Source organism: Neltuma alba, unplaced genomic scaffold (genome assembly GCF_004799145.2).
Source record: "Neltuma alba isolate B1F8T4 unplaced genomic scaffold, ASM479914v2 tig00013347_pilon, whole genome shotgun sequence".
Taxonomy (NCBI): domain Eukaryota; kingdom Viridiplantae; phylum Streptophyta; class Magnoliopsida; order Fabales; family Fabaceae; genus Neltuma; species Neltuma alba.
Genome location: NW_021637615.1, coordinates 20,294 through 142,189, shown reverse-complemented (window position 1 = coordinate 142,189; position 121,896 = coordinate 20,294). Strand labels below are relative to the sequence as shown.

At 34.2% G+C, this 121,896-nt stretch overlaps 13 protein-coding genes and 2 pseudogenes across 19 annotated transcripts; 9 read left to right on the top strand and 6 right to left on the bottom strand.

The window, feature by feature from the left end:
- Positions 1–950: 950 nt before the first annotated feature.
- LOC114736623 (uncharacterized) lies at positions 951–10,021 on the bottom strand. Of its 3 annotated transcripts, XM_028924504.1 has the most exons (9): positions 10,016–10,021; positions 5,833–6,279; positions 5,226–5,429; positions 4,584–5,075; positions 3,733–3,843; positions 2,608–2,793; positions 1,760–1,990; positions 1,402–1,522; positions 951–1,312 (listed from the first exon to the last, which is right to left on the bottom strand). In XM_028924504.1, the coding sequence occupies exons 2-9, from the start codon at positions 6,235–6,237 to the stop codon at positions 1,200–1,202; spliced, it is 1,863 nt and encodes a 620-aa protein (XP_028780337.1). In that variant the 5' UTR covers positions 6,238–6,279; positions 10,016–10,021; the 3' UTR covers positions 951–1,199. The 3 variants fall into 3 exon arrangements, with proteins under 3 accessions (XP_028780337.1, XP_028780336.1, XP_028780338.1); XM_028924503.1 differs by lacking the exon at positions 10,016–10,021 and having other exon boundaries at positions 5,833–6,330; XM_028924505.1 differs by lacking the exons at positions 951–1,312; positions 1,402–1,522; positions 10,016–10,021 and adding an exon at positions 1,541–1,646 and having other exon boundaries at positions 5,833–6,330.
- LOC114736624 (transcription elongation factor 1 homolog) lies at positions 8,330–10,729 on the top strand. The gene is made up of 5 exons (XM_028924506.1): positions 8,330–8,413; positions 9,254–9,376; positions 9,549–9,619; positions 10,249–10,270; positions 10,363–10,729. The coding sequence occupies exons 2-5, from the start codon at positions 9,264–9,266 to the stop codon at positions 10,421–10,423; spliced, it is 267 nt and encodes an 88-aa protein (XP_028780339.1). The 5' UTR covers positions 8,330–8,413; positions 9,254–9,263; the 3' UTR covers positions 10,424–10,729.
- A 902-nt stretch (positions 10,730–11,631) lies between these two features.
- On the bottom strand, positions 11,632–16,520 carry LOC114736619 (transcription factor VOZ1-like; annotated as a pseudogene).
- Positions 16,521–21,412: 4,892 nt separating this feature from the next.
- Positions 21,413–25,506, bottom strand: LOC114736605 (OPA3-like protein). Of its 2 annotated transcripts, XM_028924466.1 has the most exons (5): positions 25,502–25,506; positions 24,834–25,006; positions 23,908–24,042; positions 22,821–22,907; positions 21,413–21,655 (listed from the first exon to the last, which is right to left on the bottom strand). In XM_028924466.1, the coding sequence occupies exons 2-5, from the start codon at positions 24,960–24,962 to the stop codon at positions 21,497–21,499; spliced, it is 510 nt and encodes a 169-aa protein (XP_028780299.1). In that variant the 5' UTR covers positions 24,963–25,006; positions 25,502–25,506; the 3' UTR covers positions 21,413–21,496. The 2 variants fall into 2 exon arrangements, with proteins under 2 accessions (XP_028780299.1, XP_028780298.1); XM_028924465.1 differs by lacking the exon at positions 25,502–25,506 and having other exon boundaries at positions 24,834–25,308.
- A 5,660-nt stretch (positions 25,507–31,166) lies between these two features.
- Positions 31,167–31,790, top strand: LOC114736606 (histone H3.2). Its single transcript, XM_028924467.1, has one exon. It carries the CDS (start codon positions 31,247–31,249, stop codon positions 31,655–31,657), a length of 411 nt encoding a protein of 136 aa, XP_028780300.1. The 5' UTR covers positions 31,167–31,246; the 3' UTR covers positions 31,658–31,790.
- Positions 31,791–32,480: 690 nt separating this feature from the next.
- LOC114736602 (isoflavone 4'-O-methyltransferase-like) lies at positions 32,481–34,321 on the top strand. Its single transcript, XM_028924462.1, has 2 exons — positions 32,481–33,306; positions 33,841–34,321. The coding sequence occupies exons 1-2, from the start codon at positions 32,539–32,541 to the stop codon at positions 34,141–34,143; spliced, it is 1,071 nt and encodes a 356-aa protein (XP_028780295.1). The 5' UTR covers positions 32,481–32,538; the 3' UTR covers positions 34,144–34,321.
- Positions 34,322–35,123: 802 nt separating this feature from the next.
- Positions 35,124–36,329, top strand: LOC114736590 (trans-resveratrol di-O-methyltransferase-like; annotated as a pseudogene).
- Positions 36,330–38,246: 1,917 nt separating this feature from the next.
- On the top strand, positions 38,247–39,703 carry LOC114736600 (trans-resveratrol di-O-methyltransferase-like). The gene is made up of 2 exons (XM_028924460.1): positions 38,247–39,060; positions 39,187–39,703. Exons 1-2 carry the CDS (start codon positions 38,284–38,286, stop codon positions 39,487–39,489), a joined length of 1,080 nt encoding a protein of 359 aa, XP_028780293.1. The 5' UTR covers positions 38,247–38,283; the 3' UTR covers positions 39,490–39,703.
- Positions 39,704–46,436: 6,733 nt separating this feature from the next.
- LOC114736601 (trans-resveratrol di-O-methyltransferase-like) lies at positions 46,437–48,092 on the top strand. Its single transcript, XM_028924461.1, has 3 exons — positions 46,437–47,347; positions 47,461–47,814; positions 47,934–48,092. Exons 1-2 carry the CDS (start codon positions 46,577–46,579, stop codon positions 47,761–47,763), a joined length of 1,074 nt encoding a protein of 357 aa, XP_028780294.1. The 5' UTR covers positions 46,437–46,576; the 3' UTR covers positions 47,764–47,814; positions 47,934–48,092.
- Positions 48,093–50,730: 2,638 nt separating this feature from the next.
- Positions 50,731–51,989, top strand: LOC114736603 (uncharacterized). The gene has a single exon (XM_028924463.1). The coding sequence runs from the start codon at positions 51,049–51,051 to the stop codon at positions 51,853–51,855; it is 807 nt and encodes a 268-aa protein (XP_028780296.1). The 5' UTR covers positions 50,731–51,048; the 3' UTR covers positions 51,856–51,989.
- Positions 51,990–62,746: 10,757 nt separating this feature from the next.
- LOC114736627 (auxin response factor 3-like) lies at positions 62,747–68,312 on the top strand. The gene is given in 11 exon segments (XM_028924509.1): positions 62,747–64,124; positions 64,424–64,480; positions 64,885–65,067; positions 65,254–65,338; positions 65,456–65,546; positions 65,620–65,784; positions 66,453–66,572; positions 66,648–66,723; positions 67,847–68,006; positions 68,095–68,151; positions 68,154–68,312. Coding segments are annotated over 11 exon segments (1,314 nt in total). The 5' UTR covers positions 62,747–63,824; the 3' UTR covers positions 68,174–68,312.
- Positions 68,313–76,630: 8,318 nt separating this feature from the next.
- Positions 76,631–77,471, top strand: LOC114736628 (glutaredoxin-C9-like). The gene has a single exon (XM_028924510.1). It carries the CDS (start codon positions 76,695–76,697, stop codon positions 77,145–77,147), a length of 453 nt encoding a protein of 150 aa, XP_028780343.1. The 5' UTR covers positions 76,631–76,694; the 3' UTR covers positions 77,148–77,471.
- Positions 77,472–85,285: 7,814 nt separating this feature from the next.
- LOC114736622 (NAC domain-containing protein 73) lies at positions 85,286–89,152 on the bottom strand. 4 transcript variants are annotated; one of them, XM_028924502.1, is made up of 5 exons: positions 89,101–89,152; positions 88,625–88,721; positions 88,283–88,498; positions 87,971–88,163; positions 85,286–86,288 (listed from the first exon to the last, which is right to left on the bottom strand). In XM_028924502.1, the coding sequence occupies exons 3-5, from the start codon at positions 88,400–88,402 to the stop codon at positions 85,657–85,659; spliced, it is 945 nt and encodes a 314-aa protein (XP_028780335.1). In that variant the 5' UTR covers positions 88,403–88,498; positions 88,625–88,721; positions 89,101–89,152; the 3' UTR covers positions 85,286–85,656. The 4 variants fall into 4 exon arrangements, with proteins under 4 accessions (XP_028780335.1, XP_028780332.1, XP_028780334.1 ...); XM_028924499.1 differs by lacking the exon at positions 89,101–89,152 and having other exon boundaries at positions 88,595–88,804; XM_028924501.1 differs by lacking the exon at positions 89,101–89,152 and having other exon boundaries at positions 88,625–88,804.
- Positions 89,153–100,031: 10,879 nt separating this feature from the next.
- Positions 100,032–101,362, bottom strand: LOC114736618 (serine/threonine-protein kinase-like protein ACR4). The gene has a single exon (XM_028924495.1). The coding sequence runs from the start codon at positions 101,144–101,146 to the stop codon at positions 100,139–100,141; it is 1,008 nt and encodes a 335-aa protein (XP_028780328.1). The 5' UTR covers positions 101,147–101,362; the 3' UTR covers positions 100,032–100,138.
- Positions 101,363–104,978: 3,616 nt separating this feature from the next.
- LOC114736617 (receptor-like protein kinase HSL1) lies at positions 104,979–108,691 on the bottom strand. Its single transcript, XM_028924494.1, has 2 exons — positions 105,960–108,691; positions 104,979–105,706 (listed from the first exon to the last, which is right to left on the bottom strand). The coding sequence occupies exons 1-2, from the start codon at positions 108,553–108,555 to the stop codon at positions 105,315–105,317; spliced, it is 2,988 nt and encodes a 995-aa protein (XP_028780327.1). The 5' UTR covers positions 108,556–108,691; the 3' UTR covers positions 104,979–105,314.
- Positions 108,692–121,896: the final 13,205 nt, after the last annotated feature.

The window sequence follows — 121,896 nt, the reverse complement described above, 5'->3', positions numbered from 1 at the left end:
CGCCATGGAAAATCCTTATCAAAACCAATAACGCTGCATTTTAAAAAAACTGAATTTAAACGCAGCACCATACAATAATGAGCAACAAAGTCAACACGGTTCTTTCTTTCCTGCAAGATTTGCTCTAATCACTACCTTAAAATACTGACACGGAAAAGGGACAAATTGTTGTTTTATTTATGGATGTTTGTTGAGGGGGTCTTTATGAGCCGCTAGTCTTTTATTTAAGCAAGGACAAACATGTAGTCCTATGATTTTGAGGGAACAAGGTAACTTCCCAACAGTTTCCTTGGGCAGTGCAAGCGAGCTTTTTTTTTTTTTTTTTTTACCTCAATCAAATTACTTAGCATCAAAAAAATCATGTTGAACTCTGACTATTGTGATTCTAGTTAAATAAAGCCGCAATTCTCCTTACAATTTTTAATCATTTTAAGAACTTCTCTTCACAAATTTTTGAAACCATTATGTATTTAGGATTTGAATACAAGACTATTGACCATAATCTCCCAAGTGGTTGGCTAGGTCCTCCTGGCCATGGGCCAGTAAGTCCTTTTCTGTCAATTTGATTATAAAAATGGTTGAATATGAGCCAAATCATAATTTTAAAAATAATTTTACAGAATACAAAATAAATACTTCAGAAGAGTTTATTGCATCTATAGAACTGCAATGGGAATTAAGAAAGGGGGACATGGAAGAAAAGATTTTTTTAGGTAATATTTTTATGATTTTATTATCATTATTAAAAAACTGCATTTTTTTTAAAATTACATTCTTGTTTAGTTCATTTTATTTTTACCAGACTCTGGTTCATAGAGTGAGCTGCGTTTTGTTGGATTCTAGTGCCGGCTTCAAGTTTTGCTGCCGGCGGGATTTTATATCATGACACTGCATTTTGTCGCCGAAAACGAAAAAGTCTAGTGAGGCGACACCAAGGAGAGTAGGACCAATTAAAGAGAAAATTAAGCATACGTATTGACTATTGAATGGCTGGAAAAAACATCACAACGAATTAACGTAGCCATTTTATCACGCAACACAAAACAGTAGAGATGATTACATCGTCATCCATCTTCCTCCATGAAGGCCCCTTTTATTATTTTTTTTCAACATTGAATCATTTTCAGCCCACATAGGTTCAACACGGAGGGGGAAAGGTCATAGGCCCAATAAAAGCAGTGGAAAAAATGGTATATGGATCATCGAAAGGGCCTGGCCAAGGCGAAATACGCGTCAGGTTTTACGGACACCAGCAACTCTAAAACAATTATCTCACTTGGACGAGAAATCTTGAGACCAGGTTCAATAATACCTGCTTGTGAGAATTCAAAGGTCCAATTACGTCATTAATAGCAGCTTATGCTAAAGCAGAAGCAATTGATAAAAGCGATTAAAACCTACCTGGGGAAAGCTTTTTCCCTTGATAGAGTTCCTTTGCTAGAGGGTTGGCGGCCCAGAGGTTCACAGCCACCCTACTCAAGGGTTGAAAACCAATTATCTTCCCATCGCTAGAGAAAACCACCTGAAAATTTCAAACTCGTTGTGAACACTGGCTTCATATCATCTATTCTGATAAATTATTTCTTTGCATGATATAATCTTCCCTATCTGCATCCTAATTTTTCAAAAATACCTTGCTCCCATACCTGCAACATAGTTAATAGTGTATAAACTCCTCTTCACTTCCAAGTTGCAACAAAAAAGTGCATTTGCCAGTGCAAGAGCAAGACAAATAAAAACAGTTGCAAATCTGTAGTACCTGATAACTAGCAATGTCCTGTATAGCCACTTTTGCTGCATCTGCATCCATATTCTCTGAAGTAGAAAGAGCTGAAACAACTTCACCATCAGATATAGATGCCCCCAATGTTCTCATGTAAGCTGGCAGTTTTCCAGTCCAAACTCCAATGCCATCTTCTTTCATAATATCACCCGACCAGCCAAAAGCATCTTTGACTTTCATAATAGCTGAGACACAAAACTCTTCCAACTGTCCATATAAAAGGTTCGAACAAGAAAAACAACTACTCTTTAAACCAAAGTAAAAGGTATTGTAAACCATGGAATAATCAGTAAGCATATGCTATGAAGAAAAACAAGCGTTATCCCAAAAGATGGGATTGGCTATATGAATCGCAATAATGTCATTGTGATCAATTAACAACCAAATGTTATAAGAAACAAACGAATAAAAACACATGAAGTTTCCCCACAAGCAATTCATGAGGGGTGCTGCCCAAGTATATTTCATGGCACACGAATAGCGTCAAAAATAACGATGGCAGGGCACCTGCAGTGCTAAGATCAACACAGATTTTAACCTTATGGACTTGTCAGATTATTTCAACACTCTCCCACGGTTTGCATAAAGTATAATTTACAGTGCTTAACGAAAGCACAACACGATCTAGATTCAATCTTTTGAAGCTAAATCATCAAGATGGACTTCAAATATTCTAGCTGATAGCCATCTGGAAGCATAATGGAAAAAACAGCAAATCAGGTGCTACGTTACTAAGGAACTTTCTAGTTTCCAATTCTTTCAGTAAGCAAATTCTGCATATAAAAAATTTACCACATAATCATAAAAAAGGATAGATTGCTTACCTTATTTACATCCAAAGATTCATCTAATGTACTGTGGACTTCAGATGATGACAGAGATCTAAGTTCCCTGAGGCGTTTTCCTTCCTTGGGTAAATGAGGCAAATAAAGTCGGCCAAGAGCATTGATTGCTACAAGAAAGATGCCACTTGCAAGGGTAACTGACAACAGTCTTAATAGAGAGCTCCCCTGAAGGAAACAAAATTGATCATGTTATTAACATGGACTTCATTCAATACAGCATTGAAACAACAAAACTCTAAAGTTGTGTTCATTATTAATGAAATGGAGAGATTAGTAAGAATCAGTTAATTGCCCTGATATTCAGATAGCACATTATAATTCACTATAGCTAACCTACACTTACAGAATAAGACCAAGAAAAGGCATGGATGGCTACAGGCAAGAGAGAGAGAGAGAGAGTACTAGAAATAACTAAAAATACTTAAATCATAGACAAGGGTACTGGGAAACTGCTTAGGCCCTAAGCCAGAATGGGCCTCTTTCTACTATGTCTATGACCCCAGAAATTCAATTGTTCCTCTCTCTTGATTTGAAAAGCACAAGTGACAGAACTAGGAAGCATAATCATTCTTGCAAACGAGGGGAGATAGCTGAAAATTAATGATAAGTGATCAATGTCCTCCGACACATATTGACAAACAAAAATAAAATACTAAAAGAAAGTGCAAAATTTTCAAGTTCTAATTATGTTATTGCATCCAGATCACAAACAATGAGGAGGTTATTATATATAATTCTCGACCCAAAGAAGCACCTACTCCCCACTTGGTCACACCCCCACAAAAGCATTCCTTTTCCATTGCACAAAAAACAACATATGCCATATCCATTACAATCTTATTGTCATTACTTAACAGTGATTATAATTAATTTTTTATTCAGGAGATTTAAACTACAGAATCACTTTTTTCTTATTTCATTTTCCCTTCCGTTTCATTCTATTACACACACTAGATGGCCCCTTAATCTCTTAGTTTGATCTTTCTTTTGCAGTGAGAAGGTGAAATAACTGGTACCATAAATAATCTCATACAGCAAAAGATCAAAACATCAAATGCTAGTTTTTGCTAAGACTTAGAGAACAAACAACAAGCATTTCAATACCTTTTTATTTGACACTTCAGCAAATTTGGCAGCCATGCCACAAGATAATTGCTTATCACGAAGCGAGTAAGGATCCTCATAGTACATATCCAATGCTTCTGCCAATCCAATCTACAATTTTGTTAAACTATCTCAGAATGAGCATCAATAACATACAACATAGTAGAGGCAAGAATTTCAAATAGCCTATCAAAACACTAAGAATATAAACATACAGTTGTGAACATTAACACATCAGCGTAGCCAGCATTAAATGTGAAGTGACCAGTTTTCATGGTTTCATTCCATTTTTTCTCTTTTATTCACCCACAACTTTGGTAATTTTCTGTCTATTCATTTGAGTCTTCTTTTTGTCTTACTGCTGTGTTAATGTTATGATTTTGCTACTTAACATGCACATGGCTAAAAGAGAAAACAATGTGAAGCCAAGCCTTTAGGATTTAATAACCGAGAAATTAGAGACTTCCTTTGACCCCACGAGTAAAAGTTCACTTTACAATTATTCACTTAAAAACATACTCAATACCTTGGGTGGTCAAAACAGACTATGGCTCAGCTCTCTCACCATAAGCGCCTTGTAGACATCCGACAGCTCATAACAATAACATTAACTAGACTTTACATTATTGCCTCATCTTCCTCATTTTATCTTACTTTTTCTTGAGAAGAGGGAAAAGAGTGGAGGAAGGAAAAATTATAACAATTTGCATCATTAAGCCTGCTCACATACTTGAGCCAGAGGCCATGACCAACACCGCTGAATTCCCAATTAAGAGCTTAGTGACAACACACTTGAATAAAAGTATCACTGAAAAATCTACAGGCCAAAGCAAAAGGAAAGGATTGAATACCATTTGAGAGTGGGTCAAATGAACTTCCCACTTATTATCTGCACACTTCTTCCAGCCTTCAAATTTTGCATTTCCCATTCGCTTAGCGTCAATTTCTAATCTGTAAGCTGGTACATACTCGCTTGTCCAGGCACTAAAATCAGAACCACCAATCTTCTCTAATTTTGTGTAACAGGATGGATTCCACCAGTGGTGTCTAGGCTTTGTTTTCACCGGCATAAACATATGCTTCATTGAATTATAATTATCCAACAGACTCCTGGCATTTTCAACTATCTCATCTTCAAATAATTTGTATATGACCACAGAGGAATCTTTTGACACTATTCTCTCAGACTTTCGAAACAAACGAAATAAAGTACTTGAATTACCACCCCATATATTATCAGCAAACTGTCTTTTAGTGTCTTGAAGAGAAGAGATACAGACAACTTCAGCAAGAATGGAGACAAGATATTCATCTGACAAGCTGAGCGTGAAAGATGCAGGGACCTGCTTATATGAAATGCATAAAGAGAACCGAACGTATCAGTATCAGTGGCCACCTGCATGACAAACATTTTAATATGACATTACAATTTACAATAAAACGACGCATATATTAAACCAATAATCAATCAAAAGAAAACACATGTAACAAACCTCTCTTGGATTTTCAAGATCCTCCATGTTTCTAACTGCTCCAGGGGGAAAGACAATCAAGTCAACATTCCAAAGCTGTTGCAAAACTACTTGCCTAAAAGTCATTGCAAGTATATTCTTTGATCCAGTGCCAGACCAGATATCTTCAGAGAGATGCCTCCTGAGTTTAGCAGCTTTTTCTTTAACTTTTTGAGCTGGCAAGAACTGTCAAAATAATCATATTCAATATAATTATTCAACAGGAAGTTCCAATTTTAAACATCAACCTTTATTGCAACAAATTCTCCTAAAGAAAATATACAACTAGGATAAATAATCCATACACATTGTACACGTATACACAGTATATACATTTGTAAACTGTCTTGTATGCTCTGCTTCAATCCTTTAAATCTTTTAACGAACCAATATGTAAATTAGTTTGATTTATTACTCCGAAAAATCTATGAATTATTGAACGACCCGAACACCTGGAAATTCGGCTAGTCTAAATCAACTAAACCGAAATCTCATAGTATCAGGAAAATTTAAAAACACTCATTATTCTCAACAAAGTTACAAAACACAAGAAAAACAAAACTATGTAAGAGCATAAAATGAAGCGAACCAGTCGAGTAGAGACAGTGCTGCGCTCGTCGGAAGGGCCTGGAAAGACGGTTTCCACAACCATAGCCGGCATACCCGAGTCAATGTGCTCGGAGGCAGCATCGCCGCCATCAGCCGCAGCCGCCGTCAAAGCCTGCTCGAAATCCACGGCTCCAACCAAAGTTAGACGAGCCATGTCATTTTCGTATGTCCTCACACATGGGAGGACCTTGTCATCGGACTCAGCTACGGCTTGAAGCACTTCTTGCTCGGTGATTGGGATGGTCTTCGGAGGAGAACAAGAGAGGATCAGCATGGAACTTTTAGAGTGACTAAAGTTTTCTGCTGGAAAGAATGAAAAGAATTTAGGATTGGGTCGAAGGGGAAGAAGAGGAGCGAACAATGAGGGACTTCGAACTGACGCCATCAGCAGGTATTCTAAGCTCCCGAGTGATGAATTGGGGTTTCGCTTTTGCTCTGGAACGTTGCCAGCAAATTTCCCCTTCCCGTTTCAATGATAATAAGCGCGCATCAATTTTCCTACTTGTTCCTTTTGGTCGGTCGAGTTGAGCCCCAAAGCATTATGAATTTGTGATTTTTTTTTTAATATTTGTATTGCTTGGTTTTTATCTAATTAAATAATACTCTTCCGATCCTTAATATAAGACTCATTTAACTAATTTGATTGGATTGAGAAAATTAGATAAGTTATTAATTATCAGAAATATGACACGTTTTTTCTAAAATACCATAATCATCTTTCTTAATATCCCTTATTCCTCTCTTATTTGATTATGATTGAGGGAGTATTCATAAGGGTAATTTAGAAAAAATTGATAAATATGATAAATAAGTTTTATATTTAGGACCAAAACCAACTCAACAATTGGGTCCTATATTAATGACCGAAGGAGTAATTTTTTATATACTATGTGGGTCCTAATTATAAAATTCTGTTTATATAATCTACAAATAAGTATTATAATTAAGATAGTATTAATGTACTATTTACTATTGAAAATCATTTTTATGTTAAATTGGTAAATTTTAGTATGAACGATAGGTCAATGTTAATTGTGCCAACAACTCCCCCCCCCCTTCTCGCCAGCGTCTTGTCTACAACTTCTGTACAAAGAGATGTCTGAAGGTTTTATATCCTAATATTGGTTAGGTCGTATAAAAGACACTTAATTCTCTTTAATTGACATCAATGTAATGCATGCAAGCAACATTGTCCTTTAGCCAGCCATGCATCCAACATTTAACCAAATTAAATGTTAAAAATTCAATAGTTTTTGGTAAAATAAATATTATTAGTAGTTAACTACTACCTCCGGTTCTAATTATAAGAGCCAGTTGACTAATTTGAGAAAATTAAGAAAGTACGTTAAGTTAGTTATTTGTCATAAATAGGTATTGTCTTTCCTAAAATATCATTGCTAATCAAGTGTATTGACTGGAACTCTTATTATTAGAAGGGCTACTTTGAAAAAAAAAGTATAAATATGAGAGACAAAGTAGATTGGGGTATTATATTTATAACTAAAATAAAAGTCAAATAGGATCTTATATTAATAACCGGAGATAGCAAATTAATAACTTAAATAGGTTATATGCAATATGTTAAAATATTTTTTAAATAGCACTCAACGTCATAAACCAATTTACGACATCCCAAGACCTTTTTTCAATAACACTTTGAGTGTGTTTGGATGAAACCAAACCATGGTTTGGAGAATAGCTTCTGGAGAATAGATTCTGAAAAAAATAGATTTTAGGAAGAATAGATTTTGTAAAAAAGTGATTTTGAGAAGTATGAGTATTTGGATAGTTGTTATTAGAAATACTTTTTATATATACAAATTGACATAAATTAATATGATAATTATAGAAAAAATATATTTTATGATATATTTTAATTTGAAAGAATAAAATTGTTAATAATATATTTTTTATTAACATATATTAATAATATATAAGATAATATAATTAATATGTATATATATTTATAAGATATAAGATTAAATATATTTATAAAAAATATGTTTATAAAAAAACAACAAGATACATATCTTATAGGCTCTCACACTCTCCCCTTTTTTCTTCAAAAGTAAAAAATTTCTGCTTTTCTCAAAACCATGGTTTTGAACCCAAACCATGGTTTTGATTTTTTTAAATCCTAAAATTTTTTTAGCAATTTTTTGTGCAATCAATGTACTAACCTAAAATATTTTTATAGCACTCAATATTTTAAATTTAGTGTGCTCATTGTCACTAAAAAAAATATTTTAAAAAAATTACATTGAAAATTCTTTAAAATACTAAGTGATACTTAAAAATACCTTGGCTACTATATCAACACAAGCTAGTTTGAGAAATCGTGATCCATTAAATACTCGTAATAAATGGTTGAAGTTTGTCTAGGTACTAGATACTCTTGATTAATTGCTGGTCAAAAAAAGATCCTCTTGATTAATTAATGTATACACGCGCTGACACCTATATATGCCTATTTGGGCATGCGTTTCATGTAATATCGGTTTGTGCTTTTCACGCTATTCTGTTCTTCCGCATCCTGAAGCTGCGTTTTACGAACGATTCGGGTATGTCTTCCTCTCTGGTTCCTTGACTTTTTCGTGGGATCAGGGTTTGTTGATTGCTTATCCTCTTCCCTTTCCGCCGTTAGGCTGACGGGAAGATTAAAGGGGGAAATGCGCTAGGGCATAGCTTTGCTTTGTAAAAAGTGGCGCCTTTTTACCTTGATAATGACAATATATATCGAATTGAGTTTGTATTCGCTATTTTGCCCGTTAAACCTTCAACGAAACATGTATAAAAGGGAAAGAAAGATGGGAATTCGGGTTATGGAATCTTTATCCTGTTTAATGTGGTTATAATTTTTTTCCTTTATGTGACTTGAATTTCTAATTGATGCTAAAGCCTAGGATCATCACTTGGATGTAAGGATTAGTCTGTAAATATTGCCTTTTTTTTTTTTCTTTGGGCTTTATTAGAACAACTAATCTGCTAGATAAATAAGTTCCAACCTCTAAATATTTTCCGAAATTGTTGTGTTGCTTTTCATAGTTTCGGATGGTTTAATTGTTGACCTTGGTTAGATGGCCAATTCAAGAATGCGACATATCTTTTTACTAGGACTTCTGTTTAACTGAAATCAATGTGGAGCCCTTATATTTCCCCCTAGTTTTTATCTAGAGATGTTTGGCTTTGGTATTAAATGATAATTTGGGTAGTCAGTTGCAATTGCTGTTGGGTAGATGAATATAACATGTTTAAGTAGCATTGATGTGCTGCCGAACTCCAATGGATATCTACTTAGATAGATTTATCGTAAAAGCACAGAATCATTGTAATGTATGCAGAATGCAGAGAAGTTTCATTTGTTTGCGATTTGGACGTTTGTAATTTTATTCTGAAAGCAGGATTTAGGCTATGGGGAAAAGAAAGTCAAGAGCAAAGCCACCTCCCAAGAAACGAATGGATAAGCTTGATACTGTCTTCAGCTGCCCTTTCTGTAATCATGGCAGCAGTGTTGAATGCCGCATGTAAGCACATATTCCCCCTCTAAAACTATCAATTTGGGGCTGTGCTCTTTGCTTGCCACTTAATCATTTGCAAGTGCTTCTAAATACGTCCTATATTTTATATACCTCTGAAATCATATATTGATTCTGATATTCGGTTTTTTTTTTTTTTTTTTTTGGGTTCTTGTGACAGTGATATGAAGAACTTGATAGGAGAAGCTTCTTGCAGGATATGCCAAGAGAGCTTCAGCACTACCATTACGGGTACGCTATAGTAATAGGAGTTGTGTTAGGCATATGTGACATCAATTCTAGTTAAGCTGTTTATTCAAGAAAGTATGCAGTTGTGGCTTTTATATGGTCTTGTTCTCATTATTATACTTATGTCTTTTATGTTCATTGATGTTTATGAAATTTTACTGTGGGGGACTCGAGAACTTGTTGGCTGCCTCTTCTGGCTTTTGACCGGGCTTGTTTGTCTTTCCATACACGAGATGTAATAGCCTAAAGTGACATGCTTTAATACATCTCCAGTGAAGGGACACTGTTCCCAAACGACTCCATTCCAGGGAAAGCATGCTATCTATTAGGAGGCATAATCACTGAATCCATTTCACATATAGATGATGTTGCGTTGGCCTTAAATTTTATTGACGAGACCTCTTCTTCTTCTTTTTTTTGGGTGAAACTCAACTCTTTACTAGTATCGTACTTCCTACTCCACCCCATTTCATTCTTTGGCATTTGTGCATGATTTTTTTTTTTTTTTCATCTCATTCATTTTTTGTGTGCTTTTTCGTAAGTGATTTGAAACAAAGTTTGTTTATATATCTGTCCAAGTAATATTTTATTGAAGATATCTCTAATGATCAATTTTTCTTGTCCATTTGCAGCTTTATCTGAGCCAATAGACGTGTAAGTTCAATAAATAGTTAAACGTGGCGAAACTTCCTCTCCCTCTCCTCGTTCTCAAATGTAACTAAAGAAATTTTGCTGCATCTATGCAGATACAGCGAATGGATTGATGAATGTGAAAGGGTGAACAACCTGGAAGATGACGGGGCTTAGCTGCGGTCTTCAAGGTTTAGATGTTATTCTAGAATAGTGGAGGGGACATCTGTCCAAGTTTATGCTTTGACCCACCTCTAATTATGCCACTCCCTGTCTTATGTACTACTGGTGCTGATATAATCAGCTTTTGAGCAGAAGTTACTTTTAGTAATAGCATGTACAATAGTATCAAATAATCGCGTGTTTAGATGAAGTTAGCTCGATAAGAAGTTCACTGGCATGAGATGTAAAGTGCATGAATTGAGTACGTATTAGTTGCATCTCTAATTAGCTTGTGGGTATTTTTAATGCCTTTGCAATTTATATCTATTTTTTTAATTCGATTAATTGAGAAAAAAACTTACAAATAAAAGGAAAATTATTATTCAACAAGCACTGAACTATTCCACTAGCTGATGATCACAAAGTTTATTTAGGCTCTAACTACTCACACTAACAGAAAATCTACTCTGCTGGTGGATTTTAGTTTGATTGGGTGTTTGGATAGAAGTAAAATCATAGTTTCAAAAATATTTTTACAGTACATGAAGTAAATATATAGAGAGGTTTGTCTCAATTTATGGAAAAATGGGTTATCCCAAATACTTCTTAAATCTGAGCCATCAATTCTATGTTGAGGAGAAATGCCTGAATCAACTCTCCTTTTGTGATAAGTTTAAGCCGCCAACTATGTTGAGGAGAAATGCCTGAATCAACTCTCCCTTTGTGATAACTTTAAGCCGCCAACCGGACTTTAACTTATTTTATGAGTTTAGTTGAATGAGATAAATATGCAAAAAAAAATTCTGTCCTGCAAGAGTTTTTTTTTTTTTTTAAAGTTTAGTTAAATTGGATTTCAAACTCATCAGGATTAATTAAGATATACTTCTAGACTCAAATAACACTTATAAATATACTTACAAATTGTAAATCAATAAAATTTTATATTAGTAGCGAGATTTAAACCTATGATTTGTGAGTTATGAGCTCTTTACCAACTAGATTTTTTTAAAGTGATTGTAATGTTTTCATGTAATGGGACTAGCTTCCCATCCTCCACTCTAAAGTGATCATTGAACAAGAACGAGCGTTTACACACGGTTTTACGGCAAAATGATTACGATATTTAGAAGTAAAATTATCTCAAGTTGGCCCACGTTGGTTTACAAATGACAAACGAACAATGAATCATTCCCAATTTTAAGGGTAGGATCATCCAAAACAAATTAGATTGAATCCCTGCTGACCTTTAGAATTTATTCCTTACTTGAAGCCATAAAAAATTGATCAAAAGGAACTAAATAATTTATTACACGCCCCATATCATGTACCATCCTCGAGAGTCTGTCCTGCAGTTTTGGCCGTTTAAAAGCAAATAAGAGTAACTTACATTAGCACAATATCATGACAAATTTTGGTGGTGCTAGTATTCACCAAATTGCTAATCATAAATGCTATAAAGCAGTTTTCAGTTTTTCACTCTATGTGATCATGTTCCAAGGTTAGAATCCCGCGTCCAGCAGTCTCTAATGCAGCATTTCAGTGAGAATGAGCTATTCACATATCTGACCAAGGCAAAAATTGACCTTGGGTACTAGTTACTAAAAAAAGTGGAAGTAGATCCGAATAAAATGAGAGAGGAAAGACGACCCACCATAATTTTGTGCAAAACAGGATTGGAAGCCGCCTGTCAACACCGCTGAGATCAATCATGTTCCATAATAGTCGCTGATGTTCTCAACAAGATAGTTATACGGTGCAGCTAATCCATACTCAGATGTTCCGTTAAATGGAGTAACTCTGTTTGAAGCAGAATATACGCCACCCATGCCAACCTTCGCATTAAGTTTGGCCCTGCTTTTGGCAGGCCGTTGTTTTCAGGAGGAGGAAACTCGGCAGAAAGCCTTCCCATCTGCTTCTGCAGATCAGCAACTGAATCATTTGTTACCTTCACCTTGGAATTTTTCTTTCCATCTACAAGCTTCAGCTCCAACCGATACAATGCACATGCATCACACTTGTTCATCTCATATTCATAAAGGTGCCACTCAAAATGGTTCAGCGGTTGTGGGTCCATATAATAGGATCTCTTCAGACCACCGAATTCGTTCATCACTTGCTTCCTAGATTCATGCCAACCACGTCCACTATAATCCGGCAATGACCTCTGCTTCCTGTTCCCACTCTCAAATGCTCGTCGAGGCTTATCAAAGAATAGCCACTCCCTAATAGTTTCACCCTCAAGAACAGAAAGATCGAAAAGCTCTGCAGTCAAATAGGAAATGAATCATATTAGCTGGAAAAAAAATAATTATTCACTTTGAAAGCAGATGCTCCCCACCACCCAACCAAAAAAAAAAAAATAAAACAAAAAACAGCAGACTAATCAAAGATGAGATACAAACAATCGTTTATTACCCGGTGCATTCCATGGAGACTTAGCGGTTGCTGCTCCTTCACATTCTGGGATGCCAACATCTTTTCCTTGTGCCTTTGCACAAAGCGCAGCAAAAAGCAAATTATCCTTCAAACCAATTCCTCCAGGTCGTAGGACAGGAGCCATGCCTGGTGGCCCTTCATTCAACGCAAGGGCAGCATGAAAGCTGCTGCAATAGTCTTGAAACCACTCCAATCCTTGAGCAGGCCTTGGGCAGTCCCAGAGGGAACACTTTGGGCCTAAGAAAGCAGAAGGAGGAGGGCAGACACTTGGTACATAGCTAGTTACATGAGGAATGGAATCCTCCTCACAAAAAGCTGAATCGTTAAAACTAGCATAAAAGCTGCGATCAAAATCCTGATTTGGATCAAATTGATACGCTAAAGTTGCTCCTTCAAAGTTATTTGCCACACTGCAAACTCCTGATGTGGAATGTTTACGCTCATCAACCAATGGGAATTCATGTTGCTTTTGGTCCTAATATACAGTTAAACATAAAACTTATCACAATTACAGATGAGATCTAATATTGAAACCCTATCAGCACCAATACACTGAATGAAACTATACCTCATGACTATGAGGTTTCAGCATATATGTGAATTCCGAAAAGCAAATAGGAATGCTATTCCTATAAATCAAAAGGTGAAAAGAAACAAATAGCCAACACATTATTTAGAATTAGAATATATTTGTTCTTCTATCAAGGCAGATAATATCATCTGACCGCCATGCCAAAATAGCACATTTACAACTGATTCAATTGCCCCATTAACCTTGTTGGCCAAAAGAAAAAGAAGCCACCCTGTAAACCTATTAGACACTCCAACACCCTATTCTCTATATGACCAAGAAATGCTAGCTTAATATATTGAGAAAGCAATGATCTGAAGGATGACCTAGACTGGACAGTTTGACTAGAAAACCAAGAACTAGTCCACTGGCCATTCTGTGAACTTCCAAAAATTTGCCCAATGAGGAACAGCTAAACCAGTGACAAATCAGGTGATTATGTCAACTAGTCACGGTTTCCATAGTTTGCACTGCTCATAAGTGGAGCAACACTGCTTCACTGCTTCGGAGCACCAACCACCCCTTCCGTGTTTCCTTCAACTTGCAATCTCCTTACAATTGAATTTCACATCCCTGTTTGTGACTCTCTATCCTGTAATGGCCGATGTCTTGCCTCACCATTTAAGCATTAACAACCAGCTGGTCCTTTAGTCATTTATTTCTGAAGTGATGGCTGTCTTATATTTTTTTATCTAAAGACTTCCTGTGTTTCTGCTAATGCCTTTAAGCCAGCCTTAAGGCATGGTTATTATATCAGCCTTCAAGTTGTATAACTAGAATACTGTAGTGTCCAAGAAGATGGATTTCTTACACTCCTGAGGTAGAGGGCTTTTATCAATAAAACCCATACATAATTAATATTACCAAATCTAAAACAATAAAACAGAGACACGATTTAAACAGTGTAGTTGTTATATTTTTACTAACTTCCTCTTCATATCCTACTCTACTTTCAACTCTTTCCTCTTCCAAAAATCAGAAATGTCATAGAAACACAAGAAATGAGAGCGGGTGGGGAAGGACAGAACCATACAGACGGTAGATTTAATATCATTTTCAGTACTCTAAATTAGTGCAATACAGATATTTTGACAACAATGATAAATGTAAATCTCAATACACACTCTCTTAACATCTTAACATTCAGATTAAAAACCAGCGCCATCCTCCTGAACAAGACAAGTTAATCCCTAAGAAAGCATCATCAATAAAACAAGTTCACAAGAGAACTACTAAGAATACAGTTTGTTCCAAAAATAGCATATATATATAACACTGTCTACAAGTACACGGCATCATCATCCCATATGGGCAATCAGAAGTACAAGGGCCCAACAAACTCATAGTGAAGGCAAAATGTTAGGATTTGCAATATCTACAGGGGCCCATCTACTAAGAATACAGTTTGTTCCGAAAATAGCACACACACACACACACACATATATATATAACACTGTCTACAAGTACATGGCATCATCATCCTATATGGGCAATCAGAAGTCCAAGGGCCCAACAAACTCATAGTGGAGGCAGAATGCTAGGATTTGCAATGGTGTGATTGCGAAAGAAAATGTAAGAAAATCATTTTGGAGTTCATTAGAAGATAGCAACCATTGCTAAAGCATCTATATATATACACACACACACACAATCACAGCAATGGCCTCCTACAGATAACAAACAGTAAATGCTGAAATAGTCACAGCCTAAGCCCGCAAAAACACCCAACATTATTTCATATATAACAATAAATTCCAAAACATTATGAAGATCCTTACCTCTTTGAATATCACATTATACCCAGTTTGCAGGTTGTGATCATTAGGTTCAGTCTTAGGTACTGCTAATGGACTGGTAGCATCATCTTCCTCCTCACAGAGCTGCAGTAGCCGGCAGATATCTGTTGAGAATGACCCAAGGCTGCCACCCTGTGTTCACCCATAATTATCACAACTAAAGCATGCTCAGATTGAAGGCCCAACCAAAAAAAATCAAAATATCACCACAATAATTAATATTTCCATTCAATTACGCATAAATCCATCACAATAGGGAAAGCATAGGTCTAACAAGACTCGTTACAGAAGTCACAGAGTCAGCAAGTTGCAGTGAAGGTGTGCAATATGAGTTTACCTGCTGCAAAGAAGAAGCAGGGGAGGGCTCATTGAGCTCTGCTTTCCACTCACGAAGCATCTGATGAACTTGCTCTTCAAGAACGGCAGCATCAACAGTACGGCTCTCCTTCCTAGCAAACTGCAGATCCATGAACATAACCTGCAAATCATCAACGCGGTTCTTTGCCTTGTCCTTAAAGAGCTTGTGCGATGCTGACTTCATTGTTAACCCGCAAGTTATAGCAGCAAAACCCTGAAATTGCCAGCATAGACACTGAGTTTCAGTTTCAATCTATCACGAACAAACGTTAAAAGAGAGAGCCCACCCTAAAAGACATATCCAACATTTACTTTTTATTGATTACGAGCACAAGAAGCATATTCAATTCCAATCCCCATTGCCCAAAGTTCAGAAGTTCTAGATTTAGGAATCCAAGATTCTCATCTGAGATGAAAAAACAAATTACAGTAAAAGATTCACCTCATTATCAGTTAACCGGGAACGTAAAAGTTCGTATTTGAGTTCTGATAAAAATAAAGCATTGCAGATCAAGACAGCGCTATCATTCAAAAACACTTGAAGAAAATCCCCCCCCCCCGGGGGGGGGAGGAACTAAAGCAAAACAAATTGATGGAGCAAAGCATGATAGTTCGAATCATCAATAAACTATTAACTAATGATACTAACACCACCAGTACACTGGAAACTTGAACTAAACAAAGCGAAGATCACAATATTCCATAGAAAATCGAAAACAACTGCCGAACGAAAGAAAGAGCTAAGATATTCGAGATCGACAAGAAGTTTTAGATTTTCTATCCCCCGAGAAACAGAGAAGCCATGGATGCTTACCTTTTCAAGTTTCGGATGGTGATGGTGGTTTTCAATATGGCTCGGCTCTCCCTTTCTCTTAAGAATACTTGAAGGTCACAGAAACGCAGAGAGAGAGAGAGAGAGAGACTTGTCCCTCACTGTTGAAAGACCTTCATCGCATGTCTCTCCTTCCCTTACTGTAAAACGAGCGATGGGACAAAAAGGCAAAGGGATATTACAATATGTAGAATTAGTTACTCCAAAATACCCTCCGTCTTCGCCAAAATGACGGCGGTAACCTACTTTCTTTTATTTTCCCCTTTTGTTTTTTTGGAAAATTATAATGAGATTATGCATATAATTTACAATCATCAAGTGTTGGCAAATACAATCATCAAATATGATATTTGACCAACAAAAATGTCAACTACATTTTAATTAAAAATTTTCAATAAATATATAAATAATTGTATGTAAATTTTTCATTTTATAAGGTTTAATTATTCAAGTGACAGAATAGAAAATACTTCAAAAATACTTTTTTCAGGCATAAATGTAAGAGTTGGTAGATGTATTTATTTCTTAGTTGCCCAACAGGATACTGTCAGGCACCGTAACTATCATAAGAATCGAATCCGAGACATGATGTTTAAGGTGCTCAAATCCCTTCCACCTGTACCAATACTTATTGGTTTAGATATATTTATTTTGATTTTAAATATAAAACATCGTCTACTTTTTTAAAAAAAAATTATAATGTTTTTAAAATTTTCTTTATTGATAGCATGTAATAAGAAAATTTTCATCAAGAAAATAATTTCCAATGTAAATAATTAGAAATAATACTTTAGAGAAATTAACATACTTTTTTTTTATAAATAACTAACTTAACTATTACTTCCACCTTAATATAACAACTAGTTGACTATTTTGTAGTGGTTAAGTTATTTTTTTTAATAAATAGGTGTTGTCTTTCCTAAAATACCCTTACTAATAATATATATTTTAGAATACCATTTGATAAAATATGTAACATATGCAAATGCTACAAGGACTATTTTGAGAAAAAAAATAGATAAATATGAGAGACAGGTCAATTGAAGTCTTATATTTAGAACCAAATCAAATATCAAATTAGCTCTTATGTTAAGAACTGAAGATAATAATCCTTCGATCCTTAATATAATACCCATTTAACTAATTTGATTAGATTAAAGAAGTTAAGTAAGTTAGTTAATTATAAGAAAAATGACACATTTTTTCTAAAACACCATAATCATCTTTCTTAATACTGCATCTCCCTCTTTTACTTGATTGTGGTTGAGAGAGTATCTATTGGGGTAATTTAAAGAAAACTGATAAATATGATAAATGAGTCTTATATTTAGGACTAAAACTAACTTAAAAATTGGGTCTTATATTAAAGACCGGAGGAGTATTATTTTAAATCTTTAAGAATTAATTATTTAGTCCCTACAGGTAGGGACAGTGAAAGAATTATCGTAATAGTATTATAGTAAGATACAGGGATAAGACTTTAGTTATGAAAAGTTATGTCCTGGTGAGAAAGAAAACTAGCACAACTCATCTTGGTTTTCAGATGGTTGATCATACACTTGAAAAAAGAGTGGTCCATCAAATAAGGTGTTTTCAATTAGTTTGTTGTTACCAACTTCTCTCCCTCCTAACAAAATTAATAAACTGACAGGTGATAGATTATTTATTTATTTATTTTCTACAACTGTTTCAAATATTTTCAATAACGAATGAATTATGCCGGAGTATGAAGGCATAAACTAAATTTTATGTTCTCAAACGATTATAATAGCTAGGTAGATAAAAGTCAAAAACCATCATGCTTCATCGTGGTCAATGTTGCACCCTTTTTTAAATAAGTGATAAATTGTTTTTGTTCATACGTCTTTTTGTATAGACTGATTTACGCACAATTATTTGCCATCCATGCTTCACATTTAGCTGATAAATAGTAATATGGGGAAATTTGTGGGGAAACCCCCTAGGCCCCTGTTAGAAATTTTATTTTCAAGAGGAATTTGATAAATTTTTATATAGAAAAAGTACTGGTATTCTGACTTCTTGATTATCCTGCATTCTATTTCCATGTCCTCTTTTGTTTCATTTTCAACTTGTGAGGAGAAAACTGCGGGGAAGGATAGAAATGGGAGGCGAAAAGGGATTCCATTTGTGTTGATAAAAACATTTAAAAGAAATGCACAAAACAAGAAATAGTGGCAGAGAAGGAAGGAGGATGAGCACGGTAAGGAAGGAATAAAGGGTGCCTCCACTAGCATCCACCAAATTCGGGCATCGATGCTTCTCTTGATTGGACCGAACTTTACACCCCAACACACTGTTCACTGGATATGATCCCCTTCCAAATTACCTGCCCTCCCCATTATTTACCTGCTTTTCATCCCACTACTTAATTTTTTTTTTTGTAGTCGTCCATATATTTTTTCAATTCTTAATGTAAGACCTATTTAATTAATTTGATTATGTTAAGAAAGTTAGATAAGTTAATTTAAAAAAATATGATATGTTTTTCTTAAAGTATCAAAATCATTTTTCTTAATATCCTATATCCCTCTCTTACTTGATTATAGTTGAGAGAGTATCAATGGGGTAATTTAAAAAATTTGATAAATATGATAAATAAATCTTATATTTAAGGCTAAGGTCAATTTAATAATTAAGTCCTACATTAAAAATCAGAGGAGTGTTATTTAACTTAAACTATATGAGGTGATAATATTAAGATGGTAGATAATAGTGCAAAAAATTGAGAAAGTGATAATTGCGTGAAATGTTTCAAAGCGAAATAATAGTTGAGAGACACAACCCACATGGGGTAGCCCATATTGTGGAGGAAGATGTCTGAAAAAGAGGTGTTGGAGGGGATGACAAGCAATGGAATGAGATAGGTGTTATTATCACCAAATATTGAATTTGAATGAGTAAAAAGGCATCAACTATCGCATGTAGGGGTGTTCATGAGACAGGACGGGACCGGGACAGGCCCATCCCGGTGAACAGGGACGGGACAGGGATTTTGTCTCGTGTCCGTCCCGTCCCGGTCCGTCCCGTCGGTACCGGGACGTCCCGTTTCCCCCTTTTTTTTAAAAAAAAATACCATAATTTTTTATATGAATTTTTTTATGTTATAATACTTATTTTTTATTGGGTTTTTAAAGATAAAAACATTATAAAAAAATATTATGTAAAAAGCTTAATTATATAGCATAAAAAAGGTGTAAAAATAATACCGTAAAAAAAAACACTATATAATGACTTTATGAATTATTTTATTGAGGAAGGAGATTTTGTTGAGATAATACTACAACTTAAGAGCTACAAATCACCATAAAAATAAGATTTATTATTAATAAGTAAATTGAATAATTTAATAATAATTATTAATAAATAATTTTTAAAAGAAAAAAATTCCGGGACGGGACGGGACCGGACAACCCCGTCTCGCGTCCCGTCCCAAAAAATTTTTTGTCCTGTCCCGTCCCAAACTCATCGGGATTGGGACGGAACAAATTGAACACCCCTAAACGCATGCATTCCAAACCAGAACTTGTTGGTGAACATCAACCCACAATCACTAGAATGGCCTTTCGCAGATTCTGATGCGCCCAACGAATAAAGCACACCACAACCTCCTCATTCTCCCTACTCTTCACATAAATCAAAACCCATCACCGTCTTGGTGTGTGTGCGAGAGAGATGGCGAGTGATTTCAACTTGCACACTAATTGTTATTAAAAATCATTTGTCTATTCATATCTTATTGAATTGTGAACAAAAGATGCAATTGCAGAAGAAACACTGGATATATGTTGTCTGTGCCGGTGGTCATGGTGCAGGATTCTGAATTCGACTTTAAAAGATGTTTCGTTGACTCCTTGGAGATTAATCATAGCTCTGAGATTGGTTATGATTTGAGCGTTAGTGTTTTATGATCATGGCGGAAAATGATTAGCCTGTTGGATCGGTTTCGCTGTAATTAGCTATTGGGGATATCAATAAATCTGTTTCCTTAGTGGACACGCAAACTATGTTTTTAGTGTTGGGAGGAGTCAAAATGCATTCTATTTGGTGCTTCCACGTTGTTACCTTTATCTGCCACACTATAAATCTATAATTGGGGATTGACGGCCGACTAATAAGAAAGGGGATGAGTTATCAAGCATATAACTCGGAAAGTTAAAGAGTGCTTTTTTTGGTTGAAAAGTTAAAACCGACTTTAAGAAAATGCATAAAGGCCTTTTTAAAATCATATTATTTTTTTATAATAAATTTAAGGAATTTGGATTTAACTTTCTTTTGCTCCCTCTTACCGACTACCGTGCCATGTCATAACGGGAGAAAGCAGTGAAGTGAGTGAATGAGCTTAAACACAGATATATAAAAGTACAATGGGTTTTCACCCCAAAGGATGCCCAAGCTTTCTTTCATAGTTTAAATATAGTGGTAAATATGATTAATTTTCCAAATATTAAATGTGGTTTTCATTCACTTGAAGAAAGCTTTCGATTGGGTGGGTAACAAGAGACTTTAGAAAGCCTTTAAAAAAAAATGTGTGCACTGTGGCTATTGCATACATATATATATATATATATTTATATATCAAAGGGATTTCATTCAAGAACTCGGCTCCATTCTCAATGACCCATTACGTTTTGTTCCAATAATACTTGACCTCATTTCAGGCCAAAAAAATAACGCTTCACCTTATTTGTCTCAGCATATAAGAGTGAAATAAGCTCAAGGTGACAATCAGATACTCCTCCGGTCCTAATTATAAGACCCAATTGACTTATTTGAGGAGATTAAGGAAGTAAGTTAGTTATTTATAATAAATAAGTATTGTCATTCCTAAAATATTCTTGCTAATTAAGTATATTGGCTAAAACTATCATTATTAGAAGGATTATCTTGGAAAAAAATGCATAAATATAAGAGATAAAATGGATTGGGTCTTATAATTAGGACCAAATAAAAAGTCAAATTAGGTCTTATAATAAGGACCGGAGGAGTATTTCATATCATGAAGTGTGAATAACCCAAACCGGAAGTAAATTTGACATTTACCCCGAAAGAATATTGACTCAAACTATATTCATAGGTCAAGCAGCTTTTGCGGTCTTTCCATCTTCTGTACTGCCCAGTCTAAAATTCAGGATTCCGCCGAGTCCTTGTCCCCTGGCCAGTTTTTCCAGTTCTTGAATTTTGTGCTTGAGAAGTTCCACTTCTTCCGCAATTTCTTCATTTCCTTGCCTCACAGCCTGAATAACAATGAATAGAGGTTGTGGATTATGTACCCTTGACAAACTGATAACTTTCCTGAGTTAGCCAAAGTGAGAGGCATTGATACAAAAGACAAAAATTGTTCACCCTGATTTAATATTTGAGCACAGAAAAGGAAATGGATAGCCAGGAAAGAACGTGGTAGTCCTCTTTTATTCAGTTATTTCATCTTCCACAAAAATCTTGTGATGAAAATAATGTGCTACGCCTTATATCTAACCCTCCATTTGAACAAGTTCAATGATAGTAGACTTTGAGCACCCAGTTCAACCTCTAGAACACAGTGACAATCTTGACTGAGCTTGTTATGAAAGTTCAGACATAGGCGACTTTTTATTGTTCTTTTTGAAAAAAATTTATAAAGTACATCCGAAAGCTTTATATATTGGGTCAATTTAAGCATCCCAGAAAAAGTCATAATGAGCATGACATACATCGCAAAGCATTATATTCTACATTTGGCCAACAATGCAGCAATTAAGAAATGAAGCGCAAACAAGAAATGGAGCCACCAACTTAGGAATATAGGAACTGATTCTCTTTTATAGACTGCTAATGAAAGTTGTTCAGTATTATGCTATGTTTCAGCAAACGGAAGGCCCTATGAATAATGGTAAAGGAAACGTGACTTTATGCATGCTAACCAATTTCTGGCGCCCTAGATGTCTGGTTTTGCTTCGCAAGGTTTTTTTTTTTTGGGGGGGGGGGTTGGGGGGGAATAGTTTCACTGCTCACTCGAGTCAACCGAGTAAATCTATGATAAATATGCTAAAAGTTGCAGAATTTGATTCAGCATTTATCTCAGAGCTTAATAGGTCAAAATAATAACCGCGAGACTATATGCACCATGCATATGGAAATCAGCATAAAGCGGAAACAATCTTCCAAAAATAATTACATATTTCATTTGGTCATTTCATGTCGGTCCTGGGTAAAAGATATCATAGACACAAAAAGTGGAATCACGATCTAGACACTGTTACGGATTTACAATAAAATAAAATATTATAGAATAGCTTTTAAAATTATTCAAACAGTTATTTTGCATGGTCAACGAAGCATGCCAAATGCAACCACACTCTAAAACAAATATACAGGAACACATAATAACAGATATATGCATCATGATTATGGTTATATTACCTCCAGCTCCTGCTTGCGTCGCTCCTCCTTTCTTGCTTCAGACCTTGCACTTCTTTGTACCTCAAAGATCAAGAGAACTCCGGCAACCTATGAATATAAAGAATTGTCAAAGAAGTGCGCATTTAAGAACACGTTTCTAATTGATCATGCACAAAAACTGTTCTTCGGCCCAATAATATAAAAAAATATACTCTTCCAGTCCTAAATATGAGACCTATGTTTTAGTGTAAACAGAGGAGTATATTCTTACATCCTGTGCGCAATGGTAATAAACTTTAAATAACGGTTCTTTTGTTGGTCTATACTATATAATAAGAAACTTCACTGAGTAGTACTTTCATTTACCGCATCATTTTGTCACAATCACATGATTTTACTCACAGGCATCTTCAAATTATCCCCTGAAATTTCTATTATATCCTTTTATGGAAATTTTTACACAGGTGGGTTCTCCAGATGTATCTTTAAAATTACGGAGACGCTCAGCTTCAAACTTCACAAGAGTTGCATTAGCTACCTTTTAGTTAATTCTCAAAAGACCAATGTCGGCTCCTTTTATTTATGCAATATCTGCATTGCATTTGCCATCTGGTGGTGATCGTATACAATCAATTTTGAATGACCAATACGGCCTAACCTATAGATAATAACGGCTATTCAACCACTTTTAAGTAATAACAGGTCAAACTAAGTATAGTGCCTCAATTTCAAACATCAATAACAATGTCAGTGTACATCTCAAAAGCACAAATAAAAAGAAAAAGAGTAAAATTGTGATTGATTTTTATAGCTTGAGAAAGAATTTCAAGCTTTATGAATATTAACAGTAATAGCTGGATTAAGTACAGAATCAGATTGTCTATTGAGTCCTATTTCACACATTAGTCTTATATCTTGCTCACAATCATGTTCACCAGACTCACAAGTAGCAGATAGCATGACAGCAGAATCAAAATAAGACACCATTATGTTAACTTGCTTTAAGCAAGTGGTGGTATTGCCTACATCTTCAAAAATGTATGAATTTTAGTTGTATAGACAAAATCACCAAACTGTGTTTGTAATTGTAAATGTAAACATACAGTACCGAGAAGACAAAGAGTTCTCCAATAAGGTCTACGGCAGCTTGAACTGCTTTTTCCTCATTCAAAGGCCGAATCTCAACATCTGTTGCATGGCCATAGATGCGCCTTTGCATTTGTGTTGTGACTCTATGGTTAGCCTGTTTGCGACATGCAAAAGCATGAGAAAACATGTTTTAGTGCCCCTCTGATCTTCACATCCAAAGAAAAGAAATCCAAACTGCAAGACAATTCACAATACATGTATAGACCAGCAACAAAGGATTGTCTATTAAAACACAGATTTATACAAGTCAGGAGGCATGAACCAAACTCTACAAAGCAATGAATAGCAAAGATGTGCTGCACACAATTGCAGCAAAACTTTAACTTCTCTTTTTGACACGGGATGTCTATAGTAGGTCAGAGCAGCTTGTGGTAAGGCTCAACTTGTTAAATGAAAGCTAATAGAACCCTCCTAACTAAATAGAGGAATAACAAGACCATAAGCACTGCACAGCCAATGTTGAGACATTCATTTGCCTCCTCGCGCTTAAAATTTCCGAAAATAGATGGTTTGAGTTTTTCCGTTGCACAAGAAGTTGAACAAATTATATAGTGAGATTGAAACTGGAATGATTCAACTACGCACTGCTTAGTCCCCTCTCCTACTCTAAGGCCCACGTACCAGGGTTAGGGACCACTAAACAGCACGTTCCAATTTTCCAAACTCTTGAGACGCAGGCATTGCGTTCAAAAGCTAAATATCCTAAAACCCAATGTTTACAATATAAACCGGAAAACAGGAACCAAAAAATCGTCTCAAACGCATCCGATTTTGACATTTCATATTCCATACGGACTCCGTAAACATCGTGCACTGTCAGCATAAAACTAACAAACTTATCTAATGTGAAAGCCGATGCGATTAAATGGGACCGCCATAGAGTACCTGGGCGATCCTAACGATGTATTGACTGAACCTGGGGTGAATGGCAGCCTGCTGCTTGAGCCTACTAGCAACGGGTTTGCTCAGGGTCTTCAGAGCGAGCGTTCCTAGCTTCAAGAGCGGAAGCATCATGACTATGGGAGTGCGATCCGATCTTGAACACCACTTTTTTTTAACTAAAACTCGTAATGCCCAATGTTGGGTCGTTATGAGCTAAAAGAATTCGAGCTTAAAAAGGGATCAGAATGAATATAACAAGGGTCGTTGCTGATTTGACCTGGAAGGAGGCGGCATTTCTTGATGAAGAAGATAGAGGAAGCGAAGCGTGGACCAAAAACAAGAAAAAGTCGCCCGGAGAACTAGGGGGAGCTAAATTGTGAATGGCTATTTAAATAAATAAAGAGGGGTGCCGTGAAATTCATAGGGTTTTACATTTTGCTCGGTTGACTTCCCACATTTTGTAATGGCTCGCCAACCAGACGCTGAGGAAGCACACAGTGATTGCGGATTGGCTGTCATTTGTAAGTTTAACAACGAACGGTTATGGCCTCCTTTGAACCGGAGAAGCCATTCGGCCAAACGTGCGTGCGGTGGGAATTTGGAGATGTGTAAATTTGATACAATTGATTCGATTTCAGTAGAATTTAATTAAAAAAGTTCCTTTTTACCACCTCCAATTCTTAACGTTACTTCTAATTTTTAATCTAAGAATTATTTGACTTTTAATTTGATTTTAAATATAAAATTTTAATTTATTTTATCTCTTATATTTATCTGTTTTTTTCAGAATAAATGTTTTATCAAATGGTAATTCTAGCTAATACACATTATTAGCAATTGTATTATAAAAAAGATAATATCTATTTATTATAAATAACTAACTTAACTATTTTTTTTAATCTACTCAAATTAATCAACTAGTTATTATATTAGAAACCGAATGCAGTACTATAAAACTCAGTTGACTAATTTAGAAAGATTAAAAAAGTTATTAAATTATTTTAAAGTATTTAAATTTATTATTTTTTAAAAAAATAATTTAACTCATTTATAAATTAATATATAATCTAAAAATGTATATAAATATTTTTAAAAATTGTGTCACATATAAAAAAAAAAAAATCAGCGTATAGCATGTTTTCCTTGTAAGCCTCAACGCTGCCACATATGGGGGTCATCGATCCGGTGTTGTTACATTGCTTCAAGGATGATGAGGTCCTCCCGGCCAGTGCTTGATACTTTATCGTATCAAATGGGGATTGATTGATGGCACTGATTATTTGAAGATTAAAAGACGGGAGAAAGAGCTGGGCAAAAACCTTGAAGACACCTACAACAATTTTTTAATGTTCATTTACCTCCAATTATTCTAAACTCTAAGTACAAATTGAGTTAATACTACCTCCAATTCTAATTTACAGATTATAAATAAGGTCTTATAATCAAGATAAAAGATAGTACTACTTCCGGTCCTGATTATAAGAGCCAGTTGACTAATTTGAGAAAATTAAAGAAAGAAGTTAAGTTAGTTATTTGTAATAAATATGTGTTATCTTTCTTAAAATATCCTTACTAATCAAATATGTTGACTAAAACTATAATTATTAGAAGGACTATTTTTAAAAAAATTGAGTAAATATGAGAGATAAAATGGATTAGGGTTTTATATTTAGAACCAATATAAAAGTCAAACGAGATTTTATATTAAAGACCGAAGGTAGTAATAAATTTTATTCAAGATGTGGTGAAGACTTCCGAGTATGATTTGCGATTTCGAAACTCACATCAGGAAATATAATCCTTTTTACAATGCCATAATTTGCTTTTTGTCATTTGTGTGCTTGAAACTAAAAATAAATGAAATTGACCGTGAAAATAAAGTGATGATGAGGGCATGGTGCCCCTTGAAACTATATCACTTCTTTTTTTTTAATATAAAAACTCATTTGATTCTTATTTTGATTCTAAATATTAAATCCCAATTTATTTTATTTTTTATATTTTTTAAGGTAGTCCTTATAATAATAGTAGTTCTAATTATTATACTTAATTAGTAATAATATTTTAAGAAAAACAACACATATTTATTACAAATGACTAACTTAACTAATTTTTTTTAATTTATTCAAATTAGTTATTAACTCTTATATTAAAATCAGAATGTGTTATAATATTGAAAAAACATCATCTTCATGTTTTGATCACCTTTTTTTATTGGGGACTGAAGCCTTCGTTTGTTAAGGGTCTCTTTAGCTCGATGGGTTGATCTATTCAGCCCAAAATCTCCCACACGGTTTGATAAGGGTTGGAATCCTGGGTTCTCCCAGTTTATCTCTCCAGCTCATTTGGGCGACCCATATAGTATAGGCTGGCCCATATATCTATATTTAAATTTTTTGTTACATAATTTTCTACGCATAAATCATTTTGATAATTTTACCAGCAGCCTGGCTTGTGATCAGGTCGATAATAGAAACTTGCAATGATTTTTATCCAATATTGAGAAATACATATATTTGTACACCTATTTAGAAGTAATTATAAGTTGCAAAGGGTGTGTATTGATTATAGAATGATTAATACTGTGAAAAAAAAAAAAAATCATCCGCAATGCATAGGTGTTTTAACAGGGTTATATCTATCAAAATGCTACATCAGATCCTAAAAATAAAAGCTAATTAGAGATTTAATTTGATTTTAAATATATAAGATCTCCATCTATTTTGTTTTCTATGTTTATTTATTCTTCTTCAAAATAGTTTTTATAGTAATTACACATATTAAAATATTTCTATTTCAACACAAATGATTAATAGAAATATTTAAAAAAATAACACTCATTTATTACCAATAGTTAATTAACTAATTTTTTTTAATATTCGCATGTTAATTATTTAACTCTAATATTAGGTGTTGGAAATAGTATGTTTATATGTATGGTCAACTATATGTTATTGCATCCTGCAGAGAATGAGGTTACACAAGTCAGGCATAAACCCTGCGATTTTTTCCTCATCTATGTCTTCTGAGGGAATTTTGGATTTAAAAAAAATGAGAGGTGTTTAATGCTAAAATGTTGTGCAACAGAATATATGTATGGTTTCTTAATTCTTAAAATAAACGACTGGCTAGTAGCATGACATGGAAAATTTCTCTGAGGAAGGCAAGAAATTTGTTCACATAATAGCCAGCTAAAATCTTTCATCAGCATGCCTCTATGTTCTCAATTACTAAAATATTTAGTAGTACTACCTCTGGTCTTAATTATAAGAGTTAGTTGACTAATTTAAGAAGATTAAGAAAAGAAGTTAAATTAGTTATTTGTAATAGTAGTAAATATGTGTTGTCTTTCCTAAAATATCTTTGTTAATCAAGTGTATTGGCTAAAACTATTATTATTAGAATGACTATTTTAGAAAAAAATACATAAACATGAGAGACAAAGTAAATTGGGAGTCTTATATTTAGGATCAAAATAAAAATCAAACAAAATCTTATATTAAGGACTGGAGGTAGTATTATGCAGAAACCAATTCATCATTTGTAGGATCTCGCTTCTCTAGATTGTTTCCATCGAGTCCTGATAGGAGCAAGGATGCAGGCGTTATGCACGGCAACATGGAATCTTTTATCATCACGATGGTACCAATATTGGGTCAATGTTGGCTTTTGAAGAGGCTTCCCAGTAATTTGGATTTAGGGGTGCTGGTTAAAAAAAAAAAGAAAAAGATTTAGGGGGTGTTTGGGAACCTAAAAAAATGCTTTTAAAAAATATTTTTTTGGAAAAATATATTTGCAAGTCCTTATAGTTTGATCAGATTTTGAATTAGGTCTTTATAGTTTTATTTCTTTATATTGAATCCTTATACTTAATTTTGTTAAATTTACAAGTCCTTCTGTCATTAATATTGCAAACACCGTTAACCCATAATAACAGAAGATGATATGACAGTGTGTTCTCTCTCCCCTCCCCCAATTTTGTGCCTCCCTCTCTGTCGCCTTTCTCTCCCATATGTTAAAGCCAACCAGGATGAGCTCAATGGCAACCAAAAGGAGTGATGAAGGACTGCCTCTTCAACTGGTCCTACCCTCATCAACATAGGCATGTTGCTTCTATATATGCTGTTATAACATATCAGAAAGAAGAAGCTTTGATTAGAGTCTTATGGGAGGAATTGATGAAAATTTTTCCGCATCTTAGGCTTTATTTCTTCACTCTGTAATAATATTTCTGGCATATACATAACCTCCTTTTCATATCACTCTAATTCTAATCTACTTGAGCTAGCATACTGCGTTTTCGACAAGTTTCATATTTATCATATTTCCATTATCCATGATATATATATATATATAATTATGGCAATTAGTTTTCCTTTGAGATCCGAATGCATCAAATCTTGCTTATCTATAACAAAAGACAAAGAAACAGCGGTGTTAATGAAAGTGGGCAGAGGAGTTCACTGAAAAAATTGCCGTGGGTGCAATGCTGAACGCCAATTCTCACTATACTTCGTTTTGGCGTAATCAGACTTATAACAGCATGGAAGCAGCGTGCCTATGTTGATGAGGAGCAGGACCAATCGAAGAGACAGTCCTTCTTCACTCCTTTGAGGTGTAATTGAGCTCATCATGGTTAGCTTTAACAAATGAGAGAGAAAGGTCATAGAGAGAGACACAGAGTTGGGGAAGGGGAGAGAGAGCGCATTGTCAGATCATCCTCTACTATTGTGGGTTAACGGTGTTTGCAACATTAGTAACGGAAGGAGTTGTAAATTTAATAAAATTAACTATAAGGATTCAATAAAAAGAAATAAAACTATAAGGATCTAATTCAAAATCTGATCAAGCTATAAGGACCTGCAAATATATTTTTCCTTTTTTTTTTTTGTAAAACGAGACAGACTCCTTTATATATTTACTTCGTATGCCGTAAAAGCACTTCTAAAATCATGATTTGGTTTCCATCCAAACATTTCTTTAGCTACTACCTCTGGCCCTATTTATAAAAACTTTATTTATAGTCTGTAAATAATATCTCATAATTTGGACTAGATTTATTGAATTAGACTATGTAAGGTGGATAACATTATTATGTTAGGTTAGCTTTATATTATCTGGTTTTTAATATAAGAACTAGTTGATTAATTTAAATAGATTAAGAAGATTAATTAAATTAATTATTTGTGATAAATAGATATTGTTTATCTAAAATATCTTTATTAATTATGTGTATCAGTTAGAATTACTATTTAATAAAATATTTGATATGTACAACTATTACAAGAGCTACCTTAAAAAAATAGAGAAACAAAATGAACTATAGTTTTATATTTAAGACTAAATTAAAAGTTAAACTAACTTTTATATTAAGGAGACTAAGTAGTACTACCTCCGGTCATAATTATAAGACCCAGTTGACTTATTTGAGGAAATTAAGGAAGTAAGTTAAGTTAGTTATTTGTAATAAATAAGTGTTGTCATTCCTAAAATATCCTTGCTAATTAAGTGTATTGGCTAGAAGTATCATTATTAGAAGGATTATTTTGGAAAAAAAATGTATAAATATGAGAGACAAAATGGATTGGGGTCTTATAATTAGGACCAAACAAAAAGTCAAACGGGATCTTATAATAAGGACCGGAGGTAGTATAAGATTAGATACCTAATTTATAAACACTTTTCCTTCGTTCATAAGAAAATTAAGAGATTTGTAGGGGGGAAACTCCATGCAACGCAGGGGTGATAAAATAGTGTTCCGTAACAAAATTGCAATTGATTTATGGGAGAATTATAACGAGGTCTCAAATAAAAAAAACAATTAAAAAAGAAGTCTAAGAGATTGTTATCTCTATTATAGAACTTGTCATTATAAACTGTTGAGGTTATTAATAGAACTTTTTAGTAATTATTTTTTTTCCTGTAGGATTTGATTTTAATTCTTTCTTAATTTAAACCTGTTAAATGTGGGTCTAAGAGCTGGAAGAACAGAAGGGAGACAAACTGAATGCAAGAGAAACACAAATGAAAATTTCCGGCGGCCACGTTCGCGATCCGCGTCAGGTTATCAAAGACGATCTCAGCCGCCAAAAGCTGATCCCCATCAATGGCTACCATCACACGCTCTCAGAGAAAATGGAAAACCGCCGACACATCCACACTACCACGTCATCGATCCGCGTATGACAGGATGCCATCCCCCAAACGGATTACACCCGTCGATGCATCCTGAAATGTCAACGGCCAGGATCATCTTTCACTCTGCGCGCACAAATTTCGATTTCAGAAGCCCTCTCCTATATAAACTCTCTTCTATTTCCCGCCTTTATCATCAGCCTGAAAGCATCCTTTGCCCTCTGCGAAATTTCCTTTCTACTTTAGATTTCCGGGTCCGGTTCCTATTCTAATCTGCGATTATGGCACGTACCAAGCAAACCGCTCGCAAATCCACAGGTGGAAAGGCTCCGAGGAAGCAACTAGCAACCAAGGCGGCTCGGAAGTCTGCTCCGGCTACTGGAGGTGTGAAGAAGCCCCATCGTTTCAGACCAGGGACGGTGGCTCTTCGTGAGATCAGGAAGTACCAGAAGAGTACCGAGCTTTTGATTAGGAAACTTCCTTTCCAGCGTCTGGTTCGTGAGATTGCTCAGGATTTCAAGACTGATCTTCGATTCCAGAGCTCTGCTGTAGCTGCTCTTCAGGAAGCCGCAGAAGCTTATTTGGTTGGTCTCTTCGAGGACACTAACTTGTGCGCAATTCATGCTAAGAGGGTCACAATTATGCCTAAGGACATCCAACTCGCCAGGCGTATCAGGGGCGAGCGTGCTTAAGCTTGTAGTCTGGCATGTATAGCTGTGCAATTAGGTCTCCTTATCCTATCGGTTGTAGGTTTCCACATCTGGATGTTTGTAAGCACTGATATATTCTCTTAATGGAGTTATGGATTTTCTTCTGCAAAACACACTTCTGATTTTAATATGTGTACTCGCTGACTGAACAAAAGTGTTCCAAAAAAAAAATGCATCTCATAAATTGAAAATCCAATAAGTGCAATTCAACTGTGTGGTAGAACATGTGAGTAATTTCGCGTTTTGGAGGTCGATTTGAGTAATTGGAGGCATCAAAAGATTTATTCAATGATCAATACATGTGCAACTCCTTGAGGAATAGTCGGTGTTCCAATAGCCTTCATGGGTTTCTGAGTGAACATGCTGATGAGCTTAGCTTTTCTTGAGTCTTGCATTGACGCGGCCGTTTTGATTTTGTAATCCGTGTTTACACTGAAAAAATTTTGGTGGCCGAAGGAAATCACAAGTCTTTTTCCCCCACTATAGGTATCATAACTTCATAATTGCATAACTCTTCTTAAATTCACTTGTTTAAACACAAGTACTGCGAAGAAATTTTGAGCACATGAAAATCATTCCTGTAGTAGTAGCTTTCATAAGATAATGATCTTAAAATTTAAAAAATATTTATGCTTGGTGAAAGATGACATAAAATTGCAGAGTCGAGAGGTTTTGTCGAGAGACATTGACCACAGAATAAAAAATATATTTATGCTTAGAGAAGGATAACATAAATTGCAGAGTCTGTGACAACTTGCACAATTTTTTAACTAGCGGAAGACTTCACATGATTAAAACGAGAGACTTTTCCTAGACGTGGTCACCCTTTATAATCTGTTTCGAAATCAGAGGGACCTGCAAAAATGGATAGCCGTGGGGCAGGAGAGCTGTTCCAAGCACAGTCTCATTTGTATAAGCTCATATTCAGCTTCATCAGTACCATGTCCCTTAAAACTGCAATCAATCTTGGCATACCAGACATAATCCACAGCCACGGCCAACCCATCACTCTCCCTAAACTGGTCTTGGCACTGCAGATTGACCCAGCAAAATCTGGTTTTCTCTATCGGCTCATGCGTTTCTTGGTTCACTCTGGCCTCTTTCTTAAAACCAAAGTTGACAAAGGAGGCAAGGAAGAAGAAGAGGAGGCCTATGATCTTTCACCTTGTTCTAGGCTTCTCGTCAACGGAAATGCCCCCAACTTGACTTGTTTTGCACAGTCAGTTTTTCATCCTGCTTTGTCAGATCCATGGAAATTGCTGGGAGATTGGTTCTACAGAGAAGAACAGAACCCTTTTCACTGTACATATGGGATCGGGTTTTGGGAGTATGGAAGTCAGGACCCTGAGTATGGGAAGCTTTATAATGAAGCTATGGTGAGTGATTCTGGGATGATGAACTTGGTGATCAGAGATTGCAGGTCAGTTTTTGAAGGTATGCAGTCGATGGTTGATGTTGGAGGTGGGAAAGGAGCTGTGGCTAGGATCATTTCTGAGGAGTTTCCCAATATGAAATGCACAGTGCTTGATCTTCCCCATGTTATTGAGGATTTGCAGGATACTGAAAATCTCAAGTTTGTTGCAGGTGATATGTTTCACCATATCCCCCCTGCTGACTCCATTCTTCTCAAGGTATATGCACAAAAGTTATGCTCTGCTTTCATCATTTCTTAGTTCTGTTTCAAAATTCGAAGCTTGGCTTCCATAACATATAGCCCACACGTTTTAATAGCGGGGTGCTGCTAAGCAAGATGATCAACAAATATGATAAATTTTAAAGAGTAAATTACTTTTTTTTTTTTTTGAATTTGATAAGTATTTTTTAGGTTTTATATAATCTTTAGTCTTTTAAATTTATTCTCATTTTGGTTTTGGTCCCTTTAATTTTAAAACATAGATTTTGGTTCTTAAAAGGATAAAATGGTCGAGATTTTTATTAAATTATAGAAACTAATATTTTAAATGAAAAAAATTGAGGGACCACATCCAAAATGAATACAAATTTAGGAAATTAAAAATTATATTAACGTTAATTTTTTAAATAAATATTTTCTTCTGCTTTAAAGTAAGATTAAATTTTATATATTTTAAGAAGGGCTAACAAAAGAAACATGGAGAGTTAGTGCAGTTTTGAGTTTGACATTTTTGGTGATTGGCAATTTGCAGCTGGTTTTACATGCCTACAGTGACGAAGACTGTGTAAGGATCCTGGAGAAAAGTAGAGAGGCTATTTCAGGGAAAGGTAAAGAAGGAAAAGTGATGATAATAGACATAGTGATAAATGAGAAGGAGGATAAACCTGAGTTGACAGACCCAAAACTGTACTTTGATTTGTTGATGATGGTTGCCGTCACCGGAAGAGAAAGAGAGGAAAGAGAATGGAAGAAGCTCTTCTTGGAAGCAGGGTTCAGTGGTTACAAGATAACACCCATCTTTGGTTTAAGGTCGCTTCTTGAAGTTTATCCTTAATTAACACAAACCACTCATCAGCAATAAAATCTCTTGTATCTCACCAACAGAATTTACTCCTGATTCTGCAGTCTGCATCGCTGTTCTGTGTGATTAATTTGCTGTATTGGGAAATAAGATGTTGTGTCGTATAATGTGGTCTTCCACTGTGGCAAATACTTTGATGGCTATTGTGGGCACCCCACCGCATTCATTGGTGTTCTCTCAATCAGCGCTTTTCATATGTCATTTATTAAAAAATAACAAGTTGGAATGGAGATTTGAGACAGACTCTCATGTGAAGATAAATGGACAGCCAAGGAAAAGAAAACACCTAAGGAAATTTTCAAATTCAGAACCGCTACGCATGTTTTTTTAAAAATCTTATACCATTAAATATATGTGTACAAATATGTCAACTCCAAACTTGAGTCTAAAACATCATCTAAACATGATAAGCAGCATTGTCACCGGAACAACTTGATATTGACAACAATTGTCTACTTAAAATTAATTTCTTCTATAAGTAGTAGTATTAATTTCAATCTTTAATATAAGAACTAGTTAACTAATTTGAATATATTAAGAAAATTAGTTAAATTAGTTATTTGTAATAAATATGTATTGTTTTTCTTAAAATACCATTACTAATTAAGTGTATTAACCAGAATTACCATTACTATAAAAGCTACTTTGAAAAAAAAAATAGATAAATATAAAAGACAAAATATATTAGAATTTTATATTGAGGACCAAATTAAAAATCAAACCCACACTTAGACTAAAGATCGGAGATAGTATCATTTATCAAAAGAGAGGGATCTGGAAAAATGGTTATCAACCAAGGCAATGCAGGGGCAGGGTTGTTTCAAACATCAAAGAAATTTTCAAACTCATAGCAGAGTTCGAAAGACGAACTCTAAGCCCCAGTCCATTCCTTCTTATCCGCTTATCATTACTTCCTTCTATTATTCATCAGAAGAGCAGAAGAATCTGCAAAAATGGCTTCCAACCAAGGAAAGATAGACGCAGAGCTGTTTCAAGCTCAGGCCCATCTGTATAAACACGTATTCAATTTCTTGAGCTCCATGTGTCTAAAGACTGCTATGCAGCTGAACATACCAGGCAAAATCCACAGCCATGGCCGACCCATCACCCTCCCTGAGCTGCTGGTGGCTCTCCAAATGGACCCTGCAAAATCTCCATATCTCTATAGGCTCATGCGCTTACTAGTTCAATCTGGCTTCTTTTCTACTACCAACGTCCCTAAAGCTGACAGGGAAGAAGTGGGATATGATCTCACACCTCCCTCTAGGCTTCTCCTTAAAGACAATATCCCATTCTTGTCTGGTTACGCCCGGGTAATGCTTCATCCAGCTCTAGTGCATGCATCGGAATCCTTGGGAGATTGTTTAGCAGTAATGAGCCCACCCCCTTTCACACTGCACATGGGATGGCATTTTGGGACTATCTCAGCCAAAACCAGGACTTTAACAGATTCTTTAATGAAGCTATGATTGGTGATTCAAGTTTGATGAACTTGGTAATTAAAGACTGCATATCAGTCTTTGAGGGATATGACTCATTGGTTGATGTTGGGGGTGGGAATGGATCTGCGGCTGGGATCATATCTGAGTCATTGCCTAATCTGCAATGCACTGTGCTAGATCTTCCGCATGTTGTTGAAAACTTACAAGACAGCGGAAATTTGAAGTTCGTTGGAGGGAATATGCTGCAATACATTCCTCCAGCGGATTCCTTTCTTTTTAAGGTATGCAGATTTCATAAACAAATTCATATTTGAATTTTAAGTTTCCCCAGTTTGTAAAGCATTGATGAGCACTATTTGACTCATTAACTAAGTAGGAAATTTTACTAAGCAATGATTGCTTGCAATTTGGCAGCTGGTTTTACATGCTTATAGTGATGAAGACTGTGTGAAGGTGCTCAAGAAATGCAGGGAAGCCATTGCAAGCAAAGGCAAAGAAGGGAAAGTGATTATCATAGATATAGTGATCAATAAGCAGAAAGATGAGGACAACCTGAAAGATGCTAAGCTGTTCTTCGATGTGATGATGATGACTGCCGTCTCTGGAAGAGAGAGAGAAGAAAAAGATTGGGAGAAGCTGTTCTTGGAAGCTGGGTTCAGTCACTACAAGATAACTCCCATTTTTGGTGTAAGGTCCCTCGTCGAAGTTTATCCTTGAAAGGTGAAATCCCTCCTCATCACCTGATGTCTGCCCACTTTGTGTGTGCTGGTTTTCTATCTTGCGAAGCACATTCTCTGAACAATAATCTAGTCACAAGATTAGAACTTCAATGTTTTTCTTTATTCGGTTACAGAACCTCAATGATAAAAATATCATTGTACTCCCTACAATTATTGTCAAAGTAAAAATGTTGATTAAATGTTATATTTAATATAACAATCATGTGATAACACAACTGGACAAGTGCAATTTTAATTCTTCAAGTCGACTTATACGACCAATATATTATATAAAAGTTTTCAATTAAATGCATTAGTTTCTCATATATTAACCTATGCGGATACTTTTTAATGATATCCTTTGCAATCTACTTATACATCTATAATTTTTAGTTTAGCTTGTTTTACCCACGAGCCCGAGAAGTTGTATTTGGCTACCCAATCACAACTACAATCCATGACCACATCTACAACTACGACTATAATCAAAGTCTTGATGAAGATCATATTATTGAGAAATCATTTGGTCACATAAATATGGAGGTTCATGAGTACCTAGACTTGATACTGTTCCCTTGTTGATTGATCATATCATCTTTGCCTAGCAACTCTTTCTGCTTCACAGATACCTCCACAGGCCACACACCGCAACCACCAAATATCAAGGTTTACTAAATGCATGATTCATGTAACTGAGAATCCCCAGAATGGCTCAATCCAGATCTGCCCCTGGGGTGAAGAATTGTGAGATCAATGAAGCAATTTCTTTGATTAATCTGAACAGAGGTAAATATAAAAAAGAATTAGTGACTATGTTTCCGCCTTAACTCTGTACTTCGAATGAGGCTATGTTGCTCTGTTCTGGCTCATGTCCTTTGCTGTGAATCAGTATTTCAATTTCCAGATGAAAGTGAAGGAAGACACCGTGAAGTCTTCAAAAGATTATGATGGAGCTTTCATTAGGCCAAAATAATCAAGTGTAATGTTGATGGGTTTTGTCTACTGGAGGAATGGATTTAGATGTTTCAGATGCCAGAAGGTTTAGGATTTCCTAGAGCATGATCACAAAGGTTATGCTTTGACGATTACTGCAATTCAAAAAGATCCATGACTGGCTCTCAGATTTTAATGCATAGTTTTTTTTTAAAAAAAATTTCAGGCTCATGTGTATACATAGAGATGATCCAATGCTGATGACATAGATTCTTTTTCCCACTGGAACATGTTTAGTGAATTCAAAAGATGATGTGGTGGGAAACGCTAGGTGGAATTCAATTCACTGACTGATTCTGAATAGATTTTCTTTCATGAAGGATAGTTTCTAGCAATCTTTACGCCTCCAATCCAAAGCCATTGCGTTCTTATTAAGAGACTAATTCTTTGCTATCATATTCAGAGATGACATAGATTCCTTTTAATCATACAAATTTCTTATGCTTTTGATAATACAATTCTACATTCACTATGCTATGCCGATGTTGTTTTTTTTTTTTTTGGACAAAAGCACTGATGAGATGTTTAAAAATTCAAAATTGCAAGTCACTTTAACGTTTCAATATGTATTATTTCCCAATGCAAGGGACAACTTATAAATTGAATCCTCTATATTTATGTATTACTGTGGGTAGAATAAGTGATACAAGATGATACCCCCTCCCGTCCTCTGCATATATAAGATATAATTTTTGGATAGACACGGTCTTATTTTCAAATACCCTGCATTATAATAACATTTATTTTTTATAAATATTAAAAGTCTGAATGAGGCAAACTCGTGGGAATGGAGGGCTACTTCACCCAATAAACAAACAATTAAAATATTTTCAAAGTCAACGAACCGTTTGAATGGTGAACTTTTAAGGGCCCATTTATTCCTCCTGACCTTCTTAACATTAGTTGCTCTTGAATGTAGTACTATTCATCAGAGAAGAAAGGAATCTGCAGCAGCCAAAATGGATATCAACAAAGGCAACGTGGAGGCAGAGACACAGTTGTTTCAAGCTCAGGCCCATGTGTATAAACATGTATTCAATTTCCTAGGTTCGATGAGTTTAAAGAGTGCTCTGCAGCTGAACATACCAGACATAATCCACAGCCATGGCCGGCCCATCACCCTCCCTAAGCTGCTGTTGGCTCTCCATATAGACCCTGCAAAATCTTCACATCTCTATAGGCTCATGCGCTTACTGGTTCACTCTGGCTTCTTTTCTACTGTCAAAGTCCCTAAAGGTGACGAGGAAGAAGTGGGATATGATCTCACACCTTCCTCTAGACTTCTCCTCAAAGACAATGTCCCAAGCTTGTTTTATTTAGCTCAGGCAATGCTTCATCCGGCCATAGTTCATTCGTCGGAGCACTTGGGAGACTGGTTTAGCAGTAATGAGCCCACCCCCTTTTACACTGTATATGGGATGGGATGTTGGGACTATGTCAGCCAAAACAAGGATTTTAGCGGACTCTTTAATGAAGCCCTGATTAGTGATTCAAGCATGATGAACTTGGTAATTAAAGATTGCCGATCAGTTTTTGAGGGATTCAATTCATTAGTTGATGTTGGGGGTGGAAAAGGAGCTGCATCCAGGGTCATATCCGAGTCATTGCCTAATCTGCAGTGCACCGTGCTAGATTTTCCGTATGTTGTTGAAAACTTACAAGACAGCGAAAATTTGAAGTTCGTTGGAGGGGATATGTTTCAGTCTATTCCTGCAGGAGATGCCATTCTTCTTAAGGTACGCAAATTTTATAAACAAGTTCACAATTGAATTTTAAGATCCACCGGTTTATGTATCATTGATGAGCACTGTATGAATTATTAACAAAGCAGGAAATTTGAATGATTAATTGGGATTTGGCAGTTGGTTTTACATGGTTATGGTGATGAAGACTGCGTGAAGGTGCTCAAGAAGTGTAAGGAAGCCATCGCAAGCAAAGGCAGAGAGGGGAAAGTGATTATTATAGACAAAGTGATCAATGAGCAGAAAGATGAACGCGATGTAAGAGATGCGAAGCTGTTCTTCGATGTGATGATGATGATTATGACCAATGGAAGAGAGAGAGAAGAAAAAGAATGGGAGAAGCTGTTCTTGGAAGCTGGGTTCAGTCACTACAAGATAACATCCATTTCTGGTCTAAGGTCACTTATTGAAGTTTATCCTTGAAATCCCTTCTCATCACCTCATATCTGCCCACTTCGTGTGTTACTTTACTGTCTTGTCAGCCATATCTTCTGTACAATAATCTAATAATGCGATTAGAACTTCATGTTTCTTTTTGTTTTTTTTTTTTTTAATTTGGTTTTGAGAACTTCAATGTTAATAATGTCATTGTACCTCCTTTAATCATATCTGCCCACTTCAGTGTACTTTTATTGAACTGATTTCTCTTCTTGCTCCATTATCTTCTGTTCTTGATTTCTGATGACATAGATTCCCTTCGGGGAAGAAAAACCATCCTTCATTAAAACATACTTAGTCTCAGATACATCCGTATAATGGAATGAAAGGCATAAATCAAGTTCAACATACCCCTGCGCTATCGGTAACAGAACTATTGTCACCTGTAACATGTTTAGTAAATTCAAAAGATGACGTGGTCAGCAAAGCACCCAATCCTAAGGACACATCCCTTGAGCGCAGCCTTGGCAAACTAGCCAGAATCCGATTCACTGAATGATTCTGAATAAATTTTCTTTCATGAAGCATAGTTTCTCACAGACCTTCACACCTCCAATCCAAAGCCATTGCACTCTTTATCAACGTAAGAGACAAATTTTTTGGTATCATTTTCAGAGATCATATAGATTTCATTTAATCATACAAATTTCTAATGCTTTTGATAGTACAATTCTACGTTCACTATGCTTTGATAATATGTTTACAAAGTCAAAATTGCAGGTCACTTTCATAATTAAGGGACATTTCAATATTTTAGGTAAGTAAGGCAACTAGGCAAAAGAAAAGTCCAGGAAAACAATGAAGGATTCTCTGCAACTTATTAATTAGTGTATTTAATGCCTATTAAAAATTTATGGTTGGCAAAAAAAAAAAAAATTTCCCAATGAAAGGGACAACTTGGATCCTCTGTATTTATGCACTATTGTAGACAGAATAAGTGATACAAAATGATATTCCCTCCCATTCTTTACATATAAAATATAGGTTTCGGATAGTTATGGCCATCTTTATAATTATAATTTACGAAATATGATATCAGTATGTGAGAGGAGTTTTATTTCGGTTTAAGTGAAACATACTTATAAATAATTTTAAATGCTAAGCTAAAATTTTAACGAATTTTTTTTATTCTCAACCTTATTAGTTACATGTGATATTGCCTTGGACAAAAGAATAATATTGCCAACCCCGAGGGGTTAGGTCAGCTGGCTGGGGCTGTCTTAGCTTAACCACAGGTCTCGAGTTCGAGCCATGGGAACGCAGCACCCTGAGGGGCCAGAGGGCGCCAACCGAAAGGTTCCTTGCAAGCCTTCGATCCGGATTAGTCTGGGGCTGCTGTCACGGCTGAAAGATGCCTATTACTCTGGGATACCGGATGGAGAAATCCAAAAAAAGAATAATATTGCCACGTGGGGGCCCAAGTAATTGTGGTACTATTGACAGTTAGCGAGGGAGAGAAGCTATTATAACAAAAGATTCATTGTTAGAGCAGGTATCGGAAATGTGGTGAGTGAAGTGGGAGAGTTTCTGTGCTTCTTGAATGCATAGGGTTGTGTGAGTTTTCTTTTTTCTGCTTAGACTTGCCTCCATTAGGCCTAATTCTGTGGAGGAGTATTTTCATTCAATAATGCAAGTCTTGCGATCCATCATATTACTGCATTAATTGCATACTGTTATGAATATAATAATATCTTTGTGGATGTCCATATATCTCCCTTTATCTCCTATAATCTCTAATATCTCCTATTATCTCTATATCCCACAATTATCTCATATTATCATGTGATTTGTAGATTCTATCAAAGATGTAAAGCTGTGCCTATAAATAGAGGCCATGTATAATGTATTGTGTACTCTTGAATGGAATGAGAAAGACTCTCTCTTATCAATCCTCTCTTCCTTTGTATGATTCTTCTCTATTCTTCTTTATTCATAACACGTTATCAGCACGAAGCTCTAACCAAGGTGCGTATGATATACCTTTCTATTCCAGCATAATTTTAGAGCATCATCTATATTATTTTTTTGGAGTATCTCTTGCTTTGTTCAAATAAGAATATCTCGAGCATTACAGATATGGTGTTTCAGAGTATCCATATTCCTATTCAATTTATCTAGGACAATCTAAGCCATTATATGGAATTAAAAAAAAAAAATCTACTGTTGTTTTAAACATCGGGTTCCATGGCTATGATTGGAGATTCTTTCCCCCTCTATTTCTTATTGACCTGATGTCACTATTTCGATAGAACCCGAAGTTCCAATGGATACTAGCAGTATCTTAAAAGAGTTACCATCTAAAGTTAAATGGCCAAAAGCCATATAGTTCTAAGTTCTCATCTCATTGCGATTAAATGGCTAGAAGCCATATAACTCTGATTTTACATTCTTTTCAAATTAAATGGCTAAAAGCCATATAATTTTGATTTTCTATATTATAGCCAGAAGCTATACCACTTTGAGTTTTTATCTTATGGCTAGAAGCCATATATATATATATATATGGTTAATTCTCTATTTTTTTAAATGACTTGAAGTCATATATATTTGATATTTTATCTTATTAAATAACTAGAAGTATTTACGTATAAATTTTCTATCTTATGGCTAGAAGCCATATATATTTGATTACTGTTATCTTATTAAATGGCTAGAAGCCATATAATTTGAATTTTCTATTTTATGGCCAGAAGCCATATATATATAATTTTGTTTTATCTTATTAAATGGCTAGTTGCCATATAAATTTGATTTTCTATCTTACGGCCAGAAGCCATAGATATTTGAATTTTTTTTATCTCATTAAAAGGCTAGAAGCGATATAATTTCTATTTTTTTTTGTGGGCAGAAAAGGAATTAATAATGAAAAATTATAACCCACAAACATTTATATGAGAATATTTACTTATTATAGGGTCTTAAGGTGATAACTCAATTGGATTTAAATCTATTATTATATATGAATCAGGAAGCATTTGGATTTCCAAGTTAAAGATATGTTATTAGCTTACTATATAGTATTCACTGTATTTGAAATACAGAAATAAGAAAAATATATTTATATGACTCACACTTGAGGGGGAGATTGTTGAAATACAAGTGTGAATCATGTTAGATGGAATTTGTTATTATTAATATTAATTTCATTCCTTATATCTCATGTTCCTTTTGAAAAAAGCTCCAGAAGAGCCAGTAGCGCTCAACCTTTCATGACTGCACAGGTTTTTACCATTTGGGTAAAAGATAAAAACTAATGCTCTAGAAGAGCTATATCATTATTTATTATCCTGAAGATAAAATCTATAATTGATAACATATTCCTTATGGAATATTAAGGAGAAAAATAAATAATATAACATGGTAATAAGAAGTTTACCAATAATTGAGAATGATTTTACAATAAACCAGAAGTTTATGCATTCATAGTTTGGCATGAGTGCATGACTGGTTAGATCATCCCGGATCATAATGATGCAAAATATCATAAAAAATGTGCATTGTCGTTTATTAAAGAGCTAGAAGATTCTTTAAAATGATATGTGATTCAAGAATTTTTATGTGTTGTTTGTTCTAAAAAAGAACATCACTAGCTATGCTCAAAATCAGATCCGTACAGATTTATAATGTATCAAATTTATATATGGGCCCATTTAGACACCATGTAGACCAAAGTAATACTCTATAAGTGAAAGATGCATCTATAAAATGGTCACAGGTGTTTATGATCAACTTGCAACCTGAAATTTGCAAATATGTTCAAATAATTACATTAAGTACATAAGTTCTTGATTATGAAATCAATATGATTCTTGTTGAGATTGCTAGTGATTGTTCCTCACATTGCTGATAATTATATGCTTAGTAAAAGCCTCCATAAGTAGCTAGATCAGAGTTTATGAGAACAGAATTCCTACTTGAGTGTTGGGATGATTGATTTTATATTTTTGCACATAAATACATCAAGCCAACAATGTATTGTGAATTCTCCCATTATATTTGGCTTTTGATCAGGAGTCAGACATTTTTCATCTTAGAATATGCAATATTTATTATTCCACCGTAATAATGGACATAGGTGGATATTAAAAGTAAGTTGGGATCAATGTTGGATAAGAACCTCCTTATTCTTGTTTGTCTCTAAATGAAACAAAATAATGTTTCTGAAGGAGATTTATGGATTTGGGAGACCTACATTGCATATTTCCAATATGAGGGGGAGAAAATGTATAGCTGGAAAAGAGAACACATAGAATGCACTTTCACTATCAAATGTAGATCCTCAAATATAGTAGTATGAACTAGAAGTTCATGAAGTATTGCATTTGTAAAACATTACTAATGTCTGCCAGATGCAATTACTGACCCAAATGAGAATTTTTAATTCTTATATTCCAGCTAAAAATGCTCATATTCTTGAAGACATGCTAAAAGCATGATATTATGATCGGTTCCAAAAAGAAAGAAAAAGGAGCAAATGATCATGATGATCATACTAAGGAGGCATGAATTGCAAAAAAGATTAAGACATAACTCTTTGACCCCTGAAGAGGTTTAAATGTCTGAAAGCAATAAAGAGATCTCGATATATTATGTCATAAAAGAAAACGGGACCGACAAAGGAATAAAATTGTCGACAATAATTTGATTGATGATATCACATGATCAAGTGAGGATCTTATATATAAATCTGTTATGAGATACAGACAGAAAAATGATTGGCTAACAGAAAAGAAAAGACGCAATATTATAACAGGAGATTTGTGTATCTCTAACCCAAACATCTGAAGTGTAAGGGGTATTTGTACAAGAAAAGAGAAAGAGAATCTTGTGGTGAATTAAAATTTTTATGTATATTATCAATCTGGCAGTTTGATAAAATCTCATATGCGTCTAGAAATACAGTGACCCGCTATGTAGTGAAATTATATGTGAATCCCAGAAGGATTCAAATTCTTGTATAAATATAAACAATCCAATACATGAATAGATATGGATCATAATGTATGAAAATTCTTGAAGGATTTAAGTTTCTAGAAGCATACAATTATGTTCTCAAGATATCATTGAAGTAAGTCTCTATATGAGAGATATGTGGTTAATATCAACTGAAGGAATGTTGTAAACTTATTCCAACTTGTCTGTTTATGAAAAGATTCAAAATGAGTCTGTTATCAATACTATTTATAATTATAGTATCACAACTCCTGATGAGTTTTCAAAAACTACAAATTACTTAAAGAAAAAGTTTAAAATAAAAGCTTTGAGAAGAATACATATGGATAAATCACATCCATTATGTGTTTCGGTAGTTGCAAGATCTTTAGATATGGATTAAAGATCGATTTAGACCTCTAGAAGGTAATGAACAAATACTTGGTCCAGAAGTACCATGCTTTAGTGTCACTAGAGCACATATGTATCTATCTAGCCACACATAACTCAATATATCATTTGCTAGTTAGCATGATATAGTTTGTCGCTAATATAAAGACGATGGAGAGAAATTAAGAATATTTTTCATTTAAAGGATACCGTGGATATTTAAAAGTACCCACAACTAATTTTACTGGCTATGTAGATAACGTATTTCTGTTTGATTCTCATGTTAAGAGATCACAGCATGATCCACATGTGGGTAAACTATAAAATGACTATTCGTCTCATAATTTTTAGAAGATTATGAAATTCATATTTGACGTTTTTATCTAATTACAATATTTGGAAGGGTTGTTCGTTATATTAGACTTTGCAGGCTCCAAGATGTCAACTGATGTTGTCAAGAGGGGGAGTTGATACACGCTGTACTCTTTTTTCCTTGTCTATGGTTTTGTCCCACTGGGTTTTCCTAGCAAGGTTTTTAATGAGGCAGCATTGCATAGTGTATCAATGAATGATGTACTCTTTTTCTTTCGCTAGGTTTTTATCCCATAGGGTTTTTCCTAGTTGAAGTTTTTTAACGAGGCACATTCATATATATTAGACATCCAAGGGGGAGTGTTATGAATATAATAATATCTTTGTGGATGTCCATATATCTCCCTTTATCTCCTATATCTCCTATAATCTCTAATATCTCCCATTATCTCTATATCCCACAATTATCTCATATTATCATGTGATCTGTAGATTCTATCAAAGATGTAAAGCTATGCCTATAAATAGAGGCCATGTATAATGTATTGTGTACTCTTGAATGGAATAAGAAAGACTCTCTCTTATCAATCCTCTCTTCCTTTGTATAATTCTTCTCTATTCTTCTTTATTCATAACACATACCTCTTTTTCATTTGATCATTCCCACTCTCATTGGCGTTTTTTCTACGTAAATAAAAAGAGAAATTACAATCAAGTCCCACATAAGAGAAATAATTATCAAAAGGTTCCAATAACAACCTCAACAGCCTATAATGATAAGTCCTATAGTGAGAATAATAACCTCTTGGACTTGTTTTTCAATTGTTTTCCTTGTTTTGGACTTCATTATAATTCTCCATAAATAAAATTATTTTTAAAAAATAACATACAATTTTTATATATTAATTGTATTCAACCAATTTTAATTAATTTTTTAATTTACCTAATCTAGTTATATATGTAGCACAAGAGCGAGTTTAATTTTGTACGAGATTCAGATACATCTTTATGAATGATTTATTTGCTCTCTATTTTTTTACCAGTTATTTTCTTTTTATCAGGTGCTTCTCAAATACTCCGTATTATACCATTTATTTTTTATAATATTTTTTATCCTAAATGTAAAATTTATTTTATAATATAATTTATAAATGAATGTTGGACGAGTATTAAAAAGCTCCAATTGTGACAAGCTCTACAAAGTCAAAAAACTTGAGACAATCCGGTCAAAAAAAAAAAAAAACAATTGAGACACCCTCGTTTGAGGATATTATCTACGACACCCAATAAACAAACGTCCAAGTTATCCTTAAAGTCATTGAACCACTTGAAATTTTAACTTTTAAGCACCGATTTATTCCTTCTGACCTTCTTGACATTATTTTCTTTTGCAGCTGCTGCTGTTCATCGGAGAAGAAAGGGATCTGCACCTGCAAAAATGGCTATCAACGAAGGCAAGGAGGAGGCAGAGTTGTTTCAAGCTCAGGCCCATCTGTATAAACACGTCTTCAATTTCATAGGTTCGATGTGTCTAAAGAGTGCTCTGCAGCTGAACATACCAGACATAATCCACAGCCATGGCCGACCCATCACCCTCCCTGAGCTGCTCTCGGCTCTCCAGATGGACCCTGCAAAATCTTCTTATGTCTATAGGCTCATGCGCTTACTGGTTCACTCTGGCCTTTTTTCAACTACCAAAGTCCCTATAGGTGAAGGGGAAGAAGAGGGGTACGATCTCACACCTTCCTCTAGACTTCTCCGCAAAGACAATGTTCCAAGCTTGTTCCCTTTCGTTCAGGCAATGTTTCATCCAGCTATAGTGCATCCATCGGAATGCTTGGGAGATTGGCTTAGCAGTAATGAGCCCACCCCCTTTCACACTGCACATGGGATGGGATTTTGGGACTATCTCAGCCAAAACGAGGAGTTTAACAGACTCTTCAATCAAGCTATGATTAGTGATTCAAGCATGATGAACTTGGTAATTAAAGATTGCAGATCAGTTTTTGAGGGATTCAATTCATTAGTTGATGTTGGGGGTGGAAAAGGAGCTGTGTCTAGAATCATATCCACGTCATTGCCTAACCTGCAGTGCACTGTGTTAGATCTTCCACATGTTGTTGAAAACTTACAAGACAGCAGAAATTTGAAGTTCGTTGGAGGGGATATGTTTCAGTCTATTCCTACAGCAGATGCCATTCTTCTTAAGGTATGCAAATTTTAAGATTATATCCACCAGTTTGTATAGCATTGATGAGCACTGTATGAATTATTAACAAAGTAGGAAATTTGACTAAGCAATGATTAATTGGGATTTGGCAGTTGGTTTTACATGCTTACAGTGATGAAGACTGCGTGAAGGTGCTCAGGAAGTGTAAGGAAGCTATCGCAAGCAAAGGCAAAGAGGGGAAAGTGATTATTATAGACATAGTGATCAATGAGAAGAAAGATGAACACGATTTGAAAGATGCGAAGCTCTTCTTCGATGTGTTGATGATGACTGTGGTCACTGGAAGAGAGAGAGAAGAAAAAGAATGGGAGAAGCTGTTCTTGGAAGCAGGGTTCAGTCACTACAAGATAACACCCATTTTTGGCGTAAGGTCCCTCATTGAAGTTTATCCTTGAAATCCCTACTCACCATCACCTGATGTCTGCCCACTCTGTGTGTTAGTTTACGGATCATGAAATTAGTATATGGGAAGGGTTTTATCATTCAAATCGCTGTTCATCATCACCTGATGTCTGCCCACTCTGTGTATTAGTTTGGAGTTTAAGGTTTAAGATTTAAAGTTTATTGTCTTGCTAAGCACATCTTCTGAACACTAATGTAATCATAAGATTAGAACTTCAATGCTTTTTTATATTTGGTTACTGAACAATGTTAAAAATATCATTGTGCTTCCTTCAATTATTGTCAAAGTAAAAGTGCGAATTGAATCAATTTAATCTAATAATTGAGTGTTATACTTGATCGAATAATCATTTGCGTCACATGTATAATTTTAAGGCTTCAAGTCGACTTATGCAATCAATATATTTCATTAAAAATTTTAAAAACTTGTATTGATTTTTAATATTGAGGTAGGTGTATACTTTTAAGAGATGATTGTGTGATTTTCTTAATTAAATTGTATATTTAGTATGCCTTGATATTCAGGTAAACAAAAAACAAAAAAATTTGATAAAATTATTAAAAAAAGGAGTAACAATGATAAAAATAATTATCATTTCTGATCTATATAACTCTATAAAATCCTTCAAAAACAACTATTATTGATGTGATGTATCCCTATTTTATAGTTTTTTTTATATATAATTAAGGGATTTTATAATATTTAAAAGATTTAAAATGCAGAAGATACTCATATTTTTTAAATGTATTTTTGTTTTGATTTCAGGAAATACTCTATCAAGCAAAACATGAACCCCATAAAAATTATATTTGTGATAGCCACATGGCATTAAAATTTTTTTTTTCAATTATCTAATTAGAAATTATTCAAAATATCCAGCTAAAATATCTCTTATCTTCCACTATAAATTAAAGAGTTTGAATAATTAATTTTTTTTCTGAATAATTCTTTTATCATATTTTGAATGTGAATAAATATTTTATTCATATTCTATTATCCATTTAATTTTTTAAATATCCACCTTATCATTTTTATCCCCTTTCTAAACCCTAACCCCAATTCATCTTACCACCATATCTTCATTCAAATTTGAAATATTATTTTTTTATCTAATATTATTTAAATTCAAAAGCTCTTTTTCTTTAGCTGTCATGAAGATCACATCAAATCAAAAGAATTCAAATTCAAAATTCTATCAAGATTACAAGATAAAAGAAGATAAAAAATCAAACTAGAAGTCTCAAGGTTTCCTCTTTTGACTAAGATAAGTTCAAATGCTATAAAAGGAGATCAAGGGAGCCTTGGAGAGGCACGAAGCCATTTACACTATACAACCACAAATATACACTTGGCTTCCTCTTGTGTCTAATTGTTTCAGTGCCTTTTTTTATTTTTTTTTAATCATTACGGTGTCATCTAGCTATATGTGTGGCTAGTCCTCTTTGTTCCTGATAACAAAATGATGTGACTTGAATTCCTATTTATATTAGAGAGTTTGTTAGTTTTCATATTTCAATCCATGAGTATGTTGCTTTTATGAATTTTCTAGGTTAGGATTTTGATTTCTTTTGTGGACTGATATTTGATTTGTGTTTCAGTTGAACAATTATATTTTGAAAGTTTTAACGAATATATTTTCAATTTCCTCATGATTCTATAAATGTTTATCTTTATAAATTTTAATTTTGATTTGCACAAGTAGTTCATACTCTAGGATTTTTCATAGATAACTCTCTTTAAGGAATAAGATATAACTGTTTAATTGAATTCACAAACTAAGTGGTTTTACATAATTAATTGAAAGATGATTATATGCTGGCTTTCTAGGTATAAGTATTAATTAATTATGACTTAGATGTTATCTAGGGTTTTTCCTTTTAACTTAGTAATTTTTTTATATAAACTCCTTATCCTTTTGAACTGTGATAACTACTCATCAACGTCTTCGAGAAGTGTATCATTCTAGTAAAGTCTTCATTCATTTTGCTTTCTTTTAATTATTGTTATTTCCCTTTTATTTCTCTTAATTTATTTTCTTAAAAAATCAATCAATTTTCTTTCCTACTCTTTCTTTCTCTAAATAACATTTTTCTTAATTAAAAAGGTTTTCCAAATTTTAACAAAGCTCCTCATAGAGAGAGACGACCTAGGTTGATCTCTATACTATATAAGGTTAATTTAGATAATTAATTTGAAAGCTTACACGACATGGTGATCAATATGTTATCATTAATACTGCTCAGCTCTTTAGTTTATCTGTGATCAAGTTTCCCAAACTCGTGCGAGTTTGATAACAATAATTATGATAATTCTATTACGTTAAATGATACTACCTCCTGTTTTTAATATAAATATAAAATTAAATTAACTAATTTAAAGAGATTAAAAAAATTAGTTAAATTAGTTATTTGTAATAAATAGATATTATCTTTTCTAAAATACATTTATTAATCATATGTATTAGTTAGAACTGTCATTTGATGAAATATTTAATATGTACAATTATTATAAGAACTATTTTTTAAAAAAAATAGTTAAATATAAAATATAAATAAATTAAAATTTTATATTTAGAAATAAATTAAATATACAATTACATATTATAATATCTACCTGAGGTAGTATGCTATATCAGTCACAAAGCTCGGTTTCTTCTGTCATGTGTATTTGTATTTGGTTGACGAGTCCAAGTTTTATTAAGTAATGCATTTTAAGCCTTCCTCCAACGATGATTGGTCCCACCGCAACTTAGCTGTTTCTTGCGATAAAAAAAAAAAAAAAAAGTTCCTGTTAGGAATTTCTTAAATATATGTCTATCTGTGTCGGTGTAATCTCCTACCCCCCCCCCCCCCCAAAAAAAAAAACACCAGAAAAAACACAAAACCCCACAAGAGCAAATGGAGCCCAAGTTGCTCCCTTTCTGCAAAAGCAACTCCCTAAAACTCATCCTTTGGAACTCAAGAAGCGATAATTTGAACTCAAATTGTTCCCTTTCTGCAAAAGCAATTACTTAACTCATCCTTTCATCCATTCCCAAATATTGTAGCTGTACTACTATTCAATAACCTCTTGGGTTTTCAGTATATTATTATATATTACTCGGGGACAGCACATCAAGTTGCGGCTGGTTACCCAATCACCAAGTCTCAACAGCTTCTCAAGCAAATAAAGCGTATAGGTGAAGAATGACGAGAAATCCACAATCCATGACCATGTCAGCTATAACTAAAGCCTTGATGAAGATCATGTTATTGAAAACCCAACTAATCACAGAAATATGGAGTTCCATAAGGAGTACCTGGATTTGATTCTGGTCCCTTGTGGATTGCTCATCATGTTTGCCTACCACCTCTTTTTGCTTTACAGATACCTACACAGACCCCACACTACGACCAAGGGCTTCGAGGACTATGACAAGAGAGCTTGGGTTGAGAGAATCATGCAGGCAAGTACTTACCTTGATCCTTCTCTTTTCTTCTCCGTTCCTTTGATTCAATCCAACCCCTTGACGCTTTCTTGCTCGTGTAATGACCAGGCCGATAATAGAGACATAACCACAGCTCTCTCAGTCATTCAATCAAACATCACGGCTGCAACCTTCATGGCTTCCGTGTCCCTGACGGTTTGCTCTCTTATAGGAGCTTGGATCTCCAATGGCTCCAACAAATTCTTCCAGAGTGATTTAATCTATGGCGACATAAACCCTACCTCCATTTCCATCAAGTACATTTGCCTGTTAATCTGCTTCCTCCTCGCTTTCTCGTGCTTCGTTCAGTCTATAAGGCACTTCGTTCATGCGACATATCTGATAAGCACACCGGATTGCCGCATACCAGTGAGCAGCGTGGAGACTGCAGTGATAAGAGGAGACCATTTCTGGTCACTTGGTCTTCGGGCACTTTATTTTGCTCTTGATCTTCTGCTCTGGTTTTTTGGGCCGATTCCCATGTTTGTTTCTTCGCTGGTCATGGTGATCATACTTCATGCTGTGGACTCTAATTCCAGGCCATTGCATAACACTCGCGCTCAAGGAAGCGAGCTTCAGAAAGCCAAGTTGCAGGGTTATGCTGAAATTAAGAAATAACCATCAACCTTTGACTTGAATGTAAATACACCTCGCTGAAAATATTGCTTGGAACAGACGATCATGATTTCAGAAAGAAGCATGAAATTGTATGTTACCGAGAAGGAAATGAAATTTGACAGCGTTCAATTTTTCTTTTCTTTTTTATTTTCATTTTACTAACGAACCAGTGAATTGGAAAAACTAGAAACAGAAGCAACGGAATTAACTAAAGCGTAATCTCACAAGGTAAAAGTAACTGTTCTGTCGGTTTCAGATTACATACCGTCTAGGTTCTTCTAATTTTATCACCGAACTCTTAGTTTTTGTTCCTTCTTGGAACGAAATGAGGAGGCTGTTAGCATAATAGCTATCACGTGTTGGGAGAGCCAAAGGATTATATTTCTTAGAGGCAATGCTTTGTTATTGACTTTGTGCCTCACAGGTCATTAAGGGGATCCCGTGTGGGTCTTCCTCACAGCGTCACCTTCCTTAGATGCAATGTGATCATAACTACTATTTCTATATATGCCACTTCACCTATTGCTTGCACTTCAATTATGATGCTCAAATTTATATCCGAATTTAATTTAAAATTATAACAAATCATATTATTTAGTACTACCTCCCATCCCTAAATTGAAAGTTTTGGATTTTATACAGGGTCAGCTCAATACTAATATCACTCATATTTGGGCGAATAAACTAATAAAATTCCACAAATTTGACCAAAGTAAATCATATGAAAATGATATTATTATTACTGACAGTTATTTTGGGATACTGTATAAAAGGGAATCGTGCTTCCTAACATATTTGATGATTGCTTAGCAAGCAACACTCATTTGATTTTGAATATGAGATTAAGTTGAGTTTGGTGCTTGCAAGGCAGGAGAGAAGCCATTGTAGATTTGAAGGTGACATGGGAATCTCACTTGGATCAGAGAAATTTGAAAGCATGAAATGGACCCGGATGCAGCTCTTCTGTTTTATGGGCTTTCAATTATTGATTGGAGACCATCTTTCACATCACCTCAATGATCCAAAACAACTTTTTTTTTCCCAATCAAAACTATAGTCGTAAATTTTTCTATTAATAATCTCATTAAAATCACAATAATGATAATATTTGAAGAAGAATACCTTAATTATTTTATCATAAATCTCCTCATATATTAATAGTGGACAAGATGATGAAAAAGAAGAGGAACTTGAGCAATTAACCAGTTAAAAATTTTTTTTTTTGGGGTTGGTGGTCCATGGCTACACAAAAAGGGGAATAGCCTATATGATTCCTAATTCAGACCGTGGAGCATCAGATGTAGACCTCTTAAAGTCTCTTTCACTATCAACATTACTAATTAATTTTCATCACAATAACACCACAACTTGTCCTTTGAAATTGATATAATCCAACGAAACAAACAAAGAAATTGACATATTCTGTTTTAAGTCTCATATATCACATAACAGCTAAAGATTAAAAGAGGAATCAGCACTACAAAATAGATTGAAAAGAAAAGGAAAAAGAAAAAAACAGACAACCATAATTGCTCATCATTTTGCTTTTACCATTCTACTTTGTGTCCCCAATTATTAATCATATCTGATGTTTTCTTTGGGCCTATGATTTATTATTTATGGCCAGCAACCGACCTGCACTACATGTTTTTTACTGCTTTACTGGGCCTTTCTTTTTCTTTATTAGCCCACCAGGACTTTTCAATGATCAAACTGGCTTTACCTTTTCCTACCCAAAAAAAAAAGAAAGGCTTTACCTTTAAAGCCAGAAGGATTCTTAAATGTTTCATTAAGTGGTAATTCTAGCTAATACATAAGGTTAGTAAGAGTGTTTTTAAGAAGACAATACTTATTTATTAAAGATAAATAAATTAACTAATTCTCTTAATATACTCAAATTAGTCAATTAGCTCTTATATAAAAGATTGAAAATAGTAGTTGTTATTGCCAATGATAGATAATAGCTACTTTTGTATAGTTCATAATATAAGAGATAATTAATTTAGATGAATTAAAAAGTAAATCAATTATAATAAAATTAATATAGTCTTCCTAAAATATTCAAATGTAAAATTAAATTAATTAATTTTTAAGAAAATGAAAGAAACGGGGATATTTCTATAAAATATATTCAGATAAAATGCATAGGGAAGTTTCTATTTTAATGGCTTTGAAAGGATCCAGAGTTTCACTGACAAAGACCCCCCCGTCTACGACCTGCAGTTGTACCCCCTACCATCGCCCCACTATCTGGAACCTGAACTCAGCTGGACACCCCAGCCCCAACATTTATCGTTAATTTAATGATAATGGCGTTCTGCCCTAAAACTTGCGGTATTCTATAAAATATTTAACCCTTAAAAGCTCAAACAGGAAAGGAGGTGGGAGTAGGAGCACGGCAAGAGAATGGAGGCTCATGCAGGATAGCAAGGCTCGGCGTTTCCGGGCATCATGTTGAGTGAAGAAGGGTGGGGTCAGAGGGAGATTAATGGAGTTTTGGCCGTTGGCGGCCGTACGATGGAAACCACATGGCGGTAACCGACAGCGTCTGATGAGACAAGGACTGGTCTAGTTCCTTTTGGCAAGTCGGAAAGGGAGGCCCAGCGGGGGACCATAGGGAGGAGGACACGTGTTATGGAGGAAAGGACGAGAATGCCCCGGGGGAGAGCGCGAAGGGGGAGGGACGACGGAAGAAGCCACGTCGGGGAGCGTGCAGAAGACGGACGCGACTAAAGTACGATGAAAGCCTGACGGAGACAGAGGGAGGGACAGAGCACCCGCGTAAAAGTCGAGGGTTTTCTTGGGGGCTTTTCCCGACTTTTAATTTTCAAAAAAGTCAGATTAGGTTGCTGCCTCTCGTCTTTTTCATCATTACTGTTCCTTTGCTCCCCCCTCGCTCCCGAGCGTCTCCTCACGCTTCTTACTGCTCTTCTTGCTTCGAATAATTTATTATTTATGGAATACGAAATAAATCTTTAATCAATCTCAATGTTTGTCAAAAATTATGCGACACCTTTCCTACTCATATAAAACAGTGCATTGAGAGTTAAACTAGTGGTTATGTTTTTTTGTTTTTTTATATGTTTGTGTTTTGGAGTTTTTATTTTGATATGAGAAATTGAGATATTTTTGTTTAAAATAATAATAAGAATAATGATAATGACAGGGAGAATGGAATCTTGGGAGGGAGAAAATTGCGGGGACAAGGAATAGGAGGGGGGGTTGTGATAAGAAAGGTGGGGAATGAGTGGGGGAGGGTTGGAAGGTGATGGAGGACAGGAGGAGGAGCGCAGAACCGGGGGGCCACAGCCACAGCCACAGCCTCAGCCTCAGTTATGTGTGAGCTGTGGGCCCCGCCACCCCGCCCATCTGCATCTCAGTGTCAGTCTCGTATAGTAGCAGTAGGATGTTCTGGTCTCATGCTGGGGGCCCCACAAGCTGTCATGTATTTGGAATGTGTGGTGCCTTTGGTTCCCCGGCAAGAGTAACCCTCAACACTTTCCCCTCCATCTTATCCATCTTCATCTCTGAATCACCTCGTTTCCATGCCAACGCCATTTGAAAATAATTGGTAGTATTATTTAAAACTAAGGGAAAACTATATTATAGGTACTTCTATTTTTTCTTAATTTTTAATTTGGTATCTATGTGTTTTTTTTTCTTAATTAAACATTTAATTTTATTTTTTTTAGCAATATTAGCTCATATAACTTTGTTCTATTGGCATTTTTTAATCTCTACATAAGGATTAACGATATTAATTGAGCAAAATTAAAGATTTAGTTAAGAATAAAAAACACATAGGTACCAAATTGAAAATTAAAAAAAATACAGGTACCTCCAATATAGCTTTTCCTAAAACTAAAATGGTACCCAAAAAAAAAAAGACAGGTAAATCAAAATAAAATACAAGATAAACTTTATTCGAAGGGCTTAGCTTTTTTATAAAATAATATTTTAATTTGGTCTAAATATTTAGATTTGATGAGTTTTTTCTAAGATTGTCCCCCATATATTCTCTTCTTTTTTTAATTCATGTATTATATCTTTTATTTATTTTCTTTGTTGATAAGGACATATTTAAGAAAAAATTATATACCTTGCGTATTTATTATTTAAGAATAATTTAACTGATTTTTTAATAAATGTAAATCGATAAAAGTATTAAGACCTTGGGGTAACTTTTTTTTACGTATTGTAAATAAATGTATGACGGTGGGCTGGCAGCTTTTAACATTTGCAATTGAATCGAAATGGAGTAGGCTGTGCAGCCTTTCCCAACGACCATGCTTATCCGCTTATCTTATGGACTCACCCAAGCTTCTTTGTTTCGTAACTTTCAATAATAATTAATGCCGCTAATTCTTTAAAACAAACATCATGATCAAATATAAAAAAAAGCCACTACTAAAGAATATGAATATAATAACCATAAAGTGAATTGTTTGCATTGGGAGCTCGCGCGTCTGTTAATATCCAAGAATCTTATCATATGTACGCTTTCTTTTATTTCTCACTCCCCTTCTTCTCTCTTTACAAAAGCTTAGGTGCATAAGGGGGTTAAATTCCAAAGGTTTAACTTATTATGATCAGGGCCTACTTCCAAATTCAATTCAAATAATGTCTGCAAAAATACTTACAAATCATACATTAACAAAGTTCTGACAATGAGATTTGAACCCACGATTTTATTATCCATATAATGAGTGTATTCATGTACAGAGTAGATTAATATTTGTTCTCTGGTAAAAAAAAAGATTAATATTTGTTCACCCTATGCTGATTGTTTACCACCTTTGAGCGTCCAATTGAATGATGGGGAATTTAAGAGGGTCCATTTTATTATTTGGAAAAAACCAGTAATTAATGTGGAAAATAGGGGCCATGTGTTCATGGGAATAAATAAATAATGGGGGTAATATATCCTCGTGAGCCGGAGTAAAACCATAAAGTGCTTGGTCTTTTGCTCTTGTCGATGATTTTTATGATGTGGCGGAAATGGAATGTGTCTAGTGGTAATATTAAATTTATTAGCAGTAGATTTGTATTAAAGAAATAATTGTTGCTGTACCCGACAAACCAAACCGATAGCCACTGAAGAGATGCTGTACAATAATGCTATTAGTGGAGGATAAGGCTATGACGCTAATGTAGGATTATTAGGCCAACAATATAATATGATCATCACAACACTACCAATCATTGTTCTCAGCCGTTAAACCAGCTCTCTCTTCACTATCACACTGCTCCTCGTTCCTCAACATTTTCTATCTCCTTTGATTTCTAGCCCACCATTAATAAATCATCCACATTTACTCTAATCATTGTCATTAGTGTGAGTGTGTGTGTGTATTTTTTCAATTACTGATGCTATCAATCGAGTTGTCTTTGATGAGTGCCGTGGGGATGAGTCGAGAATCTTCACACATTTGTTTGATTTGAAGTTTTCAATGTTTTGGAATGAGCTGGTATGACTGGGTATGAGCTTTTGCCAGTCTAAAGACCAAAGAAGTGTCTGGAAAGTCTAACAAGTACTCTTCAGGAATATTTTTTTTTAAATCGAAACAAATTCTTTCATATATTTATTTCGTATACCATAAAACTACTTTTGAAACCATAATTTTGATCTCATCCAAACACTCCCTAGACATATTACTCTGATCTTTTAAGGTATCTTTAGCCATCTCACCAAAATTAAAAAGATGCAGCTAAGTCATTGAATTTAAGAAAAAAAAATATCTGGGTGTTGAGACTTGTAACTCAATTGTTACCGAGTACTTTTCTTAAATTTTTCTAAATGTGATATTGCAAGTTCAAGTTCTCATTAAATAATATGATGCGTGCGTGAACCCCAAAAAACAAAAAAAAAGGACAAAGAAGAATAACAAAATATTTAAAGCTGGGAAGCATGAAGGGAGAAAGGGAAAGAAGTGGGAGGGGCTTCGTAGGGAAAGTTTGGCCAAACGGGGACAAATCATTAAATCAAAGAGGCCTGCCTCAATCAATGAATCACATTCACAGCATCTTATCAACAACACCCAAAATAATATAACAATAAATGCCATAATGCCCTCCAACCTTCATCATCACCAACATCACACTCCACTTCCTTTGCCTTGCCTTCCCTTTCCTACTCTCTCTTCCCGCTAAACCTGTGGGCTCTCCTATGACCATTGAACCCCAGTCAAACTTACCATGATTTTTTTTTTTTTTACCCAGCATCGTAATCTTATATGTTTATGGTATATTCAACATCTTGAATCCTAAAGATTATGAGGTTAAATAGTAAATGTAACTGAAAAAATAATATAAAAATATTGGATACATATTTTTTCTGAGATCAAAACAGATGCTAGGAATCTTTCTGGACCAAATTTAAACTGAGAACTTCCCTATTGCATTAATCGTGATGACATAGGTACGCATGTCGATTCAAAGTGTTGCCTTTGCTTTTTAAGTGAATAATTAGTTAAGACGGCTACTCTTCGTGTGTGTGTGTGAGACAGAGCATTCGTTTTTGGATATTCAAATCCAGCAAGTTCTCAGATATGGGAAACATCGGATTTAGAATTCTAAGACAGACGCCAAGCATGCCTCGAACCTGCTAAGTTTCGGCTTGTTTACAACTGTGATCTATAAACACTTATGAGCATGCTTATATAAGTCAAGAGAACACTGCTTATAAGTGTTTAGGATCATGATTGAAATCCCCAAACGCACTTATCTATGTAATTTAAGATAAAACTCTTATCACGTACTTATTTATAATATTTTATAGATTATGATTAAAATACTGTTTTTAAAATATTCTCCAGTCATTTCAAACAAACCCTAAGTCATTCCAACGTACAACTGTAGCATGTTTTAATCACGCGGCTGCAATATCAGCTGGTTAGATTACCTTGCTCGGTCTTGTGTTTTTTTTTTTTTTTGACATTGAATCTTTTACTTGGACTTAACAATAATCAAATTTGACCTCATGACATTGAATACCATATATTGTCACACGAAATGATTGATCTTCGGGCATTCGAAAGGAAACCTTGTTACGTATTTTTCAGAAAATTATTGATAATTAATGGCACGAACTGGTCTCTTTTCACAATAAATGACGGCGGATTTTCGTCGTTCATGGCTATTTTACATGAACTATACCAAATTAAATAATTAATATATATTTTTAAATTTGGGTGAAAGTCCTTTTATGCAAGTAGTGAACTTTTAGGTACCATTTGATATAAAACATTAAAAATAAGATGTAGGGGTTGGTATTATGATTGGAAAGATATATTAAAAGAGCGTTTAGCATGAGAAACTGCTTATTACATGAAACTGAGTAAATCCATGTAACAAGTAATTACCCATACTAATTATTTTTTAATAATTTTTCTTAATTATAATATTAATTTTTATCTTTTATTTTTAATATCTCCTGACAAACGGGACGTTAAAGTTTAGGTGGTAATTAATGTGACGAGTGAATGTAGTATATACAAAACGCCCCATAGATTACATACAAAAATCCTGTAAAAAGGGTGGGGGGTTAGTGGCATAACTAAGAAATAGGATTTGCAGGAAACTATTTTAATAAGTGAGGGCATAAAGTGAAAAGTATTTGGTCACAAAACAAAAGGTCTTCTCACAAGAAAGTGAAGGCCTCAGAAGAAGACACTTTGACACCATGCCTTTTTCTTTTACCTTCATGTTTCCTCTCTCTATGTATTTTAAGCAGGGCGAGTTGAGAAATTAATATAGAAAAAACGTCCTTAATTTTTTTGTGCGTGTTCGTTCTGCTGTGCAAATTCAAATCTTCAATGCTAAATTATAACACTAATCCAAAAGCACAGAAGCAACAAAATTGGTTGCTCTCTCTCAGGAGCTTTTTTGTGAAAGATTCCGTTTCATTTTTACCAGGAGGAGGAGGGTGGTGGGACGCGAGGAAAAGGCGCGTGGAGAAGGAAGGGGGGCAAAACCAGATGGACAATGAGTGGCAACCCGTTTTGTCCGGGTTATCCGAGATAGGGTCTGGACCATCAGAATTATGGACTTGTAGGGTAGCCTCCGCTGCTCCTCTCTCTCTCTCCCCCCTCATTCCTCTTTCTCTCTCCTATTTTCTCCTTGTAGGGTAGCCTCCGCTGCTCCTCTCTCTCTCTCTTCCCCTCATTCCTCTTTCTCTCTCCTATTTTCTCCTTAAAGTAAATATCACATTCACCCTCAGCGTCCCCGTCCCCCAAAATCGGATTTTTTATTTCATTATACTGCTTCCTCGGATCTTAAATATGAAAGTTAGCTGGATAATTTAAAAATATCAAAAAAATAAATTAAATTAGTTATTTATAATAAATAAATATTATTTTTTTAAAATATCTTTACTAATCAAATGTATTAGCTAGAACTACTATTATTAAAAGAACTACCTTAGAAAAAAAGTATAAATATAAAAGATAAAATAGATTGGGGTCTTATATTTAAAATTAAAATAAAAATGAAATAAAATATTATATTAAAAACTAGAGGTAGTATTAAATTTACATTAATAATTCTCTTAATAAAATGCTTACAATTTCTTATTACAGAGTCACCATCATATGCTTAAACTTTCTTGTCATAATAAAAAGAAATATAGCAGGATTTTTCATTTATATTAATATAAGACACATTTAGCTAATTTGATTAGATTAAGAAAGTTAGGTATGTTAGTTAATTATAAGAAATGTGACACGTTTTTCCTAAAACACTATAATCATCTTTCTTAATACCCTGTCTCCCTTTTCTACTTGATTATGGTTTAGGGAGTATCCATATGAGTAATTTAGAGAAAATTGATAAATATGAGTAATGAATCATATATTTAGAATCAAAACCAGATCCTATATTAATGAATATTAAATTTAAGAGTAGCTTATCTCACTACAGAGTCTAGAGGCTAGTCATGTCGTTAAAATTTTATGAGTACTACAAGGGTTGGAATTTTAAATTTTTACTTACATTCTTATTGAATAGTGTGAGATGACTTCAGTTCAGTTTTAAATTTTTGTGCATGGCTTTAATTCATTTTAATGTTAAACATTTTTCGGCCAGTGTAAACTAAAATGACGTTGAAAATAAGAACCAGTTGAATCTATCGAGATTACATCCAATAATGAAATTTAATCGGCATCAATGTATCCATACAATCCGTATTAATATGTGTAATAAAATTCATAACAAGTTATAATATTTATAAAATATTCATGACACCATATAACAAGTAAAAAGGAATGCGTGGTTTTATGATAAATCATCAACATTGAACATTTTTTCCTAAAAAATCGTACGCATATTTAAGATGATTTAAAGTTAAGGGGAGATAGAACAGAGAGGGGTGAGAAAGTGTAGATATGAATAGGATGAATTACTGTATTATTTCAAATAAGAAATATAATTAGTAACAACTTTTAATAACAACAAAAAGTCTGCAATAACAAGTTTCAAAATAATAAATAATAAATATTCTCTTATTATTGGGATTTACTAGTAATTACGGAGTATTTTCTTTTTTTCAGACCTTGTAATTCTGCCATATAAATATCTTTGCTGCTTATTTTTCAAAAGGTCAAAAAAGAGACAACGGATGTGTATTTTGTAAATATACATAATAAGAGTGATAATGCCACAATTAGGGGGACCGTGGAGCAATATGTAGCGCGTTTTTTGCTTCTAAAAAAGGAAAAAGAAAAAACGCAGTGGTGTTATAGGAGAATGAGATGATGCTTGTTGTTGTGGCGGGATGGATGAGTGTCATGAGTTGTGCCTAATTCTGCTTTTCTCAAACAATATTATGATCCCACGCCTTTTTCGCATTTTAGATAGCAACATGGCATTCCATGAAAGCTCTTTCTCAACCCCCCCTCTCTCTTTCTCTCTCTTAAATGTCAATTCATAAAGAAGCCCCCATCACCGTTGGACGCTTCATTAATGATGAAGGCAGTTGAAAAATAGGAGCACCCTGTCATGAACACTCATGGTGGGAAGGTTATTTTGAAGCAAGGATTCTTCCACTTTAACTATTAGTCTTTTGGGGTGTGATGTTTTCAACAACCTCTGCTCGTGAGGGGCTGACCAAAGCAGGTGTCTTAACATTATCTTTTAGTTGGAAAAGAAAAAACAAATGAGCAATTTTCCTTGGAAAAATTAAAAATTTTCTTTAAATTTTACTGAGCACGATATACACATAAGAATATGTGTATTTTAGTTCAAGTTATTATTACTGATAAAATTTTCAATGACCCCCCCCCCCAAAAAATTTCTCATCTCTCTTCGTCTGCATGGAAGATGTTTGAAATATTTTGTGTAAAGAATCAGAGGAATACTGTTCAATTCAGATCTTATTTATTCATAGGTAGGTCATAGCAAAAAATAAATGGAGAAAAGTTTGATATATAGAGAGACACAATCTAAGTTGTAGGCATGGGCATTAATGATTAACTAACATGTCAAATATAAAAAGCAAGCGAATAGCTCCAAATTTGCAAAGGGTGGCCTAAGATGGCTTTTATGATCTTAGGCTAGGAAGCATAAATATAAAACTTTTCATTAATTTCCCAATTCCCTAATTGGTTAGGCACAATGACCCGGATTTGCCATTGCTTTTTGTCTAAGAAAACAGCTAATAATTGTGACAGGACTGTAATGGTAAAGTCAAAACTAATGGTAGGCAAAGTAATTAGGCCTTTCTAAAGTGAAAAAAGAGAAGATGATTTTGCTTAAATTAAAAAAATAAAATAGTATGCTACTTTCAAACGATCGCCAGCCCCATTTTATCTCCCACTTGTCCATGTTTTGCTGCTAACTCTCATCATTAATCACCAAAGCCTGCCAAACCCTAACCTGAGAGCAACTAAAGATATTCTTATTCTCATCATCTCCTACATACTGGTTAGCCCACTCAGATGAATTTTACAAATTCGGACAAAAACCCTTATACAGAATTGCAGAAAATGGTAGTAGTACAATAGCCTGTGTTGTTGGTCTCTCGGGTTCGTACTAGCAAAGAACAGGGTACCAGAATAAGGAGGAGGATCCGTAAAAGGTTGAACGGCACGGTCAACAACACAAACAAAATCCCCACAAAACCCATGTAGAGAAATGAGATCAGGGGCTTAATTTCTCAGAGAGAGCTTCAAATTTTGGAAGATGATAAGGGAGAGGAGGGCATAGGTGTGAGATTTGGCGGAGTAGAAGGGGACAGAATAGACATCCGCCCGGAAATACAGGACGCCGTACAGTCATAAATACTCTTTTTGATTCAGTTTCTCGTGAATTTTTTTTCATTATTGGAATTTAACCAACACAATAGCCTCACAAGTGAGGCACTACAGTCTTGATTCTTTATTATCGCTCTTCTTCTCTCTCTCTTTCTCTCTCTGTCTCTGCCACACATCACACCCAAACAGTCGCAGCATTGCAGGTTTGCAGCAATTGCAGGCAGCACTGCTGCTGCAGCAGCAGCTTCACAGCCTACAGACAAGCAAAAGAAAGAAAAGAGAAATGAGTAAGGCAGGGAAGAGGGAGAAAAGGCCATTTTTATGAGACTCCAACTTAAATCACAATGAAAGCTTGATTTGATGCAAACCCAAAAACTCCCCATTCAGTCACTCATTCAGTCTCCTCAGCGAGAAAAAAGTTAAAGAAAGAGCCCAAAAAAAGAAACAAAGGAAAATTAGCAGAGAGTGATAGGTCAGTGGGAGGTGAGAGAGAGAGAGAGACACACACAGAAAGAGAGTCTCTTTCTTTTTGGAGTATTGGGTCAGCTTCTTTTGGCAATGCCAAAGGTGCTCCCACCTCACGCTCTCTGAAAATGCTCAGGCATGAAATCACTCTCTTGAAATCCCTCCTTCCTCCAAGGCTTTTATCTCCAGCTTTTGCGCAACCCTCTTCCCTTTGTTGTTAGATTCTTTAGCATTGTCTCTAGGGCTTTGTTTCCTGTGATGGGTTTGATCGATCTCAACACTACTGAGGACGACGAAACGCCGTCGTCGGGTTCCTCTGCTTCATTGTCCTCTCACTCCGGTAATAGCATTTCGGCCTCCACCTACCCTTCTCCTTCGTCCGTGTGCTTGGAGCTATGGCACGCGTGCGCGGGTCCAATGATTTCGCTACCAAAAAAAGGAAGCATCGTGGTTTACTTCCCACAGGGCCACCTTGAGCAGCAGGCTCAGGATCTTCCGGTCTCCGCTTACAATATCCCACCCCATGTTTTCTGTCGCGTTGCAGATGTTAAGCTCCATGTAAGTGTTCCATGTTTCTTTACCTTTTCTGTTTTATTTGTATGTTCAGAATTCGATTTCGTTATGTGGGTAAAATGTAGGGTTTCTGTTACGCCGCTTAGAAAATTGATGTTCTAAGAACTGTAAATTGCTTATGTTTTGTGGTTATGCACTGTTTAAGTGCTTGAAAAAATATATCTTCTGCTGCTATTTCTTTCTTCTCTGCATTAATATTCACTACATACAAGCCATATTGAAGGTAACCAGAATATGGTTTATATTAATTTTAAGCAAAATACGTGTGCTTTTTTCCTGTGCAGGCGGAGGAAGGTATAGACGAGGTGTACTGTCAGGTGTCGCTGGTTCCTGAAAGTGAGGTGAGCTATCTTTTCTATGGTTGTTTGATTTGTTTGAGTGTTTGGGGGAGATGCTGAAAAAGGAAGGAAAACGAGGAATCTTAGCATGTTAATCGTGAATTCGTAAGGTGCCTAGTCTTGAAACATATGATGTTGGCTAAAAAGACCGTTTATGATGCTATGATAGAGTATGGTGTTGTAGTACAAGTTATGTTTATAGGATTAGATAGGTCCTATCAGGGTGCCATACACAGCCTTGTCCTCAGTCCCAGTTTTGGGTCCGTCAACAACCCCACCAGAGGAGGAAGGTGGTTAAATATAAATATAACCGGCTTATTACAATAGGAGAGAAAGACAGTTGAAGAGACAATAGAGTACCTTCTACGTTTGGTTTAAAATTTGCATAAACTTGATCATTGTCATAGCAAGCTGAAAGAAGATTTCGGGAAGGTGAAATCGATGCTGACTGTGAAGATGAGGATGCTGCAGCTGCAGTGAAGTCTACAACGCCACATATGTTCTGCAAGACCCTGACAGCTTCTGATACTAGCACTCATGGGGGATTCTCTGTGCCTAGGCGTGCAGCTGAAGATTGCTTTCCTCCGCTGGTAATTATGCTTTATGATTTCTTTCTTCCCCTCCTGTTAGCGTGACCCTGTTCTAGTGTTTATTTGGTCATTTTATTGGGGCTTAACCTTTTGCTTAAGCTGTTCTGTAACCAGAACTGTGTTTGTCTTTCTATATGAATGCTTAAACGGTTATTAGGTGGTAATTTTGGTGAATTTTTATTTCAGGATTACAATCAACAGCGTCCTTCGCAAGAACTTGTGGCAAAGGATCTGCATGGCCTGGAGTGGAAGTTCAGGCATATTTACAGGGGTGTGTTACTTGTGTCATGTTTTCTCATTCCTATGTTTGAGGCTATAATTTCTGGAGTTGACTTGAAAAATGTGTCCTGTTCTGGTCTCTATTTTGGATGTTTGAATATATGAGCAGGGCAGCCTCGCAGGCATTTGCTTACAACTGGTTGGAGTGCATTTGTAAACAAGAAGAAACTTGTGTCTGGAGATGCTGTACTGTTTCTGAGGTATAAAGAGTTGATTCCACCAAACATTGATTAATTTTCTCAAACATGGATAACATTTTAAGTTTTATGCCAGGGGTGAAGATGGAGTTCTGAGATTAGGGATTCGCAGGGCATCTCAGTTGAAATGTGGTGCTAACTTTTCAGTTCCCGCTGGCCTGCATCTTAATCCCAGCAGTTTCATGGATGTGGTCAATGCAATATCTGCAAGATGTGCCTTTAGCGTTTGCTATAATCCAAGGTAGTTTTCTGCTTCTTTTGCTTTTTCTTCTGCAGTAAATACAAATATGATCCTATTTTGCAGAGCGTAATGCTGGTTAAAATGCATGACTTCGGAAGGGTGTTTTGCTAAGTTACCCCACATGCACCGAACTCATCTTGACTCTTTCTGTTTTGTCAGTTGTTGCTTCATTTCTTATTGATAGTTCTGACAGTTTTACATGTTTTCGATGATTCATAGTGATGCCTGCCAACCTTACCACTTTTATTTCGCCGTTAACCTACTAGCGCTTTGACCTGCTAGTCAACCAACGTACAGTTTTCAGTTCTTAATCCAGCCTTCAAGCTGATAACTAATGATCCAAAATAATATCACAAGAACTCCTTGATATGGCTAATGTTGCTATTTTTATTGCTAATGCATTGTCTGGCTGAGTTAATTCCACAAGAAAACCGAATCTTGATGGAAAAAATGAGTTATAATCGTACTGTAGAATTTAGGGCCTATTGTCTGAGTTTATGAACACTGGTCGAACAGTGCAGCCTGAGATGTGTGTCTGTGGGGTTTAAGCCTTCGTTAGTTGTCTGTGGTCCACTAAGTAGTAGTCACTATTCTCTGATGTTTTTATTTGTTGCTACCTTTGTTTTCTGATTAGGGTCTTCCACCTAATATTTGTGGTTTGATTGTAGGGTGAGCTCGTCAGAGTTCATAATTCCACTCAACAAATTTTTGAAGGGCCTTGATCAATTTTATTCAGCTGGAATGAGGTTCAGGATGCGTTTTGAAACTGAAGATGCTGCAGAACGAAGGTTTGTCTTGCATGTGTTACAGCATTTAGATAGTGTATCAGCAGCAAATCTTAGATTTTTTTTCTTTTTGGGCAGGTGCACAGGATTAGTTGTTGGAATTGGCGATGCAGATCCTGTTAGATGGCCCGGATCTAAATGGAGATGCCTTATGGTATGGTCTTGGGATCATTTTTTCACTTTAAATATTGTTTAGATTTACATGTGTGGGATTAGTTTGTTACTTTACATGCATGTGACTGTGGTGTGGCCCTGCGGCAATAATTCACTAAACATGAAACAAACAAGCGAAATGAAACAAAAACAGCAATAAATGAGGAAAAATCCCGAGGCTTTGATATTAATATTCAAATGTTGAATCAAAGATACATCAAGCTTCAATAATTCAAGCCAAAGCCCTATTTCCCTCTAAACCAAAATGAACACAGCAGCAACTACTCAACAAAAGATTACATTGAGACATGAGGAACATAGCTAGCACTCTCCCATGGTATTCGAGAGGCCAGGTCTCTCCCTCCCCAACACACTTCAACAATAAGTCCTGAAAACAATCCAGTTCCATTACAAAGCAATGTAGTCTCCCAAAAGTAGTCCCACACACCCTACAAGGTTTTAGACTCAAAAGACTAGTAGCTTGCTGCAAATTAGAGTTGCTCCTCATTTCTTGGAGCTCTAGGATAAATGCTTTGACCAGTGGATTCATCTTCTTCTATCCTTGGCTGCTTCCGTAATTTCCTCCCATATGTCTTCCTAATACCAGCGGTTATCTCAGACTGCTTGAACTTCCAATTTGTAAGCCTCCAGGATCACTTTGCTTCATGACCTTTTAATAGATCTTATATTGCTAATCGTAGAGAACCCAAAAGTTTTTTCGCCTACTTGCTGCATCTCATTCCTTGTTTGGGGAGGGAGGCTGGGTAAAATATCTAATGACAAGGCTTCTGAAAGTGGCTTTTGACGTTGATTTTGGACAAATGAGGATATTTCCTTGATTACCAGCAGTTACCTAAATTTCAATAAAGTGGCTAGGATTCCGATTCTAGTCAAAATCACTTGTTACACAATGAATGAGTGACATAAACCCCCGTACTCACTCGTAGTTACACATTAACTTAGATTGCGTTTTCTTGTGGAATAAGGAATTTGTTCTAGTTGCACTTCCAACTTGGTTAGGACTGGCAGGTCGTACCTGTCAATAATTTATTCACACATGTCTTGTCTTTCATTTGAGGTACTAATTGTTATAACTGGTTGCTGGATGTTTCCCATCTTTGCAGGTAAGGTGGGAAGATATGGAAGCCACTAGGCATAACAGGGTTTCCCCGTGGGAAATTGAGCCATCCGGTTCTGCTTCCTCTCCCAACAACTTCAATGCAGCTGGTTTAAAGAGGACCAGGATTGGTTTGCCTTCTTCAAAACAAGAATTTCCAGTTCCAAGTTAGTCTATTAGGAAATCTTCTGGAGCTTATAGTTTGTGTTATCCTTATACCTGTCACTTTTCTGATGCTTTATTTTCTGCTGTTAGATGGGATTGGGACACCAGACTTTGGGGAATCATTGAGGTTCCAGAAGGTCTTGCAAGGTCAAGAAATTTTGGGTGTTAATATTCCTTTTGATGGTATTAGTGCTCAGAGCCACCCCTTTTCTGAAATAAGTAGGCGCCATCCTGGTTCAAGCGTTTCTGGGATTGCCGCTACAGGAAATAATTTCAGAATTCCACAGGTGCATTCTGATGTTTCGTGCAATGGCATAGGCTTTAGTGAATCTTTTCGATTCCAGAAGGTCTTGCAAGGTCAAGAAATACTTCCAAGCCAACCGTATGGAAGAGCCTTTTCTGGTAATGATGTTCAAGGAAATGGTCGCTATGGAATTTTCGACAGTTGTCAAGTGCCGCGTCCCAGGAATGGATGGGCTGCCTCAGTGCAGGATAATTCTGCCAATGTGCATCCTTCTGTTCCATCCGGGCAAGTGTCATCTCCATCATCGGTTTTCATGTTTCAGCAAGCAGCAAATCCTACTCCCAACCATGACTACCATAATAGCACTACAAATCAGAGGATGGAGAGTAAAATGCAACGTCGAGGACAGCACGCGTCTGAAATCAGAGCCGGAAAATTTGCATCGGTCTCATCTTACGGGCCTAGTTTCTGGGGGCATACTCAGGGAAGAAGTAAATCTATTGGCATGTTTGAGCATGGACAAATGGACACTTCACCATCTCATGATTCTGTATCACCGCGGAGAGATGGTCAAGAGCTGACTTCGTCCTATAAAAGTAGCTGCAGGCTCTTCGGTTTTTCATTGACTCAGGAAAATCACATTGCGAATTGCAAGTGAGGAGGCTATCCGCCAAGTCCCTTCCATGGCATTCACTAGGGAGCAAAGGTAGTCTGAGGCAACTGTACTTAAGTAAAAGCTAGCTGTTTTCAGTTAGAAACCTGATGTTTTCAAAGAAACCTGATATTTGATTGATGTGATGCTGATATTTGATTCAAGTAATGTGGTTACTTTTGCTGAATAGAACTCGGAGGTTTTCCAGCTGTATTCTTTTTATAAATGACGACTGTAATTGAAGCACTATAAATTGTAGATGAGAACTCATTTTTGGAATTAAAATTAATGAGTAGGGGTTCTGGCTTGATCGCAAATATAAAATATTAATTTACTTTGTTTTTTTACATAATTTATTTTTAAAAAATATTTTTATGATTATACATGTTAATGGGATTTCTATTAAAGAGCAGATATTTTAAGGATGTCAACTTATGTTTGTTCGAAATAATTTTTTAAAAAATTGGTTACTAGTTTTTATATTAGGAAGGGGAGATAATAATATGGGGAAAGGATACTAGAATTTCGATAAAATTACTAAAAGACAAATTAGCTTAGGTGAATTTTAAAATTTCAAATTAAATTCCTTGTATTATTTTAGAATTTTAAAATGTTTTGAAATGACAACACTATTTTTATTTTTAGTGAATATTTTTAAAGTTTTGATGACTATTTTTATATAGTTATTAACTAAACAAAAAGAGTTGTAAATAACTAAATAAAAGTAGTCATTAGATCTCTAACAATACTTAATATATTTTTTGAATTTTTTAAATAAAGATAGTCAATAATGAAATTAGAATAGTCAATAGCTAAATAAAAGTAATTATCAAAATTTTAAAAATAAAAATAGTCAATCGTAATATTAGAGTAATCAGTAGCTAAACAAAAATAGTCATCTGAGTTTTAAAAATAAATATAGTTAATAGTTTAAAGAGTATTGACATAGTAGTCACCGAAGTTTTAATGACATGTTGTCGGAGCTTCGGCAGTTGGCCACTGGCAGGGTCGCCAGTGTCGGAACTCTACTAGCTAGAAGTGTTGAGGTAGCAATTTTTTTTTTTAAAAGTAAAGGACATTTATGTAATTTTATAATATTTAAAAATTTTAAAATAGTACAAAAGGTCTAAATTAAAATTTTGAAATTCACTCATACTGAATTGTTTTTAAGCAATTTTTAAGATATTTTATTGTCTTTTGTTTTCACCTAATAATATTTGTAAATTATAGATAATACGTAACTAAAATAAATTGATGCTTTTTCCAGAGAGGGTCACCTCTTGTGGGCTGGTGGTTTACCACTTGGGGGCTGCTTACAGTCCATGTTGTCATCTCCTCCCCACGGCCTTCCCAAAAGAAGAGAGCAATAAACTATGGTTTTGTGATTTGTGTCTGTATTGGACTAGGTCCATCTGGGATTGTAGGGCTTTGTCAATGCCGTTTGCTTAAAAGTCTCGACACCGTACTGAATACCATTTTACATTAAAAATAAAAAGTACTGAGCACCAGAAGTTGCTTGCAAAATGGATGTCTCGTTATTTTTTTTGGGCCTCGGGCAGTACAAGAAAAAAGTCTGGGCGTAAACAGTTTCAGATCACTAAGGGGGTATTTGGATAGAAACCAAACCATGGTTTCAGAAGTGCTTTTACGGATTACGAAGTAAATATGTGGAGGAGGTTATCTCGTTTTACGGAAAAGTGATTATGAAACTTTGGTTTTGGTTTTGCCAAACACCCCTAACATGATTGAACCCACAATCTCCTCCTTATATTTTACAAGAGAGTTACCACATCAATGAACAACAAGAATATTGACGTGTTAAAGCATTTTTAGCAATTACTCTTCTAATCATATTTATAAGACAAAGAGAGACAGTTTTTTTTGTCCTATTTATAAATCACTTTATTAAATTTTCTGAATGTACTATTTTGTCCTTCATTTATTATAATGTAGGTAGTTATCTCTTTTGAAAGGTATATATATTAAATATGGGTAAAGTTAAAAAGTTGTTATATTTTAATGGAGAGTTAATGTATTTTAAAAAAAAATTTTATCCGTGTCAAATATGCTGAAAGCGCCTTATAAATAAGACCAAAAAAACACATGCAATGCGTTCCATTGAATGCTAATGCCGGCTTTTCTTTTCTTTTTTCTTTTTTAATTGTTGTGCGACAAGTTTATTCACCGAAGAGCAAATCAGTCAAAGGAACTAGAAAACCAAAAGGTGTGTTAAGCAAATGAGAATCTTTATTAATCATCTCAACAAATCACAATGACCATCAACAAGTCCTACACCCTATATATATGTGGGGGCTTAAAGGTAATAAAACCCGATGCTTGCTTTGAACATCTAGAAAAATGAAGCATCCTAGAAATAACGGATCTATGTGTATATATATTTATTGATTTATTTTGAACATATTCCTAATGATGGTATCACCAAAATTAAATTACAGGCCATGCACGTTTCTTTGTAACGGGTAACGGCAGCCTTCAGACATCTTATCTAATTATTCTTTGGTCCTGTTTAGTGGGAAACGTTAAAAATAAAGGGTATGGATTGGGATTATAACTAAAAAAATCATTAAAATAATATTTAGCATGAGTAATTACTTATTATATAAGATTAGACAGACTCATAGAGGTGGGATTGAGGAATACTACTTCCCTCCATGGTATTCCCCAATCCCACATACATGGATTTGGCTAATCTCATATAATAAGCAATCTCTTAGGCTAAATATTTTTAATAGATTTTTTCAATTCTAATAATCCCTATCTCTAATTTTTAATGTTTTCTTACCAAACGCAACTTTTAATCCCATGGCACGACATGCTTACGCAGGCAAAGATTAATTACTTGATTTAATAAAACTGACTCCAGAATTAATTTCTTCTCAAGTCATGATTAATTAATTAGTTAAATATCTGGGGGCTTCCGTCATTTGCAACGTCATCAAACCTTGATTGAATGAGGCACAAGATATTATTATTATTTTGGTAATGCCATTTGGGGACCTCACGAAATAAAATTAAGTAGGTGACCACATTCCCAGTCAAGATTAGACGAGAAATATAATATTTTTAAATCCAATTTTTCTGCAGTGCTGATGCGTTTATAAAAAGAACTGCTTACGGCCAAGTGCGTTTCGTGGTTATCCCACTTCTTTTTTTAAATTGCTGGATATTGATCTTTGTAAATCATAACATGAAATTTCATTAATTAACTTGATAAATGTGGTCCCTTTTGTACTTTCTTTATGGAACCGAAATAGAACAAGGAAGGTGCGTGTGTTTACTTTCACACGGATGAAAGCGATTGAATACAAAAGACAAGAGACCGCAAATAATGCATACGTTAGGGGTTTGAATTTTTTTATTTGAAAAAATCCTTAATTCTATAAATATTAACTTTTTTTACCTATTTAAAAATATTGGATAATTTTAATTCAAGATTCTGATTTTATAAAAAAAATTGAAAAGTAAATAATTATAAAGAGTTCCCATTTTATATTACGAACAAAGCTACTTGCAATGAATTTCATACTTTACATTCGTATTTTTCGGCATATATTTTATATTGAAATTGATGAAAGTATGTGGTTAATAATTATAGTCAAAAAGGTTTCTGGACAAAACATAATCATGATGCTCCAAATCATCCTATGGTTCTTTGTCGATGTGGATGGATAGAATCAGGTCCTCTGATCTGCTTAATTATGCAACCGTGATGAACCTGTTAATTAATCCAAAACCTCACACATATATATTGTCAAGAGTAAATCATTTAATTTGTTGGCAGCGACAATTTACTTAATCTTAGTAAAACCTCATGCAACTGATTTGTGGTCCATTTAATCCCTATATATAGTTGGTCAACTTTTTTTTTTCTTTCCAATTTTAAACAATCCTTAGCCTAATATAAAAACTACATTTTTAAATGGTGTAGATGATTAGAACAACGAATTTCGTGATTTCTGAGGTGAATACATTCTAATTCCCATTTGCATTTTATTCTGAATGGGGCCTTTAAATTGGTTATCTTTTAGGGACTGTTTGGGTGAGAAAGAAAAACACCTTCAAAAAATGCTTTCATGTTAATTGAAATAAAATTTTTCGTACATACTTATTTCATATATCTTAAAATTACTTTTTAATTTAAAATTTGGTTTTCGCCCAAACAATTTTTTTTTTACACACAAGTGTTTTTCTGTTAAAAATAACTACCACGAAGCACTAACTATGAATATTTTTTCAGGTTATTATAATTTTGTCTTAACTTCATTTTATAATGATAAAAATTAGGAGTTTAGATTTCTTTCCTAAAGTGTGATGATGAAATAGAGGTTATTGTTCTAATCAACACTTAATACACACATGCACCAATTCACACTTTTCATGGGAAAAATAATTTGAGGAAATAAATGCAACATGTTTATATTATTGATTGATCACAAATTTTGTTTTTTGGGAAATAATATGGTTCGATCTTTTTGCGTAAATTTGGCGAAGTTTTGGTGGGGAAGTCATCTCTGCTTGCATAGTTGCATCAATGAAATGGACCCAGCAGATGGTAAAAGAAACACATGGAAAATTCCTAACAAAGTATTTCGTACCTTTGCCTTTTGAATCTTAACAAGCTCGTTGAAATTTGTACGCATGAATTTTCAGTTACCAACCAAACTGAAACTTCCTTCTCAAATTTCAAGTTTATAATATTTCCCACCGAACTTTTTCTTCACTCACTTTTACTCCTTTTACTTTAAAATATAAGATAAATTTTATTTATTTATGTTTATCAAGAAATTAATTAAAATCAGTTTAAAACAATAAATACGGAAGGCATCTATTTTTTTTTTAAAATATGCCCTTATTAGTGAAAAGAATAAATAAAAGATGTAATAAATAAATCAAAGAGGAAAGAAAATATATACTCCTCCAGTCCTTAATATAGGACCCAATTCTTGAATTGATTTTGGTCCTAAATATAAGACCTATTTATTATATTTATCAATTTTTTCTAAATTACCCTCATGGATACTCCCTCAATTATAATCAAGTAAAAGAGGGAGATGGGTATTAAGAAAGATGATTATGGTATTTTAGAAAAAATGTGTCACATTTCTTATAATTAACTAACTTACCTAACTTTCTTAATGTAATCAAATTAGTTAAATGAGTCTTATATTAAGGATCGGAGGAGTATTACGGCTAAAATTGAAAAAAAAAACTCATTAAATGTTTAAACAAAAGTGAATGTTATCTTATAAAAAAAACTTCTATAGCAAAGTTTATCTTGTATTTTGAAACGAAGGAGTATCTCTTTTTGTGTTACCATTGCAAATAAAGATCAAGTTGTCCCTACTAAGTTAGTTAATTCTCAAATAAATTACCTACTTTATCTTTATATGATTGATGTGCTATATTTTAATCTTCACTTTGATTAGAGGGATTAATGAGCTTCAATAATTCTTGTAAGATCTCTTAGTAACAATTTCAATGATTGCTGGCCTGATGAATAAGAGAATTTGGGGTGCCACACTCCAACGTGAATTTAACTTTGGAATAAAAATACAAAAAACAAAACATACTGGTCCTATTTTTAGTTCTTTCTTCCCAATTTTTTTGGGTATACACAAAGTTTAAGTGAGTTGGGTTCTGAAGGTTTACCAGAGTCAAGGCATACCTCCAGGCTCAGAGAGCGCTTACAGAAGTATAGATCGCCCACTAACAAGGTCCTCACATCGGCAGCGAGATTCGAACTTACGATCTTATGGGTTATGAGTCGACTCCTTACCAACTGGACCAACTCTTGTTGGTCTTTCTTCCCAATTTAATCTACCAAGTCTTCCAACCCACGCCCAATAAAAAAAAAACATTTTTAAAAAATCTAGGTTTTTACTTTAATTTTGTTATTAGTATTTCAAAAATACCCGTTATTTTTTTTTCCCCGAAAGATATAAATGTCAAACTGATGAAAAATAAAAGAAAACTATAGGCGCACCTATACGCTATCACATGGATAGCCTCATTGGCCGATCTTAGATAAGCCTGATACGGTTTATTTAAATAAACAACTTTTTTTTTTTAATAAAATAAACAGATTCACCTATGGAACCAACATATCAATGCATATATAATTCACCTCTACATGGTTTTTTTTTTGGGCGTGTTTATGGCCCATATGTTCACCTCTACAAGTTGTAGTCAATTTATAGAGATAAATAAAAATGACCACAGTTCCACTGAATAAAATGGAAAGCATAATGGGGAAAAAAGATCATCGTGAAGAGCTAATTCAATAAAACCAGCGGTGCTTAAATAATGATAAGATGTTATTGGATGTGAGATAATTGTATTTGGAGAAAAAAAAGAAAAAAAAGGGCCGTCTCAATTAAAACGTGGCGAGGTGCTGGACCAAGGAAGAGCATTTGAAATGGAAAGGCCGCGTCACCCTTCCACGAAGATGGCCCTTTCCGCATCACTTCCATTCATCTTGACCCAGCCAATGTTTTTTTATTAAAAAAAAATGGTACACGTCACGACCTGACCCGAGTGATCGCTGCTTACACGCCCGAAAACGACATGTCGGATAGACATCCCATGTTCTCTCCGGCGAATTGCTGCCACGTGGACAACGACGCACCGATTAGAACCCCTCCTTTCCCTGACCCGATCCTAATGGAATTAGCCAATGTGGGCTCGTGACGTCGTCGTGTTGTTTTCCAAACGCGTCCCTGCCTTGGCGCACCGTCCGGCACTCCATTTTATTATTCTCACTCATTTCTCCTCCATTCATTTTAATTAATTTTACCAATTCCCTCACTTCACTGGCCGGCGCCCCTATTCCCTCTCATTAATTTATGCTATCACATTTTCCTCGCCACTTCCCACGACCAATTATTTTATATATATATATCCATATATATATATTCCACACCTTATTCTTCATTTTTAAATTACATTAGATGATCGTGGCACCTAACCTTTTTCATTTTGGGGGGGGGGCTTACATTTTTTTTTTATTTCGAGATTTATTGTTTTGTTGGAGCGGAAATTCCACTAACGATTAATATTTCAAAAAAAAAGAAGGACTCTAAGTTCAATTTGCCTCATTTTGAAATTTACGTAAAAAAAAAAATATCATTCGGTATTTAATCCTTTTTCTGAATCTAGCCAAAAATGAGGTCTACACCACCAAACCAACTCTGAATTGGTGAAATTCACGGTATACTATATGCATACTAGGTAACAAAAATGAATGTTTACAAGAAGAACGTAAGGTGAAGAAGTAACATTTTTCAATTACTTTTCCCTTTACACCCAAATCCCATTCTAAGACAATATATAGATTTTTAGGATCATGAACTAATTAGACGATCAACACTTGTAATTAACTAATCATTTTTACTAAATCAAACTTCCAAGGATATAAATATAAGAAAAGAAAATTGACAAAAAAGAAAAACACTAAGAATGGTGGTAAATGGCAATACAGAATTGTGCGTTCCAAATGTCTGTGGAGGAATAAAAGAGGTGGGGGAGGGCGTGGCGTGGGAGTGGGACGTAGCTTCTTCGAATCTGTTGACCCGGTCCCGTGACGCTACATGACGTCACCCGCAGTGGGGGTGACGTACCACAATGCACAACTACCGTTGACGTTCGAGTCTTCGCCATTTTATAATTCCGCCTCTGCCCTCACCCACAACCCCCCCTCCCCTCCACCTCTCCTCACATTCCTCCATTTTCTCCGCTCTCTCTCTCTCTCTCTCTCTCTCTCTCTGTTCTCTCATAATGCATCAAGCCATTCCATATAGGACCTGGATCCCCGCCGGAGCACGTGCCTCACGTGACCTATCTCCTGCTGCGGCCACCCCGGTTGAGTTCTCCGGAGGAATTACCGCACAGGCCAATGGCGCGGATCCCGGCACCGTGGCCACGATGGTATCGGAGAACGCGGTGATAATAATCGGAAAACGCGGGTGCTGCATGTGCCACGTGGTGCAAAGGTTGTTACAAGGCCTTGGCGTGAACCCCCCCGTGTACGAGGTAGCCGAGGCGGACGAGGCCGCCGTGGCCGCCGAGCTGTCCAGGAAGATTGGGCTCTCCGGCGGCGGCCAGGGAGTGCAGTTCCCGGCGGTGTTCGTGGGAGGGAAGTTGTTTGGAGGGTTGGAAAGAGTGATGTCCACACATATCTCCGGCGAGTTGGTTCCGATCCTGAAGGATGCTGGAGCCTTGTGGCTCTGATGATGAGAATCTGACTGGATAATTACATAGATACATACATATACACTTGTCCATCCCATGATGTTTGTGTCTGTTTCATGATTGGGTCTTGTTAATTATGAGCTCATCATACTCTCCCCTGGTTAATGTTGTTTAAGTTCTACTTCGCGGAGAGATAATATTGTTTCGATTTTTGTTTCCGGGATCCTTGGAAACTAGTTCTTGCAGAGCAAGAACCGGGTTGAAAACCAGGAATTAGAGTTTAGAGAGCTTTTTGTACATTATTGATCCCGCTGAATTGAGAGTTTTTATGGAAAGTTATGCAGGGCTATACCAGATTCATCATGTTCATTTTCCCCTCTGGTGACTATCTAATACAATTTCATTTACTGGCCAAATTCAATTTGATTATATACTACCTCCTCTTCCAGTCTTTAATAAGAGATTTTAAATATAAAACTTTGGTCCATTTTGTCTATTATATTTATCTTTTTTTCTAAGGTAGTTCTTGCAGTTATTGTATATATTAAATGTTTTATTAAATGACATTTGATTAGTAAGAGTATTTTAGGAAAAACAACACCAAATTATTACAAACAACTAACTTAATTAATTTATTAATTTACTTAAATTAGTGAATTATTAGTTTTTATATTAAGGATTGAAAATAGTATATTACTAGGTCTAATTGGGTATAATAATTTTTTTAACATGATTTTATGACTAAATTGAAGTCCCACTCACTCGACTCAAATAAACAGTACATTATTGATGTTCTATGCTAATCTTGTTTCTATTATTAATTGTAATTGATGCTAATCGTTGACTATATATATGTTTAGAACTTCCTGTTTCCTTCAGATGCAGCTGGTGGGTTCGCATTCAACTGTAAACATGAGTTTCTTCTTCTTCTTGGTTTTTTGTTTTACCAATACGTACGATTTTCTTCTTCTATGCGATACATTTGTTGTGTGGCATAGAGATCTCGAACGATAAAATGAAACTAAAAAAAAAAAGAATAAATAAAAATGTGGTCTGCATAAATTTAAAAGAAAAAACGAAAGAGAAATAGAATGCTTCAAATGATTAGAATTGCGACCAATAGTTAATTTAATTTAAGTTGTAATATAATAATAGCGTGTGATGTGGGTAGAAGTGAAGAGTAATTTCCGTAGTTCAATAGGGAGGTTGCTTTTTATTAGCATGCTTCTAGCTAGTAATTTTAATATTTTCATTGAATTTTATAGAACATATATAATAACATTATTCCGTCCCCCTCACACAGAAACCTTTTGAAACCAAATTGTATCCAATGAAATAACTAAATCTGAAAGTAGCATTAATGCCATCGGCTAAATAACCCTTCCTTTTTCCTGGGTTTTTCCTTCCATTAAGGGAATGGAGATGCATGAACCGTACAGAAACAATATTCTATGTATAAAAAGTTTGAATTTTTAATGGTCAATTTTTTTAGATCAATTTTTTTTAAGGTAGTTACGTCAAGAATATTTAACCCTTGATCATCGATCACTCCTTGCTGGCATCTTAACTACCTACTTGTAGGTGATTTTGGCTCACATTTTTGGTTGTTGATTCAATGACTGGCTTGTTTAATCACTTTAATTATATGACTTGGAAACTTTTTTTGTTTCCAAATCATCATTACTGAATCAAACCTTTTTGTTTTCCCGCCGCTGATCGAAAACTTTATCATTTATTGACTTATGAGGCAGCAAAGATGGATCCATCTGTCTAGCACATTACCGTTGGTGAATGTACACAGTACCCTGCCCCAGTAGTCACATGAGAAAAAGGTGTGTTGTGATTTAGTCAAATTACAAGCCCAAGTTAACAAACCCAATAATTCAAATATTGACAAATTAAAGTGCTCTCATTTCTTTAACTTTTTATCTTTTAATCTAGTGCAATTTTTTTTAAAACACATTTGAGTAAGCTGATTTTGCCTGGCAAAAAAAAAGGGTTAAAATACAAATATACCCACGAAATATTTGAGATTGCGCATCTAGCATCATAATATTTACTTGGATACCAAAGTGCCCATAAAAATTTTAAATGTATCATGGTTAATTTAATAACTTTTAGAACTTAAACTAATGTGGGACTTACTATTAAAAAGTAACGGACGTTTTGTTTAAATAAATGGCCATGAAAGTTTTGGAATTTTTACGATCACCTTGCTTTTGCACCCAAAATGAATATTATGATGCCGTGTACACATTCACTGATATTTTATAAATAGATTTACACCATAACTCAGGAATGAATCTAAATTTGGGTTTGAAGACATGAAAGAAAGCAGAGGAGGAGTTTGTGGCTGCAGTTGAAGCAAATGCACTCCACTTGGTGCAGCAACTTGAGCAGGAGTTTGCTTCACTGAAACATAATGAAATGGCAGATCGCTATCACATAATATTCGCAGTTGTCCACATTAATATATGCGCCACGAAAGAATTTGAGACACTATTGGTCACACAGCTTTTTTTGATGTGTCTGCTACGAGAATAGAATATGCGCCTTTATTTGAAATTGTTAGTTTCTGCAAAATCGTCAATTCAATGTGGGGAGCGCAGATAATTCCCTTCAAACATTCCAATGGATGCAGCCATTCCTGGATATTGAAAGTCAGAAGTAACGGCAATATATAACTGTTATCTTGCACGTTTCATTCCAAGAACTTCATTATAATTTATCTTCCTTGATAAAAGAAGAGAAATTGAATTCAAATTTCTATAAAAACTAAAAAAAATGTTTTCAATGCTTAAAAATAATTACTCATTCATGAAGAGTAGCTATAAATAAAGAAAATCATAAACAAAATGACACAAATAATTCACACCGTTAGAAGTTAACAATGTGAGATGAAGTTGAATGGATGCAATAAGATGAGTGGGGCAGGCAGAGAATAGCATTTGTATCCATCCCTCAGCATGGGTTTTGGGTTAGGCCTACATTTGTTGGGCTTGGTTTTAAATTATGGACAGAAGCAAAAACATCTCATTCGGGTTCAGTCCAGTGGGCTTCGGCTGGGTCGGCTCATTTTTGCGACCATAAGATTGGTTATAGGTACTCAACTGGAGTTAGTAAGGGTGTGTTTGGTTGGAGGGGAGGGGAGGGAAAATGAGCCCCTCCCCTCATTTGGTTAAAAATTTTGGAGGGGAGGGGAGCTAAAATGTCCCCTCCCCTCCCCTCCCCTCCCTCCCCCCATTTTGGCTCCCCTCCAAATTGGGGGTTTTTGGAGGGGAGCCAAAATTTTAGACCATTATACCCTTATAATTTTTTTAATATTTCATTTCTACCCATAAAATATATTATTATAATATTTATTTCAAATAAAAAATATATTATCCTAAGTAAAAAAAATAAAAAATATATACATTATTATAATTAAAAATATATTATAAAAATTATTTAAATAAAAAATTATAATATTATAAAATTAATTGTTTTTTATAAATATATTATTTATTAAATATATTTTAAAGTTGGAAAAAAAGATAGCTTAAAGAAAATAAAATTTCATTTTTCTTAGAGCATATAAAATTTGTTAATTTGATTATTTTAAATATATTATTATATTAATTAGAATGAAAAATTACTATACCAATTTTTTAATACACATATTAACATGATAAGACTGAATTTTGATTAAATTATATAATTTAAATTAAGATGTAAATTAATTTATATAATACATCAATAAAAAACATAAACTAATATATAAGGGTAAAATAGTAAATTGATTATTACTATCCCTCCCCTCCCCTCCTTGAACCAAACAAGAGATCATTAAATACCCTCCCCTCCCCTCCTTTTTAATCAAACCAAACAAGGTGAGGATGAAACCTCCCCTCCCCTCCCCTCCCTCCCCTTCGCTCCCCTTCAACCAAACAGGCCCTAAATGTCTTTTTATAATTGCGTATAAAAGAGTGTAATTGCACCATTTTGGGTGGCAAAGAAGCAAACTGGCCGTATTGGCCCATTGTGGAACTCAAAGCAAGAGTCTTGGGAAGATGAAACATTGGGAATTATCGATCAGAGTTGATCTAGTTGATAAGTAGTCAACACATAACTCATAATATCATGAATTCGAATCCTATCATCGATGTGAGAATATTGTTGGTGAGCCATTTGTAAATATTTATGTAAATGTTTTTTGAGAATGATAGTATGTCTTGATTCTGGTAAGTTTTTGAGACCTAATTTACTAAAAGGGTGTTTGTATAAAAACTAAACTATGATTTTAGAAATGATTTTACGGTATACGAAATAAATACGTGGAGAAGTTTATCTCAATTTGTAGAAAAGTGTTTTTAAAAAAGCACTTCTCCTAATTCCCAAAAACCTCCTTAAATTTTTTTGTTAACAAAAAAAAGAAACATGGGGAATTGTTGTTGTGCCACGTATACAGGCTCATGTGAAGCAGTCTTGCCGTTCATTGCGGCACAATTAGACCGTTACCAAGGTGTGTGCGGGCGCGCGCGCATCACAATATTCCTGCTTTTATTCAAATGTTAGACGTTGAAACTAATGAACATACCGCTGGTCAAAAAAAGATAAACACACCAATTAGTCCGGCATTTTATAGTACTATCTCTCATTTTTAATATAAGAGATAGTTAACTAATTTAAATATATTAAAAAAATTAGATAAGTTAATTATTTATGATAAATATGTGTTGTATTTTCTAAAATATTTTTACTCATTCAGTATGTTGACTAGAACTACTATTATTACAAAGAATATCTTTAAAAAATAAATAAATATGACAGAAAAATAGAATAGGGTTTTATATTTAGGACCAAAATAAAATTTAAACAAACTCTTATATTAATAATCAGAAGTAGTATCTACTAATAAACAGCACTAGGATAAACCATATTTTTTCCAAATATATAAATAGTTAATTTATAAATACTAAGAGAACTGGTAAAGTTAATTGATTGTAATTTCTCTTATCAAGTCAGTTTAGACCTTACCTTAGCAGTCCACGTAAACAAATTTATCACCATTAAAGTCACATAAGCAAAAATTAAAAATTTTAATCTCATCAGTTTCGGGTTCTCATGAAGAAAATGCTTGGACCAGCTAGCGTTTCAAGTTGACAAAACTTAATGACGGGAAACTACCATTTGAAATTATAAGGGCCAAAATCAAAACACGATCAAATAATGGGATTAGCGGTGATATATATTAACCCATCCCCATCGTAATGCGTGTTGATTTATCTAAAATATACTTTTGATAATTACCTACAGAAACCCTTTTTTATATAGGGAAAATTTCATTTAAGAACTGCTGTTGAGAGTTTATATTAGATAGCCTACAAAACATTCTGAATATCACTATAGGACCAAACTGAAATTAAAATTAAGAATAAGATTACAATAATACCTTTCACTTTTATTTTTTTAAAAAATAAATATAAATGGTCGTCAAAGTTTTGGCCATTGGCGCTCAGGTAGCTACCGTCGGAGGTTGGAGCTCCGATGGTCGGAAGATTTTTTTTTTTTAAAACAAAGTGGCCAAAAGAATGTTTGAACCCATGACACATTGACACATCAAAAGTGATGTAACTACCAAACTAAGCAAACCATTTAATTATATGATGCAAATAAAAATATATAAAACAAAACAAACCCAAGTGTCCAAGTATAAGTGAACAAGTGAAATTCGACCGTTTACAAGTGAAATTCAGCAATTTACAACAAAAATTTGACAATTTACAAATAATATAATGAAATTCACATTTCCAAATGCAAGTGTTTAAGTACAAATGAGTAAGTGAAATTTGAAGATTTACAACAAAAATTTATGGATTTACAATCCAAATTTGGCTATTCACAAGAAACACAAGAGAATTTACAACTCAAAATGTAAGTGTTTGAGTGTAAGTAAACAAATGAAATTCAGTAATTTACAACAAAATTTTGACAATTTACAAATAACATAATGGAATTCACAACCCCAAATACAAGTATTTAAGTATAAATGAGCAAGTGAAATTTGAAGATTTACAATAAAAGTTTAAGGATTTACAAGTGAAATTCAGTATTTACAATGAAAATTTTATTTGCTTATTTACATTTAAACACTTGCATTTAGGGTTGTGAATTGCATTATGCTATTTGTAAATTACCAAATTTTTGTTGTAAATTGCTGAATTTCACTTGTAAATTGTCGAATTTTACTTGTTCACTTATACTCAAACACTTACATTCTGAGTTGTGAATTCTTTTGTATTTCTTGTGAATAGCTGAATTTGGGTTGTAAATCCATAAACTTTTATTGTAAATTTTCAAATTTCACTTGCTCATTTGCACTTAAACACTTGCATTTCGAGTTTTGAATTCTATTATGTTATTTGTAAATTGCCAAATTTTTGTGGTAAATTGCTGAATTTCACTTGTAAATTGTCAAATTTCACTTGTTCACTTACACTCAAACACATATTTTGGGTTATGAATTCTCTTATGTTTCTTGTGAATAGCCAAATTCGAGTTGTAAATCTTCAAATTTCACTTGTTTACTTATATTTAAACATTTGCATTTGGAGTTGTGAATTCCATTATATTATTTGTAAATTACTAAATTTTTGTTGTAAATTGTTGAATTTCACTTGTTCACTTATACTTGGACACTTGCATTTATTTTGTTATATGTATTTTTATTTACATCACATGATTAAATGGTTTACTTGGCTTGGTGGTTACGTCACTTTTGGTGTGTCAAGGGGTTATGGGTTCAAACCTTCCCTTGACTACCTTGTTTTTTTTTTAAAAAAAAAAAATCTTTCAGCCACCAAAGCTACAATAGCAGCCACCGGAGCTCCAACCTTCGCGGCGGCCACCTGAGCGCCAGTAGCTAGAATTCCGGCAACCATTAATTTTTTTTTTTTAAATGAGGGGTATTATTGTTATCTTACTCTTAATTTTAATTTCAGTTTGGTCTTTTGGTCCCGTAGTGATATTACAGAATGTTTTGGAGACTGTCTGATATAAATTCTCAACTGTGGTCCTTAAATAAAATTTTCCGCATTGTTTGAGAAAATATTTATGAATTTAGAAGATAAAATGAACAAACACCTCAACTACTTTTATTTTTAAGATTAGAGGGAGTATAATACTAGATACACACATCTCAATGAGATATTGTCATCTCGTTTAATTTAATCTTAACTCCATCAATGTTCCCATATTCCTTTTGCTCTAAGTATCTCATTTTTGTCCTTTTATGGTCATCTCATGCATGTACAGATAAGCTACTCCTTTTGATTTATAAGATTTATTTAATTAATTTAAGTAGATTAAAAAAAATTAAATAAATTGACTGATTTTAACAAATGTGATATAATCTTTTTAAAATATCATCGTATAATATAATATTATATTATATATAAAAAAATGATAAATATGATAAATAAAGTAAATCAAAATTTTATATTTTTAACCAAATTCAATTATTTAACTAGCTCATACAGAAGGACCTCAGCTTATTTGTAAAACATTAACCCATCCCATCGACTCACATCTAAGTATCTCTTTTTTGTCCTTTTATGGTTATCTCATGCATGTACAGAGCTTAAAAATATGATTTTTGTGATATATTTGTGTATCCAATTTCAATTTCAATTAGTTTGGTACATCTAAGAATAAACTAGCCACGCCAAACTAAATTGATTGAACACGCACACAAGTCAAAATAAGATTTCTGCACGACAAAATTGATTTAATCAATTTAATGTTTGGGTTTGATTTAATTGGTTTAGTTAAAATTGAATTAAAACCGATAAATAGCGAACTTGTTTTTGCATTATATGATTGAAAAGTTCATTGAGCAAGTAATGATATGATATTTTTGATATTTTAGCAACATGCTCTTGAGATTAATTTACATATATAATATCTTTATAGAAAAAGACACATCTAATACTCTGATCTTATTTTAGATGCATCAGAAAAATAAGATCAAATTGCTTGATACACTATGAATAAGTTCAGGATACTGAATTTACTGTTACTCTATCTTTATTAATGGCATCATAAAGCCCAAATTACTTAGAAATGAACATATAAACAAAACAATCTTTAAAATAAAAAATTAAGTTGCTACACTAAATAAAACAGCAATAAATCAAATCAAAATGCAAAACCAAAGCAAATCTTCTATTTAACAAAAATAATAAAGTCAGTTAACAAAATTAAACCTATACTCACTTCTATCCATTATCATATCACTTCTGTAGTAAACTATAAGATACATAATATGTCATAGCTCACCATAAATATACCTTAAACAAAATCTTAAACAAGCATTTCAGATACTGCAATTGATATAGTTGAACTGCTAATTCTGGTGAGTTCATATCATGTTCTTCCACTAAAATAATGCACTGTATATATGATTCAAAAGAATATATATCTCCACTACGTGCTATACACACACCCGCGCGCGCGCGCACACCCACACCACTGCTCTAGCAGGAAGCTGATCTTCCAATGCACTTTGGTCTCATGTCTTTCTTTGCTTCAATCCATGGCTAAATGAAAAGAAAGAAGAGGGATCACCTTGGACGACCAAGTTTGGAATAAGTTGAGGTGAACTTTCTCTAACGTTGTTATTATGACCCACCATCACATGGTCATAACTCATGTAAGGAGAACTGTAGTAGTCTAAAACACCAGATCCACTCTTATTAGGTATTATTGCACTGCACGTGTCACGATCATTACTTCCCGTTTGGTCGTTGGACGTTTTCTGATGATCATAAGGATTATCTTTAATGATATTATTATTGTTAATGGAACCGCATTGTCTGGGTTGCGTCTGGTAGAAAACCTTGGAAACAACGAGTTGTCCTTCTTTCTCTTCTTCGTTGGTTCCGAGGTGGTACTGATGCATCACCCAGCTGGTCTTCTCGGGCTTCCTTTTTCTGCCATAGTTAGTATAAAGAACAAGTATCTTCTTGAAACCCTTGAGTGCACCATTAACGAAGACTGGTCTTGTTTTGCCTGTTTTGTGCCATCTTGTTTCGCCTCCTTCTTCGTCTGTACAGTGAACCTTTCTTCTTTTCCTTGTCCCAGTTGTGTATGCTTTTGATGGCCTGTGGAAGAAGTGGCGAATCTGCCCATCTTTGCTTACTCCTGATGCACCATTCATGAAGAATATAATTAGTAGTGTTTCCCATCAATCACGTTTAGTTACACCAACTTTCTCAGAGACCTCCTTTTTTTCAACAATCAATTAATTATGGAATGATGAGTTTTAGAAAAAAAATAATGTTCATGTGTTGTGTTTTTGTTGTTACTGTATTATGATTAGGATGACTTTTTTCAGATTAATCAGTTCTTTTTAATGACTTTAGTTCAAGACAAAACAAGCCCCTCAGTTTGATTTATTGATTTTGATCCAATAGATAGGAAAATTACACTTGATTTAACAACTGTGCAGCACATGCAAATGTCAATGGTTAGATCAAGCTTTTCTTCAACTCACAGAATTAAGGCAACATACCATATTTCAAACAAGAAATTAAGAATAGAATGATATTTAAGAAGGAAAAGAAGATGCATATTTAATTTGGTTTGATGTTGAAAACTATGAGAACAGATATATAGTAACATAATGCATTTGGTGATTATCAACATGAAGCTAAATACACTAAAAATGATCCAATCTTATGCTTAATGAATAATCCAATCAACACACACACATTTGGTTATGCAAAGCAAACTGCAATTATCAAAGTAGCCATACTTTGAGTATTATAGCCATCTGCTAAGAAAATTTATAAACAAATGTAAATCCTTTTTCATATAAATTAATAGAATCTTGATTGATAGAAATTAAAATATTATCTACGGCTCTTATGAGGTAAGTTAACTTTAAAATGTATTGTCACTTTGTCATATAATCTTTTATATAAAAATGCATTTAAGTTTTGTATATCCATTGCTATAAAATTTAGAAGATGAAACATTATTATTTTTATATTTGTATCCCCTCTCTCCATATAGCTTCTGGATTAAGATACGGAATGGCATAAAGCATACACAAAACTGACAAAAGTGCCCATGCCGATTAAACAAAAGAAATTTTAAACTAAAACTCCTTCTTTTACATAATACTAAAATTAATATCCGTATTATGCACTAGAAGAAGTTAACCCCTCATATATCAAAAAAAAAAAGAAGTTAACCCCTCATCATCAAGACTAACAAATGCAGCAACTGCGTTTTACGTTGTGTGTGGGTAGTAGTTCATTCAACATTATTATGGCAAGCTGTTTAAAACTTTGGGGAATTTCTTGGCATATATGAACTGAATTTGTTGGTAATTAATAAGATAGTAAGGACTTGTTAACGTTAACATCTTACTTGCTCCTTTAGTTTGATAGCTGTGTGTTGCCAACTCAAGTGAATGATAAAGGCGCGCGCGCGCACAGAGGTATCTTCATTTTCTAATGCTTTTACATACACATAGTGTTCCTTTTATCTGTAATTGTATCTTCATATATATATATATGAGAGAATCACTATATCCAAAGCACATAATTAATTGAGAATATGCCACCCAAGCATATATGTACGTGGTAAAATTTAATCCATTGTTTTCAGCCCGCCGTAATTATTATTTAATAATGAAGTAATTTCCATTTGTAGAACCTGAATTCATGCAGCAAAACCAGGCACAACGACGACCCATCTCAATCAATTAAAACCCCAAAAAATGATGACAATGGACTACGGTACTATCAAGATGAAAACGAACAATAACAAATGAAAGAGAATTGAGGAATAGAATAAAATTTAAAATATAAAGATACCTGGTAGCTTTTCTGGGTGCGTATAACAGATACCATTTTCGCCTTCAAGAGTCGGAATGAACTGATCAATAAGAGGATGAAGTTTACGAACATCACACTCAACCTTGGCTTCCAAATGCTCTAAAATCTCCTGCTCGTTCGGATCAAACTTCACCCCAGATGGCAGCCCCGGCAATTCGTTCAGTATATCACCCTTGTTAATGATTTGCACAAGCAAAATAAAATATCTTAATTTCCCAAAACCTATATATAACACACACAAGCAAAATCTCAATCGAAATAAGAATTCCAACCTTTGATTTATATAAATACCTGATCTTGAAATTCTAGGGTATGTCCGCATGAAGGGCAAGTTATGATTTGCGTTTCAGAGGTTTTGGGATTGCTCATTTGAATGCCTTCCTCATCTTTGGACTCATTGCACCATGTCATCTTTCTGAGTTTATTTCCAGCTATAAGCTCATATATCCCTAATTAAGCACAGCTTTTCTTGTTTGGGCGTACGTTCCTCCTTCTGCTAGCAGCTTCCTAATACATGAAAAAGCGAGAAAGGAGAGAATATTAAAAGAGTAAAGGTAGCGGCTTGGCTTGTCTCTTTTGGAACACACGTTTTTCCCTGCATACCACAACGAATTTAACCACTTCTATATATACCGGGAAGACAGACTTCACTCTTTTTGCTTTTCTCTGCTTCTGATTTTTGCGTATGATTCAATGATTGAAGTGATGAACTGCTTGCTTTCGAAAACTCCTTCAGAGAGAGAGAGAGAGAGAGAGAGAGAGAGAGAGAGAGTTAAGGTCAGGAGCACAGGGGCATAAATGCAGAAAAAAAATAAAGAGGTTAGAGGAGAACAAAGTGAGATCTAGATATAGGAAAAAGATTGCTTGGACTTCAAGTTGGTGTTATTCCCGTATATACGCCTGTATCTCGGAATAAATGCACCCTTATGGGGTAGGTCTGGCTTGACTTTTTTGTCTTTTCACTTTATTATTAATTATTGACGATCTTCATACAACAAAGCGTCGTTAACATGACATGGGTGAAAATTAGAACTTTACTTGCAAAATTACTGCTATAACACAGATTGTAAAAGAAGGTTCGAGTCAAAATAGAGAAAGAAGGTGGGTACCTTGGAAAGAGTGGAGATGAGGCAACCTGATATTCTTCTTCATGGGACGTCTCACCTCTTGATCAGTTATATACATATAGAGCGAGAGAGATGTGAGAGTTGAGCTTCAGTTTGAAAATAGAGTGTACTTAAAGCTATGTTAAAATTCATATACAACAACATACGAACCAACAACGAAGGATGTTAACATTTTATATGTAACTTGCACCGAACCATAATACTGTATATTCCTAGCTATCGTGCTTTTATCGTTTTCTATCTTCACGGAGACTTCTTATTTTAAGTAAAGAATCTTTCTGTTTTCTGCTCTCTTTCTCCGCCTTCACACCCTTATAGGCATCCGTCACACCTTCACATTATATTTATTTAGGGGGAATCAAATAACCCACCTTCCTTCAAGTTTTCATACGTGGTGTTCAAATTAATTATATCATAATATATTTCTTCCCCAATCATTAACAATCATCACTAAGAAATTTTGATCTTAAAATAAGGATTTGATATGACTACAATTTTTTTTTTAATACTTGACAGTTTCGGAGTTGCAAGGCTGAAAGAATTACAGGTGGATATTGTTTAATCCTAATACAGCTAATGAAACGCGCACCTGCTAGTTGGAAGTCGGTCAAAGGCAAAGTTGAAACGGGTTTGATGATGTGGAATGATTTGAGTGGTTGAAGGGTGGAGGTAGAAGATACGTAGAGAAGAGAGGAGTACAGAGAAACGTAGGCCCAACATGATTATTAGAATAAATAATTATCCGCAGAGCAACCGACACGTTCTGTGAGCTTATCAGAGAAGCTACGCAACTGGAAGCTTAAGGGGTAAGCTTCGTGCTGTGATTGCATGCCTTGTATGGTACATATTATTTTCAATTCTATGAAACTTACTGGATAAGGTTTTAAGATTTTTGTTTTGTTTTTGAGTTGTCTTTTTGCTGGGAATCCACATGTTGGGAATGAATGAACCAGGGCTTTCCATAATCGTCAGCTTCCACCACAACCATATTGTTACCTTTAGAAGCGAAAAGATATGGCCGTAGAAACATATATGTACAGGAAATAACGTTGTATCTGTTTAAAAGACGACATAAATTTCTTTGTTATTAATTAATTACTAATATAAAGTATGTTTTCTATTTTAAAAATTAAGTTAAACGGAAATCATATGTAATCCTGTTTTAAATTTTATTGAAATTACATGATTTTTTATTTTTCTTGAAATTTTGTGTATGTGTGTGTACTGAAAAGAACTGCCTAGTTTCAATAAAATTCATCAAATAATTGTTTGAATTTACCACTGTTGAATAGTAAAATCAACATTAATAACATTAGTCCGCAGCTTTAATGAAAGCGAACGTAATAAAAGTACAGTGAGCCACAGGGATTATAGCTTAATTAAATATCTCACCATACAATGCTCGCACAATATTACTCTCTCTCTCTCTCTCTCTCTATGTATATGTGACATGCAACGACCTGTTCTAATTTTTCTCTAATTTTTTTCTGGTAGATATATAGAAATATCTTGCAAAGTATTCCATTGATCTGTCATCTATCCTGTGGCGAACAAATTAACATTCCTAGCAACTTCCTAATATCCAAACAAAACAATACGTTTGGCGGCTAATTATTTGAGTAAAAGTACTTTTATGAAGAATTCTACTTTTCAAAATGAAGAGCAGTCTCCCGCGGAGAGATGCATTTGAAAAGTTGTTTTAGTGTTCTAAAACCTTATGCCTTTATATGAGGACTCGAGGGCAAGGACGAACCCAAATACATTACCAATATTTATACTCGAAATATTTGATTTACTCTTGATAAAAAAAATATTTGATTTACTACTGCAATATTCTAGCTTTCAACATTATTATCACAGACAGCTCATATATAATTAATATCGCTGACATATTATTCAATAGTATAAAAACATCTTATTATCACACATGTTCACTACTGGCCGAAAGCAAATGCATATATACATATATAAATATATATATTTTAATTAATTTGTTATACTTTGAAATTAAGCCAATCATTGTTACGTACAGGTGATTTTCAAGTCGCATATGGTTTGACCAAGTTCAATACTTAGGACCAAAGAAAGTTGCTGTACGTACGAAGACAATGAAGGAAGTCTGAAACTGAATAGCATAGAACTAATGGGTTGTGTATAATTTTATCGAAATTGTTGTTATTGTTATCACTGATTATGTATAAATACTTAGGAGAATTACAATGAGGTCCTAAGAAAAAAATAATTACAAAACAAGTATAAAAATTATTATTTTTTATTTTAAAACTTGTCATTATAAGCTGCTGAAGTTGTTATTGAGACTTTTTAATAATTTTTTTTAGACTTCATTATAATTCATCTTAAATACTTTTTGATTTTTACTAATGTGAGATGAGAACTTTGTAGGTAAAGTTACTATAAATTTATTTATAAAAGATTTTTTTTAAAAAAAAAGTTCTATGATGCTTTCTCCCAAAAAAAAAAAAGACGACTACACCATGCATATGCTTTTTTAAGAAAAATGAATATACTATGAAGCCATGCTATAACACTTCTTTGAGAAAGCGTTGCAACATATTATTAATTAAATTTGTTTAAACAAAATATATATGCTACAACACTATAATTTGTTTTTGTATGTTTTTACAGGAGTATATTACCTTCTGTACTTAATATAAGAACTAATTAACTAATTTGAGTAGATTAAGAAAGCTTGTTAAGTTAGTTATTTGTAATAAATATGTGTTATATTCTCTACAACATCTTTGCTAATCGTGCATCCTAGTTAAAACTATCATTTGATGTGCAATTACTAGAAAGACTGTACCTTGAAAAAAAACTAAATAAATATGAAAGACAAAGTGAATCAAGATCTTATATTTAGAATCAAATTAAAAGTCAAACTAACTCTTATATTAAGAACCAGAGATAATAATATATAGAGTTCTTAAAAATGCTAGAAACTTAAAAAAAAAAAACACTACATCTGCATTTTTCTATAATAGTGAATAACAATATATACGCTGCATAAGTGCTTCTTTGTTATCACTTATAAGTACTTATAAGTACATTTTATATAAATCGAAACAAAACTCTTCTTACATACTTATCTCGTATTCTATAAATTACGATTGAAAAGCTCTTTATAAGCCATTTCAAACAAGTCTTTAAAGTTGTCTAATACTTAAGCAATTTAGCTAGATTAAATGCTATTGTTATAAGATTTTCATTATTTAATTATCTTCACTCTCTATTTAATCAAACCCAAAACAAATTGGATTTACAAATATAACAGGTGATCGTGATATGCAGAGAAGAGCATTATGCTGCAAAGCGATCATATATACAACAGCAAGGTATATAATTTGAAAACGCGCACACAAAGAGATAGAACGCGCATACAAATATATTACCTCCGTTTTATAAATAAGATGTTATAATTTGGACTGAAAGGAGTATATAGAGATAGAAAGCGAAAGATCGAAAGAGTTTTTTTTAAGGCCCCCTCTTCTTCCGAATTTCAACGTACGTAACTTACGCGTAAATTGACCGAGTCGACGGTCCTTTTCAAGCGGCGAATAAATTTCGGAATTGTGGGCCATGCCTATCACTAATCAAAAAAGTCAACAAGACTTCCGCTAAAATGCAATCAGAGACTTGAGTGGGAATCAAAGACTTTTGGACGATTAATATTGTACTACCCATCTTTTTTCCTCAACCATTTTTTAGTACATCATCTGAATGGGATGATTAACTGTTTGAATAAGTGTTCTATCTGCTACAAGTAAAAAATAATATTAAAAATATACTTATAACTATTTATTAATTACATCAATTTTAAAATAAAATTGATTAAAAAAACTTGTGCTAAAGAAACAATATATCTTTAATTCAATGCAATAAAAAATATATTTTTAAATATATGTGCGTGTATTTCAGATTTTCCAAAGTTGAATTATATGTACGACCTTTTTCTTATTACAACCAACATCTATATGTTAGCCTTTTTGTTTGTAGACAATCCCCCGGGGGGGTAATGATGCATATAGATTCATCCCTCCTATTTAAGAAAAATCCATTTAATTGTTTTTCACATGGAAAAAAAATCATTTTACTGAAATTTTTATTCAAATTAATTCAGTTGATCTTGCTCGAGATTTAAGCACTTAAGGCCCCTAATTATAATTAAGTAGGATAAATGGGAAGATACGTGCAATTAGGACAGCTGGGAAATATTAAACTTGTGTTTTATTTTAGAGTGCTTTTTTAGTCATATTTATAACATACAAGGAGAGTATACATTTTTTTAGTTTTATTTATAAATCACGTAATTAAAATTTTTAACACGAATAGAATTTATAGTAACAAACCATTAAAGTATAGACTATACATATTAAATAAGGGTGGGCAAAAAATATATACTATCTCCAATCCTTAATATCAGACTTAGTTGACTAATTTGAAGAGATAAATGAAGTTAGTTAGCCTTTTTTTTTTGTAATAAACAGATATTATTTTTTCTAAAATACTCTTATTAATCATGTGTATTGAAATTACAAATTGATAATAACTCCTTAACATATACAATCACTATAAGAATTACCTAAGGGCCCAATGAATAAATATTGAAGACAAAGTAGATTAGAGTATTATATTTAGAACCAAATTAAAAGTTAAAATAGTTCTTATATTAAAAATCAGAGGTAGTACTAAGTAAGGGGTAAAGTTAAAAAAATTATTAAATATTAAAAGTAGCTAATAAAATTTAATATTTTTCTCACTGAAACATGTATGACTGCCTTATAAATAAAATCAGCTGGCCATTTATTTGCCGTTCTATGTAAACGTAACCAAGCGTCCTTGAGTCCAGACTTCATCATTTCATGGGATGTCAAAGTAGAAGACTAGCATGAAGTCTCTGGTGGTCTATAAATGAAACCCTATCTTCTGCTTCTTGCTCCGGAAATTGATACAGAAATTTGTCGCGCTTTTCGGCTCTTCGGTCTTAAAAAACAAAATGATACAGAAATTTCTTTCTGCGTTTCGGCTCTTGGTCTTAAAAACAAAGACTCAACGACGACTTTGGGTTTAGAACAGCACCCAGCTCCAGTATAATCCTCCCTCCCGTCCTATTTGTGAAGTTAAAATTTGAGTTCATTTTCTAACTTTTAATTTAAATTTGTTTTAATATTTATTGTATTTTTTAATTTTGCTTTTAATTTTTTTGTCATAATTTCTTTTATCATATTCTCTCACGTGTTAGCTTTTATTCTTTTTCTCATTTATTATAAAGGTATATTTGAAAACAAAAATATATTTCGAATCTATTTATTATTTTTAACTAATTATTTGAAGTTTAATAAGGACAATAGGGAGCACTATTCCCTCTTTATTGACTCTCATTTAAAATTTAATAACTTTTTAATTTTATCCCTATTTAATACTCATTACACCCTATTAGAACAAAGTCAACACAATATTAAATAAAAAATAAAATTGTACATTCATATGAAATTTTTTTTTCTCTACTCTATAAATAGGACCAAAAAATTGCTTCTCTTTCTGTCTTATAAATAGGACTAGATGAGTATTAGTTAAGTTTTCTCACAAACTAAGGAAGGTTAATTCATTCATTAAATATGTTTTAAATTGATAAAAGTTAGTATCTATTTTACTCTTTATTAAATAATGTAATTGAACATTTCTCTTATTTATCTTCTCTCCTGCATTTCAAAAACTATCATTAATTTTTTTATTATCAACTTCTTATGTTTTGGACCAAAATTTTCTGTTTAAAAACTTCTTATATTGGACCAGAGGGAGTACAAGCAAGGCGGGTGAATCAATATAAAAGTATTTTTGGGCCAAACCAATATATGTATAAAACATCAAAATATAGAAAATTACATTATTTACGATCCATCATATGCTGATTTATTCTGAGTCTCATGCAAATATACAAGATATTCGTTTTAATTACTATCCTCCGTTCTTAATATAAAACTTAGTTAACTAATTTGAAAAGATTAAGAAAGTTACTAAATTATTTTAAAATATTGATATTTATCATTTTTTTTAAAATTAATTTACCTTACTTATAAATTAATATATAATCTAATGATACACGTAAATATTTTAGAAAAATCATATAACGTAAGATATGCTAGAATTAAGCACGGATTGTGCGCGCTTTGAAAAGCAATTACATACAAGATTATTGTAATAAGCTAACGATGGCATATTTTTTGGATTAGTACGTATGTTTATATATGTGTTGATTATCCCGGAATGAGGAAAGACCAGATGCTCTGATAACATTGGGAAGCACTACATTTTCAGAAATAATAATGCATAGACACGCAACGCAAAGAGTTCAAAGACCACTCGTCAAAACTTTCTCACACCGTTGCATCATTACAGCAAAGTCCAAGTCAACTTTCTCTGCTTCCTATCCTATTTATGGAAACTCCTTCCATCCAGACCTGCGGTAGTGGAAGAAAAGAGGAAACCACCTGTCCTCCATTTCTGAATCTTCAAGACATTTCTAAACCAATGCCTCTTATTTGTGAAAACACGCCTTTACTTCGATTTACGTTTTATTTGTTCCTTATTTAAAAGAATGGAACCCGGTTTACCAGTGACTTAATTTCGAAGATAATTAAAGATAGGATATGAAGCTTCATACCTGTGTGTTGTTGACTAATTCTATTGCCCAGGAACCTCTAACAATCATTCAACATGTGTAAGTTCCACTTGCTTAAGATAATTACGTACAACTTAATTAATAGACTCCGTTTGTAGCATACGTGCAAGTTTATTTGATTGATTCGTCTGAAACATTGGAGTCCACAACAGCGTCAGGCACTGAAAAGTTTTATTGTATACACATGTTCCTTTTGACACTACAAGATTTGTTGAGAAGGCATAGCCAGAAACGGTTCTAATGCATATTGACCCAAAATTTCACGACATTTTATGGGCGGCCTTGTGAATTCTCATAATTGTCCATTAATTTAACTATCAAACGTATGACATTTCTTCTTACTTTTAAACTCTTAAACCGCAACCCTACTATATCTCTAGCTATAGTCTATCATTTTGTTTTGTAAGATAACAGCTCGTTCAGAAAAGCCTATTTTATTTTGAGACTCCATTCGGATACAAGAGTCTTTGTTTTTTTTACCAGATCATTCGGATACAAGATTCTAGCTGTACACAAATGTACGCATTTTATCAACTTGGTAATAATTTTTCTCCAAATGATCAGAGCAAATTGTTTGAGCATTTTCTACTCCAAATTGGTACAATAATGGGGGGCTGCTTGGGCCATCATCTCCATACTTGGCATTCTTTTGAACCTCCACTCCAATACCGATGATGGGGCCAGTTAGGGGAGCGCCAAAAATACTGGGGAGGTCTAGTGAAATCTATTTCTTCTTTCTCTTGTTCACCTTGTCTTTCTTTCCACTTCCCCCTTTTCAGAGGCCCATGGTGCTTTTTTTGGTTTTTTTTTAACTAAGACGTGTATTTGAAGTACCGTAAGATACTAAATGTGAACACTTTTTTAAATGAGAATTCAAATTTTAGTTCCTTTTCAAAAGATTAGCCTAGTCAATACGTTTTGTTAAAATGATAGTGCCAGCTAGGAAATCCTTTATGGGTTTTGACGTCCTTCTTGGCTCGCTAGAACTCAAAGACCTTCAAGAATTTCTGGATTGACCTCTAAATTAAATTCTTTTGGTTCTTTAACCAAGGCATCTGACCCGCTACAAGCAGGAGGCATATCTGCCTGCTTTCTGTTAGTTGCATCATTTTTATACGTTAGTCTTTCACCATGGGCTAGCCATTCATTGATTTCAAATGTTTTTATGAATCCACCCAAATGCTTTTATATATGATGCCAACATACCATCTTTAACCTGTATTCCATGTCACAAATTTCCTTAAAAAACAATAATTTTTTTGGTAGCAAAAAACAATAATTTGTATTATACGGTATTGTGCTCATATAATCATATTATCAAGTTATTTCTTCCATAACTCATGCGCATTTATATCTGTGACAACATAATGCAACATATACCGTGTTTTATCAACACATGAAACATTAAAACAAAAAACAAAAAAAATCATTAAAAACGTATATGCCAGATTTTTCAGCGCATAACTGATAAGAAAATGTAAAATTAATCATCGATGAAACATCCTAGCCTGTATTATAAACTGTAACATAAATAATCATTCCATTGATTCAATACATTAATTTCTTTATCATTGGGTAAGATTAACAGTAATTACATGAAGATGCAAAAAAGAAAACAAACAAAAAAAATTAAAATTGTGATTAAGATATTTAAAAAAGGAATTAAATAAATATTGAGGGTCTTATAACAAAGCCACGAACCCATATTTTCTATTGTCAACAATTGACCACCCAAGAAAATGAATTGCAGAATCGGTGAATTTCAGAAGCTGTCACAATTGGAAGCAATTGAAAGGCTTCTCGTGAGATTGAAGGGTTAAAAATCCACCAAACTTTTATGACCTCTTGTAACCACAAATCCCACCTTTTTTCATTTGCAGTTATTGGGCTTGCGTCTGTCATTTTCAAAATCAAAGTCAATTCTTCTACCAGTAATCGCACCTACCTTCCCTCCCCTCTAAATCGAATAATAAAAATGAATAAATTATTTTTTTTGTCATGTTCAAATCTTTTTCTTAAATAAATTAACTTAGAATATCGTATAAAATTGTGAAATAAAATAAGTAGAGCCCGTGATATAGGTTAAGCTTGCGGGCTTAACCCGCCAACCGGCCAAGAAGTAGCGGGTTAGGTTGATGAAAATCAAACTTGTTTTAAAACGGATTTTTTGAGTTTGTAACCGTTAAGACTGAACCCACAACGGGCTAATCAGCAGGGTTGGCGGGCTGGCCCTTTTTTTTTGTTTTTTTAAAATATTTTTCCTCCATCAATTATAATTATGTTTACTTCTTTAGTCCTTTATCTCATTCTTATTATTTAAAATTACCATAATGTAATACTCCTCCGGTCCTTAATATAGAACCCAATTCTTGAGTAGGTTTTGGTTTTAAATATAAAATCCATTTCTCATATTTATCAATTTTCTCTAAATTATCCTTATAAATACTCCCTTAACCATAATCAAGTACAAGAGGGAGACGAGATATTAAGAAATATGATTATAGTGTTTTAGGAAAAATGTGTCACTTGTCTTATAATTAACTAACTTACCTAATTTTCTTAATCTAATCAAATTAGTTAAATGGGTCTTATATTAAGGATCGGAGAAGTATATCATTTACTTTGTATTATGAATTTTACTTATGGCAAAGTTAGTTGAGCAAAAAAAAAGGTGATTCTACTTATGAAGCTTAGCCAAATAATTTCACATCTTCATATCATTCTTTAAATTATAGCAACATTGAATGGTAGCTTATAGTTAAGCACTTGATAGTGATTCGTATCATTATTAATTCAAATTTGTTATGTTTTAATTTGGGATGTATGTTTAATGATTTAGGATGATATATCATGTATGCTTATAATAGTATTTTGGAATGTTTAGAACTTTGGATTTCATATTTTATTTATGATAATTTCTATATGCATATTTTGTTTTAGGTGTTTAAGAATCAGTGGGGGAAAAAAAACGGATCGGACCGGCCGGTGCAACCGGCGAACTGGTCAATGGTCTGGTCTGATTCATAGGCTAAATCAGGAACCAGTTCAAACCGGATTGAACTGGTCAAACCGGTATAAACTGGTAAAAATCGGTAAAAACCAGTGTGACCCGGTATTGAACCGGTTTAAATAAGTATATTAATATTTATTCTATTTTTTCTTATTCAGCTCCTAATATCTCAATTATTATAAATTTAAATGAATTTTAATGATGATTTTGATATCAATGACTGTTAATTTTAGTAATTAAAGAATGATAAAGACCAAAATTCTCAATATTATTATACTTTATTATTATTACCATCAAATTCTTGTTGTATTTCTTTATATTTTGTTATTAATGATTATTAGTATTGTTATATTTTGTCATTTTTAATTAAATTATATTATTTTAATATGATCGATTTGATCCCGATCTGACTCATTAACTTTCAAACCACTATCTCAACCAGTTTAGTGTCCGATCTGATTTTTTGTTTCTTGTTGAGAATTAAAATAAATTTTATTAAAAGAAAAAAAAAGGCACAAAATTTTTTTGAAAAAAATGGCCGGTTGGCGGGTTAGCCTGGCGGGCTAGGTTGGAAAAATATCAGCCCGCCAGAAGTCTTCTTTTAGGACTGGCCCGTCAGTTTTTGAGCCCGCCACGAGCCAACCCATAACTAACAGGTGAGCCCTAATTACCAACTCTAAAAATAAGACCAATGAAAGAAAACAAAAGATATAAAGAAAATGAGATATCTCCATTGGTTATCATCTAAATATACAAAAATTATAAGAAATTTTTATTCTAACAGGCTATAAATACTATATGTCATATTATCTCCTGTTCTAAATATTAAATGATCTAATTTGCAACCTGATTTTATATTTAGAATTAGAGGTGGCATAATATAAAAATATATCTTATTTGCAAGTGTTTTAAGAATTAAAGACCAAGTTGAAGTGTCACATGCTCTACTAAATGGTTTGGTTTCGTGTTATGAATGTATAAATATAACAAATCGAGTAAATTGAGATCTTATATTTAGAATCAAATTAAATATCTAACTAGTTTTTATATTAAAAACTAGAGTAATATGTCAGTATATAATTTAGCCTAAAAACTGATAATGTGGTGTGCAATCTTGACAGAAACAAAAATGATGAACTCCCCTAAAAAAAGACGCACTCATGCGAATAATTAATGGCAGGATTTATGAGACATGATTTTTCCATTAACAATTTATATGTATAAATTTTGATCTACCTATTTGTATACACAAGATATAATGAAAAAAGTTTAATAAAATTACATATACTTTCAAGTGCTGACATATCAAATCACATGCATACCTCAACCTCTAAATTGTTCAGAATAGTTACTACATGAGAAATGGAAGGCCTACACGTCCTAGAATTACCCACACAAGCCAAAGCAACTTTAGCTAATCTCACAAGTGGCTTCAAATCTGAAGGAATCACCAATCTTGGGTCCAAAACTTCACTATATCTCATAGCTTTTATCATTGGCACTGCCCACTTCACTAGCAACCCTTCTTCACAGCTCCTTCCACTCAAAACCTCTAGCAAAACCACCCCTAATCCATAAACATCACTTTCCTTACTTGCACCACCAAATTTTTGCTCCCAATACTCATCATCCACGTGCCCCACTATCCCTCTCTTCTCTTTCGGTGCAAGAAAGTTGAGTCCATAGTCTGAAATTCTGGCACAGAAGTTGACATCGATGAGGATGTTGGAGGACTTGACGCAGCCATGAACTATGGTAGGTGCAACCACTTCGTGCAGATACTGAAGTCCTCTTGCTGTTCCTGCTGCGATTCTCAGCCTCTTTGTCCAATCCAAAAGCGAAGCCCCACTTGGGTTTTGATGCAGATAGAAGTCCAGGCTTACCATTCTCACGAATTCACTTATTATGATTCTCTCGCCGGCGGCTTCTGAGAAACCAGTGATGGGAACTATGTTGGGGTGTTGTGCTGATGAGAGCCATTTCATCACAGAGGAGAACCCAAGTCCTGCGTTGCTCAGAACAAGCGAAGGGTGAATCCTTTTGACTGCTACGAGTTCTTCTTTGCCGAGTAATCCTGCGTACACAGTTCCAAGTCGACCCTTGCCTACAATTCTCCGGTGGTTGAAGCCGTCGGTGGCGCCGTCGATGTCCGTTAATGGGTATGGACGGGCACAGATTTTTACAGGGAGTGTTTCTTCGGATTCTACTGGTTTCTTTTTGCAGGCGAGGAAGAGGATTATGCCGAGGACGACGAGGGATATTGATAGACCAAGCATAACCAAATCGTAGGCAATATGGTTAGGAATAAGATGGTTCATTTTTGTGAAGTGTTGAAGAAGAAAAATGGAGAGAGAAGGGAGGGAAGAGGAGGTGGGAGATAGAGTGGGTTTGTCAAAGAAGCGTGGAAAAGTGGAATATATATGAGAGTTAACAAAGTTGGTGAGAGATCAAGGCTTTGAAGACAAAACAGAACATCTCACAGCGTTTGACAAAACGAGTGTGGATTGGTGAGAAAGTTGAAAGCTTACAATTTGATTTAGTTAAAGTGGTTCATGTATCGTTGGCCGTCCTCCCTCTCTCTTTTTTTTTTTAAACATCAGAATGTGTTTTTCTGACAAGCTGTAATATGTGACGAGGTGTCTTTTTCACATTGATATCTAAAGGATTTCGCATAAACTCGGTCAATTAAGCAACAGAAATCTAAAAGATAATCGATTCCATTAAAAAAATATCATTCATGTGTACGTGTGTGCATTGTCTGCGTATGATTGATCTGAGGTGGTGATATAAAATTGTCATCCTTTGCATTTTGGTCGGGTATGTATGAAACTTGGAATCTTCAGCCACATTGCTGTTCCTTAAATTCTGCAAAAAGAAGACATGATAATGGAAGGGGAATCCAAGTTAGATTAAAGTTGAACAAAGGAGTGATAGCTGTGTTATGATGCAGGTTTGGTGCATCCACTATGTGAGATGAAGACACAATCTTAGTTGTATTCTAATCTAAAAGTTCTCGTGCAAAGCATATTTAGTTACAACAAACACCCAGCATGATATTTGTAGTTTATATATGTTCTGGTCACCAATAGTTAATGTTGGTGTCCGTGATGTTGGTGGATCGATCCCACGATGAGTTAATTGTTACCCAAGTTTCTGCTGCTTCCTTTTTCATTTTTTATTTAATAATAATTCTGTTGGCTTTGTTTGTTTGTGAGTACATAGATTATATGTTAATAAAGTGTGTTTCCCACACTGAACGTATTATATTGATCACATTATTGTCAGGTTGAATCATGCTTTAGCCTCCACGTCGCAACATTTGCTGTCATTTATTTATTCATAATCTCATCTATAAGAATGTTTAGACTAATATAATTTTTTCCACACATGTTTTGTTTAATTTTTCTTTAACGTTTTGCAAGTCTCTCCGCTTGGGGGAGCATTATTTTATTTATTTTTTAAGAGAATAAATCAAATGTTTTAGTGATACTAATGAAACTTAGGAATCAGAATGGAAATAATTAATAACCGTAATTTTTTTTCTAAGTATTGTTATCCTACTATTGTAAACAATTCTATTTAAAACGCTATCAAACATTATATATGAGCTTCTCTTTCAGTTGGAATTTAAACTTTGATTTACGATATTGTAAAAAATTAACTCCTTCAAGCATAAATTGTTCGTATGTTATTGGCCCAAATAGTAATAGAAGAGAGATGATGATTAGCTCAAAAGCCTACTTTTGATTGGGCTAACATGACGCCCATCGAATCCATCATTTTCCGCGGGTAAAAAAAACAGGGAATCCATCATTTTCTCTTGGGCTCATTTGGGCCTTGCGAAAGAGCCATAGCCCATAGAGGGATCAAGAGCATATAATCTTAGGAGAAAATTAATTTGTGGGTCCTTATAATATCGTCAGATTTCGAATGAGGTCCCTCAATTATTATTATTTTTTATTAGATCCTTATGTTTTACTATTTTCAAGATATTACCCTGTTAATATTTGCTCTTAACGCCGTTAATTCCCGCTGAAAAGGCATTAATGATGCTTCACATGTGGACAAATCTTTCCTCCACTCACTTTCTCTCTCTCTCTCTCTCTCTCTCTCCATTCTTCTCTTTCATTCTTTTCTCTGTCTTTTCACGCTTCTCTCCATCTATGCCTCAGTTTCATCTCTTCCTCCTCCCTGTAGCATAAAACAAAACAGTGTATCATATGAAAGATGCGAAGCCGCTAGAATCAAAGCACCTAATAACTAGAAACCACACCCAGACTAATTATGAAAGTGAAAATTTTCTAGGAGTGCAAATTTCATGTTCTAATAAGAAGATTTTTGTTTTGCTTGTTGAAGTGTGAATCAATATTACACAAACAGAAATTTTGCCTGTTAAAGTGTGAATCCATATTACACAAAACAAAAGGCAAACAGGAAAATACAAGAAATATGGTCGAGCTAAACAAGCAGATACAAATATGGTTGACCTTATAGATCCATCGGTAGACTCTATCAGCCTCAGTCTAAAGCCCGATCGAAAAGAAGCAAACTATCATGATGGCCATTGCCACCGTCGGAATGCCGAACCCCAATCCTCACCTGACATTGTCCTGGATCCACAAAAGCACAGATGAGAGTGCCGATACTGATGAAGAAATAGACCCAGTTGAAGAAGGAGCCCCCTCCTTCTCCTTCTCAATGTCTTCGAATTGGTCATGGTGAATTCGAAGATAAAGCTATGATTTGTTGCCTCATCATACATCCTCTGTATTAACGGTGTTTGAAACTTGTTAATGGAAGGACTTATATCTTGAAGATAGTGAAGCAAAAGGATCCAATAAGAAGAAAAATAAATTGAAGGACCTGATTCAAAATCTGATTATACTATGAGGACCAGCATATTAATTTTCCCTAATCTTATTGCATGCATCGCTTGATGGAGGATGTGAACAAGGTTGCTATCTTGCTGAGGAATGATAAAAGCGAGGTGACCAATCAAAAGTACTCTCTCTATTTCTTATTATAAGAAACATTTGATGCTTATGGCATGTTTCTCTTTATAAGAGACACTTAAAAGTTGTCTCTACTTTTTTGCGTTGATTTCCTATTTTACCCATATTTATTGTCTCCAACTCACTCTCTCCCTCCCACTTCTCTTTCTTTCAATAATTTAATTGTTCTCTCTCATGCTCTCTCTCCTTATTAATGAGGATATTTTTTAAAAAAAATTATATTTTTTACATATTGATTGTTTTTAACTAATTTTAACTGTTTTTTTTATCAACGTAATTCGGTTATTCGTCTCTTATAATAAGAAACGGAAGGAGTATTAAATTACTGTATAAAGGGAGGTAGCTACAATTTAAAGATGAATTACCTCCAACACTCAATTTGAACAAATCGTTACATCCGCTGAGCAACCGCTGAGGAATTTTTAAACGGTCAAAGCTGGGGTTGGGTGAAGTTGTTAAGATGAACTGAGAAAAGTTCGTCTAAGCTATACTCCATTATTCCGCTGTGGGTGTAGTGATCACCAAAGGAAAAGCAAAGAAGAAAGTAACAAGAGTTGCTCATTCCATTGTAGCCAGTTGTAGTGAGGACTTTAATTAAGCAAGAAGCCTCCTCCCTCATAAATGGTTGACGCAGAATTCAGTACAGTACAGTGGTTGACACGGAACGAATCATAAATTGAGTAGAAGCAAAAGAGCGTTCATTCAAAAGCACCAAAATGTAACTTGTTTGGATGGGATTGGTAGTCCGTACTCATATGATAATAGATGGACTGAGTCATAGTCCTTTTCCCAAAGGATACATAACACCTGAGGTTTCAATATATGCATAGCAGGGGGTAGCACAGGCGGATGAAATTCTTGCAACTCATAAATGAGAGACACCTAACTACCCTCATTTAATCCTTACCTGTATGAATCCTTACCCGTATGAATATATACTTATCATACCTATACTTATCATAGCTAGCTGTTCCCAGCCCATGCCTGAGACTGACTTTATTATTTGCAGGCAGGCATCCACAGTACAACACTACAACCATTTACCCTTCATTCCCTCTGCTCCTTTCTAACCTCGACGATATACTGAAATGATACTTAAGGAACTAGAAATATAAGTCGGTTTAGTTCTGCCAAGTTGTAGATTCATCAAACTTCTAAGATGTTATTAGATATAGAATTGTAGAACTGACATTAGTACCAATCCTGGGGATTCAACTGACATTTACTGTGGTGAGTAGCCCATTCGAAGCCACTGATTTTTTACAATCCTTAGACCTAATCCAATCCTGCGAAATAACACATCTTTAAACAGTGGAAAGCGGAGACTTCTTGACAGAATTAAACGTCCATTTCATTATGTTAAGAAGACCATCTAGGTCTCTTTCTTCCAAATTCTGTGGAGTTAAAAAGGGCTTAAAACTCCCTTTTTTCTGGAACAAAGCTATCTAACTCTAGTCAATTAGAAGAACTAGAATTAGGCTACACTCCCATGATCTGAGGCATCGTCACAGTAATAAGGGGACAACTTGCCATCCTTCCTGATAGACTTGGTTTGGTTCTCTGAGCCCATCTCTTGCAGCATCTTGACCACTCTTCTCATGGCAGGGCGGTTGATGGGAAGAGAACTAGTGCACATGAGGCCAATGTCAAGAACCTTGCATATGTCATCTTTGTAACAAGAATCCAGCCTCGAGTCGATCACATGGTCCACTCCTTTCTGGTCCAAGGTGGTGTAAACCCACTTCACCAAATCCTTTTCCCCAAACTCTGGCTCAACCGGTCGCCTTCCGGTCACCAACTCAAGTACCACCACACCAAAGCTGTATATGTCGCTCTTCTCATTCACCCTCAGTGTGTATGCATATTCTGTTTACAATCAAAGAATGCAAATTTCATCATGTAAAGCTCTAATTCTTTCAGAACACAACTAGAACATGGTACTTAAGTGTTACATTTGCATATCCAAATAAAGAAGAATCATTTAGCCAAGCAAAACAAGTTTTGAAAATTTGGTTCCAACTCGGTGTTCAGATGAATCATGTACATTCTAACCAACGAAAATATTTAAATCATAGTTTAAGCACAAGTTTTAATAGTGAGAGGTACGAATAAAACCAACCTGGCGCAATGTATCCACAAGAGCCGGCAATGAAAGACATGGATTTGGTTCCTTTCCCATTGGTTTCAACAACCTTGGCTACACCAAAATCAGCCACTCTCGCACCAAAGTCACCATCCAACAAGATATTGTTGGATTTAACATCTCTATGAACAATTGGAGGAACACAGTCATGATGCAGATAAGAGAGACCTTCAGCAGCATCAAGGGCTATCTTATACCTTGTTGGCCAGTCCAACAACCCACCTTTACTTCCATGAAGTGAATCGCCGAGACTGCCATTTGGCATGTACTCGTAAACTAGGAGCTTGCAGTCCCTTGTGGTGCAGCAACACCAAAGCTTCACTATGTTTTTGTGCCTAATTTTACCCAAGGTTTCAACTTCAGCATCAAAAACATTGTCTTGAACACCACCTTTTTCAATATCCTCACTCTCCATGTCTTTTTTTATGCCTACCCACAGCTTCTTTACAGCAACGGCCTCCCCATTGCTAAGAACAACCTTGTAAACTTTCCCAGATGATCCGCTACCTATCACACTGTCATCATCAAGGCAACTCAGAATTTCATCTTCACTGAAACCCAGTTTATGGAATGACATCAATGTCCATTTTGATTTGTCAATGGCTCTTTTGGCCTTTCTAAAGTTCTTATACTTGAAATAAAACCAGACAACGCCTACAACAAAGACAACAGTAGCAATGATGAAAATAATTCGAAGCAACCAAGAATACCCTCTTGCCTTAGCTTCATCTCTGCCATTACATAAACTGTTCCAATCGCCACACAGACCAGGATTACCCAGAAAACTTGTCATGTACATATCCTTCGCCAACAGAGGAGGAAGTTCTCCAGAGAGATGATTGTAAGACATATTTAACCTATTGAGCTTCAAATTCTCCAATTCAAGAGGAACTTTCCCGGAAAATTGATTATTGGAAAGATCAAGAAAATTTAGCACGGACAAACTCCCAATTTCGTCAGGAATACTTCCACCGATCTCATTATTTGCCAGATTAAGCTCATTGAGTTTCTTCCAGGATCGAATTCCCTTGGGAAGCTCACCTGAAAGTTTATTGTTATGAAGATCAAGAGTCCCAAGCTGCCCAAGATTCACTATACTAGCAGGCAATGATCCATTGAACATGTTATCATCACCAGAGAATTCCTCAAGGTTCTCTAACCATCCAACCTCTTCAGGGATCTGTCCGGTGAAATTGTTCTTAGATAGAGACAACAACGAGAGATTCCCGGCACCAGCAATAGATTTAGCGATTGAACCAGAAAATGAGTTATGAGTGAGTTCAAGCAGATACACATGTGGAAGCCCCCAAATAGCCGCCGGGACTTCACCGGACAGCCGATTGAAACCGAGCCGGACACGCATCAAACTCCGACACCTGCCCAAACTCGGCGGGATGTTACCAGAAAACGAATTGTATATCATCAGAAGCTCTTCCAATTTCCCGTTGTCACACAGAGTCGCCGGAATTTCGCCCCAAAATTGATTGTTCGAAACGTCAACCCACCTCAAAGGAGCATTCTTTCCGAGATTACCAGGCAGTTTTCCGGTCAGTTTGTTAGCAAACAATCTGAGTTCATAAAGATTCGGTGAGTCAGCTATGCTCTCCGGCAACTCACCCTCAAACTGATTCTGGTAAAGGTTAAGGCTCTCCAGTGGTAGCCGACACAACTCGTCTGGAATCGTCCCACTCAACCGGTTCATGGCTACGTCCACTAGCCTCAATGCCGTGAGGTTTCCAATTCCCCGAGGCAACTCACCGGACAAAGAGTTGTTATACAACTCAATCTGCTTCAAACTCGTCATCTCAATGAGAGAACTGGGAATCGAACCATCGAGATTGTTCAACGCCAGGTCTAAATCCCTGAGTTTCTTCAGCCTGCCGAACGATTCAGGAATCACGCCAACCAAGTTACACTGTGTGAGCCACATGACCTCGAGATTCGTCAGGTTGCCGAGCTCTGGAGGGATCCGACCCGGAGAAAACGGGTTGTAAGAGAGGTTGAGCATCTTGAGGGAGGAAATGTTTCCGAGAGAAGCGGGAATGGTTCCTTCTAGAAGATTGTAGACGAGTGAGAGTACCTCGAGCTTCTGAAAGTTGGCAAAGGAATCGGGTATGAGGCCGGAGAAGTTGTTGCCGGTCAAGTCTAGATACCGGAGGTTAGGAAGATCCGATAAGATGGGGGGCAGAGCACCGGTGAGAAGGTTCTGGGCGAGGTCAACACGAACAAGACTGCGACAGAGAGAGATTTCCGAGGGGAGGGCGTCGTTGATGGAGTTATTGTAGAGGATGAGGGTGGTGAGGTTGGTGAGGTTGCAGAGAATGGAAGCAGGGAGTGGGCCCGCGATATTGGAGCTGGAGAGGTCAAGCCCGGTGACGGAGGTGTTGGTGGGGTCGCAGGTGACGCCGGACCATGAACAGGGGTGGGCGTCGCCGTCATTCCAGGAGGAGAGGGAAGAGTCAGGATCATTCATGGAGAGCTTGAATTTGTAGAGGTAGAGACCATCCTGGTTGAGAGAGACGACAGAGGGAGGCGGGAAGAGAAAACACAGTAGAAAGAACAGGGGAAGCATTGTGGCAAAAGCAAAGGAATGAAGAAACAGACCGTTGCTCAGGGATGAATTTATTTGCAGAAGAAGAGAGAGAGAGAGAGTTTGAGACTCTGAGTGCTCTGCTACAGAGCAAGAAGGTGAGAGAATGGAGAACTGGGCAAGTACTGAGTAGTGAGTTCGAAATTCTGAGGCAGAAAAAAGATAGCTGAGTTGGGATTTTGGAAGGATTTTACAGTTTTAAATGATTTTAAAATCAAAAGATTCTAGTGAGATTTCATTTTAGTATTTTACTGTCGTGAACAGTGTCAGGAGTCGTCCTTCCGTTCGAATAACTAGATTTTTCGTTGGCAAAAACTAGATTTTTCATTTTACACCGGTTCAATGCATTTGCTGTGGACAATTTTAAGTTCAATTTTTTTATTAAACAAAGTTCATTTAACTATAACATCTATTTATCTTAGTAAAAATTCATTAAACTGCAATGTATATGTTGATGACGTGTAAATGTAATATTACTGCGTTGATTAAATCATTTTATACTGTTATAAAAAAAATCATATTATACTAAATAAAGGAATTAGACTATGATTATGACCCGGGTGCGAACCATTGGCGGGAAACGCCCACGCGTACGTACGTATTAAATTAAGGATAGGATTGTGTCCTTTAATAAAATGTCGGTACTTCTTTCCTTTCCGGCGTTTCTTTCTTTCTTTTTCACCAGTCAAAAGGTTGTAGTACTTCAAATGTGATAATATGATTTTTGGCCCAAAAAAAAATAACGTAATATTTATTAAAAAAAACGATATTATTTATTAATCACATATAAAAGTTTATCTCTGGGGAAAAAAAAAAAAAGGTAGGGCGTTGCAATGAAATATGCAGGCGAACAAATTAAAAACATTGCAATGTGATGGAACTCATGAAAGTTCATTTGAATTATATTGAAATATGGTATCAAGTTGACCCTGATCTGGCTCTCAAGGAAACATGTAACGAGAGGACCGAATGAATATGATAATAAAGTAAGGTGGAATCTGCCTTCTTAAAACGCACTTGGGCTACTCACAGAAAAAATTAAGATATGTTACCTCATGTCTTATTTATAAAATTTTGTTTGTAGATTACAGATGAAATATGACAAATAGAACCAGAGGTAATATACTGGAATAACTAAAAATTTTATATATATATATATATAATATTGTGTATGTGTGTGAAGCTGTGAGGAACAATAAAAGAGCAGGAAGATAATATAATCCTTCGTTCTTATTTATAAAGTAGACAAAAAAAAAATTTTATAATCTTGTTTATAAATCATTTTATTAAATTTTTTGGATAAATATATTATTTTATTATTTATTATATTATAAATGGTTTTTTCTTTTGAAAAATATATAATAAATAAGAATAAAATTAAAAAACTATTATATGTTAACAAAGAGTTAATGTAATTCAAAAAAATTTTAATTTATATAAATATGTTTAAAATATAATAAAAATAATATTAGAATAGTACATGAAAGTATTGGAAATGACAGCTAGGTTTGAACGATGGACAGGACGGTCATAATATTTGGGTGTGTGTGTGAGATTTTCGGTTTTATTTTGCCCTAATCCATGAACCCTTGTTAACAGCTAGCAGCCTAGCAGTATCAACCCGTGAATTTTACTATTCATTTTTTCAGAGTCTTTAATATAAATTATTTGTAATATATTCTTACATATTAATAAATATATTAAATTGATAAAAAAAATTAGTTTTATTCTTATTAAAGTTCTCTTACTCTCAATATTTATAAATTATTTTCATATCTATTTTTTTTCAATAAAAATTTAAATGGCTTATATTTAAAATTAAATTTTTTTCCTGCAACACACCTGCTGATATTGGGGAAATGGGCAAAAGTTTTTTCTCATTGACATTGGAGACAGCCAGGGTTTTTTTTTTCTGGTTGAAAAAGCTAGGATTGACGTGCTTGAAATTAATCTTTGGCCAAAAAAAAAGGTGTGCTTGAAATTAATCCAAGTATTGGTTGTCCCGTATAAACAGTATGCCTTTTTTTTTTTAATCATTTTGACATTCCATGCTGACGGTTGATGACGATTGAAATGGAATATCATATTTAAAAATAGCTTCTCTTTTTTTTTTTACCAGCTAAAAATAGCTAACTTCACGATGTTTTCGACGAAATCATACCCATTATGAACCAACTGTATCAAAGGCAGATCAAAGACAGATTTATTTACGTTCGTATGTATGGCTTAAAAATTTCCAAATACCTTCACTAAAACATTTCATTGCTCTAAGATGACGTTAAAATTAAGATAAATAGTACTGCCTCCAATTCAAAATACTACCTCCAGTCTTAATTATAAGAGCTAATTGACTAATTTGAAGAGATTGAGAAAGTAAGTTGAGTTAGTTATTTGTCTTAAATAGGTGTTGTCTTTTCTAAAATATCCTTACTAATTAAGTGTATTAATTAGAACTATCATTGTTAGAAGGGCTACTTTGAAAAAATATATATAAATATGAGAGGCAAAGTGAATTGAGATCTTATATTTTTGACCAAAATAAAAATCAAACAGGGTCTTATATTAAGGACCGGAGGTAGTATAAGCTAAAGTTTCTTAAAAATATTAATTTTTTTATAAGATAACATTCACTTCTGTTCAAACATTTAATGAGTTTTTTCCAATTTTACCCAAATATATTCTCTTCCCTTTTTAATTCATTTATTACATCTTTTACTTATTCTCTTAATTAATAAAAATATATTAGAAAAAACAAATATATGCTTTACATATTTATTATTTTAAATTGATTTTAATTAGTTTCTTAATAAACATAAATGAATAAAATTTGATTTATATTTTGAGCCAGAGGGAGCACTGTATATCCTAACCGGTGTTGCTAGAAAACATGGCGTTGGAATTAAGGTCATAGTGTTTCGTTCCCGTCTCTTTAAAACTATCTAATATATGTGAAACTCGCTTCAACGTCACTATACTCTTAAATAAATATCATCATAAATGCCACATGTTCATTTAATTTGCGCATCCCCATGCCCCCCAACCCATCAAATATAAACAACAACGATATATAAACATTTCGCATTAGAGTCCCAAGTTGCTAATTTCACCCATAATAATTGCAATATTAAATCGTAAATTCGAAATTATAAATTTACTGTATCATTGTTTTTAATTGGGAAAGATGACTAGCCAAAAAATGAGAAGACGTGAATAAAGTGACTTAAATGATAGCATATGGTATTGATTAATAATAAAAATGCCAATAATCATAATTTATAATACTATAAGAATAAATTAATATCACCGATATGCCATAAGATCATGATCTATGTTACGTATAGAAGTATTCAGTGGGCATGATATGACTATGAACTTATGACGTGCGTGCTCAGGTGACTGAATAATTTGAATTCAAATTATTTCTAATTAAATTAAATAATTCTCATAGTATATAGGGGGTGTTTGGATAAGGCAAAACCATGGTTTGGAGAATAGCTTCTGGAGAATAGATTTTGCAGAGAATAGATTTTAAAAGAATAGCTTTTTTGAAAAGTGATTCTGATAAAGTGAGAGTGTTTGGATAATTATTGTCAGAAGTGCTTTTTGATATGTAGAAATTACTAAAAAGGATATAAGTTTAAATGATAATTACATGTAAGATATATTTCATAATATATGTTTATTTGAAGTAATAAATTTGTTAATAATATATATTTTGGCAACATAATAAATAAGACATAAATAATATAAATAATAAAAAATTAATATGTATATATATATTAATAATATAATTAAATATGTTTTTAGGAAAATTATTTATTTTGCCAAAAAAAATATTATTATTTCTTAAAGATGAAATCCCATAATTTTTTTCATAAAATGAAATAACCACACAAAAAAATTTCATATTAATTGTCTTAATAATAGAGATTGTAACGAAATATATTTGTCCAAGTAGTTTTTTTTAACAACACATTACATTATCTAAAAAGAAAAGAGGAAATAAGAAAGACATGACTATTCTTGTATATAGTGAACAATTTGATCTCTTATGGAGTCACGAAGTTGAGCCATCCCCTAACACATATTTTCATTAAAAGCTTTTATGAGAAAAGGTGAATTGAATGTTAATAAATATAAGGAGAATAAATAATTCTAGATCCTATTTTGTTCTTGAAGTTCAAGAATCATTTGTTTACATTAATTTTTTATTTTAAAAGTAATTTCTCTTCACTCTTTATATATTTGTATCACTCAGATTAGGCCAAAGTATGGTAATTAATACTTAACCAGATTTTGAAATCAAACCCTCATGAGAACATTTGAATTAAATTCAATTGGATTTCAATTGGTATTTATTCAATTTAATATTTAAGTTTTTAATTCATTTATTTTTTCCATTGTATTCTTTGATATTCTACTCATCACGTACATACGGTGTGAACAATCTCCCTCCCCAACAGTTTCCATTGACGGAGGGGATAACCAGGTCTTATCTCTCTCTCTCTCTCTCTCTTCTTTGTTTTTTTTTTAAACATAAAACAGCAAGCAGAGCTCGAGAGTTTTAAAACATCACAATTCAGCAATTAATAGAAACTCTTGGCCTATTGCCACAGTCCTTCTGAAATTGGGTCCGACAAGCATTTGGCGGCGTCAAGAGCTCTTGATTGTCCTGGGTCAAACCTTGAGCCAATCTGGCAAGAGTATAGGTGCACTTCAGGCATTCTCTGTAACAGTGAAAAATTTCCAAGTCCCTCGTAGAAAAGATCAGCGCTCGAATCTCTTGTATCTCATCCTTTAGTTTATGATTCAGGCCGCTATCTGACAGCAGCAAATGTATAGCTTCAGTTGAATAGTTTGTTTTCTGATGTGCGAAGGATCAGCGAGCGAAGGATCGGTGAGCGAAGTTTTCTTCAGAGCGAAGCGCCGAGAGTGAAGGACCGAAGCTTTGTTTTATTCAGAGCGAAATCGAGACTCAAGAAATAATAATTGACGCCTGCTCTTGTTACTGGGCCCACCACCAACGATCAATAATCTGAAGGAAGAAGCAGCTCCGGGTAGCTTTTTCTCAAACCAAGGTTTTTGGGGCCAAAACCATGGTTTCCCCCAAAACCATGGTTTCAAATAAAAATGGGGTGTTTGGCTTATTTCTTCCCAAACCATGGTTTGGGTCCCCAAACCATGGTTTGGGGAGAAAGCCAAACACCCCCATAGTAACAGTTATCAATCTCAAGTTAACCTCGAGATTCTTTGTGAATCCATTACGCTTTCGTTACCGACTCAACTCAGCTGCATTGAGAAAATCACTCACTAATTTTCAAGCTTTTCCTTTTTAATGATTAACTAATGTAGTTTCAACTTTCAAATGTAGTAAAAATTAAAATTAAAATACTGCGCATCCAGTTTTTCAATTCATTAGAAATACGTTTGTTGAACTAAAACGCCAAAAGTAATGGAATGCCAAAGTTCACATGGTGAGAGTATTGATGTGTTTGAATTGTACAGAACCAGTCCGTTAAAAACTCAATTTAATCATCATTTGTCACGTTTATTCAGTCTAAACGTGTTTTAAATTTTAATTGGTAGGAGATGTTTGAAGTTACAAGTGCTTATAAGCATATCTGCTTAAACTGAAACATCATCGTACACTTAGCTTATATTTTATAAATTATGATTAAAAAGCTCAAATAACTCCAAAGGAAAATCCTTGAAAATCCCGAATTCCACGGCCCTGAGCATCATTTCTATTTGTTTTTTGGGACCAGCAACTGAGCATCATTTCAATCCATGGATGAGAATTGCCTGGGAAGAGGGTAATTCGAATGCCAGAGTCAGATTAGATGCATCGTGTGGTCAGTGTCAAGGACTACGAGGTGGGGTGAACGGGTAAGTCTTGTGTTGTCAGGTTTTTACAGGGCCGGCCAGTCAGTCACTGGCTCTACATGTTTGAATTTAACTTCACTTTACGTGGCTTGTTATTAATTAAATAAATGGCTTCCACCAACCAATCATTTCAGAGTTCAAATAGTATTTTAATTCCCAGCACCCTCCAATTTTTTCACCTCCATTGATAATTCATTCTCACACGTTTACATTTCCGCAGCATGTTGCCCCCTTTTTTTTTTAAAACCAGAAGCACGTTGCCCTTTTCCTATGCCAATGTGTGTATTGTTATTATTGAAACATGAATGGGTGGGTGGCAGGTGAAGGTGATTGTGATGAGCCTCCTTATAATTCGAATGGACTTTCTGTTTATGCTAACTAGGACTGGAAGGCGCCTCTTCTGGGAACGATTAATTATTAATTAATAAAATTAAATCATTGCTTTAAATATTGGCTTTATTAGGCGTGTTCAATTGTTGTGGGGAAGCGCACGCACTTTTACGCATGATTTCACGACTTCTAAGGCTGTCAAGTTGTTTTTTTTCCTTCAAAAAGGTATTAATGGAGATTGTATTTACTACCTTGTTTTTTTGTGGGTTTCTAAATTCCAAGTCAACTGGGTATCCTCATAATAGAATATGGTTGCATCATTACCCGGCATTAAACATTCAGAGTTCCTTTTTTTTTTTTTAAGAATTATTAATAACAATGTTTTAAAGCATCAACGCACCTTCTGGCAGGGGGAAAAAAACATCAACCTACGCTTCAACTATGTACAATGAACTATGATTAATGATTGAATAAGGTGTTTAAATATCTTCAAGTATCAATCAATGAACACTCAGCACCTAGAATTTTTTTTTACTCTTGTATATTTTGAAAGTTTATTTTTGTAACAAAAATATCTTCACTGTTATCTGCATTTGATTGTTAAATTATACAATTTAATCGGTGTATTTAACAATCAAACTTAATAGCGGATAACAGTTCGTGGCATAAATATTATGAAATAAAACTTTTTGAACATACAGGAGCAAAAAAAAAAATCCAAGTACTAAGTGCTCCTTCATATATGTTTTCGAAATATTTAAACACCTTATTATGATGATTTATCTGTCAAACTTTTTCTTTAGCATATATCTATGATGTTACACGAAGTAGTATACTACTTTCAATTTTTAGTATAAGAGTTAGTTTGACTTTTAATTTAATTTTAAATATAATATCCCAATTTATTTTCTCTCTCATATTTATTTATTTTTCTCAAGATAGTCACTATAATTGTTGTATATGTTGAGGTTTCATTAAACGTTAAAGCTAATATACTTGATTAACGAGTGTATTTTAAAAAAGACAACATGTATTTATTATAAATAACTAACTTAAAATTTTTTTAATTTACTCAAATTATTCAATTAGTTATTTTATTAAGGATCGGAGATAATACTATATTATAGTAAAAAATATATAATATGCAACGCTTGACTTTCAAGAGTTTGTTGTTAAAAGGGAAAAACTTTAATCAAGTTTTTCACATTCGTCATGTCAAGTTTTTATATTTTTTTTTGTTAAAAACAAAAAAACCTAGGGAACAGTTGGCCAACAATAGGTAAAGGAAGAGAAAGGTGAATTTCTTGAAAATTATTACCTCTGGTTTTTAATATAAAAATTAGTTAATTAATTTTGACATATTAAAAAAATTATTTAAGTTAGTTATTTATAATAAATAGATATTATCTTTTTTAAAATATCTTTGCCAATCATGTGTATTAGCTAGAACTACTATTATTACAAAGACCGTTTGAAAAAAATAAAAATAAATATTAGAGATAAAGTGAATTGATATATTATATTTAGGATCAAAATGAAAATGAAACTAACTTTTATATTAAAAATTAGAAGTAGTACTATGGATAGGTTCATTACACACACGTCTATATAACTTCCTAGTCCCGAACTTTTCTAGTAAAAAAATCTAAATTAAAATAACTTTGTGTATGCTACATCCTATCTTAATATAAAATTTAATTGACTAAATTAGAGAGTTTTAAAAAAACTAAAAAATTGTTTAATTATAGCATACATAGCATATGGTACATGATTTATCTGAAACATTTATATATATATCATTAAATTATATATTAGTTTATAAATTAAGCCAATTAATTTAAAAAAACAAATATAAATAATTTAAAATAATTTTTAAAATTTTAAATTCTTTCAAGTTAATTAACTAGGTAGGACATTTGTTGGTCCAAAAAAAAAGGTAGTACATAATATCAACTTGTGAACCTGGGAAGATGGAAAATGAACGGGTTGCAAAAATAAACAAGGACGATGAAAATGAAGGAAGAGGAAAAGCGTGTAAAATGTGAGAATGACGACGACGAAGACTAACTGAATACCATATACTTTTTCCGATCCTTTCTGTGCGACATGAAAACGAAATTACCTCGATAAAAAATTAAGTTGAGTGAAAAGTAATAAATATGTATAAAATGTAATTATTTTAAATGTTCCTTTTTATAAAAGAAACGAGGAAACAAGATAATTAATGTAATGATGAAAAAATGGAGAATAATAATAAGGAGAATAAACCATGTATTAAAAAAAATCTGTTATATGCAAAATCAGAGAGAGTATGTATAAATCAGCAAGAAATAACTAAATCATGTGGCATAATGAGCAATTCAAGCTTCTTGCAAACGAGTTCGTAGTGCGTTCGAGATTGGCGTGATTGTCCATGCGGCAGTGACAGACTCGTTGGTTGTTCCTTGTCAGTGCCTCAATGTTGAAAACGACATCCACCTCATGTGCCACTCCACGAAAACGACACTCAACCTCGCCCCACTGCATATCCCTGCCTCGACCGCGTACAATTTCATAACACGACAACGCAACATCTTGATCATCCAGATCGGATAATCAAGAATGAAAATATGTGTGTATATATTTCCTTCCATGCTGGAAGCATTAATTCCTTCTTGTCGCTGGTCAAAAAAAGAAAAAATCCTTTTTGGCAAAAAGGGATATTCGCTATCTGAACCCGGACTCTCCCCTCCCCCAAAAAAAAAATTCCCTTTCCACTTAAAAAATACAGCTATCCCTTAATTCTCTGCCTGCTCATTCCACAGCCAATTATTCTCTCTATTTTCTTCCCCCCGTATTTATAGGGTAGGGGGAAGACAATTTTTAGTTCTATTTATAAGTCATTGAGAGAAATTTATTTGTATGAATATATAATTTTATCTCTAATTTATTATTGTGTTGACTTTATTTATAGAAGATTTAATATATGTTAAATAGGAATAAAATTAAAATTTGTTGAATTTTAAATAAAAGATAATGAAATTTAAGGTGTTTTTCTGTGAAACGTGATAAAAATAATTTACAAATAAGATATGAAAAGTAGTGTATAAATGGTGACTGAAAAAAGTGTTCTCTCACGGCCATCCCAAACAAACACTACAGCACTAGAACGCCTTGTGTGACGTATCCAGCTTGCAAGTTGACGTCGCTTGATGATTTTTCTCAATTTAATAGCCAAATCCTAACTCCTATGCATATCCATCCATCATTACACAATGGTGTATTACTGTGTTACTATTATAGTTCGTTGTTATATTGCGGGACGCAAATAAAAGCCGATTCGTTTGCTTGGTTTACTTCATCTTTAAGTGGACGACTTTGCATTCCTTTTCCACAAAGAGAATCCATTCCCCAGAACTGTTCTTTTCTTTTTAATTCTCATTCGCGAAATGATTACAACGCAGAAAGGTCACGCCTTCACATAAAAGCAATAAACGAGATTGAAGAAAGGTCTCCTTAGCGTGATGTCATATTACATCATCGTGTATGACCCTAAATTAAGTTAATTAATTATGTACTGATACAAACCACCTCAATTCATACGCGCATAATGTGTTCCTTAATCAATTACATACTTGCATTTAATTTGAGGGTTTTTTTTTTGTGTTCAATTTTTATTTTGTAAATCATAGCAATATGTATTTGTTTTGGCTTCTGATCACTCTGGACTTGTTTAGATTAGCTTATAAATAGTTTTTCAAATGTGGTTTACCGAATATAAAAATAAATATGTAAGAAGAGTTTTATCTTAATTTATGTGAACTTGTTTAAAAGCCTACTTTGAAGGTAACTCTGCGAACCCTTCATCCGCAGATCTAAAAGAAATGAAGAATGAAATACTACCTCCGGTCTTTAATATAAGTCCCCATTTGATTTTTATGTTGGTCCTAAATATAAGATCTCAGTCCATTTTGTCTCTCATATTTACTCAATTTTTTTCAAGATAGTCCTTCTAATAATTATAGTTTTAACTAAAGTACTTAAGTAGTAAGGATATTTGAGGAAGACAACATCTATTTATTATAAATAACTAACTTAATTTTTTTTAAAATTTTTTTTAATTAATCAACTGCTTCTTATAATTACAATCATAAATAGTAATATACAGTGATCGATGGTCAGGTGAAAAGAAAGATCAAGTGGCGATCTTTTCAGTGGTCCAGGTGACGAACGACCAAGTACTTTTGCAGTCTTGCTAATTCGGAGTTGATAGACCAAATATTCCCCCCAAAGTACTACAGTTTTATATAATTATATAAAATAATCTATCAGTCATTTTTTTTTTTTTGACCGGCATCAGTCATATTAATTGTTAGGGGAGAACGTTGCTATAATTTCAAATTTTTGAGACGACATTAAACCCTAAGAAAGTTTGATATTTGAATGCTCTTTTTTTATTTATAAATAATTAATTTTTTTAATATTTGAAAATTAGTTTTCTAATTTCTCTAACATGTAGGATCGAAGAGGGAGTATTTGTTTCAAGTTTTTCTGCCTTTTCTGAATCATGTGAAGGCAGATACTTGAACCCTGCACAACATCTGGCTTCAACACACACATGGAAGAATGCTCATGTCATCTGATTATGGTCTATGGAATGGCACAGGCTGAGACTGGGATGAACCCCATCGAACATAACATGTTTTGGCCGTTCATCAACTATGTCAAATTTTATTGGTAAATTTATAGTATGATTTTATTTACCATCATCATCACTATCTTGGCTGTTGATGTCGTTTCCTGTGTGTCAGAAGTTGCTACAAGGAACATGGGTCCAAGACGCTGGGGAGGATACGTGGGACCAAACATCAAAGATTTTGTGGAAAAGGAGACTGTTGGTGGAACCAACCCATTTTAGACTGTCCCATGCTACTTCCATTATTGTCCTCTTACCCATATATTATACTATGCACACTTCAGCTCTCTCCCTCACTTTTTTCTTCTTCTGTGTGTGTGATTAATTAAAACTCACTGAACTTTAATTTTGGGGTTGGCATATAACCCACACCTTTTCTCCCACTTTGTTGGTACCTTTCTCTTCTTTTTGTACAACGCAATGCCCTCTGTATTCTTAATCAGTAAAATGATTAGTGGACTGAGATTTGGAAGATCCTCTGTTCCTGTTTTGTCCCTTTAATCCATACCTGTTTAACACCAAATTGCATTTATACTCCTTAAACCTCCTCCTTTCTCCCATTCCCACATGGACCTGGCTCGATAAGCATATTCCCACCATCATCTCCATATGCATATACTGTGCGAACAATTCCTCTGTTTTCCACTTGGCGCTTTGCTAGGACAGAGGAAGATATATTTTCATAAGAAAAATTCATTCTTAAATGTGTGAACTAAATTATCTGAACAGCAATGATTGAGAGATGGAGAGTCTCTTGGGTTGTTCTCTCTCTAGCTAGCTAGCTGGGCAGGATGTTGATTTGAGGTGATTTTAGAGAACAAGTGGCGTAAGGTGGCTCCATGAATCCCAATAATAATATACCCCTCCTGTCTTTAATATAAGATATATTTAACTAATTTGATTAGATTTAAAAAATTAAATAAATTACTTAGCTATAAAAAATATGATATATTTTTTGTAAAACACTATAATCATCTTTTTTGATATCTTTCTTCGTTCTTTTACTTGATTATGGTTAAAGAAACATCTATAGGATTATTTAAAAAATTTGATAAATATGAAAAATATATCTTATATTTATAACCAAAATCAACTTAATAGCTATGTCATGTATTAAAAACTGGAAGAATATTTCGTAGTTCCTGAAGCTTGTATGGGCGTGGGGTTGCATTATTGTACAATTCATTCCCTCCTTATCTTCGCTCACATGGTTTGGTGAAGGGATAGTCACTCGTTAACGATTCCAAAGGACAATGGCAAGTGATCCAGCCTCACCTGATCGTGCTCCATTGAGCAGAGATTGAAATAGTTTATAAACAATTTTTTTATTATGATTTATAAAATATGAGATAAATATGTAAAAAAAAGAAATTGTTTTAACTCAGCAAAATGCAGTTAAAGTGTTTATAATCTGATTTCAGCTCCTTTTGACCCGTTTCAACCCGTTTGGATCCCTTAGCTCCACGTGCTCATAGATCATTGTTTAATTAATGCTTTTGACTTGAACGTGCACAAATTTGAGATCATATCATGACTTCATAACATAAGGGTATGGTTAGTCGCGTTTATAGAATGGCGCGAGGAAGGGGAAAAATATAAGGGGCACAAAAGAATCCATTGAACGCTAGCATAATTGGCCGGTGCTGATACAAAGCGTTGATAATTTAGAGATGATAAGATGGGAGATTCCAATAAAGAGACGAATTAGTTCAAAGTGAGTGTGTGTGAGTGTGATGGGTCCAAAGTGATTGATGGATGGATATTGTTACTTGCCTTCGTATCCATCTGTTCATGCGCTGGATTCTCTACCATGGCTAGCTTGTTCACATTATAATACTCTTTTTTTTTTTCCTAAATATAAAAACTTACTAATTAATTTATAAATATCATCCGTTCTAAATATAAAAACCTATTTTTAGTATAAATTACAAATAAATTTTTATATTGATAATTAAAAATAGTATTAAATAAATTAACTATTTGTAAATATGTGTGTTAATTTTTTAAGATATTATTTTTAATCGTTTTCAATAGAAATCAAAGGGACTTACTATAACGTATAAAGAAAAATTATTCATTAAAAAGTCCTGTAATAGTTAAATAACTCGTAGTGATAACTTTCAGTGTAATAAATAAAAATAAATTTTAGCTGTTCACTTGTCATTAAATTTTTTTATAATTATATTCTCTTTTTAGGACTTTATAAATTTCTAAGTGGTACTCTTATAGTCTTATTTATAAAACAGAAAAAAGAAAGTTTTTAGTCATATTTATAAGATAGATAGAAAATTTATATATATATAAATATGTAATTTTACTCTTCATTTATTATTATGTTGACTTTATTTTTATAGAATATAATGTATATTAAATATGAATAAAATTAAAAATTAATAAATTTTAAAATTTTTTATTTATATAAAATATATTAAAAG

What these genes read in the sequence shown, in the direction of transcription:
- LOC114736623 (XM_028924504.1), bottom strand. Translation starts at nt 6,237, where the DNA reads ATGGCGTCAGTTCGAAGTCCCTCATTGTTCGCTCCTCTTCTTCCCCTT. An exon ending in GCACTGTCTCTACTCGACTG is followed by an intron (nt 5,430 to 5,832) that starts GTTCGCTTCATT and finishes TTATTTTGACAG; the next exon opens with TTCTTGCCAGCTCAAAAAGT. An exon ending in ATCTTGAAAATCCAAGAGAG is followed by an intron (nt 5,076 to 5,225) that starts GTTTGTTACATG and finishes TCATATAAGCAG; the next exon opens with GTCCCTGCATCTTTCACGCT.
- LOC114736624 (XM_028924506.1), top strand. Translation starts at nt 9,264, where the DNA reads ATGGGGAAAAGAAAGTCAAGAGCAAAGCCACCTCCCAAGAAACGAATG. An exon ending in AGCAGTGTTGAATGCCGCAT is followed by an intron (nt 9,377 to 9,548) that starts GTAAGCACATAT and finishes TTCTTGTGACAG; the next exon opens with TGATATGAAGAACTTGATAG. An exon ending in TTATCTGAGCCAATAGACGT is followed by an intron (nt 10,271 to 10,362) that starts GTAAGTTCAATA and finishes GCATCTATGCAG; the next exon opens with ATACAGCGAATGGATTGATG.
- LOC114736605 (XM_028924466.1), bottom strand. Translation starts at nt 24,962, where the DNA reads ATGATGCTTCCGCTCTTGAAGCTAGGAACGCTCGCTCTGAAGACCCTG. An exon ending in GAGAACTCTTTGTCTTCTCG is followed by an intron (nt 22,908 to 23,907) that starts GTACTGTATGTT and finishes TTATATTCATAG; the next exon opens with GTTGCCGGAGTTCTCTTGAT. An exon ending in GACGCAAGCAGGAGCTGGAG is followed by an intron (nt 21,656 to 22,820) that starts GTAATATAACCA and finishes ATTGTTATTCAG; the next exon opens with GCTGTGAGGCAAGGAAATGA.
- LOC114736606 (XM_028924467.1), top strand. Translation starts at nt 31,247, where the DNA reads ATGGCACGTACCAAGCAAACCGCTCGCAAATCCACAGGTGGAAAGGCT.
- LOC114736602 (XM_028924462.1), top strand. Translation starts at nt 32,539, where the DNA reads ATGGATAGCCGTGGGGCAGGAGAGCTGTTCCAAGCACAGTCTCATTTG. An exon ending in CTGACTCCATTCTTCTCAAG is followed by an intron (nt 33,307 to 33,840) that starts GTATATGCACAA and finishes GGCAATTTGCAG; the next exon opens with CTGGTTTTACATGCCTACAG.
- LOC114736600 (XM_028924460.1), top strand. Translation starts at nt 38,284, where the DNA reads ATGGATATCAACAAAGGCAACGTGGAGGCAGAGACACAGTTGTTTCAA. An exon ending in GAGATGCCATTCTTCTTAAG is followed by an intron (nt 39,061 to 39,186) that starts GTACGCAAATTT and finishes GGGATTTGGCAG; the next exon opens with TTGGTTTTACATGGTTATGG.
- LOC114736601 (XM_028924461.1), top strand. Translation starts at nt 46,577, where the DNA reads ATGGCTATCAACGAAGGCAAGGAGGAGGCAGAGTTGTTTCAAGCTCAG. An exon ending in CAGATGCCATTCTTCTTAAG is followed by an intron (nt 47,348 to 47,460) that starts GTATGCAAATTT and finishes GGGATTTGGCAG; the next exon opens with TTGGTTTTACATGCTTACAG.
- LOC114736603 (XM_028924463.1), top strand. Translation starts at nt 51,049, where the DNA reads ATGGAGTTCCATAAGGAGTACCTGGATTTGATTCTGGTCCCTTGTGGA.
- LOC114736628 (XM_028924510.1), top strand. Translation starts at nt 76,695, where the DNA reads ATGCATCAAGCCATTCCATATAGGACCTGGATCCCCGCCGGAGCACGT.
- LOC114736622 (XM_028924502.1), bottom strand. Translation starts at nt 88,402, where the DNA reads ATGACATGGTGCAATGAGTCCAAAGATGAGGAAGGCATTCAAATGAGC. An exon ending in CCCTAGAATTTCAAGATCAG is followed by an intron (nt 88,164 to 88,282) that starts GTATTTATATAA and finishes ATCATTAACAAG; the next exon opens with GGTGATATACTGAACGAATT. An exon ending in GCACCCAGAAAAGCTACCAG is followed by an intron (nt 86,289 to 87,970) that starts GTATCTTTATAT and finishes ATGGTGCATCAG; the next exon opens with GAGTAAGCAAAGATGGGCAG.
- LOC114736618 (XM_028924495.1), bottom strand. Translation starts at nt 101,146, where the DNA reads ATGAACCATCTTATTCCTAACCATATTGCCTACGATTTGGTTATGCTT.
- LOC114736617 (XM_028924494.1), bottom strand. Translation starts at nt 108,555, where the DNA reads ATGCTTCCCCTGTTCTTTCTACTGTGTTTTCTCTTCCCGCCTCCCTCT. An exon ending in TTGTGGATACATTGCGCCAG is followed by an intron (nt 105,707 to 105,959) that starts GTTGGTTTTATT and finishes GATTGTAAACAG; the next exon opens with AATATGCATACACACTGAGG.